The 142,975-nt window shown below is 39.6% G+C and overlaps 7 protein-coding genes and 2 long non-coding RNA genes across 18 annotated transcripts; 4 read left to right on the top strand and 5 right to left on the bottom strand.

Moving 5' to 3' along the window:
- Positions 1-26,471: 26,471 nt before the first annotated feature.
- On the bottom strand, positions 26,472-35,983 carry sil1 (SIL1 nucleotide exchange factor). The gene is made up of 12 exons (XM_006808748.3): positions 35,712-35,983; positions 35,144-35,247; positions 33,992-34,139; positions 33,046-33,151; positions 32,853-32,958; positions 32,673-32,759; positions 32,469-32,564; positions 32,264-32,385; positions 29,504-29,600; positions 29,117-29,281; positions 28,786-28,950; positions 26,472-28,704 (listed from the first exon to the last, which is right to left on the bottom strand). The coding sequence occupies exons 1-12, from the start codon at positions 35,818-35,820 to the stop codon at positions 28,507-28,509; spliced, it is 1,503 nt and encodes a 500-aa protein (XP_006808811.2). The 5' UTR covers positions 35,821-35,983; the 3' UTR covers positions 26,472-28,506.
- A 14-nt stretch (positions 35,984-35,997) lies between these two features.
- On the bottom strand, positions 35,998-57,698 carry spdl1 (spindle apparatus coiled-coil protein 1). 3 transcript variants are annotated; one of them, XM_087846022.1, is made up of 15 exons: positions 57,615-57,666; positions 55,430-55,489; positions 46,880-46,935; positions 43,105-43,266; positions 42,783-42,959; positions 41,642-41,836; positions 41,211-41,360; positions 40,540-40,638; positions 40,314-40,424; positions 40,086-40,226; positions 39,563-39,669; positions 38,591-38,711; positions 38,075-38,141; positions 37,737-37,983; positions 35,998-36,478 (listed from the first exon to the last, which is right to left on the bottom strand). In XM_087846022.1, the coding sequence occupies exons 4-15, from the start codon at positions 43,264-43,266 to the stop codon at positions 36,331-36,333; spliced, it is 1,725 nt and encodes a 574-aa protein (XP_087702148.1). In that variant the 5' UTR covers positions 46,880-46,935; positions 55,430-55,489; positions 57,615-57,666; the 3' UTR covers positions 35,998-36,330. The 3 variants fall into 3 exon arrangements, with proteins under 3 accessions (XP_087702148.1, XP_087702142.1, XP_087702155.1); XM_087846016.1 differs by lacking the exon at positions 55,430-55,489 and having other exon boundaries at positions 57,615-57,698; XM_087846029.1 differs by lacking the exons at positions 55,430-55,489; positions 57,615-57,666 and adding an exon at positions 50,459-51,715.
- Positions 51,048-67,741, top strand: LOC148106034 (uncharacterized). The gene is made up of 2 exons (XM_087846057.1): positions 51,048-53,949; positions 63,221-67,741. Exons 1-2 carry the CDS (start codon positions 51,128-51,130, stop codon positions 67,176-67,178), a joined length of 6,780 nt encoding a protein of 2,259 aa, XP_087702183.1. The 5' UTR covers positions 51,048-51,127; the 3' UTR covers positions 67,179-67,741.
- LOC148106035 (uncharacterized) lies at positions 57,380-58,511 on the top strand. The gene is made up of 3 exons (XR_015719629.1): positions 57,380-57,422; positions 57,527-57,739; positions 58,001-58,511. It is a non-coding gene; the product is annotated as an uncharacterized LOC148106035 (long non-coding RNA).
- Positions 61,020-70,819, bottom strand: LOC148106033 (trafficking protein particle complex subunit 11-like). Of its 6 annotated transcripts, none has more exons than XR_015719623.1 (4): positions 70,736-70,801; positions 68,551-68,610; positions 61,420-61,587; positions 61,020-61,333 (listed from the first exon to the last, which is right to left on the bottom strand). XR_015719623.1 is itself a non-coding variant. In XM_087846036.1 (4 exons), the coding sequence occupies exons 2-4, from the start codon at positions 68,601-68,603 to the stop codon at positions 61,292-61,294; spliced, it is 240 nt and encodes a 79-aa protein (XP_087702162.1). In that variant the 5' UTR covers positions 68,604-68,610; positions 70,736-70,801; the 3' UTR covers positions 61,020-61,291. The 6 variants fall into 6 exon arrangements, 1 of the variants encoding a protein (XP_087702162.1); XM_087846036.1 differs by having other exon boundaries at positions 61,420-61,564; XR_015719621.1 differs by lacking the exon at positions 68,551-68,610 and having other exon boundaries at positions 61,420-61,564; positions 70,736-70,819.
- LOC148106032 (uncharacterized) lies at positions 70,196-71,631 on the top strand. Its single transcript, XR_015719628.1, has 3 exons — positions 70,196-70,543; positions 70,648-70,860; positions 71,121-71,631. It is a non-coding gene; the product is annotated as an uncharacterized LOC148106032 (long non-coding RNA).
- A 2,485-nt stretch (positions 71,632-74,116) lies between these two features.
- Positions 74,117-91,266, bottom strand: trappc11 (trafficking protein particle complex subunit 11). 2 transcript variants are annotated; one of them, XM_087846003.1, is made up of 30 exons: positions 90,919-91,266; positions 90,206-90,434; positions 89,865-90,034; positions 89,696-89,766; positions 89,482-89,596; positions 89,299-89,398; positions 87,079-87,152; positions 86,875-86,971; positions 84,835-84,968; positions 84,445-84,586; positions 84,183-84,276; positions 83,637-83,716; positions 82,737-82,815; positions 81,452-81,506; positions 81,116-81,261; positions 80,774-80,835; positions 80,458-80,590; positions 80,125-80,255; positions 79,056-79,181; positions 78,785-78,978; positions 78,549-78,697; positions 78,344-78,465; positions 78,126-78,245; positions 77,956-78,021; positions 76,793-76,949; positions 76,598-76,709; positions 76,421-76,512; positions 74,914-75,047; positions 74,517-74,684; positions 74,117-74,430 (listed from the first exon to the last, which is right to left on the bottom strand). In XM_087846003.1, exons 2-30 carry the CDS (start codon positions 90,407-90,409, stop codon positions 74,389-74,391), a joined length of 3,369 nt encoding a protein of 1,122 aa, XP_087702129.1. In that variant the 5' UTR covers positions 90,410-90,434; positions 90,919-91,266; the 3' UTR covers positions 74,117-74,388. The 2 variants fall into 2 exon arrangements, with proteins under 2 accessions (XP_087702129.1, XP_087702134.1); XM_087846008.1 differs by having other exon boundaries at positions 91,078-91,266.
- Positions 91,267-101,802: 10,536 nt separating this feature from the next.
- Positions 101,803-116,070, top strand: rell2 (RELT like 2). 2 transcript variants are annotated; one of them, XM_006803684.3, is made up of 6 exons: positions 101,803-102,001; positions 103,523-103,726; positions 107,134-107,196; positions 108,000-108,063; positions 108,720-108,896; positions 108,992-116,070. In XM_006803684.3, exons 2-6 carry the CDS (start codon positions 103,537-103,539, stop codon positions 110,589-110,591), a joined length of 2,094 nt encoding a protein of 697 aa, XP_006803747.1. In that variant the 5' UTR covers positions 101,803-102,001; positions 103,523-103,536; the 3' UTR covers positions 110,592-116,070. The 2 variants fall into 2 exon arrangements, with proteins under 2 accessions (XP_006803747.1, XP_087702124.1); XM_087845998.1 differs by lacking the exon at positions 101,803-102,001 and adding an exon at positions 102,124-102,170.
- A 75-nt stretch (positions 116,071-116,145) lies between these two features.
- Positions 116,146-135,851, bottom strand: LOC102777024 (F-BAR and double SH3 domains protein 1-like). Its single transcript, XM_087845987.1, has 21 exons — positions 135,272-135,851; positions 134,190-134,287; positions 134,059-134,104; positions 131,998-132,071; positions 130,559-130,703; positions 129,698-129,834; positions 129,235-129,298; positions 128,110-128,238; positions 127,686-127,808; positions 125,739-125,834; positions 124,481-124,597; positions 124,259-124,363; positions 122,924-123,079; positions 122,089-122,214; positions 120,782-120,865; positions 120,568-120,712; positions 120,203-120,303; positions 119,799-119,915; positions 119,566-119,722; positions 119,434-119,489; positions 116,146-117,579 (listed from the first exon to the last, which is right to left on the bottom strand). Exons 1-21 carry the CDS (start codon positions 135,290-135,292, stop codon positions 117,529-117,531), a joined length of 2,148 nt encoding a protein of 715 aa, XP_087702113.1. The 5' UTR covers positions 135,293-135,851; the 3' UTR covers positions 116,146-117,528.
- Between the last annotated feature and the right edge of the window lie 7,124 nt (positions 135,852-142,975).

Raw genomic sequence — 142,975 nt, 5'->3', positions numbered from 1 at the left:
AAGCCTTGTGGCTCCAACATTTTCTACAACAGGTCAGAGCTAATAAAGTGTGGAAAACCAAAACTTTTAATGTCCTTTCAGGTTAAAAACATTAAATACAAAGTAATTATTTTAATCAGAAGCAACAGAAAACCTCATCATGTTTTGTTAGTCTGATATGAATATGCAAATCCTAAAATACATGTAAATATTGACATGTTACAATAACAGAGGTGCAGAATGTTTTGTGATTAAAATTAAATGTCTTAAAATATTACACTAAAAAGTCATTTCATTGTACCAGTTGCTACGAATATTTATGTATGTTGCAATGTCCATTTTTGGCAACATTTCTATTTAATTTTAAAACACATTATATTCACTAAATAAGTAACAATATAGATCAATACCTGTGCAGCTCTTAAGTGTTTGAGCAACCACTTATACTGAAATACTTAATATACTACTATAATATAATATATAATATAATAATATAATACTATAATACTTAATATAAAATATACTGAATACTTATACTGACTCCCCTAAAACACTTTCATTGTTTTGTCTCCTACTTAAATCCACAAACATAAGGAGAAAATGAACAACTGCATAAAGACATCTGACATTTAACTATGTTTGGATTCAATAAGCCATAAAAAATTTAAATCATACATAAATGGGCTATTAAACTTAAGGGACATTTTCAGGGACAGTCAGAGGCCCTGTGTGGGGGCTTTGCTGCTACAGGTCACAAATCCTGTGTTTTTGCCAATCAGTAAATGGAAACATATCACAAAAAGTCATACTACTGTATGTAAGTCGTCAAATGTGCTATGCAATGCCAGGTTCATACTGCTTCAGTTACAATCACTGTTTACTTACCAGCAAAGGCAAAACCAAAGATCTCTTTCACTCTGTAACAAAAGACAAAGCACAAAAACACAGAATGAGACAACTCAAATCAGCATCACAGTCAATACTACATCACTCTGTGTAGTCCAAAAGATTCAGTACACTTCTTTGTTTACCACAGCAACAAACAACTCAACTCTTTTTTCTACACCTTATTAAAGATTACTGTCTTCATTAAGGTAAAATGTGGTTTCATCCATTTGTAATAAGCCACACAAGTTTCTCAGTTATGTGATAGCTCTATTAGTTTGGTGCTATTAGATAACACAATAGATTTAATAAGCAATGATTTGCTACACCTAGCACTGCACACTTTATCAAATTCTGACATCACAATTTCAAAGCATGAACAATCATAAATGAAACCTTTGATGATATTTTTGTAGGCTTCAACATTTGAGTTGGTCTGCATTCAAATTATGCTTCCTAAAAATATTATCACCTGCACACAGTATCATTTAGTATCATTTAATATGCTGTTGTTTTAAATATTTACATATCATATTTATAATATTAATGGTGCACTGCTGCATTTTATTTATTTGAAGGTGGACTTTTTTATATTTCATTAACTTTTCACAAAGTGAGAAGTTAAACAGAGCTGCAGGTGTAGGTTTTATTTAAAAAACCAACCTGCACAAACAAGTCTTTGTTAAACAGTTCTTAAAATTTAACTAAAAAACTAAAATTAATTAATTAAAAAAAACTTCTTGTTAAGAGATAGTATTATTCTTATATTATGTGTTTTATCCTCACTCTCTCTCTCTCCCTTCTGTTAATTAACCCACAACACAAACACACATGGTACAGGCACGTGACTCTTTTTCTCCCGGCAAGCTGTGTCCCAAAACGCCCGGGGGGGAAGGGAGGGAGGTGCAATGGTCACTCCAGCCGCGAGAGCAGCGGACTCCGGCTTCATCGTTTTCAGACCCCCGCTCTTTCGCTACTCAGGTTAAACATGATATATAAGTCACTCGGATAACTTAAAAATGTAAATGTTTGCCTTTTTTCGGTGTTTTATTTGTTCCGGAGTAAATCGGTTTGGCTGAGATCAAAGTTATTAGATTATTGGATTAAATAAAACTTTATTAATCCATCGGGTGAGTTCCTCCGGGATTTTCACACAGCTGAATAAACGGTCGAGAATTTACGCCAGTGTCCTGTCATATTTTAAATAGCAAGGAGCAGACGGCCGAGATATTAAACTCCAGCGAGACAGCGGTGACGCAAATCTGAAGGCTAGACGTCCCATTTCACACCTAGACCGCGAAGGCCGGGTCCTCCGAAGGATGCAGCCGACGTTTTGGGACACAGCTAATGGCGGTAAAATGGCTCCTTTGAAGTTGCCGAACCTGCTGCTTCAGCAGCTAATCAGTGATTCTAAAATGGCGGCTCATTACCTTACAACCTAAAGAATGAGGCCGTTTTAACTGACTGATTTGTGAAGAGGAGAACTAACTTCAGCTTCCCTAAGAGACTCAGAAACACTAACACACCGAATGAACCAAATACAACACAATAACTGTATTAAACAATCAAATGAACCATATTAATTTCACACTGGGCCTATAGCAGCTAGGCTAGGCGTTAGCGCTTAGGTTGTTAGGGCTAGCATACCAAACACTCCTTTTAAATACTAAAATTACAACGTTTCACTAAAAAAGCAGTCATTGTGTTACTTTAACATGACTTATACTTCGACTGGCTTTATAAGTCACTAACAACAACTGGCTAAATCACTCAAACAGCTTATAGACATTTCACTTCAGAGAAGAGAGACAGAGAAGCAGCTTACCAGCAGGGATCGACCAGAGAGTGGGCGGAGATTCAGGAGTCAGCCAGAGACGTAAAAAAAGAGGCATTCACAGGTAGTGGGAAACTCCGCAATTACACAAAATTGGCATTGAAAACGTGAAAAATATATGTAAATTTAAATATTATTATACTAGATTTTTTTGCAACAAAAAACAACCTGCAGAAATTTAATTCTATAAGTTTAATAAATGTTTCAAACAGGATTCTTTGAATTTGAAATAATGGTTAAAAGACATAAATAAACATAAGGTCATTATGTTAAAATGTACTGTATTATGATAGATTTATTTAACTGACTGCAGTAATAAGAACAGTCTTCTTCTGAACACCAACACCAAGGAGCTGGTGTTGGTGATCGCCTAAGCATCCTCACAGGACAGTGGCTGCAGAGGCTCATCTCACTCCACTGCAGGACTCAAGAGGTTCAGGAGGTCCCTTAACCCCACTGCCATGAGACTTTTTAACAGCCACTCCTGACATGTTCATTGCACATTTGTTTCTTTTATTCTAATACATATTGGTTGTAATCATATGAATTCTGAGTTGCTTTAAAGCTGAAGCTGTCTGCTAAAACTAGCTGAAAAAGCTGAAAAGTTGCAGAAATTGTAAAAACTTTGCAGAAGCAAAGGAACTTTGCTAAAAAGTAATAACTTAGCAGAACTGCAATATCTTAGAGGAAACATAATACTTGGCAGAAATACAATAGCATAGCAGAATTTGGCAGAAATATTGTAACTTAGCAGAAACATGATAACTTCTCAAAAATACAAGAATTTAGGAGAAATAGTATAAGATAAGAGAAAGAATATATTTAGCCAAAAATACTTAAACATTACAGAAACACTATGATTTAGAAAAATAGTACAACATAGCAGAAGTACTGTGATTTACCAGAGACACTGTGATGAGCTATGAATATTGTAATTTTAAATTAATACTATGTTTTAGCACAAATACTATAATTTGACAGAAATACTATCATTTGGCAGAAATACTATGTTTCAGCACAAATACTCTGGTTTAGCACAAATATTATAACATAGCAGAAATACAATTATATAGCAGACATGCTATATTTAGAAAGAAAAATATAATATAGTAGAACTACTATGATTTAGCAGAAATACTGTAATCAGCACATATACTGTAACATGACAGAAATTCCTCCACTTAGTAGTAATACTATAACATAACACAAATGTTATGATTTGGCACAAAAACCATGATTTGGCAAAAATACTATGATTTAGCAGAAATACTATGATTGAGCAGAAGTACTAAGATGTAGTAAAAGTACTTTGATTTAACAGAAATACAATTATGGAGGAGTAATACTTTAAAATGGGAGAAATATTGATACACACACATACACAGAGCCTAAAGGGAACAGTATTTGTGCCATGGAGTGTTAACAAGAATGTGAGGTCCATATTAGAAAAGCTGGTAAAATGATAAAAGTTTGCAGAATTGTAATAAATGATGAATATGAATTACTGGTCTGTGATAGTGTATTAATTTGTAGGGAAAAAAACATGTTGACCAAGGTGGAATCAAACCAACGACCTTTCGCTTAAAGACCCGTGTCATTACCAACTGCGCCACTGGGAAAGAGAGCGAGGGCCTGGAAAACAGGGTGATGAGCAGTCAGAATCAGCGGACTTTGGTGTACTTTGACTGTGATTTCCATTGCTCTTTGTACATCCGTCGCTGAGATATGACGAGAGAAGAAACGGCAGACCTCAGATATGATTGGCTGGCTTACAAGCCGTGAAGGCCCCAATATGCAAATTTGAATGCCTGAGCCCTCAGATATGATTGGCTGCCTGGGGACCTGGCAGTAATATATAGAAATAGTATGATTAAGCATAAATACTACATTTAGTAGAAATACTATGTTTTAGCACAAATACTATAAAAAGCAGAAATACTATAATTTAGCAGAAATACCATAAAAAGCAAAAACACTATAATTTAGCAGAAATACTATATTAAGCACAAATACTATATTAAGCAGAAATACTATATTAAGCAGAAATACTATAAAAAGCAAAAACACTATAATTTAGCAGAAATACTATATTAAGCACAAATACTATATTAAGCAGAAATACTATATTAAGCAGAAATACTATAAAAAGCAGAAATACTATATTAAGCAGAAATACTATATTAAGCACAAATACTATAAAAAGCAGAAATACTATATTAAGCATAAATACTATAAAAAGCAGAAATACTGTACTATGATTTGGTAGAAAAACTATAATTAATCAGAAATACTATATTTTGCAGAAATACTATATTAAGCACAAATCCTATAAAAAGCAGTAAGCTCAAATACTATAATTTAGCAGAAATACTATAAAAAGCAGAAATACTATAATTTAGAAATACTATAACACAACACACACACACAGAAAGAGAGAGAAGCAAGTTTTTAGGTCAATCAAGCAGCCTGGGAGCTGCTAAATTTGAATCCACCAATCAGAGAGGCTGTGTACTTTTCCCCGCCAAAACAGGTGCAGCCGTTTTTACACACGCAGGAGAGAGACAGGATTTTTGCAGGCCCCAATATGCAAATTTGAATGCCTGAGCCCTCAGATATGATTGGCTGGCTGGGAAGCCGTGCAGGCTCTGATTTGTAAATTTGAATGTCTCAGTCCTCACAGAGGATTGGCTGCCTGGGGATCTGGCAGTAATATATAGAAATAGTATGATTAAGCATAAATACTACATTTAGTAGAAATACTATGTTTTAGCACAAATACTATAAAAAAAAGAAATACTATAATTTAACAGAAATACTATATTAAGCAGAAATACTATGAAAAGCAGAAGTACTATAATTTAGCAGAAATACTATAATTTTGCAGAAATAATATAAAAAGCAGAAATACTATAATTTAGCAGAAATGCTATATTAAGCACAAATACTATATTAAGCAGAAATAGTGTAAAAAGCAGAAAAACTATATTAAGCACAAATACTATAATTTAGGAGAAATATTATATTAAGCAGAAATACTATAATTTAGCAGAAATACTATAATTTAGCAGAAATACTATATTAAGCAGAAACACTATAAAAAGCAGAAGTACTATAATTTAGCAGAAATATTATATTAAGCAGAAATATTATATTAAGCAGAAATACTATAAAAAACAGAATTACTATAAAAAGCAGAAATACTATAATTAAGCAGAAATACTATAATTTAGCAGAAATACTATATTAAGCAGAAATACTATAATTTAGCAGAAATACTATATTAAGCAGAAATACTATAAAAAGCAGAAATACTATAATTTAGCAGAAATACTATATTAAGCACAAATACTATAAAAAGCAAAAATACTATAAAAAGCAGAAATAGTATAAAAAGCAGAAATACTATACTAAGCACAAATACTATAAAAAGCAGAAATACTATGAAAAGCAGAAATACTATGATTTAGAAATACTATAACACACACAGAAAGAGAGAGAAGCAACTTTGTAGATCTGTCAAGCAGCCTGGGAGCTGCTGGATTTGAATCCACCAATCAGAGATGCTGTGTACATTTTCCCGCCAAAACAGGTGCAGCCGTTTTTACACACGCAGCAGAGAGAAAGGAATTTTTGCAGTCTATTTCTAATTGTGACGACTACCGTCCAAACAAATGGCCATAATTTCCTAACCGTAGGGGCTAGAATGGTCATTCTTACACCATTTTGTTCAGAAGAGATGGGGGAATCTTCAAGTGTTGACAATTTATCATTAAAATATGAATTATTAAAGATATTTGACTTGTAATGCACCATAACTGAGTAGAGGCGAAGCGAAAACTGCCTTGACTTGCCCTCAAACAACGCTTTCTAACTCTAAATCTATTTGGAGTATTGATATCATTCTTTCACCGTAAGAGACAGCAGGCTTTGGTGAACAACCATGGAAATTTTCAGGTCTTTGTGGAAATCTATCAAAAAGATATGATGAGAGAAATAAGTGGCTCATTTCCAGAGTTTGAAATCTGAAGAAATCTGAGCGAAGGACGAATTTCCTACCCTCAAACAAATGTAATTCATGGCCAAATGGTAATAGGTGAGAAAAAAATTCTTGAATTGTGAGCGTCAGGAGAGTCTGAAGATATATTGGCACAAGCCTCATGTCTTAACTTCGCTTCATTAAGGAGATATGACGATTCGAATATGCCTCTCATTACAGAAATCCAGCGGTGATTTTGAACAAACTCTCCATTGACTTTCTATGGAGAGCTTTGAGACTTTGTGTTGGTCTGAGGAGATTTGCCAAAATTCTATAAATCCCACAACAATGATAGTGACATTTTCTGAAAGCCAGAAAAAATACCTACGTTTTGATGTATAATTTGTGGAAGTTGAGTGAAAATTGAGCAAGTAGCAAGAAGTTGTTCAGACATGAAGAGAAAATTGCCAAAGGTACAGCAGCTCACTTAGAACCAAGTGCATAGCAACCATAACAACCCATGTATTTTGTGAAAAATCACAAAGATGAAACTCAAAACTTAAAGAGGGATAAGATGAAAACGGTAACAGATATGAAAAAGCTGAATCATACATGAATAGCCCAATAATTTGTGAACATTTTAAAGTTTAAATGGAGTTTCTATGTGAAAATATGAGGAAGTAGTTAAGTTTCAAAAACGAGCAAGTTTTAGCAGAATTGCGGAAGTTTCCCATTCATTTCAATGGGACAAATTAAAGGAAAAAAGCTTAATATTTTAAAAAGTATAAGAGTTATAAATAGCAAAAATCATAGCATAAATTAGCAGAAATAGTAGAATAGTTTAAAATTTGAACGGTGAAAATAGCACAAAAATTGTGGAAGTAGTTAAACGGCGAAAAACGGGAGCAACTTGAAGAATAATAATAATAATAATAATAATAAAGAATAAAGAGAAACAGGAAAACAATAGTGTGGATGCCTTAAAGCATCCACACAATAATAATAATAATAATAATAATAACTAGAAAAATTTGCATTTCCTGCGAAAATGCAGTGTGGATGCTTTAAAGCTGAAGCTGTCTGCAAAAACTAGCTGAAATAGCTGAAAAGTTGCAGAAATTGTAAAAACTTTGCAGAAGCAAAGGAACTTTGCTAGAAAGTAATAACTTAGCAGAACTGCAATATCTTAGAGGAAACATAATACTTGGCAGAAATACAATAGCATAGCAGAACTTGGCAGAAATATTGTAACTTACCAGAAACATGATAACTTCTCAAATATACAAGAATTTAGGAGAAATAGTATAAGATAACAGAAAGAATATATTTAGCCAAAAATACTTAAACATTACAGAAACACTATGATTAAGAAAAATAGTACAACATAGCAGAAATACTGTGATTTACCAGAGACACTATGATGAACTATGAATATTGTAATTTTAAATTAATACTATGTTTTAGCACAAATACTATAATTTGAAAGAAATACTATCATTTGGCAGAATACTATGTTTCAGCACAAATACTCTGGTTTAGCACAAATATTATAACATAGCAGAAATACAATTATATAGCAGAAATGCTATATTTAGAAAAAAAATATAATATAGTAGAAATACTATGATTTAGCAGAAATACTGTAATCAGCACATATACTGTAACATGACAGAAATACCTCCACTTAGTAGTAATACTATAACATAACACAAATGTTATGATTTGGCACAAAAACCATGATTTGGCAAAAATACTATGATTTAGCAGAAATACTATGATTGAGCAGAAGTACTAAGATGTAGTAAAAGTACTTTGATTTAACAGAAATACAATTATGGAGGAGTAATTCTTTAAAATGGGAGAAATATTGATACACACACACATACACAGAGCCTAAAAGGAACAGTATTTGTGCCATGGAGTGTTAACAAGAATGTGAGGTCCATATTAGAAAAGCTGGTAAAATGACAAAAGTTTGCAGAATTGTAATAAATGATGAATATGAATTACTGGTCTGTGATAGTGTATTAATTTGTAGGGAGAAAAACATGTTGATCAAGGTGTAATTGAACCCACGACCTTTTGGTTGCAGACCCGTGTCATTACCAACTGCGCCACTATGAAAGAGACAGGGCGCCTGGAAAACAGGGTGATGAGCAGTCAGAATCAGATTCTGGTGAGAGGCGAAAAACGCCGTTTTTTGGATTTACAAAACGTCGTGTAGCTCAAAAACTAGGTGGACTAGAAACATAATTCTTGCACTGGGTGAATCAGTGGACTTTGGTGTACTTTGACTGCGATTTTCATTGCTCTTTGTACAACCGTTGCTGAGATATGACGAGAGAAGAAACGGCACACCTCAGATATGATTGGCTGGCTGGGAAGCCGTGCAGGCCCTGATATGTAAATTTCAGGGCTAAATGTCTAAGTCCTCACAGAGGATTGGCTGCCTGGGGACCTGGCAGTAAAATATAGAAATAGTATGATTAAGCATAAATACTACATTTAGTAGAAATACTATGTTTTAGCACAAATACTATAAAAAGCAGAAATACTAAAATTTAGCAGAAATACTATATTAAGCACAAATCGTATAAAAAGCAGAAATCGTATAAAAAGCAGAAATACTATAATTTAGCAGAAATACTATAATTTAGCAGAAACACTATAATTTAGCAGAAATACTATAAAAAGCAGAAATACTGTAATTTAGCAGAAACACTATATTAAGCACAAATACTATAAAAAGCAGAAATACTATAATGTAGCAGAAATACTATAATTTAGCAGAAATAGTATAAAAAGCAAAAATACTATATTAAGCACAAGTCCTATAAAAAGCAGAAATACTATATTAAGCACAAATCTTATAAAAAGCAGAACTATTATATTAAGCACAAATACTATAAAAAGCAGAAATACTATAATGTAGCAGAAATACTATAATTAAGCACAAATCCTATAAAAAGCAGAAATACTATATTACGCACAAATCTTATAAAAAGCAGAACTACTATATTAAGCACAAATACTATAAAAAGCAGAAATACTATATTAAGCACAATTCCTATTAAAAGCAGAAATAGTATAATTTAGCAGAAATACTATAAAAAGCAGAAATACTATAATTTAGAAATACTATAACACACACAGAAAGAGAGAGAAGCAACTTTATAGATCAGTCAAGCAGCCTGGGAGCTGCTGGATTTGAATCAACCAATCAGAGATGCTGTGTACATTTTCCCGCCAAAACAGGTGCAGCCGTTTTTACACACACAGCAGAGAGACAGGATTTTTGCAGTCTATTTCTCATAGTGAGGACTACCCTCCAAACAAATGGCCATAATTTCCTAACTGTAGGGGCTAGAATTGTCATTCTTACACCGTTTTGTTCAGAAGAGATGGGGGAATCTTCAAGTGTTGACAATTTATCATTAAAATATGAATTATTAAAGATATTTGACTTGTAATGCACCATAACTGAATAGAGGCAAAGCGAAAACTGCCTTGACTTGCCCTCAAACAACGCTTTCTAACTCTAAATCTATTTGGAGTATCGATATCATTCTTTCACCGTAAGAGACAACAGGCTTTGGTGAACAATCATGGAAATTTTCAGGTCTCTGTGGAAATCTATCAAAAAGATATGACGAGAGAAAAAAGTGGTTCATTTCCAGAGTTTGAAAGCTGAAGAAATCTGAGCGAAGGACGAATTTCCTACCCTCAAACAAACGTAATTCATGGCCAAATGGTAATAGGTGAGAAAAAAATTCTTGATTTGTGAGCGTCAGGAGTGTCTGAAGATATATCAGGACAAGCCTCATGTCTTAACGTCGCTTCGATAAGGAGATATGACGATTCGAATATGCCTCTCATTACAGAAATCAAGCGGTGATTTTGAACAAACTCTCCATTGACTTTCTATGGAGAGTTTTGAGACTTTGTGTTGGTCTGAGGAGATTTGCCAAAATTCTATAAATCCCACAACAATGATAGTGACATTTTGTGAAAGCCAGCAAAAATACCTACGTTTTGATGTATAATTTGTGTAAGTTGAGTGAAAATTGAGCAAGTAGCAAGAAGTTGTTCGGACATGAAGAGAAAATTGCCAAAGGTACAGCGGCTCACTTAGAACCAACTGCATAGCAACCATAACAACCCATGTATTTTGTGAAAAATCACAAAGATGAAACTCAAAACTTGAAAAGGGATAAGATGAAAATGGTAACAGATATGAAAAAGCTGAATCATACATGAATAGCCCAATAATTTGTGAACATTTTAAAGTTTGAATGGTTGTTCTAGGTGAAAGTATGAGGAAGTAGTTAAGTTTCAAAAACAAGCAAGTTTTAGCAGAATTGCGGAAGTTTTCCATTCATTTCAATGGGACAAATTAAAGGAAAAAAGCTTAATATTTTAAAAAGTATAATAGCAAAAAATACCAAAAGTCATAGCGATCATTAGCAGAAATAGCAGAATAGTTTAAAATTTGAACGGTGAAAATCGGCTGAAAATTGTGGAAGTAGTTAAGTGCCAAAAAAGTACAAAAAGTGGCAACTAGAATAATAATAATAAAGAATAAAGAGAAACAGGAAAACAATAGTGTGGATGCCTTAAAGCATCCACACAATAAAGAATAAAGAGAAACAGGAAAACAATAGTGTGGATGCCTTAAAGCATCCACACAACTAGAAAAATTTGCATTTCCTGCGAAAATGCTGTGTGGATGCCTTAACGCTGAAGATGTCTGCTGAAAAAAGCTGAAAAAGTTGAAAAGTTGCAAAAAGTTGCATGGCGGTGAAGAAACGTAAAATTCTGCTGAAAATAGGTGAAGAAGCAGAAAATTTTGTTGAAAAGTGGTGAAAAGCAAAAAATTCTACTGAAAGGGGTAAAGACGGAGAAATTTTTGCTGAAAAGTGGTGAAAAAAAAAAAAAAAGTTGCCCTGAGCAGGATTCGAACCTGGCCCTCCTAGTCTCAAAGCAGGTATTCATCTCACTGAGCCAAAGTCATTCTCACAATGAAGAGGTGGAGACACTGACAATTTTGCTGAAATGAGCAGAAGTGGCTAAGATTTGCTGATAAGAGGTGAAAAGGCTGAAAATTTTGTTGAAAAGAGTTGAATGAACAGAATTTCTACAGAAAAGATGGAAAGAAGCAGAAAATTGTGCTGAAAAGAGTTCAATCAGCAGAATTCTGCTGACAAGAGGTTTTTGCTGAAAACAGCTGAAAAAGCTGGGATTTGTGCTGAAAGGTGGTGAAAAAATTTACAATTCTGCTGAAAAGAGTTCAATCAGCAGAATTCTGCTGAAAAGAGGTTTTTGCTGAAAACAGCTGAAAAAGCTGGGATTCGTCCTGAAAAGTGGTGAAAAAATTTAAAATTCTGCTGAAAAGAGTTGAATGAGCAGAATTTCTGCTGAAAAGAATTCAATCAGCAGAATTACTGCTGAAAAGAGTTCAATCAGCAGAATTCTGCTTAAAAGAGGTTTTTGCTGAAAATAGCTGAAAAAGCTGGGATTTGTGCTGAAAGGTGGTGAAAAAATTTAAAATTCTGCTGAAAAGAGTTAAATCAGCAGAATTCTGCTGAAAAGAGGTTTTTGCTGAAAACAGCTGAAAAAGCTGGGATTTGTACTGAAAAGTGGTGAAAAAAATTTAAAATTCTGCTGAAAAGAGTTCAATCAGCAGAATTTTTGCTGAAAAGAGTTCAATGAGCAGTATTTCTGCTGAAAAGAGTTAAAAAAGTTTAACTGTTAACTAAAAGAAATGTTGCCATAAGCGGGATTTGAACCCGGGCCTCCCAGTCTGAGAACGGATGCTCATCTCACTGAGCTAAAACACAGGTCAACCCGGCAAGGAAAATCAGTGAGGCCACTGATAATGTGGCAGAAAAGGGCAAAAAATATTGCAAAAAAAATTCAATATCTCAAAAAGTATAGACGTTATGAGCACCAAAAGTCATAGCCGGCATTAGCAGAAAGAGCAGAATTTTTTAAGATTTGAACGGTGCAAATAGCACAAAAACTGAGGGAGTAGTTAAGCGCCAAAAAGTGTACGGAAGCAACCAGAATAATGATGAATAATGAAACACTATGATGAACTAGAAAAATTTGCATTTCCTGCGAAAATGCTGTGTGGATGCCTTAACGCTGAAGATGTCTGCTGAAAAAAGCTGAAAAAATTGCAAAAAGGTGTATGGTGGTGAAGAAACTTAAAATTTTGCTGAATACAGGTGAAGAAGCAGAAAATTTTCTTGAAAAGTGGTGAAAAGCAAAAAATTCTACTGAAAGGGGTAAAGACGGAGAAATTTTCATCTCACTGAGCCAAAGTCATTCTCACAAAGAGGAGGTGGAGAGACTGACAATTCTGCTGAAATGAGCAGAAGCGGCTGAGAATTGTGCTGATAAGAGGTGAAAAGGCTGAAAACTTTGCAAAAAAGAGGTGAATCAGCAGAATTTCTGCTGAAAAGAGGTAAAGAAGCAGAAAGTTGCGCTGAAAAGAGGTGAATGAGCAGAATTTCTGAAGAAAAGATGGAAAGAAGCAGAAAGTTGCACTGAAAAGAGATGAATCAGCAGAATTTCTGCTCAAAAGAGATGAATCAGCAGAATTTCTGCTCAAAAGAGTTTTTTCTGAAAACAGCTGAGATTTGTGCTGACAAGAGGTGAAAAGGCTGAAAATTTTGCTGAAAAGACTTGAATGAGCAGAATTTCTGCTGAAAAGATGGAAAGGAGCAGAAAATTGCGCTGAAAAGAGGTGAATGAGCAGAATTTCTGCTGAAAAGAGGTGAATGAGCAGAATTCTGCTGACAAGAGGTTTTTGCTGAAAACAGCTGAAAAAGCTGGGATTTGTGCTGAAAAGTGGTGAAAAAATTTAAAATTCTGCTGAAAAGAGTACAATCAGCAGAATTTCTGCTGAAAAGAGGTTTTTGCTGAAAACTGCTGAAAAAGGTGGGATTTGTGGTGAAAAAATTCAAAATTCTGCTGAAAAGAGTACAATCAGCAGAATTCTGCTGAAAAGAGGTTTTTGCTGAAAACTGCTGAAAAAGGTGGGATTTGTGGTGAAAAAATTCAAAATTCTGCTGAAAAGAGTACAATCAGCAGAATTCTGCTGAAAAGAGGTGAATGAGCAGAATTCTGCTGAAAAGAGTTTTTTGCTGAAAACAGCTGAAAAAGCTGGGATTTGTGCTGAAAAGTGGTGAAAAAATTTAAAATTCTTCTGAAAAGAGATGAATCAGCAGAATTTCTGCTGAAAAGGGTTTTTTGCTGAAAACAGCTTAAAAGGCTGGGATTTGTGCTGAAAAGTGGTGAAAAAATTCAAAATTCTGCTGAAAAGAGTTCAGTGAGCAGAATTTCTGATGAAAAGAGTTCAATCAGCAGAATTCTGCTGACAAGAGGTTTTTGCTGAAAACAGCTGAAAAAGCTTGGATTTGTGCTGAAAAGTGGTGAAAAAATTCAAAATTCTGCTGAAAAGAGTTCAATGAGCAGAATTTCTGCTGAAAAGAGTTCAATCAGCAGAATTCTGCTGAAAAGAGGTTTTTGCTGAAAACAGCTGAAAAAGCTGGGATTTGTGCTGAAAAGTGGTGAAAAAATTCAAAATTCTGCTGAAAAGAGTTCAGTGAGCAGAATTTCTGCTGAAAAGAGTTCAATGAGCAGAATTTCTGCTGAAAAGAGGTGAATGAGCAGAATTCTGCTGACAAGAGGTTTTTGCTGAAAACAGCTGAAAAAGCTGGGATTTGTGCTGAAAAGTAGTGAAAAAATTTAAAATTCTGCTGAAAAGAGTTCAATCAGCAGAATTTCTGCTGAAAAGAGTTTAATCAGCAGAATTTCTGCTGAAAAGAGTTAAAAACGTTTAATTGTTAACTGAAAGAAATTTTGCCATAAGCGGGATTTGAACCCGGGCCTCCCAGTCTGAGAACGGATGCTCATCTCACTGAGCTAAAACACAGGTCAACCCGGCAAGGAAAATCAGTGAGGCCACTGATAATGTGGCAGAAAAGGGCAAAAAATATTGCAAAAAAAATTCAATATCTCAAAAAGTATAGAAGTTATGAGCACCAAAAGTCATAGCCGGCATTAGCAGAAAGAGCAGAATTTTTTAAGATTTGAACGGTGCAAATAGCACAAAAACTGAGGGAGTAGTTAAGGTCCAAAAAGTGTACGGAAGCAACTAGAAGAATAATAAAGACTAGAAAAATTTGCATTTCCTGCGAAAATGCTGTGTGGATGCCTTAACGCTGAAGATGTCTGCTGAAAAAGGCTGAAAAAGTTGAAAAGTTGCAAAAAGTTATATGGCGGTGAAGAAACTGAAAATTGTGATGAAAACAGGTGAAGAAGAAGAAATTTTTTGCTGAAAAGTGGTGAAAAGCAAAATATTGCGCTGAAAAGAGATGAATGAGCAGAATTTCTTCTGAAAAGAGTTTTTTCTGAAAACAGCTGAGATTTGTGCTGATAAGAGGTGAAAAGGCTGAATGATGGCAATGAGTTGAATGAGCAGAATTTCTGCAGAAAAGATGGAAAGCAGCAGAAAGTTGCGCTGAAAAGAGATGAATCAGCAGAATTTCTGTTCAAAAGAGTTCAATCAGCAGAATTCTGCTGAAAAGAGGTTTTTGCTGAAAACAGCTGAAAAAGCTGGGATTTGTGCTAAAAAGTAGTGAAAAAATTTAAAATTCTGCTGAAAAGAGTTCAATCAGCAGAATTTCTGCTGAAAAGAGTTCAATCAGCAGAATTCTGCTGAAAAGAGGTTTTTGCTGAAAACAGCTGAAAAAGCTGGGATTTGTGCTGAAAAGTAGTGAAAAAATTTAAAATTCTGCTCAAAAGAGTTCAATCAGCAGAATTTCTGCTGAAAAGAGTTCAATCAGCAGAATTCTGCTGAAAAGAGGTTTTTGCTGAAAAAAGCTGAAAAAGCTGGGATTTGTGCTGAAAAGAGGTGAAAAAAATTAAAATTCTGCTGAAAAGAGTTCAATCAGCAGAATTTCTGCTAAAAAGAGTTCAATGAGCATTATTTCTGCTGAAAAGAGTTTAAAAAGTTTAACTGTTAACTGAAAGAAATGTTGCCATAAGCGGGATTTGAACCCGGGCCTCCCAGTCTGAGAACGGATGCTCATCTCACTGAGCTAAAACACAGGTCAACCCGGCAAGGAAAATCAGTGAGGCCACTGATAATGTGGCAGAAAAGGGCAAAAAATATTGCAAAAAAAATTCAATATCTCAAAAAGTATAGAAGTTATGAGGACCAAAAGTCATAGCCGGCATTAGCAGAAAGAGCAGAATTTTTTAAGATTTGAACGGTGCAAATAGCACAAAAACTGAGGGAGTAGTTAAGCGCCAAAAAGTGTACGGAAGCAACCAGAATAATAAAGTATAAAGAATAAAGAGAAACAGGAACTCAATGGTGTGGATGCCCTTTCAGGCATCCACACAATAAAGACTAGAAAAATTTGCATTTCCTGCGAAAATGCTGTGTGGATGCCTTAACGCTGAAGATGTCTGCTGAAAAAAGCTTTGCCCTGAGTAGGATTCAAACCTGGCCCGTTTGGTCTTTAGGCGGTCAGTCATCTCACTGAGCCAAACTCCTTCTCACAAAGAAGAGGTGGAGAGACTGACAATTCTGTTGAAATGAGCAGAAGCTGCTGAGAATTGTGCTGAGAAGAGGTGAAAAGGCTGAAAATTTTGTTGAAAAGAGTTGAATGAACAGAATTTCTACAGAAAAGATGGAAAGAAGCAGAAAATTGTGCTGAAAAGAGTTCAATCAGCAGAATTCTGCTGACAAGAGGTTTTTGCTGAAAACAGCTGAAAAAGCTGGGATTTGTGCTGAAAGGTGGTGAAAAAATTTACAATTCTGCTGAAAAGAGTTCAATCAGCAGAATTCTGCTGAAAAGAGGTTTTTGCTGAAAACAGCTGAAAAAGCTGGGATTCGTCCTGAAAAGTGGTGAAAAAATTTAAAATTCTGCTGAAAAGAGTTGAATGAGCAGAATTTCTGCTGAAAAGAATTCAATCAGCAGAATTACTGCTGAAAAGAGTTCAATCAGCAGAATTCTGCTTAAAAGAGGTTTTTGCTGAAAATAGCTGAAAAAGCTGGGATTTGTGCTGAAAGGTGGTGAAAAAATTTAAAATTCTGCTGAAAAGAGTTAAATCAGCAGAATTCTGCTGAAAAGAGGTTTTTGCTGAAAACAGCTGAAAAAGCTGGGATTTGTACTGAAAAGTGGTGAAAAAAATTTAAAATTCTGCTGAAAAGAGTTCAATCAGCAGAATTTTTGCTGAAAAGAGTTCAATGAGCAGTATTTCTGCTGAAAAGAGTTAAAAAAGTTTAACTGTTAACTAAAAGAAATGTTGCCATAAGCGGGATTTGAACCCGGGCCTCCCAGTCTGAGAACGGATGCTCATCTCACTGAGCTAAAACACAGGTCAACCCGGCAAGGAAAATCAGTGAGGCCACTGATAATGTGGCAGAAAAGGGCAAAAAATATTGCAAAAAAAATTCAATATCTCAAAAAGTATAGACGTTATGAGCACCAAAAGTCATAGCCGGCATTAGCAGAAAGAGCAGAATTTTTTAAGATTTGAACGGTGCAAATAGCACAAAAACTGAGGGAGTAGTTAAGCGCCAAAAAGTGTACGGAAGCAACCAGAATAATGATGAATAATGAAACACTATGATGAACTAGAAAAATTTGCATTTCCTGCGAAAATGCTGTGTGGATGCCTTAACGCTGAAGATGTCTGCTGAAAAAAGCTGAAAAAATTGCAAAAAGGTGTATGGTGGTGAAGAAACTTAAAATTTTGCTGAATACAGGTGAAGAAGCAGAAAATTTTCTTGAAAAGTGGTGAAAAGCAAAAAATTCTACTGAAAGGGGTAAAGACGGAGAAATTTTCATCTCACTGAGCCAAAGTCATTCTCACAAAGAGGAGGTGGAGAGACTGACAATTCTGCTGAAATGAGCAGAAGCGGCTGAGAATTGTGCTGATAAGAGGTGAAAAGGCTGAAAACTTTGCAAAAAAGAGGTGAATCAGCAGAATTTCTGCTGAAAAGAGGTAAAGAAGCAGAAAGTTGCGCTGAAAAGAGGTGAATGAGCAGAATTTCTGAAGAAAAGATGGAAAGAAGCAGAAAGTTGCACTGAAAAGAGATGAATCAGCAGAATTTCTGCTCAAAAGAGATGAATCAGCAGAATTTCTGCTCAAAAGAGTTTTTTCTGAAAACAGCTGAGATTTGTGCTGACAAGAGGTGAAAAGGCTGAAAATTTTGCTGAAAAGACTTGAATGAGCAGAATTTCTGCTGAAAAGATGGAAAGGAGCAGAAAATTGCGCTGAAAAGAGGTGAATGAGCAGAATTTCTGCTGAAAAGAGGTGAATGAGCAGAATTCTGCTGACAAGAGGTTTTTGCTGAAAACAGCTGAAAAAGCTGGGATTTGTGCTGAAAAGTGGTGAAAAAATTTAAAATTCTGCTGAAAAGAGTACAATCAGCAGAATTTCTGCTGAAAAGAGGTTTTTGCTGAAAACTGCTGAAAAAGGTGGGATTTGTGGTGAAAAAATTCAAAATTCTGCTGAAAAGAGTACAATCAGCAGAATTCTGCTGAAAAGAGGTTTTTGCTGAAAACTGCTGAAAAAGGTGGGATTTGTGGTGAAAAAATTCAAAATTCTGCTGAAAAGAGTACAATCAGCAGAATTCTGCTGAAAAGAGGTGAATGAGCAGAATTCTGCTGAAAAGAGTTTTTTGCTGAAAACAGCTGAAAAAGCTGGGATTTGTGCTGAAAAGTGGTGAAAAAATTTAAAATTCTTCTGAAAAGAGATGAATCAGCAGAATTTCTGCTGAAAAGGGTTTTTTGCTGAAAACAGCTTAAAAGGCTGGGATTTGTGCTGAAAAGTGGTGAAAAAATTCAAAATTCTGCTGAAAAGAGTTCAGTGAGCAGAATTTCTGATGAAAAGAGTTCAATCAGCAGAATTCTGCTGACAAGAGGTTTTTGCTGAAAACAGCTGAAAAAGCTTGGATTTGTGCTGAAAAGTGGTGAAAAAATTCAAAATTCTGCTGAAAAGAGTTCAATGAGCAGAATTTCTGCTGAAAAGAGTTCAATCAGCAGAATTCTGCTGAAAAGAGGTTTTTGCTGAAAACAGCTGAAAAAGCTGGGATTTGTGCTGAAAAGTGGTGAAAAAATTCAAAATTCTGCTGAAAAGAGTTCAGTGAGCAGAATTTCTGCTGAAAAGAGTTCAATGAGCAGAATTTCTGCTGAAAAGAGGTGAATGAGCAGAATTCTGCTGACAAGAGGTTTTTGCTGAAAACAGCTGAAAAAGCTGGGATTTGTGCTGAAAAGTAGTGAAAAAATTTAAAATTCTGCTGAAAAGAGTTCAATCAGCAGAATTTCTGCTGAAAAGAGTTTAATCAGCAGAATTTCTGCTGAAAAGAGTTAAAAACGTTTAATTGTTAACTGAAAGAAATTTTGCCATAAGCGGGATTTGAACCCGGGCCTCCCAGTCTGAGAACGGATGCTCATCTCACTGAGCTAAAACACAGGTCAACCCGGCAAGGAAAATCAGTGAGGCCACTGATAATGTGGCAGAAAAGGGCAAAAAATATTGCAAAAAAAATTCAATATCTCAAAAAGTATAGAAGTTATGAGCACCAAAAGTCATAGCCGGCATTAGCAGAAAGAGCAGAATTTTTTAAGATTTGAACGGTGCAAATAGCACAAAAACTGAGGGAGTAGTTAAGGTCCAAAAAGTGTACGGAAGCAACTAGAAGAATAATAAAGACTAGAAAAATTTGCATTTCCTGCGAAAATGCTGTGTGGATGCCTTAACGCTGAAGATGTCTGCTGAAAAAGGCTGAAAAAGTTGAAAAGTTGCAAAAAGTTATATGGCGGTGAAGAAACTGAAAATTGTGATGAAAACAGGTGAAGAAGAAGAAATTTTTTGCTGAAAAGTGGTGAAAAGCAAAATATTGCGCTGAAAAGAGATGAATGAGCAGAATTTCTTCTGAAAAGAGTTTTTTCTGAAAACAGCTGAGATTTGTGCTGATAAGAGGTGAAAAGGCTGAATGATGGCAATGAGTTGAATGAGCAGAATTTCTGCAGAAAAGATGGAAAGCAGCAGAAAGTTGCGCTGAAAAGAGATGAATCAGCAGAATTTCTGTTCAAAAGAGTTCAATCAGCAGAATTCTGCTGAAAAGAGGTTTTTGCTGAAAACAGCTGAAAAAGCTGGGATTTGTGCTAAAAAGTAGTGAAAAAATTTAAAATTCTGCTGAAAAGAGTTCAATCAGCAGAATTTCTGCTGAAAAGAGTTCAATCAGCAGAATTCTGCTGAAAAGAGGTTTTTGCTGAAAACAGCTGAAAAAGCTGGGATTTGTGCTGAAAAGTAGTGAAAAAATTTAAAATTCTGCTCAAAAGAGTTCAATCAGCAGAATTTCTGCTGAAAAGAGTTCAATCAGCAGAATTCTGCTGAAAAGAGGTTTTTGCTGAAAAAAGCTGAAAAAGCTGGGATTTGTGCTGAAAAGAGGTGAAAAAAATTAAAATTCTGCTGAAAAGAGTTCAATCAGCAGAATTTCTGCTAAAAAGAGTTCAATGAGCATTATTTCTGCTGAAAAGAGTTTAAAAAGTTTAACTGTTAACTGAAAGAAATGTTGCCATAAGCGGGATTTGAACCCGGGCCTCCCAGTCTGAGAACGGATGCTCATCTCACTGAGCTAAAACACAGGTCAACCCGGCAAGGAAAATCAGTGAGGCCACTGATAATGTGGCAGAAAAGGGCAAAAAATATTGCAAAAAAAATTCAATATCTCAAAAAGTATAGAAGTTATGAGGACCAAAAGTCATAGCCGGCATTAGCAGAAAGAGCAGAATTTTTTAAGATTTGAACGGTGCAAATAGCACAAAAACTGAGGGAGTAGTTAAGCGCCAAAAAGTGTACGGAAGCAACCAGAATAATAAAGTATAAAGAATAAAGAGAAACAGGAACTCAATGGTGTGGATGCCCTTTCAGGCATCCACACAATAAAGACTAGAAAAATTTGCATTTCCTGCGAAAATGCTGTGTGGATGCCTTAACGCTGAAGATGTCTGCTGAAAAAAGCTTTGCCCTGAGTAGGATTCAAACCTGGCCCGTTTGGTCTTTAGGCGGTCAGTCATCTCACTGAGCCAAACTCCTTCTCACAAAGAAGAGGTGGAGAGACTGACAATTCTGTTGAAATGAGCAGAAGCTGCTGAGAATTGTGCTGAGAAGAGGTGAAAAGGCTGAAAACTTTGCAGAAAAGAGGTGAATGAGCAGAATTTCTGCTGCAAAGAGGTAGAGAAGCAGAAAGTTGCGCTGAAAACAGGTGAATGAGCAGAATTTCTGCAGAAAAGATGGAAAGAAGCAGAAAGTTGCACTGAAAAGAGATGAATCAGAAGAATTTCTGCTCAAAAGAGACGAATCAGCAGAATTTCTGCTCAAAAGAGTTTTTTCTGAAAACAGCTGAGATTTGTGCTGATAAGAGGTGAAAAGGGTGAAAATTTTGCTGAAAAGAGTTGAATGAGCAGAATTTCTTCAGAAAGGATGGAAAGAAGCAGAAAGTTGCGCTGAAAACAGGTGAATGAGCAGAATTTCTGCAGAAAAGATGGAAAGAAGCAGAAAGTTGCACTGAAAAGAGATGAATCAGAAGAATTTCTGCTCAAAAGAGACGAATCAGCAGAATTTCTGCTCAAAAGAGTTTTTTCTGAAAACAGCTGAGATTTGTGCTGATAAGAGGTGAAAAGGGTGAAAATTTTGCTGAAAAGAGTTGAATGAGCAGAATTTCTGCAGAAAGGATGGAAAGAAGCAGAAAGTTGCGCTGAAAAGAGATGAATCAGCATAATTTCTGCTCAAAAGAGTTTTTTCTGAAAACAGCTGAGATTTGTGCTGATAAGAGGTGAAAAGACTGAAAATTTTGCTGAAAAGAGTTCAATCAGCAGAATTTCTGCTGAAAAAAGCTGAATGATTAGAATTTCTATTGAAAAGAGGTGAATGAGCAGAATTCTGCTGACAAGAGGTTTTTGCTGAAAACAGCTGAAAAAGCTGGGATTTGTGCTGAAAAGTAGTGAAAAAATTTAAAATTCTGCTGAAAAGAGTTCAATCAGCAGAATTTCTGCTGAGAAGAGTTCAATCAGCAGAATTCTGCTGAAAAGAGGTTTTTGCTGAAAACAGCTGAAAAAGCTGGGATTTGTGCTGAAAAGTGGTGAAAAAATTTAAAATTCTGCTGAAAAGAGTTCAATGAGCAGAATTTCTGCTGAAAAGAGTTCAATCAGCAGAATTCTGCTGAAAAGAGGTTTTTGCTGAAAACAGCTGAAAAAGCTGGGATTTGTGCTAAAAAGTAGTGAAAAAATTTAAAATTCTGCTGAAAAGAGTTCAATCAGCAGAATTTCTGCTGAAAAGAGTTCAATCAGCAGAATTCTGCTGAAAAGAGGTTTTTGCTGAAAACAGCTGAAAAAGCTGGGATTTGTGCTGAAAAGTAGTGAAAAAATTTAAAATTCTGCTCAAAAGAGTTCAATCAGCAGAATTTCTGCTGAAAAGAGTTCAATCAGCAGAATTCTGCTGAAAAGAGGTTTTTGCTGAAAACAGCTGAAAAAGCTGGGATTTGTGCTGAAAAGTGGTGAAAAAATTTAAAATTCTGCTGAAAAGAGTTCAATCAGCAGAATTTCTGCTGAAAAGAGTTCAATCAGCAGAATCTCTGCTGAAAAGAGTTAAAAACGTTTAATTGTTAACTGAAAGAAATGTTGCCATAAGCGGGATTTGAACCCGGGCCTCCCAGTCTGAGAACGAATGCTCATCTCACTGAGCTAAAACACAGGTCAACCCGGCAAGGAAAATCAGTGAGGCCACTGATAATGTGGCAGAAAAGGGCAAAAAATATTGCAAAAAAAATTCAATATCTCAAAAAGTATAGAAGTTATGAGCACCAAAAGTCATAGCCGGCATTAGCAGAAAGAGCAGAATTTTTTAAGATTTGAACGGTGCAAATAGCACAAAAACTGAGGGAGTAGTTAAGCGCCAAAAAGTGTACGGAAGCAACCAGAATAATAAAGGATAAAGAATAAAGAGAAACAGGAACTCAATGGTGTGGATGCCCTTTCAGGCATCCACACAACTATGAATATTGTAATTTTAAATTAATACTATGTTTTAGCACAAATACTATAATTTGAAAGAAATACTATCATTTGGCAGAATACTATGTTTCAGCACAAATACTCTGGTTTAGCACAAATATTATAACATAGCAGAAATACAATTATATAGCAGAAATGCTATATTTAGAAAAAAAATATAATATAGTAGAAATACTATGATTTAGCAGAAATACTATGATTGAGCAGAAGTACTAAGATGTAGTAAAAGTACTTTGATTTAACAGAAATACAATTATGGAGGAGTAATTCTTTAAAATGGGAGAAATATTGATACACACACACATACACAGAGCCTAAAAGGAACAGTATTTGTGCCATGGAGTGTTAACAGGAATGTGAGGTCCATATTAGAAAAGCTGGTAAAATGACAAAAGTTTGCAGAATTGTAATAAATGATGAATATGAATTACTGGTCTGTGATAGTGTATTAATTTGTAGGGAGAAAAACATGTTGATCAAGGTGTAATTGAACCCACGACCTTTTGGTTGCAGACCCGTGTCATTACCAACTGCGCCACTATGAAAGAGACAGGGCGCCTGGAAAACAGGTTGATGAGCAGTCAGAATTAGATTCTGGTGAGAGGCGAAAAACGCCGTTTTTTGGATTTACAAAACGTCGTGTAGCTCAAAAACTAGGTGGACTAGAAACATAATTCTTGCACTGGGTGAATCAGTGGACTTTGGTGTACTTTGACTGCGATTTTCATTGCTCTTTGTACAACCGTTGCTGAGATATGACGAGAGAAGAAACGGCACACCTCAGATATGATTGGCTGGCTGGGAAGCCGTGCAGGCCCTGATATGTAAATTTCAGGGCTAAATGTCTAAGTCCTCACAGAGGATTGGCTGCCTGGGGACCTGGCAGTAAAATATAGAAATAGTATGATTAAGCATAAATACTACATTTAGTAGAAATACTATGTTTTAGCACAAATACTATAAAAAGCAGAAATACTAAAATTTAGCAGAAATACTATATTAAGCACAAATCGTATAAAAAGCAGAAATCGTATAAAAAGCAGAAATACTATAATTTAGCAGAAATACTATAATTTAGCAGAAACACTATAATTTAGCAGAAATACTATAAAAAGCAGAAATACTGTAATTTAGCAGAAACACTATATTAAGCACAAATACTATAAAAAGCAGAAATACTATAATGTAGCAGAAATACTATAATTTAGCAGAAATAGTATAAAAAGCAAAAATACTATATTAAGCACAAATCCTATAAAAAGCAGAAATACTATATTAAGCACAAATCTTATAAAAAGCAGAACTATTATATTAAGCACAAATACTATAAAAAGCAGAAATACTATAATGTAGCAGAAATACTATAATTAAGCACAAATCCTATAAAAAGCAGAAATACTATATTAAGCACAAATCTTATAAAAAGCAGAACTACTATATTAAGCACAAATACTATAAAAAGCAGAAATACTATATTAAGCACAATTCCTATTAAAAGCAGAAATAGTATAATTTAGCAGAAATACTATAAAAAGCAGAAATACTATAATTTAGAAATACTATAACACACACAGAAAGAGAGAGAAGCAACTTTATAGATCAGTCAAGCAGCCTGGGAGCTGCTGGATTTTAATCAACCAATCAGAGATGCTGTGTACATTTTCCCGCCAAAACAGGTGCAGCCGTTTTTACACACACAGCAGAGAGACAGGATTTTTGCAGTCTATTTCTCATAGTGAGGACTACCCTCCAAACAAATGGCCATAATTTCCTAACTGTAGGGGCTAGAATTGTCATTCTTACACCGTTTTGTTCAGAAGAGATGGGGGAATCTTCAAGTGTTGACAATTTATCATTAAAATATGAATTATTAAAGATATTTGACTTGTAATGCACCATAACTGAATAGAGGCAAAGCGAAAACTGCCTTGACTTGCCCTCAAACAACGCTTTCTAACTCTAAATCTATTTGGAGTATCGATATCATTCTTTCACCGTAAGAGACAGCAGGCTTTGGTGAACAATCATGGAAATTTTCAGGTCTCTGTGGAAATCTATCAAAAAGATATGACGAGAGAAAAAAGTGGTTCATTTCCAGAGTTTGAAAGCTGAAGAAATCTGAGCGAAGGACGAATTTCCTACCCTCAAACAAACGTAATTCATGGCCAAATGGTAATAGGTGAGAAAAAAATTCTTGATTTGTGAGCGTCAGGAGTGTCTGAAGATATATCAGGACAAGCCTCATGTCTTAACGTCGCTTCGTTAAGGAGATATGACGATTCGAATATGCCTCTCATTACAGAAATCAAGCGGTGATTTTGAACAAACTCTCCATTGACTTTCTATGGAGAGTTTTGAGACTTTGTGTTGGTCTGAGGAGATTTGCCAAAATTCTATAAATCCCACAACAATGATAGTGACATTTTGTGAAAGCCAGCAAAAATACCTACGTTTTGATGTATAATTTGTGTAAGTTGAGTGAAAATTGAGCAAGTAGCAAGAAGTTGTTCGGACATGAAGAGAAAATTGCCAAAGGTACAGCGGCTCACTTAGAACCAACTGCATAGCAACCATAACAACCCATGTATTTTGTGAAAAATCACAAAGATGAAACTCAAAACTTGAAAAGGGATAAGATGAAAATGGTAACAGATATGAAAAAGCTGAATCATACATGAATATCCCAATAATTTGTGAACATTTTAAAGTTTGAATGGTTGTTCTAGGTGAAAGTATGAGGAAGTAGTTAAGTTTCAAAAACAAGCAAGTTTTAGCAGAATTGCGGAAGTTTTCCATTCATTTCAATGGGACAAATTAAAGGAAAAAAGCTTAATATTTTAAAAAGTATAATAGCAAAAAATACCAAAAGTCATAGCGATCATTAGCAGAAATAGCAGAATAGTTTAAAATTTGAACGGTGAAAATCGGCTGAAAATTGTGGAAGTAGTTAAGTGCCAAAAAAGTACAAAAAGTGGCAACTAGAATAATAATAATAAAGAATAAAGAGAAACAGGAAAACAATAGTGTGGATGCCTTAAAGCATCCACACAATAAAGAATAAAGAGAAACAGGAACTCAATAGTGTGGATGCCTTAAAGCATCCACACAATAATAAAGAATAAAGAGAAACAGGAAAACAATAGTGTGGATGCCTTAAAGCATCCACACAATTACTAAAATGTCATTTCTCTTTCCACCTCATGGTGGCAGCACAATCTGATCTATGTGACAACACAGTGATCAAAGTACCATTCACAGAATTACACAGAGAAGAGATCTATTTGCATTCTTTACCAGATTAATCTTGAAAATCTATCTTGTACCCATGCACGGTTGCAAATACATTCATTCATTTCTTTATTTATTTCACACATGGTTTAACAGTGTTTCTTTTCCTACATACAGAACCTCCTTCCCATTAATATGACACTGCACCCATGGGTGAAAAGGAGCAGGAAGAATAAATTCTTGTTAGCACCTGCCCCCTATCTGCAATCCAAATATTCTTACAAGAGGGCACCAATACCCCCCCCAAAAAAAACCTCTAACATGTATCTTTATGTAACAATGCAAAACTAAACAACAAATCAATATAATCAGCAATATACAGCATTAAATGGCAATGAAAATTTTTTTCTTCCACATTTAGCCCTAATTACTTTCATGTTCTTCATACTGATTTATCCTTTTAAGTGTGTAACACATTTTAAAACGGTGCATGTTTGTACAACTCTTGAGATTATCTTCAAGAGAATTCCATATTCTTATACCTTTAACTGTCGGACACATTTGCCTTTGTGTGGTCTTAGCAAACTTATGCTTAAAGTCAAACTTCCTTCTACTGTCACCACTTCCTGAACACAATACAAACAAACTTTGTAACTTAAGAGGTAATGTGTTATTTTTTGCCTTGAACATGAATAATAATGTCTGTAATTTCACTAAGTCTTCAAATTTCAAATATTTCGATTTTATAAACAAATTATTTGTATGTTCTCTATGTTTAACATTATGAACCATTCGTGCAGTAAGTGTGCATCTACAGTGTCTGCACACTTACTGAAATACAGCAGAGAGAATCTAAAATAAAGTTTAATGAACATTTTTGTCTGGAAACACTCATTTTTTATTGTGGAGATATAAGTTGTTTTCTTGAACACACATCAACAGAACACCATCTTTTTCAAATAAATAAGCACATGAATATTTTTGAAGTTATCAGTCCAGAGTGAAAATATTACTACAAAACCCACCACACCCCCAAAAGAGCTAAATCTGTCCAAATTCTGCTGCAACTTGCAGCACATTCTTGTTAGCTGCAATAACTTGTATTACCAGACGCTTAAATGTCCTGTAACCTATAGAGTAGAACATATTAGTCTTAGAAAATAAAATTTCAAATACAATCCTGTTTTCTTACTTTAAAACAGATGAAAAACGTGTTTCCATTGGATGTGAATATTGGTTTTGAACATGGAAAGTCAGGTTGCCTAAGTTACATACATCTGTGGCTCTGCTGCAGGGAAGGGTGGTGCAGTGGGTTCAGGTCGGGACCTAGAGGAGAGAGGAGCTGGACTGCTACACCTGGCACAGCAGACGATGTCCTTCTGTGTGTATGCCACCAACAACACTCGTTCATGTTACAGTATCATTGACACTGTCCACCATACAGAGCGGCATGACTTTAAAATTAAATGTCAAACAGTTTTTACATCCTCATGTAGTCAAAGTCTGTTTGAAAATGGAATTTGGACTAATGCATTTTCACTTTAGCATGTACTCTAAATTTTTACATTTTTACAATTTCATTTTCAACCATACATACTCATCAGTCCCCTCACGTTTCCAAAGAAAACTCAAAGAGCTGGTTTTCATGAGGCATACAGAGGGATCTGGGGATAAGCACAGCAACTTAAGGGTTAACCTTGAACATGCAATCACACAGTGTTGTTTAATACTGTAATGTACAGCACTATTCCACATTCAGATGCTGCAGCTGTTGCTTGACGGTCTTCATAAAATCCGTCGCTCTGCTGCCAGTAAACATCCACGTTTGTGATCAGTCAGACGTTGCCAACGCTGCCTTCTGCATGAAACTCTGACTTAAACACCCATAACATGCGCACTTAACCTAAGCTGATGTCTAATGTTAGAGTAAGTGAAGCCAGTTACATCCTGGCAAAGTGGCGTTGCTTCAAAGCACATGACCCAGCTCTTGCTTCCTCTCAAACGTGCAGCGGGACTACGTGGCCATCACCGTGCCACCGTCACTGTGAACCAATTCCTTCTGTGACACATTCACTTGTGACGGCAACCAGAAGAGACTCCACACAGCAACAGGGATCACTGTTCTTTGGGATTAGCGGTGTGTGTGTAGTCAGTATGTGCACATACCTGGACTACACCACCCCACCCACTCACCACAGTGATTGGAAGAAAAGCAACGTTATTGATGGTAAAATCATCCACAAAAACATTCTCGATGTGACCTCTCAAATACGAACAGCTTCAGAAGTGTGGAGAATATTTTTAGGCAACACATGAAGTATTTGTTGGTTGTGTTCATGCTGACCAATCGCAGATCCGTCTTCCAGCTCGCTCGTCATGTCCTCAAAATTGTGTTCCTTGTCCACTGCTCTGCGATTGACTGTCTGACCCCAGCAGAGTGAAAGTGGCAGCGCCTCGATGTACGCCATGTTCTTATTAAATGTAAAAGCGCTGTCCTCTGATCATTTCATTTTCACTTGCAGTGCATCTATGAGTTCTACAATCTCCTCTAAGTAGCTGTTCTCTTCTCCTAGAATCATTTCTGACTGGATCATTTCCTGGTACTCTTGCTTCAGAGAGTGAAGAGAAGCCTGCAGAGAGCCATCTGAGCGGTACTCATCCAAACACACTGGAGCCATTGCCAACAAAGCCTGGAGAGCCTGCAAAAGAACAGCACCGACTCTCAGGGCAAGTTCTTTTAAACAGTTGTTAAACTATTAATGCAAAATAGAAGAAAGCACCTTCTCTCTGTAGTCGTTCTCTGAAGACTCCAGGAGCTGTGGGACCAGAATGCACCAGCCCTTCTCCAACAGCTCCTCCTGCAAAGACACTTTAGAGTACTGACGCCGCCGCTCATCATGGGCCGCGTCCAGTACTGGGTCCAGACCTCTCTGGAAGATCAGCTCCTGGAAGAGGAGAGATCATGAGAATGATCCCACGAGCTGGGCACTAGAAAGTCCCAACCTTCTACTGATACCAACTTTAATCATTCAGATCATTTAGACCTTGTATTTGAAGAGGAGTACTGCACTGGGCTTGGAATCTAGGAGCAGGAGCGTGCGCTTACTGTACCTTCTCAGTAATCATATCGTATAACATGGTGACGATACGTGTACGCAGAATCCCACTGTTGTCAGTCCTGAACAGCTCTGACAGGACCTGCAGACCGCCATGTGTCAGGAAGTGACGCTGTGCATAGGGGAAGTGACGCAAGAGGGAAGCCACTGCAAACAGAACCTAAACAGAACGAACACACACACACACAAACACTTCAGCTGTGTGTGTGTCTGCGGATCTTCTCATTCTTACAAGTCATGGTAGTCTTGAGAGTTTCCTGGATGAGAGGTGAATCATCTTCACAAACCTAAACAAGTCGAGTTGCCTTCTTTTGTCAAGTTCTCTGTGCAACGTGTCTCCAACTTTCTGAATATAAACTGGAAGCTGTGTGGGTGTGCTTACCTTTTTTTTGACTCTGAGTTGCTGAGCAGTGGCCAGCGTGGTTAACAGTGTCTGCAGAGCGCCGTTCTCCACGGCTTCAACTTGAACTGCTGGATTACTGTAGGACACACACAAAGTGTGACAACGCTGACAGTCGTGTTTGCTTTCAACTCAAGTGTTTTGCTCAGAAGAGATTTGAGACTTTCAAGACAGAAAGTCTCATATTCAATTAGGGCTGTCACGATTAGTCGACTATCAAAACCGTCGACGACTGATTTAATAGTCGACGCGTCGTTTGAAGTTTTGTAAGATCACAAAAGACGCAGGAATAAGTAGTAGGATTTAAGAGTGTAATAACGGACTGAAACAGAAGATGGCAGCACTGCATGTACAAGCATGCCAGCTGCCGTTAAACCCCGAAGTAGTGATGGGATTTCCGGCTCTTTTTAGAGATCCGGCTCTTCCGGCTCGGCTCACTAAAAAGAGCCGGCTCTTTCGGCTCTTCAGGTTGTTTTGTTGCTTTAATTATTTAATCATTAACAATAATAAAAAATTATGCAGAAAAGGAATTACTAATGTAAAAAAAAGTGGTTTTATTTATATATGTTTATATATGGCCCCTAGAGACAAAGCACGTACAAACTCCAAAACACATTTCTAGCGTTTACTGAACTTCCAAAGCAGAGCTACTAGATCACTTAAATTACACAATTGAAAGCATGTGTGTATTGTTTGTGTATTTATACACAGGCACTCATATTTATTCAAATAATTTTTAAAAAAAAGTTCATTTACCTGTTACTACCACACACCAAATCCGGTTGTTGATACTTCCTGGCTTGTGTAGCCACTAGGTAACAAAAGCTCAACACTGCGGCCTAGCATCCTGGAGCACTTCTGTTGTCTTTTGTACGTGATTCTGAGTTTTTACGTGTTTTGGAGTTTGTACGTGCTTTGTCTCTAAGGGCCACCATAAATATACTTTATTTATTCACTCCACATAAAATGTAATAAATAAATCATATAATACAAAAAACAACTATTTACATTTTGAACTTTTAACTATTTAAATTTTCAGCTTTTTCCTTTTAAACAAATTTAACGTGAAACAACACAAAACACTGCAAACCACAACACAATTAAATATAAATTAAAATATTAAAACAAAAAGAAGATGCACATTCTCTGTCATATGGGCCTGCATGATTTCTGAATCCTTTATCATCTGCAACTGAAAATAGTGGATGATTACTATACCTTTCTAATGTGACGTTGTTGTCCCTCGCTCTCTTTCTCTCTGGCTCTGTTCCTGTGCTACTGCAAGTGTAACTAACGCCCCTCCCCCCTCTGCCCAGCGCAAAGTACAGGCGCGCATGCGGAGTTTAGCGGAAAAAAGGGCGAGAGAGAGGGTGAGAGAAAGAAAAAAAAAAAAAACCCTCACGGCTCCCAATAAGGAGCCGGCTCGCGTCGTTCACTTCAAAGAGTCGGCTCTAAGAGCCATTTCGTTCGCGAACGACCCATCACTACCCCGAAGAAGAAGAAGTAGCTCTGTCCCAGAATTCATAGCGCGCGGCCCAGAACAGTTTCCAACAATGGCAGCAGCTAGTTAGTTTTAATATTACTCTTATTATTCTTTCTGGGTCACAAAATAAACGTTTAACATATTTTCAGGCGAGAATGTAGCTGTGTAAACCTCAAATATCTGCTCAGTTTATCAAGACACCACATACTTTCAAAAGCGCTCCGACGTTTTCGGAGACTTCTGTTGCCCACTAGCTCAATAGCTAGCCGGGGGCTAGGCTCATTAGAGCCGTGAGAACACCGGACTCCTGGCAAAGCGTTTTCAAACCCACCGCCGTCTTTCACTACTCAGGTTAAACATGATATATGAGTCACTTAGACAACTTAAAAATGTTATTGTTTGGCTTTTTAAGTATTTTATTTGTTCCTGAGTAAAATGTTTGGCTGAGATTAAAGTTATAGTTTTTACACAGCTGAATAAACGTCAAGCACACAGCTGATTATCAGAAGTGTGAGATGCTGGAGAATTTACTCCGGTGTCCTGTTATATTTTAGATAGCAAGGAGTTTATTAAACTTCACCGAAACAATCTGCAAATTTCATTAAAATTTAATAAACTATCATCTTGTCTTTATTTTTAGTTAGCACATACCTTAAACACTTAAAGCTGTAAGCTAATGATAGTTTTAAAAGAGCAGATGCTGCTGGTGCAATAAGCTGCACGTTTTAAGTCCAATGGATGATGATCTGATTAGTCGACTAATCGCAAAAATAATCGATCGGTGACTAGTCGACTATCAAAATAATCGTTTGTGGCAGCCCTATATTCAACTATTTATTTGACTATTATTTGGTACTTTTCTAAGCCTCGAAGTTGCTGCTTGGCTTTCAAAATTCAAATTTGGTTTATTTCCAAAAAGAACCCAAAACCATGATGTAGCACATGTTGTGCAGCCAGTGTTCTGTGACATTATACGAGTTCATCTGATAAGCTGCAGCACTGTTGGAGTGTCATTACAAACAGGGTTATTGCATTACAATTCAGTCACATAGTAAACAAGAACAAAACATAATGTTGTGCACAATTTGTAGAGAAAAGTCAAAAATGTATTTAAAAGTAAAACCACCTGTTTTGATTTTAAACAGCTACAGAAGCTCGATGTGATCATAGACACCACCGTACAGCAAGAAGTGACATATCTGCATATCTGGAACATCTAGCTCAGACTAATCAAGCTTAATCAAGTCTAAATATCATACCTGGCTAACGCAGAGCCCAGGACAAAGGCAGAGCTTTCCTGTAATCTGAAGTCAGAGCTGTTCAGACCTTCTAAAATGAACTGGAGGCCCCCCATGGAGCACAGAGTCTGAGCATTATCCACCTAGCACACATACAAGCATGCATGCAGGGTTAGAGATGGGAAAATTCACCATAGTGTGAAACATCATCCCGTGTGTGTATTACCTGATGCACCAGATATTCGAGCTCCGTCAGGATGCTCAGTCTTTGTTCGATAGTTGAGTTGCTGCTGTTGAACTGCTCCAGCAGACGCCTCATTATCTACACATGCAAGAAGCTTCATTTGACTGAAGCTCAAAACGTTTCACAGTAACAGCTCGCTCACAGTCACGTCACAATCAGACATGAGATCCAAGAACACTGATGTACCTGAACATCCGTCTCCAGCAGCAGGTCCAGCTGAGCCATGTCTTTCTTCAACTCCTCCATTGTGCGAAACTTAGAAGCCACAGAGTCCTAGAAGCGCACAGCGAGCAGTGGAGACACTTAAAGCTTCTGCTGCCAGCATGTAATCAGGCTTAAGTTCAACAGTGGCATTTGTGCTGCTACCTTCTGCTCTGTGTCCTTGCTTGCAAGCTTCCCGTCCTCTCTTATCTTCTTCATGGCTCGTTTCAGCTCATCGGGATTAAAGGAAGACCGGAGCGCTTCTTCCTCCCTGCAAATGTACACTTTTACTGCAAAGCCATTTTATCTTTTCCTACTACTGCCCCCTACTGGGTGCAATTTTAGCCTGGACCCCCACCTGTGCTCCTCTGTCCAGTATTTCAGCTGCTCTTCTCCCAGTCTGACCTCCCTCTCACCTGTTTGCAGATTCAGCCTCACATGAGAACCTTGTGGCACTGCCTGACCTGTGTGTGCACAGACAGAGTTGCTCAAAATAATTATACGACTGCTGAATATTATGAAACTCATGAGCTCCCAGATTGATGCAACCCAGAAGCAGCAGAAAATGGATGCAAATACAAACTGATGGTGTTTGAGTCGGCTGATAGCTGTGTATATGTGATATAAGGTCCCACATAAAGGCCTTTAGTATGTGCAGCAAATCATGTCTGTAAATAACAACAACTACACGCTGTCACACTCTAATGTGAAGTTTTATAATGAAGTACTCATTGTTTTGAACCACCCTTCCTGTTAGATTTTGCTACATTTAGATTTTCTGCTTTCTGAAAGTCTTTCAAAGCCTCTTTGTACACTGGCTGCTTTTTCACTTCTTTTCACTCTAGAGTCTAGAGTCTAGACTAAACACCAGCTAGGTTTAAGGGTGAACCTGACAACACTTTGTTACGAGCTTGTAAGAGACTAAACATCTGTTTTAACAGGACATCCATGGAGAGTGCTGCAGTTACTGGGACTCACTCCCTTCCGGAGCCACCAAAGGAACTGCAACATGGATAACTGTTGATTGTTGCATCAATAATGGTTATTTAACAAAATACTGGCTATCACAATAACTGTGTTGGTACGATTAAACTTCACAGATACTAAAATGATGATTTTGCATAGAGAAAATGTAACAACCTTTGTGAGGTTACATGAAAGGAGGATCAAATAAGTTCCATATGGAGGCTTCATCTATATAAGGTCTATCCTCATCTGAAGCATTAGATCATACACAAAGTTGTATTTATCTTAGGACAGAACCAGAGAAAAAGCCTTGTGAAGGAAAACACTGAGGGCATTACCTGGTTTAAGTGTCTGCCACTGCTCACTGGGCTGGACAACGTCTAAATCTCCTTCATCATCTTCCACATCATCTACTGCCACATCTTCCTCTTCACCGTTTACAGCCTCATGTTCTGTGTTTTCCACCACGATTAAATCGCCTCCAGACTGCACAAAGAGAAACATGGGAAGAATTTTAGACACCTCCCTGGTTTAATGACAAACACCTTTCTTTGGGTTTCATTCAAACTCAGATGTAATTTTTGATGGTGCTTGATTATTAAACTGCTGCTGTTTTTTATTTTTACTTCATAGCTCCTACATCAGCATACGAGCACTCCAGCTCTAACACTCCAAGTTCTCTCTAAGAGGCTAATTAACTTCATGGAAATATAACAGCATTTATACAGCGCCTTTCTTTTCTTTAGTGTTACTGATCATGCAAAGCCCCTTTAGACTATGAGTCACACTCCTCTTGAGAAGCGACAGTGCACAGAACAAAAGGCATGATGGCTTCGAGCATGTAAAACAAGGAGACCAATTCTGCTGATTTGCAGCCATTAATTTTTATTCTTTGCATGAGTCCCGGTACAAGATACTGTCATTTATGGTGTACTGCCATAAAAACACTGATGTCTTCATTTGTTACCAGCAGAGATGGGCAGTAGCGTTACTGTAATCCGATTACTTTGCCATTTGATTACATTTTGTATGATGGATTATGCAGAAAAAGTAGAATTGGGCTGAAAGATCTATCACTTTATCACCTATTCAGGTTGTAAATCGTGTTTTTAAAAAGTAACTAAGTAACTAATTACTTTTGAAAATAAGTAATCAGTAAAGTAACGGGATTACTTTTTGGGGGAAGTAATCAGTAATTAGTTAACGATTACTTTTTTCAAGTAACTTGACCAACACTGGTTACCAGTGAGAGTTACCTCGGTTAAAAGGTAACAGCTTTTATCACACCACTAATTCCAGCTGCAGCTGAAACACGCGTGGATGTTCTCATGAGTCTTCAGTTTGCCTACAGCCAGGCTTTGATCAGCAGCTCTTTCCCACCCATCACTGCTGCCAAATCCATCTTATCACAGGTGCAGCGAAACTAAATGACATGCTGGAGAACATCTGAGAGCTTTAAACACCTTATCAGAGCAAAAGGTTTAACCTACCTTGTGGCCAAGAATGCTGGCTATGTGACAGCAATGCAGCACCAAGAGGACGGCCAGGATGAAGGAGGTTCCCCCGACATGAAAGGATATCAGCTTCATGGTGACTGGAATACACAGCATGGCGTGTCAGAATTATAGCTACCTTCAGGTGCTGCATGAGCTTTACGAGGAGGGTTAACCACTACACCACTGGTCATTATTATTGTTCTCCAGCCCTAGGCAAAACTCCACTCTCTAATCTCATGTTTTAACCAAAAAATGGGAATAAACTACTTTTTGTTCAGTCTCTGGTGATAATCTGCTTTGAGAAATATGTCGATTTAAAAAGTCAAGATGTTGAATAGAGGCTGGCGTGACTCACCGGGCTGTGAGCGTCTTTACAGATTGGCTACCAAAAAAGTAACACAATGATAGCTCTACACGTTTGCATCTCTAGGCGACGCAATGAGCACGTAAGTAACGCCATAACAGCTGGCAGCTAAGAGTCCCCAAATCCCGAGGAACCAGAAAAGCTGCGACCAAGGACTGCTCCATGATGGCGACAGCGTTTAGGTTAGCAAACACTCACCAGTCCCAGCGACAGTAAAGCAGCTGTGAAACCGAAGCGATGCCTTCACCTGTTCTGACAGTTCCCGCAGACATCCGAAAGCTTCTGCTACTTTTCCCTCGATTCTCATTGGTCCACGTACAGCTTCTCTTCTTTGAGCTGCGGTACAGTACACAAACCTCCCGCTGCTGCCCCCTGCTGGTGTAGCGTGTTATATATTCAAATAAACAGGATACAGCAGCTGTTGTCGGAGGTGGCATATTTTATACATATTTATTATACAGGCTATACAGTACAAACAAAATTCACATGTTTTATGTAACTGAAATGTTTAATTATGTGGGCTAGAGAAAATAAGAAAGTTATAGAGTATATTTATATGAAACGTATGTATACTTACTGCACTTGATGTATTAACGATATATGTTGCATATCACAGAATGTAACAAGAAATAATTGAAAAAATGAATATACAGGATGTTGGAAACATTTTAATAGATTTAAATGTGTGGGTACAATTGTAGAACAAATATGTTATTTATAAGAACAGAAGTTGTTTTATTTTAAAGACTATTAGAAATGACAGCAGCATCATATACATGTCCACATGTGACAGTGTGCAGTCCAGGCCTGGTGAGTCCTACTGCTGAGCGCACTGGTTCTCCATGCTGCTGTTAGAACTGACATGGATCATCTCCACTGCTTTCTGTTTCTTTCTCCTCTCCTCTCGTTTATTCTGCTGCTGGTTCTCCTCCATCACTTTCTCCTTACAGTCAGCTGAAGGAGAGCTGAGAACAACAAAAAAATTCAGTTACTGCTCATTCGGCTCCTGATCTTACAGTTTTCATCTGTACTTAGTCAACAACACTATGTGACAAAACAGGACTAAAGTTGCGCTGAGACTATTTATTTTTAAACAAGCTTATTAGTGTCATTAGAAGAAAAAGCATTTGACAAAGTAAACAGGACCTTTCTCTTCAGCACTCAGCTTCAAATATGATTTTGGCAAATCATTCATTCTTTCATTGATTCAGAAAAACACTAAACACTTTAAAATATTTGCAATTTTCTTTGAGCAATATGACAAAACCATAAAATTAAAGGAACACAACAATTCACAGGGAAAAAAGGCCTGATGCTTTATTATTAGTTAGTAGACCCACTGTCACAAATTAGAATAAACCAACTTCGCAGTAACTCTAAGGATGCCGGAGCTTCTACAGCTCAAAATTCTTCCCTCCCAACATTAAACATTTATTTATATAGCACCAAATCACAACAGTTGCCTCACAATGCTTTAGATTGTAAGGTAGAGACAACAGAGAAAACAGAGGAACCCCAACAATCATATGAACCCCTGTGAGCAAGCACTTTGGGACAGTGGAAAGGAAAAACTCCCTTTTAACAGGAAGAAACCTCCATCAGAACCAGGCTCCGGAGGGGTGGGGGTGGGGGGCCATCTGCCATGAGCGGTCGGGGGTGAAGAGTGGAAGACAAAAGTCATGCTCTGCTATCGAAGGCCTTTTTTATTGGCCAAATTGCAACAGTGGAGACAAACATTCTCTCCTGTACCAACTATCAGTGTTTCCAGTAACACCTACAAAACAACTGATTTATTCAATGACTACAAATTCTACTGGAAAAACAAAACAAAACACAACCAAGAAACATTAAATTTTCCACTCAAAGATCACACTGTGGACTAGAATCAAACTGCCTATCACAATCACCCCCATCATCATCATCATCACGAGGAGCAGAGATATTACAGAGATCAATGCCTCAACTTTTCAAAACCAAAGATTAAAACTCATGAAATCCTTCCAGTTTAACAAATACAGATAAAATGTTACTAATATTCCCCTAAACAGAAAAATCACCTGTATTTATGCCTTAGCTCCAACGTGTGGACAGAAATTTATGTACAGTCATGTGAACCAAGTAAGAAGTAAACTACCTTGGCGTCTCTGCAAGGTCAGGGTTAAAGCCAACGCTAAAATCCCAAGAACCTAGTTGGTCGTACAGATCCCTGCTGTTAGTCCATACCTGGGGTTGGGAATTACACTAGCTTCGTTTTCACTGATCTTCACACACTTTGCAGGCCGTGGCTCCGCCTCTGAAACACCTGCTGAGGAGCTCAGTGGAGGACGCATGTCAGCCTCGGGGTCAGCTGTATCTGTCACCGCAGCAACGGCCTCCTTGGTCCGGTCCAGCGGTGCCTCCTCCACGGAAGGTGTGATGTCAACAGGAAGTTTCTCTTTCTTTCTCTTCTGGATGAGATTCTTCTTTGCCTCTGCAGGTGGCAGCACAGTTACAGAGCTGCAACAACCCCGGCGCATGTGCACATGTGCATGTGTACAGAGCGGGCGCGCTATGCTACATACCTTTTGGCTCATATTTGTGTTGGAGCTCCTCTACTCGCAACTGTAACTTGATCTTGTCACTCTGAGCCTGCAGCAGGAAATGGAAATATCCAATCAAATAGCCAATATAAGATCACCGCAGATACAATAGTCCACATTCTTCACAAAAATCCCATCATGGGGGCTCCAATTTACAGCTCCGTAGAAGAAACAAACCAAGTACATACACCAACTAGAGCTACACGATTACTGTAAAACCATAAAGTTATTTTAGTATTGTTACTTTTTTAGATGTAATTTTATAATTACTTAAGATTTCCACAGAAAACACTACCTAGAGGTAAAACACTACCTCTTGTGCTTCCATCTGCTTTGTAGCGCAATAGGAGCCACAAAGGTGCCAGCACAACTAGATAAGTGTGGGATGAGGGATTCTGTTATCAGTGACCATAATGGAACAGAAGACTGCAAACGTTTTAAACGGCACTTGTAAGAGATGCTAACACAGGAAGTGCTGCAGTCAGAGCAGCCTGTTACCTGTTTGAGCAAACGCTCAGATGTGAAGAGTTTCCTCTCCAGCTCCAGAGCTCTCTGACTCTCTGACAAAGACTTCATCCTCTGAAGAGAAAGCTCCTCTCGCAGACGCTCTGCATCCTTACTAAGAAACACACACAAACACACACACACACGACATATATTGAACCTATTTGAAGCCAAAGTTAAATATGTAGATGAAATAACTGAAGTCTAAACTTCTTTGTTACAGTAACAGTTTATTTTTTATCCTGATAATATCAAATCTTCCCAGTGCAGATAAATATATGTGTTTTAGAATTACAAACACTGATCCATGAAACCAAGAAAACCGTCACCTGACCCAGACTTCCTGCATGAAGATCGAAAGACAGAGAAATCTGTTATAAATGGATAAAACCTCTTTTGTTCTGCAATGGTTTCTTCAACCGCACAGTGATTCTACTTCTATTCTAATGTCTGAACCTAATTACTGTGGCCGTTTTCCCACTTTCATCCAAGTCCAACAACACTGTTACATTAAGCACCCCAAGTACCGTCTATAAGGTGGTGGAGCATGACTTCAAGTTGTCTCCAGATGAATGGGGCTCAAAGCACTGGCTTCTTCACATAAATTTACCTGTAATGTATTTTCACCCTTTCTCATTGTGTCAACCTGAACATCTCAAATTAAAGATAAATGGTTTAACATTGTTTCACTGACCTTTCTTTAAAGCACTTTCAGTGTTCAAGTAGAGCAGAATAATCACTGTATGAGAATCAGTCCATTTACCATCAAAGTGAACCAAGATTTTATGCTGTTCTAACGAGTCAATAATCAGACATTTATGGATACATCTGTCCCAAAATATGGATCCAGACTCATTTTGATGGCGAGAAAGGCCAACTGACAATTTCATTCTTTTATTCAGATCATTATATTTCTAGGAAACCTGTAGATGGTCAAGCAAAAGGCCAGAAAACAGCCAAACTCACACAGCGTTGCTGAGCTTCATTTTGAGCAGGTCGGTGTAGTATGTTTCATCCTGGCCATCTCCATCAGCGGCTGGAGCCGGATTAGCCGGCTGAGACTTCAACAACATCTACACACGGAAAAACCACATGTGACTGTGTGTCCGAATCTAGGAGAGCAGGGTGTAGCATTATCTCATAAGTAAAACAGCACAAGTTCATGTTATGTGAGAGGCTTAGCCGAGCTCCTGTTAAAGCAGAAAACATCCCATTTGTTAGAGACGTAGCTCTATCTGAGCCTGTAGTTTCCTGTAGATTTTGGACTTGTTAATATCCAGCTCTAATTTATAAATGCTATGCTAGCGCCTCTCAGTCGTCTGCTGGGAAAGTTTTTTTCCAGTAAGTAGGACGAACGTGAAGTAACTCTGCTTTAAAAGCATTTTGTGTAATTGTCTGTGGAACAGGGCAGGTGTTACTCTCGCACGAGCGCACACACTTTCTGAACGTGAAGTCGTTCTACAAACTGCACTGACTGTTACGTTCTCACCTCCACCTTCTCCAGTCGCTGCAGTTTAGTCATCAGATTCTGGATCTCTCCATTTTTCTCCGACAGCATGGACTGCAGTCTCTCCAGCTGAGCAGGGTCAGCCCTGGAGCCCTGCAGCTGCATCAGAGTGGCTATCTGCACCTGCACCAAACACGCACATCCGTACTGTCAGCCAACCACCAACCAGTTACAAAACGGCGACCGACCAGATGAGCTATCGCACGCTACCTTCAAGCGCTGCATCTGCTGTTTGCTAAAGGCGTGTATTTTCTGCAGCGACTGATACTGGACCTTCACACTGATGAGCTGCCTCTCCATCTCAGCCCGCTTGTCCTCCAGCTGCAACACGACATGGAGCCGTTTACTGAGGTTTCAGGTTCGATTCAAGATCGAGTTCTCAGGAGCACAACTCTGGACTTACAGAGACCTGCTGTCAAAGGAAAGTGTGACACACCTCAGCAAACAGCGAGTTCCCTTTGCTGTTTGGATCCTGGGCCTGCTGAAGAACCTGATCCAACTCGATCTGCAGATCCCTGTTGGCCTCACGAGATTTCTGTCATTACAGAGAGAAAGACGAAGACTGAAGCGACAGTCTGTGGAAATGCTTACTGTGTGAAACTAAACGCTTCTCTAAGAATTCAAAATTGGATTGTATTATCAACTTTGCCCTGATTAGACTATCACAGGACGTGACTGCAGCACAGTCGGATACAACCAACCAAGCAGCAAGTACGAGCTTCATCAAATGCACAATATAAGATAAGATAACCTTTATTAATCCCACACGTGGGAAATTTGTTTTGTCACAGCAGGAAGTGGACAGTGCAAAAGTTATGAAGCAAAAATTAGAATACAATAAGAATAAATACAGTACACAACTGTACAGAATACAATAAAATAAAATACTATATACAGTAGAATAAAATATACAATAAGATAAAAATAGAATACAAATGCTATATACAACTGAGTAAAAATATCATCTCCTACTTGCCTAATTTCAATCGTTCCATTAATATTTTTAGATTATATTGTTAATCTATTTTGAGATTAGTGAAAGTGCTTATTTAAGAACACCCCTGGTGTGACTGCACAACACAGAGAACAGCAGACTAACATGTTTACCTCTAATGCATTGAACCAGGACACCGCTTCTTTCTCCCTTTCCTCCTTTTCTTCTGTGATTCGCTCCAGCTGCCGCTGCAGGCTGCTGTTGCTCAGTTGCAGCTGCTGCTCCTTGTACTGTGACTCCTGCAGCGCCTGCTCCAGCTCCACCTGGCAGACAGAAACAGATTACACCACACGCTGATTCAACACCCACTTCACAACACCTCCTCTTCTCATGATTTTTATTCATCTCGGTACTTCTCATTTAGTTGACCTGGTTGGTTGACATGGATGCTTTGTGGTGCTCAAAGGACCAAAAACATCTGGAAAAACTAAGCAGCTTGTCAGATGCACAAGCCTTTCTGTGAACAGCTTAACATAGCAGCTCAGCTCTGGAGCTATTATCACACTGTCGCTGTGAGAACGAGCCGTCTGTAGAAGTCACTCACTTTGACGTTCTCCAGCTCTGTGATCTTCATCTGCACCTCTATCATTTCCGACGTCATGGAACTCTGTGTGTGTTCGTTTAGAGCTCGCAGCTCCTCCGTCTTGTTATTCAGCGTCTCGGTCTGCATTTCCAGCTTATGTTTCAGCTGTTTTTCATTCAGCTGGGACTCTTCTAGAGAAGACTGCAACCTCAGGATCTGAGACGGCAAAAACCACAATCACAGGTTGGAAAACATGACAGCGTGGATCCATCCTGCCGTGGACCAGTCAGGCTGTGAGGGACATTTTCTTGGTTCACTCTGAGCACATTAGCACTACCTGAGCATCGTTTGAATCCTGCAGCATATCTGAGTATTGTTGCTGACCATGACCCTTTATGACCACAGTGTCTCCATGTCTGCTTCCAGCAGTGTAATGCACAGCATAATGCAAAGCTTAATTCATGTCAAGCTGGTTTCCACAACAGGACAGTCACTGTACTCATACAGATGTGGTGGAGTGGGATATTTGCATCTGTATGTACAGCCAACAAATCTGCAGCAACTGTGTAACTCCATCATTTCAATATGGACCAGATTCTCTGAATCATGTTTCCAGCCCCAAAAACAATGAAGGCAGTGACAGCGTGCTACACCTCAACAAGTATCTCACTTTACTGCTCTAACAGCCACTCAAGAATTGGGGCTTTTACTGGTGTAAGATACCATCGTGCATTTAACCTCATAACTCACATAGATACACATTTAGCAGAGCTCCCTATCCCTGATTTCACTCAGCGGTGCCTCAGATCTTCATCTTTCTCTCTCTGTTCCTTCTGCTCGTCTGATCACAATGGGGGGCGGGGCTTTTAGTTGCTCTGCCCCTCGACTTTGCCCCCTGACCTCAGAAATATTAGTTCATTCCCTCTTTTTAAGTCCACCCTCAAAACTCATCTGTTTAAAATTGTTTTTGTTTAAACCTCTGTATGCTCTTAACTTTTATCTGTTATTCTTATTATTGTGTATATTTCCAGTTTTTGTGTTTTTATCTGTTGTACAGTGTCCTTGGGTGCTTTGAAAGGCGCTATTTTTAAATAAAATGTATTATTATTATTATTATTATTAGTACAGGCCTCATACCAGAGGAGACCAGGTGCTGTTGTACCTTGTTGTGAAGCTCACTGAGTGCCATGCTATGAGCCCTCTCCAGATGTTCTTGTTGTTCTTGAAGGTGCCGTTTCTGCTGATTCTTCACACAGTCAAAGTCCGACTGCAGCGATTCCAGCATCCGAGTTTTCAGCTCCACTTCCTTCTGCAGCGAGTACTTGTCCTGCTCGAGAGCCTGTGGCACACACATCAGACAAAGATAGGTGGAGAGGTTAGTTTGGATGACCAACAGGGCGGGAAACTTAGGAAAACAAGGACTTTTGTATTGGGCTCGTGGCAGTTTACTGGAGCCTTTTCTCTTTATTTGTGTAAGAGCGGACCTCGAGGGCGTTGGTCATCTCTACTCTTTGTTCATCCAGTCGGTTCTGCAGCTCCACCTGCTGGTTGAGGAGATCCAGGCCAGCTTGAGCAGCCTGATGAACCTGCTCCTCCTTCTCTCTGAGCTGGATCCTCAGCACCTTGATCTCCTCTTCTGCTGCCATCTGGAAAGAGAAGGACACAGAAATGTGTGTTAAAGTCTGTTGCGTGCTCCAGTCTTTACCGAAAGAGCCCGGGAGCTTATATTATATATATATATATAATTTGATGTATCAGCCTTTTGAATCAGCAAATATTGGTGTCAGTCTTAACAATATCCAGTTCCTGAATTATTTGCTATCACCATGTGACTTTTATTTGATCTATCGTTTTCATTTTCTCTGTCACTTACAGGCTGATGCAGACAGAGGCAGCAACCAACTCAGAAACAATGCATGTATTTAAAAAGTGACACACAAAAGTAATGAAAAAAGGATTAATAATAAGCACAAAGCTCGGAGTTTAAGAGCCTCGCTGAAGGAGACAATTGAATCTAAAGCATGACTGAGGTTGTAAACCCTGGCACCAGTGCCCCCAGGCATTACAAGATGATTCATGGTGGCCATAAACTTTATATAAAAGATGGACGTATCTTCAGGGTCTGAAAAGTGAAGCCAGTGCGGGATTACCTTAAACTTGGGCCGAGTCCTGTTGCAAAACGAGCTCTATGTTAAGACAGACCTCTGCTCTCTTGATGAGTTTATGGTCTCAGTCGCTATTTGGAGGTCATGATGTTCATTTTGTAAACTATCATCAATAAGGGTGATAAAGCAGATGCTTTATAAGACGCCAAATGCTTTCAGTTAGCATCATAAAATCTTACACGCTGCATTAAAGTGGTTGGCTCTCACATTGGCACCGGCGATGGTTTTATTATGTTTAAATATGCTTCATACGCCCAGACCCATGAATTCATATCAACTTAAGAGCTTGAACTAAAAACAAACTGTAGAACATTGATTCTTGTTGTTTTATAGTTCACCATCTGTTGTAGATGACACCGCTAACCGCAAATGGGAGACAATCTCTCAAAACATATATTTTTACCATTTTATGGAAAGATTCTTTTATGCATTATACTGAACTGAAAAAAAGAAGAGTGTCCTCATCAGGACAAACACCAGAAAACTAAACTTGCTGGAAAGAACAATTTAAAAAGCAAAAGACACATTTAATAAGAGCTGAAATCTATTCAGGTTCAGGTCCTTGTACTGCACATGCTGGCTCAATGCACGTCTATTAGTAGAGCAATGAAACTAATCTTTGTAACCCACAAATATACTGTATACTATCCAGATTGACTGACTGGTTACTGGGAAAGTTATGGCCCTCCACAACAGTCCCAGTTTCTCATGTGGCCATTTGGGAAAATTAATTGCCAACGGCTGATCAAGAACCATCAATGACCTTTTAGTGTAGGATAGCAATAATAACATTATTAAACCCTAATAATAAGATACGAGGTCTTGGGACAGACTACCACTCTTTCACCTTTTTTTGTATCAATTAATATATTGATGAAATCACAGTCCTGTAACATTTCAGAGGAGACTGACCTGCAGCCACTCTCTCTGTGATTTTGCAGGCTAAAACTCTGAGTTTATATCTCAGTATATAAATCCAAATCCTATGTTGGTATCGGTCACAACTGGCTGTGTTGACGGATATCTTCATATCAACATATAAGATGGAATTGACTGCAAGTGACTGATATTTATCAAGTGTGTCACATCAAGTTTCTGGTGGACGAACCTTTAAAAAATCTGATGAACAAAGATGAAAATAACAATGCAGATTAGGCTGAGCCTATCGTCCATCGTTTTTACAAGGACGATTTATTTATTTCTTTGCCCATGAGTAAGTTTGCTAATAATGATGGAGCTAATAGAAGCAGTCAACAGAAAAAAAATAATAATAGGAGCGCTGTTTTAACAGCAGCCTTTTTCATCTGCGAGCAAATGCATGCAATGCATGCATATGCAATTTTTTTTGCAAGTAGTTCGTCCATGTTTGGACTTCTTCTGTGTTGTAAATGCATGAATCAGTCCGTGCATGATTACATTGCTTCGCCCATCAAAAGGTCTTGTTGATTATTCCACTGACGATTTTCAGTTGGAATATTTTTACATATCGGCCAACCCTAATATATGCCCTCTTTTACTAATGTACAGACCAGCTAACTGTTGGTTCTAAGATGTTCTGAAGCGCTGACACACAGCAGCCGCTGCCTCTTTGTGACAGGAAATTGTAAACAAGCAAATCAGTGTGGTTCTATAGTGATTTAATGTAGAAAGATTAAAGTATTGTTGACTGCCAAACTAATTAATCTTTCAGTTCTCGTCATGAGCCATATCCATGGGCCTGCTATGACAGAATAAATTTAACAAAGAAATGAAAGCACAAGATTTTACAGAAACACAAACAAAAGCTGTGGATGCATTTAATCTGGATTTGTCATATTAAAGTGAAACACCGGTTGTCCTCTCAGAAACGAGAGAGGAAAAAATCAAAGAGGATCTGTGCTGAATGCACTAAACTAAGAAACACTTGACATACACAATGATAAACTAATACAAACATTCTAAAGACACACTTGCCTGTCTGTGCTTTCCTCTAGTTTATATAAAACAGACGTTTGAAGCCGTTCGTGTATGAAGGCGAGGAAATGTAAGGACCACATAACGAGGATTACATGCATCAAAGAAGGTAATGGAGACCAAAGATGCACAAAAAGAAGGCTCATCTCCACTATAGGTTTACTGAAGCTGTTTGAGGTGTAGCTGAGTGCTCCATTAAGAGTGGAAATATCTCATACATATTCATCAACATGATATAACTTGCAGTTTGCCATCTGCTATCTTGTTATATATCACAAAAACAAGAAACATACACTTTATATAAAACATGGATGTAGCCATCGTGATGTCATCCACTGTTAAGTCCCCTTATAAGCCTGAAGCTTGGCCATACCCTGAATAACTGTCCTTCCTGGCTTTTCTAATGATGACCTTTAGTTACAAAATGTACTTCATCTTTTATTCATCATGACCTGAAACTAGTGACTGAGCCCATAAACTCATCGGGAAAATGTGCACAGGGCAAGAGAGCTGAAGGCAGTTTCCAAAAGACTTCTCTGGTCCTTTGCAACCAGAGAAGTTTCCCTCTGCTGGGAGTTTAAAATAAATAAATAAATAAATACATAAACACAGGCACTTTGCCTTTGGAGGCAAAAAAAAAAAAAAAAGGCCCACAAGTTAATCCAAAATGACTGTTTTATCAACAATGGCCACAAACGGTGATATTGGCACCTGTGACAAGGTTGAAAAGAACTGTGGGTAATTTGGTTTCACAAAATGCAGCGTGCACACACACACGCCAAGTTCTCCTCCTGCCTCTATTCAGCCCAACCGCGCGATGACAAATAGAGCCGCAGAATTGTGCTGCTCTGTAATTCAATTGAGACGTGGGGTCAAAATTCCCAATAGATTGAGTGAGATGAAATATAAATTGGCTCTCCTCTAACTGACTTTATAGAAATAATTACATAAGCTGCATTTATAACTGTTATTAAATGAGCAAAAAAAAAAAAGGACGGCTCTGTTAAGCAGCATACGAGAACTAAAGTGTAATCCCAGCACATTTAGCTTAGTTTGCTTTGATTCTTTAGAGGTGACGACTGTGGTGGGTAATTAAGGGCAAAGAATATACAAGTCGCATGAAAAATGGAGACCACATTACCTTTCCAAAGCTCCCCTTCCCGATGGCCCACAGTATCTGGAAGTGGTCAAAGTTTACTGTGGAGAAAATGAGAAGCAGTTAGTGAGAACGTGTTAGTTTGAGTTGAGCTATAAAACAGGGAACATGACATGTACGGCACTGTGCAAAAGTCTTGAGCCATCCCTCATTTCTTTATTTGCTTCCAGGGATCCGGACTTCCCTATAATCTTTAAAGTGGTATTAAGGAATAGCTCTCCAGGCTTTTTAAAGTGTTTCTGATTTTTAATCCAGGGCTTGTATTTGACCAGTTTTTGTCTGTTAAGACACTTCACACTAATCTTTGAAACATTCAAACATAAACACACACCTAAATCACGGAAAGGACCAGAAAACTTAACAAAGAACCAATTTTAAATTGTATCTTTACACATTTACTTGCAGCCTATTGCAAAAAAACAAAACCCCACATAATTTGTTCCCACTTCTTTAGTTGAAGAATGCAGTTAATAACACCGTTAACACAGACCGACCTGGCAAAATACGAAAAAAAAAATGAGGGGGTGGTTCAAGACTTTTGCTCGGTACTGTATGAGAAATGGAAATCCAGACTCTCTGTGCACTTCACAATGTGTTGGTGCACTTTGGCAGTACTGTGAAGATTAAATGTTTTTTTCAAAGAATTAAAAAGTAGGAGCACAGTGGGAGAGAATAATGTGTGTGTTGGATAATGAAACATGTGAAAGATGGAAAAGTAGAAATAATAAATCACAACAGTCAAAATGTGAAAAAGCATTTTCCCCGGAGGATCTGTGCAGTGACACAGCGTCACAGTATCGACGATTAGCAAGCAAAACAAAACCCCAGAAATAACATTTGTTAAATGAAGACTTCGCTAAACTTTTTTAAACTTCACATCTGAATAACAAATAACACACACAGCACATAGAAACAAATATCAAAAATGAGTTTGATCTAGATCGCAATAAAATTTGACACGTTTCCATAAGCTTTATGATCGACTTTTACAAGATCAAATTTGAGCAAGTAAAGACATTTCTCATGAAGACCATAATTCAGTTCAATTTTATTTATATAGCGCCAAATCACAACAAAAGTCACCTCAAGGCGCTTCATAGATACAGAGAAAAACCCAACAATCATATGACCCCCTATGAGCAGCACTTTGGCGACAGTGGGAAGGAAAAACTCCCTTTTAACAGGAAGAAACCTCCAGCCGAACCAGGCTCAGAGAGGGGCGGGGCCATCTGCTGTGATTGGTTGGGTGAGAGAAGGAGGCAGGAGAGTTGTGTTTCAGAAAGACATCCAGCTCAGAGCGCTGAACTCATTCATCTTATTTTTTTCCCTATTTCAGTATGCATAGTCACACAGCCAGATGTTTTCATTCATTGCCACTGGAGCAGATGCATGTGTGTGTTCTGCAGACTGATTGAATCCTTCTGTACGCAGCTTAAAATGAGTCCTGAAGGACATGGTTGGATGGAAATGGCGAGGAAGAGTGTCATGTTTTTTCCTCTGTAATAAATAAACAAAATAATAAGCACAAATATTTTTGTTTTCCAAATATATTATTTATGAGCGCTGAACTAGTGATCAAGATTAGACGATAAATACAAGATTAATTTCACTATTCTGGTGTATTTCTACCTACCTGACTCATTTTTGAATTAATATGTAATCAGATCTTAATTTATGCAATTTTAATTCCAAATTATCCATCATAGACCCCAGAAAAAGCATGAAAAAAAAAAAAGAACACCCAATCCATGATGTTAAAAAACCCTTGATCATTAATAGCAAGTCTTTTTAATATTAACCAATATGAGTAAAGTTAGTTTAAAGGCAAAAAATGCCAAAACCCTTGTTTTTCAGGCAGAGGAGAAAAAGAGGGGCTTGGTGTAAGATAAAGAAGCTTTTTTTTTAACTGTGAATCGTGCAAAGCTACTCTAGTAGAGTCCAAGATTAAGAATATCATGTTGGAAATAAACATGCGGATGATCAAAACGCATTTCCTCCAACAAATAAATACTATAGAGAGCAGAGCTGCTTCAACATTAAAAAAAAAAACAAAAAAAAACAACAACGTCTTTGGCTGAGCACAAACACAAGCGCTCAGGAATCAGATTAACCAACAACAGACAACAGACAAGATTTGTTTCAACAACTCAGAGTAAAGAGTAATTAGCTAACACTGTAACTGTTGGCCAGTAAAATCAACAGTTGCTAACTTTCACATTCAGCAGCTCATTACGACACTTAAAATAAATCTAATTAAGACATTTAAATGTTGGTTGTATTTTCCTTCCCGATGCATGTGACAGGTTAAGACTTACATCTCCAAATGTAGTGGAACTGATTTGAACCAGAGGACTCAGCCACACTGTTACTATGTACTGCATAAACATGTTTACCGATGAAGGTAATTAATTAATTTAATATGATTAACTTGTTATAAGAGGTTTTAACTCCACGTGTGACTTTTTCTGGGTTCATAAACCTTTTTCAGGGTCAACTTCAAGCACTTTGTAAACACGTTCAATGTCCATTTTCAAACTTGGCCAGCACAAAAAAAGGATGCATATTTCACTTCGCATCACCTCAGTAAGACCATGTCAAAGGCCAAATTAATAAGTCTTCTCATCAGATCTCGATGCTTCTTTCTTATGTGACACAAAAAATAGGAGGAGACAGATCTTGGCTTGTGTTGTTTTTTAAGTTGATTCATTCAAAACTAACTGTAACACACTTAACTACATTGCAGTCTGTGTTGCTGAAGTCCTAAATTATCCCCTTTAAAGTGTTTGTGATAATAACATCATGTACAGTAAGACAGGCACATAGAACAGCACTGACTGGGCTTTGAACAGATGACATACTCGGTTCAATTCAACATATAAGACTTGAAGAATGCACAAGCATCTTTCAAAAACCTATTTAATCAATCATCTGTGATATTATTATATACAATTATAATGTATTGTCCGTCTCCCTTTGAAATAGTCATTTGTCTACTGTCTCAGTGGCTGATAGTGTCCCACAGGCCTTGATGTGAGTTTGAGGCAATTATGTTTAAGTTGTTTAACGATAAACAGATTTTGAATGAAACGAGGGAACTTCGGTACCACAAAAAAGTCTATATTCTTTGTGTCCATATGGATCAGCCATATTACCATTATTTCCCCCTAATGTTGCCAAAAGCACCAAGTTAAAACTTGAAAAAACTGCAGCAATACACAAAAATATAATCAATATTCTATTTATTCGGTGACTACGCCGCTTTTAGCCTTCAATCAGAAAGCCTTAAGTTGGCTAGTTAAGCATCGGGCTAACGTTTAAAGCGTTCACTTTGGGGAAGTAACTCGCAATACTGCTACTGCCGTGTAATCTTGGTTAAATTCACAGCATATTCCATAAATTACCCTGCAATAACTAACTGTTATAATAGCGGCACCGTATTGCATCACACTGAGTACATTTCAATCATTTATCCCACGAGTTTGCTAGCTAGCAAAATAATAAAAACAATTTTAAAAATTAGCATGTGTAACGTGTAACTCCAGAAAATTATTTACTAGGACTTACGCAAACTCCCCCATTGTGAAAACGTACAAATCCTTCTTGCAGACTCCTTTTATTTTTTGTTTTCCAGCAAACACTCATTAAAACGGCAACCTCCGGACACTTTAGTGCGCTCACCCCCGACTGTTCGGGGAGGGAGCGGGTCACACATTGAAGAGACAACGTGCAGAGCTACAAGGCAGCCCAGGCAGAGAAATGTTCGTTTTAGACTTCTGTATCTGATAACAAAACTATTCAAAATCAGATAGTTATTTATGGTGAATGAAATACGGTTACAGTTTCACGAAGTTTTAAGCACCAAATCCGAAATCCACGCACTAAAATATTAAAATCCAAGATTCTTTATTGCTTTATACAGAAAAGCTGGATATGGTATGCAGGAAAAAAATACAAATAAACGAACAAAAAGTTTTGTAACTGTCAGTTTCCTAATTTTAAAATTCTGAGTGTGAACAACATTACACAATCAACCAGGTGTGCGCATGCGCGCACATATTAGAACGCTTTGGTTCCTTGTGATGCGGTAACTTTGCTTTGATCCTTTCTGACGTGGCAACTTTGCTTTGATCCCAAAACCCATAAATAGGAGCGCTCACCTATTATACTTTATAGCTTAACGGACATTGACCTGACAGCAACGAAAACCCTTTCGAGAAGTTTTGAGAGCATTTTATGACAGAAACCAAAACAAGTTCAGTTTTGTTTCTCACCAATTCACAGAACAAGCAGACACGTTACACCATGTCAGCCAACCCATCCTTTGGCTCAGATGAGCTTGAAATAAGTCGTGAATCACAAAAATTCAACTGCAGTTTCCAAAACTCAGTTGGATTTCCAAAAACAGAACACGTCAACACCTCAGCAAACCCATCTTCCTCTGAAATATCATCATCCTCTGAAGATGATTCTGAAATATCATCTTCCTCTGAAGATGATCTTGAAATACCTGAAGGGACCATTTTGGGAGATCACCACGTGGTAGAGGCTTTCCTTGGGAAAGGAGGCTTTGGTGTTGTGACCAAATGTCGCAATACAAAAAACAACCAAACTGTGGCTATTAAAGTCAACAAGAGCAACCCTAAAAGTCTGCAACAGGCAAAACTGGAAATTTTCATCCTGGAGCAGCTGCGTCGCTTGGATCCAGACAGGTGCAACATTGTAGAATGGAACGGCTATTTCCTCGATGGGGAGCGTATTTGCTTAAATTTTGAACTCCTCGACCAAAGCCTGTGGGACTACATAGGGGACCGGAATGACCGGGGTCTCCCAATAAGAGAACTCAGTCCAATTTTGCATCAGCTCACAAATGCTCTGTTCCACCTGGGTTCTGTGGGAATAGTGCATGCTGACCTCAAATCTGGAAACATAATGGTTGTGAATCGCCATGAGTCTCCCGTCAAAGTCAAACTTATAGACTTTGGCCTCGCACGTCCCGCTTCTGCACTGATTCCTGGTCACTGTGTGGGGACGGTTGGTTATTGTGCACCCGAGGTTATGCTTGGCATTCCATGTGATGAAGCAATTGACATGTGGGCTCTGGGGCTGGTAGCTGTGGAGCTTGCTACAGGGGCGCCTCTCTATCCTGGGGAAGACGATTATGATGTTTTGAGATTCATAACTGAAACCCAGGGTCAGCTACCAGATCATCTTCTAGATTCTGGCGAGTACACTGATCTCTATTTCATCAAAGATAACTACAACGAACAGCGCTGGACATTTAAGACCAAAGAACTATTTCAATACGAGACAGATTATCAATCCAAGGAAACTCGATATATAAAACTTAAGAGTCTCGATGACCTCGAAAAACTACTGAAGGTTAGGCGAGGACCTGAAAATGGCCAACAATTACTTGTCAGGCTAATCAAACAGATGTTGGCCTTGGATGCAAGTCAGCGCATAACACCCTCGGAGGTTCTGAAGCATCCCCTTTTCAACACTGGCCTCTCAGGGAGAGCCCCCTGCACTGACATGAATAGCACAGGGGGAGAAAACCTTGTGCTCTCTCAGCAGCCTTCAAGCTGGGAAAGTCATGGATCGCAAAAATTCAACTGCAGTTTCCAAAACTCAGTTGGATTTCCTAAAAAAGGACACATCAACACCTCAGCCACCCCACCTTCCTCTGAAAATGATGTTGAAATATCATCTTCCTCATCTTCCTCTGAAGATGATGTTGAAATATCATCTTCCTCTGAAGATGATTCTGAAATATCATCTTCCTCTGAAGATGATCTTGAAATACCTGAAGGGACCATTTTGGGAGATCACCACGTGGTAGAGGCTTTCCTTGGGAAAGGAGGCTTTGGTGTTGTGACCAAATGTCGCAATACAAAAAACAACCAAACTGTGGCTATAAAAGTCAACAAGAGCAACCCTAAAAGTCTGCAACAGGCAAAACTGGAAATTTTCATCCTGGAGCAGCTGCGACGCTTGGATCCAGACAGGTGCAACATTGTAGAATGGAACGGCTATTTCCTCGATGGAGAGTGTATTTGCTTAAATTTTGAACTCCTCGACCAAAGCCTGTGGGAATACATAAGGGACCGGAATTACCGGGGTCTCCCAATAAGAGAACTCAGTCCAATTTTGCATCAGCTCGCAAATGCTCTGTTCCACCTGGGTTCTGTGGGAATAGTGCATGCTGACCTCAAATCTGGAAACATAATGGTTGTGAATCGCCATGAGTCTCCCGTCAAAGTCAAACTTATAGACTTTGGCCTCGCACGTCCCGCTTCTGCACTGATTCCTGGTCACTGTGTGGGGACGGTTGGTTATTGTGCACCCGAGGTTATGCTTGGCATTCCATGTGATGAAGCAATTGACATGTGGGCTCTGGGGCTGGTAGCTGTGGAGCTTGCTACAGGGGTGCCTCTCTATCCTGGGGAAGACGATTATGATGTTTTGAGATTCATAACTGAAACCCAGGGTCAGCTACCAGATCATCTTCTAGAGTCTGGCGAGTACACTGATCTCTATTTCATCAAAGATAACTACAACAAACAGCGCTGGACATTTAAGACCAAAGAACTATTTCAATACGAGACAGATTATCAATCCAAGGAAACTCGATATATAAAACTTAAGTGTCTCGATGACCTCGAAAAACTACTGAAGGTTAGGCGAGGACCTGAAAATGGCCAACAATTACTTGTCAGGCTAATCAAACAGATGTTGGCCTTGGATGCAAGTCAGCGCATAACACCCTCGGAGGTTCTGAAGCATCCCTTTTTCAACACTGGCCTCTCAGGGAGAGCCCCCTGCACTGACATGAATAGCACAGGGGGAGGAAACCTTGTGCTCTCTCAGCAGCCTTCAAGCTGGGAAAGTCATGGATCGCAAAAATTCAACTGCAGTTTCCAAATCTCAGTTGGATTTCCTCAAAAAGGACACGTCAACACCTCAGCCAACCCACCTTCCTCTGAAAATGATGTTGAAATATCATCTTCCTCATCTTCCTCTGAAGATGATGTTGAAATATCATCTTCCTCTGAAGATGATTCTGAAATATCATCTTCCTCATCTTCCTCTGAAGCATCCCTTTTTCAATACTGGCGTCTCAGGGAGAGCCCCTGCACCGACATGAATAGCACAGGGGTATAAAAACCTTGTGCTTTCTCAGCAATCATCTGATTGTCTGGGTGTCCAAAACTCTAGGGAAGCTAGCAATTCTTGTGAACAAAAGCCCAAAGTAATAACAGCAACAAAAACAACCAATGAATATGGTCTTAAACTTGGGCACAATTGGGCTTAAAATCCATTCACTAATCACTCAATATTCAAAGCGGAGCAGCAGTCAACTTACCATCACATCAGTCCTTCAATCAGACCTACAACAAATGTCTTCCTTCTTTCACCCCAACCGGTCGCAGCAGATGGCCGCCCCTCCCTGAGCCTGGTTCTGCCGGAGGTTTCTTCCTGTTAAAAGGGAGTTTTTCCTCCCCACTGTCGCCAAAGTGCTTGCTCATAGGGGGTCATATGATTGTTGGGTTCTCTGTATGTATTATTGTATGGTCTACCATACAATAATACATACAGCCTTGAAGTGACTGATGGTGTGATTTGCTGCTATATGAATTCAATAAAATTGAATTGAATTGAATTCAAGATGAATTTGGAACCAATTGGAAATAAACTGGATATTAATTAATTTGAGCATCAAATAATTGTTGTTTGTACTTCTTTATAAATATAGTGCTACTCTTTTACTGTTTAAATTGCTACTGTTAAAACTGACTCGTTTATTCATTCACTCGAGCATAAAAACACACACAGACACACACACATACATATACTGTACAGTACCAGTCAGTGCTTACATACTAGGTCTTTCCCCTACATTTTCATGCTCACTGGTACAAATGCCTGTTACTAGAGCTAAATGCTCTCAATGTACCCTCACAGTTATTGAACTGTACAAATGCATACAAAATAACGCTCACGTAAACATAACTGTGAACTAGTTTGCCCTTATTGCTGCAGTTTGTTTCAAATCACTTTGAATAAAGCTCAGCTTCTCTCAAGCTCTTTCGCTTTCACACACACACACACACACACACACACACACACACACACACACACACACACACACACACACACAGTAACGTTTCAGCATCTTGTCTTGTAAACTTTTAACCTGTCAGTCAAACCTGTTTTGAAGACGAATAGGTGTGCCACTTTCTTCTGCCCAACGATACGTATTAAAAACTTAACGTCTGAATTGCTCCTCCTATTTCTAAGTTCTAACAATCTCCCTTCTTAAGATCTTGATTAAGACCAGAGTAAACTAAATGGATGAATGAAAACTAGGAACAATGTTCGGAGAGTAAAGTATCTCTTATTTTATGAGTCTCATCTATTTAAACGATGTGGTGTCTGTTTTGTAAATCATCAGCTTTTTACAGCTGAGAGGAAACAGTCAGCTGGAGGTTTCAGAAAGAGTCATCCCTACAGCTGCAACCCCCAATACCAGTATACCTGGGACTTCTGATCCTCTCCAGATACACAGGGAAGTACCTGATGCAGCTCATTTTGGTACTGCAATCACAAAAGCATTTAGAAAATGTATTGGAGGATAATAAAGTGTTTTCATATTCTTGACCAAGCAGAAAAACATATTTTAGCATATAAATTAGCAGTCTCTTCTAAACAAGTCCTTCAACATGCTGATGTTAAAAATATAATAAAAGGCATCTATCAAATTGTTAAAGTACTAATTACAGTCTATTTTAATTGTTTCTATTACTTTAATTCATGCAGTGTTTTTGTTTACGTTTATCAAAGACAAAATATGTAAAACAATTAATAATGAACGATGTTTAAACACTTTACGAAAGAGAAAAAATATCCAGCTGTAACTATAGCATGCATCAGCTCAGTAGTTGAGATCACAGCTCACTGCGAGGAAAGTCTTTATGCTGGTACACAAATGAGCCTCAAAACTGCAACTAAACTGTCACTGCGAGGCAGAGCTGTGGTGGTAATAAGGACAATGTCAAGCACAATGAAACCTCTGCACAAGCATTTTCCTGACAGGAACAGATCCATTATTACTATTGTTATAAGATTATTTCATGTATCACAGATTATCATCACATATTATTGTTACTTCCTACATCCACCTATGAAAGTACTAAAGAAGAAGCTGAATGCTCCAAGATAAGCTCTTTGTCTATAGAGAGGATGTAGCCCTGAATTTATGAGACAGGTAAAGATACCAAAATACAAAAACAGATACAAAAAACTGCACGAAAATGTAAATGTAACATATATATAAAATATATTTTTAAAAAAACCCAAAGTAAATAAACAAAGATTTATAAAAATATGTACAAAAAACAAAATATGTAGCCAAAATACCAAAACCACAGAACAAAAGAGAAATACGCACTTTTCTAAACACTGTACACTGCCAGGTTTCCTGTTCAAGGTTAACCCTGCATGTACAGACTCCAGCTGTGGTAATGTGGGCGGATGAAGATGGTCACTGATGGACCTCCACCCCTGCCTTCTGGTCATCTGTGTTACTGATTAAGACTTACCTCTGCTCTGCGCATGTGCGTGTGCATGTGTAACAGCAGGCGTGATGCCAACTCATGCAGCTTCTCCTTATAAGTCACTCAGCACCCTCTCCGTGTAGACAAAGAGCAGTAATGGGAGAAAAAAGACACAGACTGGACTCCCCCCCAGGCAGGCCCATTGCTAACCAGCCTCTGAGTGCTGAATGAGAAGGAAGACCCCCGCCATGCCAGGTGATTTCAAAGACAAGGGTGTGTTTTCTGTAGTTTGTCTGGGAAACAGTCTGATACGCTCCCTCTGTACATAGCTAATCCCCTCATATGGCACGGCTCAGACTGCACCTCAGGGCCTAAACACAGAGGCACTGTAGCATGAATGTAGCTCTATGCAATATTAAAAAGGATAAAGAAAATGAAATAAAAATAAAATCTAGCGCAGTGTTTTCATAGATTCACCAGGTCTTTCTCCCAGCGAGAGCGATGATTCAGCTTCTCATCTGGGTCCTGTGCCAGTATAGCATATATTAGCAGATGGATAAACAGGTTTGGAAAGTCCCCCCTCCTCCTCCTTTTATCCAGCCTGGTGAAAGGAGCTGCTCTTTAGATAAAGGAGTAAAGGACTACAGGCCTTGTTCCGTGCTGAGGGGGTAATTATTGTGGACATAGCCTTGTGCATGAAGGAATGGCTGAGAGAAAAGAATTATAGAAGCTATATAGGTCACTGAGGCTTTAAATAAATGCAACCGTTTATGCTAACGTCTATACCGTGTTCTCGTTTATTTTGTAAGACAGTGCTATACGGCCTTAATTTCCTTATTTCCAATTAATCTGAAGCTAACGTCCCGCTGTTAATAAGATTAATAGTGACAGTAAATGTCCAAGAGGACAATAAGCAACCAATACAGCAGATAGTAAAAGCGTACGGTATCGGCCAAAAAATGTCAACAAGTCAGGTAAAGATAGCTAGCTCCTGCTCGTATTCAGCCACACAATCTAAGCCTTGGGGGGAGATTTCAATATGACAAACTCCGAACTAACGATATTTTCTTTTAATTAGCAGCAACAACTCTACTGTGGGCAGTTCTTCTACTGACGAAGTGCCTATAAGATAGATAAACAACAACAAAAACAAGGATTAAATATACCTTGTTAGCGATCAGTCAAAGCGCCACAATTTGAATCCGACTCCAACCAGTTATCGCGACATCTTGACTCGGCGAGACTTTTTGGGGATTCGTCAACCTGGCGCTGTTGAGATATCGCCCTCTAGGTATGGAGGACCGAGACACTTGCGCATATCGAAATAAACAATTTCATTGATAAATAATTAATGGCGCAATTAAATATTCATTAGTACCTTCATTTACACATGATTTTTTTTATTATTAAAGGAATTAATGTTGTGATAAATTAATGGACAGTAAAAACAGTAGTTACAAATAAATATTTCTAAATGTATGAATCCATTGATAAATTCAATTTATTTTAATTAAATTTAAAAAATAGTGAAATATGTATTTAAATTCAACAGGCTTTGGATGGTAGTGAAGAGATACCAGATGGCCCTGCATGTACAGCTGCAGTGCAGGGGGAAACTGCCAAGGCGGTGTTTGGTGTATACTCTGGACAGAGATCTGGATGTGGAATGTGGAAATACTGGAAAGTATACAAGGGGGCAAAAAGAGAGATAGTCATGAAGATAAAGAAAGTAAAGAGAACTGCTAGATGTACAGCAAAGACAAAGGAAACGGCTTGTAATGAGCTGCATGTGAGACCGGATTTAAGCAAGGTGAAAAGGACTTTGGCTAGGAAGAGAAATCAAGCTGGTAAGGTTGTGCAGCATGTTAGAGAGATTAAGGGTGCAAATGGATATGCGACTCTAGTGGAACGGATTTTAATTGTGGGTTAAAGGAGAATGATTAGGAATTAAAGTAGAGGACACAGATTCAAACATCACATGTCACCCTCTCCTCCACAAAGTTGTTACACACTGAAGGAAGACAAGGTTCATCCAGGTGCACATGAAGGTTTATTGCGCTGAAACACAGCAAAACAGTTCAGTGTTACTGACGGCTTCCATTGTAACTGGCCTGCGTTACTTTTGTGAGGGATTATTTTGCCAGTTACCCGTTTGGCTGAGCCGCCACTGCCACCTACTGGAAAAACTAAATATCGCCCTAATATCACATCAGGTGGGAGCAAATGAGCTTTTCGCTCTGTGTTATGATGCAAACTATTGTCACAACAAATAGCCAAAAAAAGATGATGGGGGGGGGGGGGGGGGGGGGGGGGCAGGAACACATAAGGAACACATCTGAGACTTGTTCTTAATGCTCAAAATACTCAGGGTGCCACAAAGTGCATGTTTCTAGTCTCCTGTGTGGGTGTTTCCTCATCTCTCAGAAGAGTCCGAGCTGTCATCCACAAACGAACCTACACACAAAAATTGAAATTATAAAAATCTACCAATAAAACAGCAGTAATTTAATCACTTCTGTGACGGCTGGGAAATGCATTTTTACAGCATTTAATGTAGTCATTACAAGATTCAGAGAGAAATTGTCTTTGAAAAATATAAACAGAATCAATTTCAGTTTTGTATCTTTAAGTTTTTTCTATGAAAAATCTGAAAAGTGGCAAATGGACCCGTTCTTTTACACTTTTTATACTCAAGCACTCAAAGAGCTTTATATAAGTTTTGGGGGGGAAAGCCTTTAGAGGTTTCTGTCCAACATTCACACGTTGGTGCTCTGCTGAAAGTAACAATTCAGTATCTCACCCAAAAATGTTTTAGATAACTGGTGGAGTAGGGCTCGAACCACCAACCTTCTAACTGGTAGATGATCTGCTCGATCCTCTGAACTTCAGCTTCAGTGTGCGTTCTGGATCTTTACCAAACATTTTATGAGGTGTACAGATTATAGCTGCAGTTTCTATTTAAGATATTCGGTTTCTAAGACACGCATGTTATTTCATAGCATTATTACATTTATCTCTTATATTTACCACATTTCACACATGAAATTAAAACACAACACCATATTTTTTTTAACCTATGTAAGTTTCTCGAATTATATGAAAACCCCAGAGAACATCTCAGAATTGTTCCTGGAAGTCCAGGAATTCTGTAAATCCAGTGTACTTTGCCCTGGAAGTCCATTTGTTAAGACACAGGGGAGTCTGATTAGAATCTGCTGTTCCATTAAATAATCTCCAAATGTGCATAAGATGGCTTTAGTTTTTATTTTTTCGGCTGCAGCCCCGAGTGTGTACTGGTCTGAGATCAGCTAAAGAAGAACAAAAACAAATCAAATATGGGCTGAGTCTACCTGCATTTGATCCAATTTACACATTAATGCCTATAATACTTAATTGTTCTTAACCCTTTAAAACCTGAACTATAAAATCACTCTTTAATGTTTTGATAATGGAGTGTTTGCTGAACCTTTAGACAATATATAAAAAATATATATCAACTTTTAATCTGCATATGAGTTTTAATTTGTATCACATTTACTACATAAGCCATATTTTTGCAATGTAGTCATTAAAAATGTGTCATGCACTTTATATGATTTATGAGGTTAAAATAAAGTCACACTGATGATGTAGAAGTCTGAAAAACTCACAAAAACACACAATTGGCTTTAAAGGGTTCGATTATTTCACGGCCAAAAGGTAAAAAAAAAAAAAACAGCAAGGAATAAAGTTGCATCTAAGAATCTGTATTTATTACTGATGCTCATTCAGGAAACACAAAGGCTTCAGACAATTAATAAACTTGAGCTCCTGCTACTATTCGCACACAGAGATCTTCAAAGAATCGTTTGAAGTTTATTAGGAGACGGTGATTTTATACCTGTTGATATTTAGTCTGGAACATGTTCCCATGGCGATGTACATCAGTAAGTATTAAACCAGCTTTGCAGCGCGGGGTTAGCCCCAGAGTTAACCCTGAAACTCTGCTTCACAGGCCTCAGATGCTCAGATGTGATTTTCATCACCTTCCAGGATCAAGTGGGGAAATTTAGCTCGTTATGCAAATGTGTAAATGACTGCAGTGTGGAGTCACTTTACTTTAGCGTGGTTATAATCTGAGTGCTGACAGTACAGCTCGTGTTTGGTGAGTTAACAACCTGCCATTTTTGAACCAGCCAACAAGCTTCAGTGAATTATTAAACTTAATGTGGAAAAAACTGCAATTCCTTTATTGGCCAATTAAAAGTATTTTAATTTTTTTACTGAATTATAAATATGTCTCTTCTAAACTAGTCTAAGAACTAAGAAGCAAAAATGAGCTGGTACCCGTGTGTCTCAGACTCAGTCTCGGGCCCTATTGTTACCTGATCACTTTACTAGTGCTTAAAATCCATGAACCAAAAGAAAATGGGCAATAGCGACAGATGTCTATCTTTTCTATACCGTCTTTCAGTACCAACTAAGCCTTTTCCCACTTCTGAACATTATGACCCTCAACCTCATCGATATAATGCAGACATTTTTAAGTATGTACAATTGTCTCACACTTTCACGGTTGTAGACACAGCAGGTTTCAATCACTTCAGTTTAATCAAATCTTCATCACATCCTATTCATATATTAAACTTTCCTCAAATGTCCATAAAGCTCACATCAGATTCACACACGATCTTAGCTGTTAAATGATCATTGGTGCTCGATGCTTGCTGGTGTTTGGTCAACAGATGATCTAAGCAAATAGTGTCAATAATGTCAATCTCTGTGGTATCATACATCTAGAACAACCTGCAGCACACAATGCTGCTTTTTCTTTGTATTTACAAGAAACACTTTCATTTTCTCCTCAAGCTGCAGCAATGGAGTCATCCAACTGTCGACCCTGAGGCTGTGGAGAAAGAAACGATGCTTTAACCCAACAAGCAAAACATCTCCACGGTTACCTTGGTGTTTATGGGTTTCTATGTGTGTTACCTTGACGAAGATTCGCTGGGGCAGGAAGCGTTTCAGGGCTTGAGTACCGAAGTTGGGGCAACGTGGCAGGCTGATGTTGAGCTGTGGTAGTGTTTGGTAACCAGCCATCAGTGGATAGTAGTTATACAGCATCTCCTGCTCTGAACTGGGGAGGATACGGAGACGCACCTACACACACACACACACACACACACACACACAGCACTGACTGGGCTTTGAACAGATGACATACTCGGTTCAATTCAACATATAAGACTTGAAGAATGCACAAGCATCTTTCAAAAACCTATTTAATCAATCATCTGTGATATTATTATATACAATTATAATGTATTGTCCGTCTCCCTTTGAAATAGTCATTTGTCTACTGTCTCAGTGGCTGATAGTGTCCCACAGGCCTTGATGTGAGTTTGAGGCAATTATGTTTAAGTTTAACGACAAACAGATTTTGAATGAAACGAGGGAACTTCGGTAACACAAAAAAGTGTATATTCTTTGTGTCCATAACATTATTTCCCCCTAAGGTTGCCAAAAGCACCAAGTTAAAACTTGAAAAAACTGCAGCAATACACAAAAATATAATCAATATTCTATTTATTCGGTGACTACGCCGCTTTTAGCCTTCAATCAGAAAGCCTTAAGTTGGCTAGTTAAGCACCGGGCTAACGTTTAAAGCGTTCACTTTGGGGAAGTAACTCGCAATACTGCTACTGCCGTGTAATCTTGGTTAAATTCACAGCATATTCCAGAAATTACCCTGCAATAACTAACTGTTATAATAGCGGCACCGTATTGCATCAATCTGAGTACATTTCAATCATTTATCCCACGAGTTTGCTAGCTAGCAAAATAATAAAAACAGCTACCATTTTAAAAATTAGCATGTGTAACGTACACACTCCAGAAAATTATTTACTAGGACTTACGCAAACTCCCCCATTGTGAAAACGTACAAATCCTTCTTGCAGACTCCTTTTATTTTTTGTTTTCCAGCAAACACTCATTAAAACGGCAACCTCCGGACACGTTAGTGCGCTCACCCCCGACTGTTCGGGGAGGGAGCGGGTCACACATTGAAGAGACAACGTGCAGAGCTACAAGGCAGCCCAGGCAGAGAAATGTTGGTTTTAGACTTCTGTATCTGATAACAAAACTATTCAAAATCAGATAGTTATTTACGGTGAATGAAATACGGTTACAGTTTCACGAAGTTTTAAGCACTAAATCCGAAATCCACGCACTAAAATATTAAAATCCAAGATTCTTTATTACTTTATACAGAAAAGCTGGATATGGTATGCAGGAAAGAAATACAAATAAACGAACAAAAAGTTTTGTAACTGTCAGTTTCCTCATTTTAAAAATCTGAGTGTGAACAACATTACACAAACAACCACGTGTGCGCATGCGCGCACATATTAGAACGCTTTGGTTCCTTGTGATGCGGTAACTTTGCTTTGATCCTTTCTGACGTGGCAACTTTGCTTTGATCCCAAAACCCATAAATAGGAGCGCTCACCTATTATACTTTATAGCTTAACGGACATTGACCTGACAGCAACGAAAACCCTTTCGAGAAGTTTTGAGAGCATTTTATGACAGAAACCAAAACAAGTTCAGTTTTGTTTCTCACCAATTCACAGAACAAGCAGACACGTTACACCATGTCAGCCAACCCATCCTTTGGCTCAGATGAGCTTGAAATAAGTCGTGAATCACAAAAATTCAACTGCAGTTTCCAAAACTCAGTTGGATTTCCAAAAAAAGGACACGTCAACACCTCAGCAAACCCATCTTCCTCTGAAATATCATCTTCCTCTGAAGATGATTCTGAAATATCATCTTCCTCTGAAGATGATCTTGAAATACCTGAAGGGACCATTTTGGGAGATCACCACGTGGTAGAGGCTTTCCTTGGGAAAGGAGGCTTTGGTGTTGTGACCAAATGTCGCAATACAAAAAACAACCAAACTGTGGCTATTAAAGTCAACAAGAGCAACCCTAAAAGTCTGCAACAGGCAAAACTGGAAATTTTCATCCTGGAGCAGCTGCGTCGCTTGGATCCAGACAGGTGCAACATTGTAGAATGGAACGGCTATTTCCTCGATGGGGAGCGTATTTGCTTAAATTTTGAACTCCTCGACCAAAGCCTGTGGGAATACATAAGGGACCGGAATTACCAGGGTCTCCCAATAAGAGAACTCAGTCCAATTTTGCATCAGCTCGCAAATGCTCTGTTCCACCTGGGTTCTGTGGGAATAGTGCATGCTGACCTCAAATCTGGAAACATAATGGTTGTGAATCGCCATGAGTCTCCCGTCAAAGTCAAACTTATAGACTTTGGCCTCGCACGTCCCGCTTCTGCACTGATTCCTGGTCACTGTGTGGGGACGGTTGGATTTTGTGCACCCGAGGTTATGCTTGGCATTCCATGTGATGAAGCAATTGACATGTGGGCTCTGGGGCTGGTAGCTGTGGAGCTTGCTACAGGGGTGCCTCTCTATCCTGGGGAAGACGATTATGATGTTTTGAGATTCATAACTGAAACCCAGGGTCAGCTACCAGATCATCTTCTAGATTCTGGCGAGTACACTGATCTCTATTTCATCAAAGATAACTACAACGAACAGCGCTGGACATTTAAGACCAAAGAACTATTTCAATACGAGACAGATTATCAATCCAAGGAAACTCGATATATAAAACTTAAGTGTCTCGATGACCTCGAAAAACTACTGAAGGTTAGGCGAGGACCTGAAAATGGCCAACAATTACTTGTCAGGCTAATCAAACAGATGTTGGCCTTGGATGCAAGTCAGCGCATAACACCCTCGGAGGTTCTGAAGCATCACTTTTTCAACACTGGCCTCTCAGGGAGAGCCCCCTGCACTGACATGAGTAGCACAGGGGGAGGAAACCTTGTGCTCTCTCAGCAGCCTTCAAGCTGGGAAAGTCATGGATCGCAAAAATTCAACTGCAGTTTCCAAAACTCAGTTGGATTTCCTAAAAAAGGACACGTCAACACCTCAGCCACCCCACCTTCCTCTGAAAATGATGTTGAAATATCATCTTCCTCATCTTCCTCTGAAGATGATGTTGAAATATCATCTTCCTCTGAAGATGGTCTTGAAATACCTGAAGGGACCATTTTGGGAGATCACCACGTGGTAGAGGCTTTCCTTGGGGAAGGAGGCTTTGGTGTTGTAACCAAATGTCGCAATACAAAAAACAACCAAACTGTGGCTATAAAAGTCAACAAGAGCAACCCTAAAAGTCTGCAACAGGCAAAACTGGAAATTTTCATCCTGGAGCAGCTGCGACGCTTGGATCCAGACAGGTGCAACATTGTAGAATGGAACGGCTATTTCCTCGATGGAGAGCGTATTTGCTTAAAGTTTGAACTCCTTGACCAAAGCCTGTGGGACTACATAGGGGACCGGAAAAATCGGGGTCTCCCAATAAGAGAACTCGGTCCCATTTTGGATCAGCTCACAAATGCTCTGTTCCACCTGGGTTCTGTGGGAATAGTGCATGCTGACCTCAAATCTGGAAACATAATGGTTGTGAATCGCCATGAGTCTCCCGTCAAAGTCAAACTTATAGACTTTGGCCTCGCACGTCCCGCTTCTGCACTGATTCCTGGTCACCGTGTGGGGACGGTTGGTTATTGTGCACCCGAGGTTATGCTTGGCATTCCATGTGATGAAGCAATTGACATGTGGGCTCTGGGGCTGGTAGCTGTGGAGCTTGCTACAGGGGCGCCTCTCTATCCTGGGGAAGACAATTATGATGTTTTGAGATTCATAACTGAAACCCAGGGTCAGCTACCAGATCATCTTCTAGAGTCTGGCGTGTACACTGATCTCTATTTCATCAAAGATAACTACAACGAACAGCGCTGGACATTTAAGACCAAAGAACTATTTCAATACGAGACAGATTATCAATCCAAGGAAACTCGATATATAAAACTTAAGTGTCTCGATGACCTCGAAAAACTACTGAAGGTTAGGCGAGGACCTGAAAATGGCCAACAATTACTTGTCAGGCTAATCAAACAGATGTTGGCCTTGGATGCAAGTCAGCGCATAACACCCTCGGAGGTTCTGAAGCATCCCTTTTTCAACACTGGCCTCTCAGGGAGAGCCCCCTGCACTGACATGAATAGCACAGGGGGAGGAAACCTTGTGCTCTCTCAGCAGCCTTCAAGCTGGGAAAGTCATGGATCGCAAAAATTCAACTGCAGTTTCCAAATCTCAGTTGGATTTCCTAAAAAAGGACACGTCAACACCTCAGCCAACCCACCTTCCTCTGAAGATGATGTTGAAATATCATCTTCCTCATCTTCCTCTGAAGATGATGTTGAAATATCATCTTCCTCTGAAGATGATCTTGAAATACCTGAAGGGACCATTTTGGGAGATCACCACGTGGTAGAGGCTTTCCTTGGGAAAGGAGGCTTTGGTGTTGTGACCAAATGTCGCAATACAAAAAACAACCAAACTGTGGCTATAAAAGTCAACAAGAGCAACCCTAAAAGTCTGCAACAGGCAAAACTGGAAATTTTCATCCTGGAGCAGCTGCGACGCTTGGATCCAGACAGGTGCAACATTGTAGAATGGAACGGCTATTTCCTCGATGGAGAGTGTATTTGCTTAAATTTTGAACTCCTCGACCAAAGCCTGTGGGAATACATAAGGGACCGGAATTACCGGGGTCTCCCAATAAGAGAACTCAGTCCAATTTTGCATCAGCTCGCAAATGCTCTGTTCCACCTGGGTTCTGTGGGAATAGTGCATGCTGACCTCAAATCTGGAAACATAATGGTTGTGAATCGCCATGAGTCTCCCGTCAAAGTCAAACTTATAGACTTTGGCCTCGCACGTCCCGCTTCTGCACTGATTCCTGGTCACTGTGTGGGGACGGTTGGTTATTGTGCACCCGAGGTTATGCTTGGCATTCCATGTGATGAAGCAATTGACATGTGGGCTCTGGGGCTGGTAGCTGTGGAGCTTGCTACAGGGGTGCCTCTCTATCCTGGGGAAGACGATTATGATGTTTTGAGATTCATAACTGAAACCCAGGGTCAGCTACCAGATCATCTTCTAGAGTCTGGCGAGTACACTGATCTCTATTTCATCAAAGATAACTACAACAAACAGCGCTGGACATTTAAGACCAAAGAACTATTTCAATACGAGACAGATTATCAATCCAAGGAAACTCGATATATAAAACTTAAGTGTCTCGATGACCTCGAAAAACTACTGAAGGTTAGGCGAGGACCTGAAAATGGCCAACAATTACTTGTCAGGCTAATCAAACAGATGTTGGCCTTGGATGCAAGTCAGCGCATAACACCCTCGGAGGTTCTGAAGCATCCCTTTTTCAACACTGGCCTCTCAGGGAGAGCCCCCTGCACTGACATGAATAGCACAGGGGGAGGAAACCTTGTGCTCTCTCAGCAGCCTTCAAGCTGGGAAAGTCATGGATCGCAAAAATTCAACTGCAGTTTCCAAATCTCAGTTGGATTTCCTCAAAAAGGACACGTCAACACCTCAGCCAACCCACCTTCCTCTGAAAATGATGTTGAAATATCATCTTCCTCATCTTCCTCTGAAGATGATGTTGAAATATCATCTTCCTCTGAAGATGATTCTGAAATATCATCTTCCTCATCTTCCTCTGAAGCATCCCTTTTTCAATACTGGCGTCTCAGGGAGAGCCCCTGCACCGACATGAATAGCACAGGGGTATAAAAACCTTGTGCTTTCTCAGCAATCATCTGATTGTCTGGGTGTCCAAAACTCTAGGGAAGCTAGCAATTCTTGTGAACAAAAGCCCAAAGTAATAACAGCAACAAAAACAACCAATGAATATGGTCTTAAACTTGGGCACAATTGGGCTTAAAATCCATTCACTAATCACTCAATATTCAAAGCGGAGCAGCAGTCAACTTACCATCACATCAGTCCTTCAATCAGACCTACAACAAATGTCTTCCTTCTTTCACCCCAACCGGTCGCAGCAGATGGCCGCCCCTCCCTGAGCCTGGTTCTGCCGGAGGTTTCTTCCTGTTAAAAGGGAGTTTTTCCTCCCCACTGTCGCCAAAGTGCTTGCTCATAGGGGGTCATATGATTGTTGGGTTCTCTGTATGTATTATTGTATGGTCTACCATACAATAATACATACAGCCTTGAAGTGACTGATGGTGTGATTTGCTGCTATATGAATTCAATAAAATTGAATTGAATTGAATTCAAGATGAATTTGGAACCAATTGGAAATAAACTGGATATTAATTAATTTGAGCATCAAATAATTGTTGTTTGTACTTCTTTATAAATATAGTGCTACTCTTTTACTGTTTAAATTGCTACTGTTAAAACTGACTCGTTTATTCATTCACTCGAGCATAAAAACACACACACACATACATATACTGTACAGTACCAGTCAGTGCTTACATACTAGGTCTTTCCCCTACATTTTCATGCTCACTGGTACAAATGCCTGTTACTAGAGCTAAATGCTCTCAATGTACCCTCACAGTTATTGAACTGTACAAATGCATACAAAATAACGCTCACGTAAACATAACTGTGAACTAGTTTGCCCTTATTGCTGCAGTTTGTTTCAAATCACTTTGAATAAAGCTCAGCTTCTCTCAAGCTCTCTTTCACTTTCACTCACACACACACACACACACACACACACACACACACACACACACACACACACACACACACACAGTAACGTTTCAGCATCTTGTCTTGTAAACTTTTAACCTGTCAGTCAAACCTGTTTTGAAGACGAATAGGTGTGCCACTTTCTTCTGCCCAACGATACGTATTAAAAACTTAACGTCTGAATTGCTCCTCCTATTTCTAAGTTCTAACAATCTCCCTTCTTAAGATCTTGATTAAGACCAGAGTAAACTAAATGGATGAATGAAAACTAGGAACAATGTTCGGAGAGTAAAGTATCTCTTATTTTATGATGATCTCATCTATTTAAACGATGTGGTGTCTGTTTTGTAAATCATCAGCTTTTTACAGCTGAGAGGAAACAGTCAGCTGGAGGTTTCAGAAAGAGTCATCCCTACAGCTGCAACCCCCAATACCAGTATACCTGGGACTTCTGATCCTCTCCAGATACACAGGGAAGTACCTGATGCAGCTCATTTTGGTACTGCAATCACAAAAGCATTTAGAAAATGTATTGGAGGATAATAAAGTGTTTTCATATTCTTGACCAAGCAGAAAAACATATTTTAGCATATAAATTAGCAGTCTCTTCTAAACAAGTCCTTCAACATGCTGATGTTAAAAATATAATAAAAGGCATCTATCAAATTGTTAAAGTACTAATTACAGTCTATTTTAATTGTTTCTATTACTTTAATTCATGCAGTGTTTTTGTTTACGTTTATCAAAGACAAAATATGTAAAACAATTAATAATGAACGATGTTTAAACACTTTACGAAAGAGAAAAAATATCCAGCTGTAACTATAGCATGCATCAGCTCAGTAGTTGAGATCACAGCTCACTGCGAGGAAAGTCTTTATGCTGGTACACAAATGAGCCTCAAAACTGCAACTAAACTGTCACTGCGAGGCAGAGCTGTGGTGGTAATAAGGACAATGTCAAGCACAATGAAACCTCTGCACAAGCATTTTCCTGACAGGAACAGATCCATTATTACTATTGTTATAAGATTATTTCATGTATCACAGATTATCATCACATATTATTGTTACTTCCTACATCCACCTATGAAAGTACTAAAGAAGAAGCTGAATGCTCCAAGATAAGCTCTTTGTCTATAGAGAGGATGTAGCCCTGAATTTATGAGACAGGTAAAGATACCAAAATACAAAAACAGATACAAAAAACTGCACGAAAATGTAAATGTAACATATATATAAAATATATTTTTAAAAAAACCCAAAGTAAATAAACAAAGATTTATAAAAATATGTACAAAAAACAAAATATGTAGCCAAAATACCAAAACCACAGAACAAAAGAGAAATACGCACTTTTCTAAACACTGTACACTGCCAGGTTTCCTGTTCAAGGTTAACCCTGCATGTACAGACTCCAGCTGTGGTAATGTGGGCGGATGAAGATGGTCACTGATGGACCTCCACCCCTGCCTTCTGGTCATCTGTGTTACTGATTAAGACTTACCTCTGCTCTGCGCATGTGCGTGTGCATGTGTAACAGCAGGCGTGATGCCAACTCATGCAGCTTCTCCTTATAAGTCACTCAGCACCCTCTCCGTGTAGACAAAGAGCAGTAATGGGAGAAAAAAGACACAGACTGGACTCCCCCCCAGGCAGGCCCATTGCTAACCAGCCTCTGAGTGCTGAATGAGAAGGAAGACCCCCGCCATGCCAGGTGATTTCAAAGACAAGGGTGTGTTTTCTGTAGTTTGTCTGGGAAACAGTCTGATACGCTCCCTCTGTACATAGCTAATCCCCTCATATGGCACGGCTCAGACTGCACCTCAGGGCCTAAACACAGAGGCACTGTAGCATGAATGTAGCTCTATGCAATATTAAAAAGGATAAAGAAAATGAAATAAAAATAAAATCTAGCGCAGTGTTTTCATAGATTCACCAGGTCTTTCTCCCAGCGAGAGCGATGATTCAGCTTCTCATCTGGGTCCTGTGCCAGTATAGCATATATTAGCAGATGGATAAACAGGTTTGGAAAGTCCCCCCTCCTCCTCCTTTTATCCAGCCTGGTGAAAGGAGCTGCTCTTTAGATAAAGGAGTAAAGGACTACAGGCCTTGTTCCGTGCTGAGGGGGTAATTATTGTGGACATAGCCTTGTGCATGAAGGAATGGCTGAGAGAAAAGAATTATAGAAGCTATATAGGTCACTGAGGCTTTAAATAAATGCAACCGTTTATGCTAACGTCTATACCGTGTTCTCGTTTATTTTGTAAGACAGTGCTATACGGCCTTAATTTCCTTATTTCCAATTAATCTGAAGCTAACGTCCCGCTGTTAATAAGATTAATAGTGACAGTAAATGTCCAAGAGGACAATAAGCAACCAATACAGCAGATAGTAAAAGCGTACGGTATCGGCCAAAAAATGTCAACAAGTCAGGTAAAGATAGCTAGCTCCTGCTCGTATTCAGCCACACAATCTAAGCCTTGGGGGGAGATTTCAATATGACAAACTCCGAACTAACGATATTTTCTTTTAATTAGCAGCAACAACTCTACTGTGGGCAGTTCTTCTACTGACGAAGTGCCTATAAGATAGATAAACAACAACAAAAACAAGGATTAAATATACCTTGTTAGCGATCAGTCAAAGCGCCACAATTTGAATCCGACTCCAACCAGTTATCGCGACATCTTGACTCGGCGAGACTTTTTGGGGATTCGTCAACCTGGCGCTGTTGAGATATCGCCCTCTAGGTATGGAGGACCGAGACACTTGCGCATATCGAAATAAACAATTTCATTGATAAATAATTAATGGCGCAATTAAATATTCATTAGTACCTTCATTTACACATGATTTTTTTATTATTAAAGGAATTAATGTTGTGATAAATTAATGGACAGTAAAAACAGTAGTTACAAATAAATATTTCTAAATGTATGAATCCATTGATAAATTCAATTTATTTTAATTAAATTTAAAAAATAGTGAAATATGTATTTAAATTCAACAGGCTTTGGATGGTAGTGAAGAGATACCAGATGGCCCTGCATGTACAGCTGCAGTGCAGGGGGAAACTGCCAAGGCGGTGTTTGGTGTATACTCTGGACAGAGATCTGGATGTGGAATGTGGAAATACTGGAAAGTATACAAGGGGGCAAAAAGAGAGATAGTCATGAAGATAAAGAAAGTAAAGAGAACTGCTAGATGTACAGCAAAGACAAAGGAAACGGCTTGTAATGAGCTGCATGTGAGACCGGATTTAAGCAAGGTGAAAAGGACTTTGGCTAGGAAGAGAAATCAAGCTGGTAAGGTTGTGCAGCATGTTAGAGAGATTAAGGGTGCAAATGGATATGCGACTCTAGTGGAACGGATTTTAATTGTGGGTTAAAGGAGAATGATTAGGAATTAAAGTAGAGGACACAGATTCAAACATCACATGTCACCCTCTCCTCCACAAAGTTGTTACACACTGAAGGAAGACAAGGTTCATCCAGGTGCACATGAAGGTTTATTGCGCTGAAACACAGCAAAACAGTTCAGTGTTACTGACGGCTTCCATTGTAACTGGCCTGCGTTACTTTTGTGAGGGATTATTTTGCCAGTTACCCGTTTGGCTGAGCCGCCACTGCCACCTACTGGAAAAACTAAATATCGCCCTAATATCACATCAGGTGGGAGCAAATGAGCTTTTCGCTCTGTGTTATGATGCAAACTATTGTCACAACAAATAGCCAAAAAAAGATGATTGGGGGGGGGGGGGGGGGCAGGAACACATAAGGAACACATCTGAGACTTGTTCTTAATGCTCAAAATACTCAGGGTGCCACAAAGTGCATGTTTCTAGTCTCCTGTGTGGGTGTTTCCTCATCTCTCAGAAGAGTCCGAGCTGTCATCCACAAACGAACCTACACACAAAAATTTAAATTATAAAAATCTACCAATAAAACAGCAGTAATTTAATCACTTCTGTGACGGCTGGGAAATGCATTTTTACAGCATTTAATGTAGTCATTACAAGATTCAGAGAGAAATTGTCTTTGAAAAATATAAACAGAATCAATTTCAGTTTTGTATCTTTAAGTTTTTTCTATGAAAAATCTGAAAAGTGGCAAATGGACCCGTTCTTTTACACTTTTTATACTCAAGCACTCAAAGAGCTTTATATAAGTTTTGGGGGGGAAAGCCTTTAGAGGTTTCTGTCCAACATTCACACGTTGGTGCTCTGCTGAAAGTAACAATTCAGTATCTCACCCAAAAATGTTTTAGATAACTGGTGGAGTAGGGCTTGTACCACCAACCTTCTAACTGGTAGATGATCTGCTCGATCCTCTGAACTTCAGCTTCAGTGTGCGTTCTGGATCTTTACCAAACATTTTATGAGGTGTACAGATTATAGCTGCAGTTTCTATTTAAGATATTCGGTTTCTAAGACACGCATGTTATTTCATAGCATTATTACATTTATCTCTTATATTTACCACATTTCACACATGAAATTAAAACACAACACCATATTTTTTTTAACCTATGTAAGTTTCTCGAATTATATGAAAACCCCAGAGAACATCTCAGAATTGTTCCTGGAAGTCCAGGAATTCTGTAAATCCAGTGTACTTTGCCCTGGAAGTCCATTTGTTAAGACACAGGGGAGTCTGATTAGAATCTGCTGTTCCATTAAATAATCTCCAAATGTGCATAAGATGGCTTTAGTTTTTATTTTTTCGGCTGCAGCCCCGAGTGTGTACTGGTCTGAGATCAGCTAAAGAAGAACAAAAACAAATCAAATATGGGCTGAGTCTACCTGCATTTGATCCAATTTACACATTAATGCCTATAATACTTAATTGTTCTTAACCCTTTAAAACCTGAACTATAAAATCACTCTTTAATGTTTTGATAATGGAGTGTTTGCTGAACCTTTAGACAATATATAAAAAATATATATCAACTTTTAATCTGCATATGAGTTTTAATTTGTATCACATTTACTACATAAGCCATATTTTTGCAATGTAGTCATTAAAAATGTGTCATGCACTTTATATGATTTATGAGGTTAAAATAAAGTCACACTGATGATGTAGAAGTCTGAAAAACTCACAAAAACACACAATTGGCTTTAAAGGGTTCAATTATTTCACGGCCAAAAGGTTAAAAAAAAAAGCAGGAATAAAGTTGCATCTAAGAATCTGTATTTATTACTGATGCTCATTCAGGAAACACAAAGGCTTCAGACAATTAATAAACTTGAGCTCCTGCTACTATTTGCACACAAAGAATTGTTTGAAGTTTATCAGGAGACGGTGATTTTATACCTGTTGATATTTAGTCTGGAACATGTTCCCATGGCGATGTACATCAGTAAGTATTAAACCAGCTTTGCAGCGCAGGGTTAGCCCCAGAGTTAACCCTGAAATTCTGCTTCACAGGCCTCAGATGCTCAGATGTGATTTTCATCACCTTCCAGGATCAAGTGGGGAAATTTAGCTCGTTATGCAAATGTGTAAATGACTGCAGTGTGGAGTCACTTTACTTTAGCGTGGTTATAATCTGAGTGCTGACAGTACAGCTCGTGTTTGGTGAGTTAACAACCTGCCATTTTTGAACCAGCCAACAAGCTTCAGTGAATTATTAAACTTAATGTGGAAAAAACTGCAATTCCTTTATTGGCCAATTAAAAGTATTTTAATTTTTTTACTGAATTATAAATATGTCTCTTCTAAACTAGTCTAAGAACTAAGAAGCAAAAATGAGCTGGTACCCGTGTGTCTCAGACTCAGTCTCGGGCCCTATTGTTACCTGATCACTTTACTAGTGCTTAAAATCCATGAACCAAAAGAAAATGGGCAATAGCGACAGATGTCTATCTTTTCTATACCGTCTTTCAGTACCAACTAAGCCTTTTCCCACTTCTGAACATTATGACCCTCAACTTCATCGATATAATGCAGACATTTTTAAGTATGTACAATTGTCTCACACTTTCACGGTTGTAGACACAGCAGGTTTCAATCACTTCAGTTTAATCAAATCTTCATCACATCCTATTCATATATTAAACTTTCCTCAAATGTCCATAAAGCTCACATCAGATTCACACACGATCTTAGCTGTTAAATGATCATTGGTGCTCGATGCTTGCTGGTGTTTGGTCAACAGATGATCTAAGCAAATAGTGTCAATAATGTCAATCTCTGTGGTATCATACATCTAGAACAACCTGCAGCACACAATGCTGCTTTTTCTTTGTATTTACAAGAAACACTTTCATTTTCTCCTCAAGCTGCAGCAATGGAGTCATCCAGCTGTCGACCCTGAGGCTGTGGAGAAAGAAACGATGCTTCAGCCCAACAAAGAAAACATCTCCACGGTTACCTTGGTGTTTATGGGTTTCTATGTGTGTTACCTTGACGAAGATTCGCTGGGGCAGGAAGCGTTTCAGGGCTTGAGTACCGAAGTTGGGGCAACGTGGCAGGCTGATGTTGAGCTGTGGTAGTGTTTGGTAACCAGCCATCAGTGGATAGTAGTTATACAGCATCTCCTGCTCTGAACTGGGGAGGATACGGAGACGCACCTACACACACACACACACACACACACACACACACACACACACACACACACACACACACACACACACACACACACACACAGTTTTATATTTACAGATAGATAGAAAACACACACATGCAAGTGCTGCATGAAAATCAGATTTTCAGTACTGATGAAGCACGATGACATCACCAAAACTGTCCATCAATATGACCCGCCCCCCACGATTCCTACAGGCGGCGCAGCTGTACCTGTTTGAGACCAGAAAACATGAAGGCATCGGATGGTTCCACGGCCATCTCCACCTCCTGCACCAGAGCCGTTCTGTTCTCTATGTGGTAACGCACAGGAAGAGACTCCCTGACTCGCCCGAATGACGGTAAATCTATAGCCAAAAACATCAAAACACAACAATGTGACACCACCAACAGCCAACAGAGGTTAACATCTTTCACAATAGCAAATGCAAATAATGAGAACATTTCTTGAATTCTACGTAGTGTATTGGAATTAGGGGTGGGCGATAGAAACGATATAAATTTGGCCAACGATAGAGATTTTGACTATATCACTCTATCGCGATAGCGCATGTTGATGATGTCATCAAGCTGCGCCTGTTTTGGTCAAAAGCATCGCAGCGGCTACAACCATTATCATCTGCATATTATGCCGACAGTCAAAGCAAAGAGATGAAGCACTTTTGAAATATGGGGAAAGCCAAAAACTGCACTTCCTCCACTTCCGTAACATTGATTCATTAATGTTGAATTCTCTCGCAGCTGCTCTGTTCCCATGTTGTTGCAGTATATTAATAACTAACCTCGTATTGTGGATGAATAATCTCAGTTGTTCTCCTGACTGACGTTTGGCCCGTGTACAGCATCCTGCTATGCGATTGCATTTGTCCCTGACCACCAGAATCCCTCACGTTAACTTTTATCAAGTGGAAAAAAGTTGGCGTTCATCCTCCAGCTTCACTGTGCTAATGTTATGCTAACATAGCTGTGTCGCTAGCAATCACGTAGCACAGCATTATATACCAGGTAGTCCAACTTCAGTAACCCTGCAAACGTCACTGCTGTTTAGTTTTCTGTCTTCATTTATGTTGGAAGTGATAACAAAGCTGTACGTTTGAATTAGTTTCAGAAATCTCTCAGTCAGAACATGGTATGAAATGTTTAGGTGGAAGCTAGCGAGCTAACTTCCTGTTAACTTCTAACTCTGTTAAATTTAACAAATTCTGTTTTCATGGATGTTAAACTTAATTGTTACACCTGGTAAAGCAGCAACGCTGACGATTTTATTAAAGATGAAAGAATTTAGACCGTTTTTAACTCTCGGTGTTCTTTGACTTTGGGACCTGAATCTGACGGAGTTTTGGACCCAGATTACTCCGTGAAGCTCCTCACTACGGCAGCCGTAATGCTCTGACAATCCATCAAGCAGTGCGGCTTACCAAAGTTGTACTAAAACATTTTTTAACAGATTTCTGCAGCCAAAATCGGTTCGAGGTCAGTAAGCACAACCAGAATTCATACATAAGGAACACTCTCGATTTTTGAGAAAATTAAAGGATTTTAAGCCTTATAGTGCGGAAAATACGTTATACAGAAGAAAAGAATATATCATGATATATATCGTTACCGCACATGCTTCAAATTATATCGTGATATGAATTTTAGGCCATATCGCCCAGCCCGAATTGGAATATTATCTGTAAAATCAGGAACACTGTGCATGCGATGCTTGCATACTGACCAGCGTGGATGTACAGAGGCACCATCTCCAGGACCACATGAGGCAGACTAACTATAGTCTGGATGAGAGGACCGTCTGGACTGGAGGAGTTTCTGTCAAACAGAGTTTTAGAAGTCTGTTCAAGCCCTCTGAAAACCCAGCAGCAGCATGTCACAGCCTCCATTAACGTGTACGTACCTCCTCCATGATATTAGGTACTGTCCTGTAGCCACCGTGTTATTGACGTTGGTCTGTGGCGGGCATCGGAGACAGAAACACTCACTGGCACACTCCCCTGTTTGTAGAACAACTGAACACGAGCACACACTTTTTACTTTTCAGCGATAAATTTAAACAGGAAATTTTAGGTAACTATTTAAAGTAATCGGGTACCTTCCTGTAACTGTGACCGAAGCTGCGGTGTGTTACTGGTCACAGTAAGAAGCTGCAGAGAAGAGGAAGTCAGGAGGAGAGGCCACGGAGACGACGACACAATGTCGGTCATTAGGAGAAAGGGAATGTCCACTGACACTCGGTCCAATGGCTCAAACTGCAGCAGCACACAGAAGCAGAGACAATAATAATACTTTTTATTAGACTTACTATAAAAAGACTCATTATCGTACTTTAACAGGTGAAATTTATTTAATCGAATGCAAACCAAAGCTCCTGCTTTTCTCTTCACTTTAACCTTTTTCTTACTTATTTGTACTTGCAGTGTTTGTCTGTTTCAGTTTTTCTCCACATAATTTGATTCTAATTCTAAAAGCAGCTGTCATACAAACAGCTTGTTGAGGTAGGTGTATGCTAACTTAGGCTACGTCCACACGTACCCGGGTATTTTTGAAAACGCAGATTTTTCTATGCGTTTGCATCTTTCGTCCACACGTAAACGGCGTTTTCGGTCACTGAACACAGAGATTTTTAAAAACTCCGGCCAGGGTGGATATTTTTGAAAACTCCATTTTTGCATTTATGTGTGGACGAGAAAAACGGAGAAAACGCAGCGTCAAAGGTGTGCGCCTTCTTTGACGTCACACTGTGCGCCACGTTATTGTTTCGGTGAAATGAATTTCTACAATACTGTTAATTGTTCTCTCTGCAGTGTTTAAATGCTTACATATACACACACAGTTACTGTCCCTCCACACATACGACTCGGTTCTGCTTCTATGCCCCAGCTTTGTTTACTTTTTCCCACCGAGGCTTCTAGACTTCTGATTGGCCAACATTTCTGCACGGTTAGGAATATAGCGCCACCTGCTGCTTTGGCATGTTCCTAGCAGCGTTTTCCTTCATTTCTGCCTTTACGTGTGGACGGGATTATTTTTTAAAACGAAAACGGAAAATCTCCGTTTTCAAAAATACCCGTGTACGTGTGGACGTAGCCTTACTCTAATGTAAATGTAATCAGACAAATCTGGATGTTTCTCATTTCCCGCTTTTGTATTTTATGATATTAAGCTTGTGCCCTCTAGCCTTGCCCCCTTAAAGATCCCCTCACACCTCCCTGACTATTAGTAAAGTCCAAGCTAAAATAAAAACTAAATACAAACCTTGGTGGACACAAACTTGACCGAAACCTCAAATGGAACAAGTGTCTCTATGGTTACCGTCTCATCCTGGAGAAGAAGAAAAAAGAGAGGTGTAAAGCAGGAAAACAAATGTTAGCATCTGTTTATCGCTGAGCCGTCTGTTAGCTGTGTGGGTCAGACGAGCTTTCTACCTTGTGACACTTGCACATAATCTGTCGTCCTTCTACGGTGGTGTCGATGGCGTAGGCCACGTGGAACAAGAAGACCCTGGGTCCGGTTGATACACACTTGACATACACGCATTTCTCCAGCTAGAGGCAAACACACAGCTCACAAACTCACATTTCTTCTCTTGCTGTGAAGAACCTGACAGTGTTGGCGTTTTGCGTGGTATGCTGAATTGACTCACCTTTTCACCCGGGTTCAGCTCTCCCAGAGGCACATCGGGGAGCAAAGAAGGCGCGCTGTCATCGCAAAACTTCGATCCGTCAAGTGTCACGTGAGTGGTCTGGCCTAGATTGGCATCCTGACCTGAACAAGCAAACCAGGACAAACGCTAAATTAGCATTCGTATGCTGCTGTATGTTATTGAAACAGTTACATTACCGATGTACCTGGTTTGAGGCCAGCAGTTAATTTAACATCTTTAGCCATGGCCTCCTCCTGTGATTGGACAGTCAGCTTGATGCAGTACATTTCATTGGTGAGCGCAGGCGGCTGGTGGCTCAGCTGAACAGAGATCTTTGGGACTCTGGAGATGATCCTAAACACAAGAAGCATTTCTGTTGATTCGATCCCAGCACGGACACTGCTCAAACTGACGGGTCGGTAACGGCGTTTTCTGACTCACATGGTGCTGTGCTGCACGGTCAGGCTGTCCCAGTCCAGCTCCTGACGTGCTTCGATGTTACGGCCCCAACGCCGTGAACACCTGCTGGCCTGCAAGGCTTCCTGTGCAGACGCAGCGTCTCCACCTGCTCCTCTCCAGCTCACAAACACACAGCGACCACCGTCGCCACCCAGCATCACCTCGATACCCGTCATCTATAACAACACACATATTAATCAATGTTTCTATCCATGTCTCTCTCTCGCAATCACAAACAAAAACTTCTCCTTACCTCGATCTTCTTACCAACATCTTCGGTTTTTGCCACAAAACTGAAGTTGTAGCAGGTGGTTTTTCCTGGTAATAGACTCATGGCCTCCTGGCCCGACCACTCTGCCACACACCACTGGTTATACTCCTAATAAACAAAAACACCTTCATACGTCACATACAATACCCATCAGTGTTTTATGGCTCAGGGACAGGAAGCTAAGCTACTGCAGTATAACCATGAAGAACAGTGAACATAAGGTTTGTTATTTCAGTCACAGCTGTCTGAACTAAAACGAGGTGAACATGAACGAGTCTGGGTTGATTACTGCAGACGTTTTTGAACTAACCATGGTGACCATGCAACATAGATACTGATAATTACAGAAGTAAATAAACACAAGACCAAGGCTACGTCCACACGTACCCGGGTATTTTTGAAAACACAGATTTTTCTATGCGTTTGCACCTTTCGTCCACACGTAAACGGCGTTTTCGGTCACTGAAAACGGAGATTTCTAAAAACTCAGTTTTTGCATTTACGTGTGGATGAGAAAAACGGAGAAAACGCAGCGTCAAAGGTGTGCGCCTTTTTTGACGTCACACTGTGCGCCACGTTATTGTTTCGGTGAAATGAATTTCTACAATACTGTTACTGTTAATTGTTCTCTCTGCAGTGTTTAAATGCTTACATATACACACACAGTTACTGTCCCTCCACACATACGACTCGGTTCTGCTTCTATGCCCCAGCTTTGTTTACTTTTTCCCACCGAGGCTTCTAGACTTCTGATTGGCCAACATTTCTACACGGTTAGGAATATAGCGCCACCTGCTGCTTTGGCATGTTCCTAGCAGCGTTTTCCTTCATTTCTGCCTTTAAGTGTGGACGGGGTTATTTTTTAAAACGAAAACGGAAAATCTCAGTTTTCAAAAATACCCGTGTACGTGTGGACGTAGCCTGAATGTGCTCAGTTTGTGTGGACTGAGTGCACACCAGCTCACCTGAAGCTGCTTTTGTGGGACGCTGTACAGACAAAGCGCTCCAAGCTGACATCACACCTGGAGGTAGAGATACAAACAGCACGTACCTGGTTACTGAGGCTGACAGCTAGCTTGCTGAAAGACACGGGATGAGGGCAGTCAGCTCGGAGGAAGACCTGCAGTTGGACAGGCTGGTCCACGTGGAAACTGGGAGACTGGAATTTGGCTTTACACTGGACTGGAGTAAGAAACAAAGGACAGCTAATATAACCCATTTATAAAGAGATACAGAAGAATGCTGCATCAACTTATTACTTAAGAAGGATCTCAGTTTATACTAAACCCAGTATCGTTCGTCAGCATGCACCTTTTCTTCCTGCCATGTAAACGATAAAAGAGGAACTAAAACCCTGTTTTGAGCGAATCGTGTGTTTACTAACTGAATGGGATGTAGTCTTGCACTTCTATAGTTAGTTCGTTCGATCCAGCCAAAGCCATGCGGTCATTCCACAAAGACCTGGCAGCAGTGACAGAAGACGGATCACACTCCGGCTCAGCATCTGGGACCTCGTTCTGGAAATTAAAATATGTGGATGCATCAATTTTGACTTGACCTCTGCTTAGCTACTCTGAGCTTTACAACACAGCTACAAACTGCAGCTTTTAAGCATTTCATTCCTACGAAACACACTACAATTATATTAACGTTTGAAATCCACAACATGATTATTAGATTGGTGGAAACCTTCAGCTCACCGTGAGGACTTTGATGAGATTCCTCTCAATCCTTGACTTTTGCTCCTCCTTGAGGGTGGAAGCTAAAAGACAAGATCAGCGTGAGTCTTCTGATCTGATATTATTCAGTTTTCCACTCAAACGTCATGTTTGATATTTTAAACATCCTTGGACAGTTGCAACAAATTTCTCAGATTTACCAAACGCAATGTTCAGAGCTGCTAAACAAAAGAAGGAAAAGTGTCAGCAGCAGTTTCTAACACCACCCCACAGATTAAATGATTGTGTTTTATTTGGCATCTTTTGTTCTTTAACTATTCCTGATGTTTTGTCGTAGAGTTTTCAGTTCCGTCTTTTTCTCACCTCGGCCCAGCAGCTCCATACAGTAGATAACGTAGTCCTTAATACTAGCCATCAGATAAGCACAGCGTAGAGCTGTGGTCAATATGGCTGTCAGGAGACCCCACCATCGCTCTGTGCGATAGTCACACATCACATAGTCCAACAGCCTGATAAGAAAACACACACAAATGAAACACACAATTCTTCACACAGCCTGCTTTCTAAGATTGAGAGGTAAAAAGTTCTGTTCCCCTCGTGTGATGAATTTGTGAGATTCTGGGTGTGACGTGTCCCGCTCTCAGCTTCTATATCAAAATAAAAGTGGGATGTAACTTGGAAAAGCTGTGTCTCACTTACTTCAGCGCCTTGGTGTAGTCTTTTGCATGGTAGTATTCCTCTCCCATCTGCACCACTACAAAAGATACACACAGTGAGACGAGGTGAAACAACACAAAGCGCAAATAAAAAAACCTGTAACACAACAGCTGCGAACTGCAACATGGTCATTAGGGCTGCCACGATTAGTCGACTAGTCACGATTACGTCGACTATCAAAATCGTCGACGACTGATTTAATAGTCGACGCGTCGTTTGAAGCTTTGTAAGCTCACAAAAGACGCAGGAATAAGTAGTAGGATTTAAGAGTGTAATAACGGACTGAAACAGAAGATGGCAGCACTGCATGTACAAGGATGCCAGCTGCCGTTAAACCCCGAAGAAGAAGAAGTAGCTCTGTCCCAGAATTCACAGCGCAGCCCAGCTCAGTTTCCAACAATGGCGGCAGCTAGTTAGCTTTAATATTACTCTTATTATTCTTTCTGGGTCACAAAATAAACGTTTAACATATTTTCAGGCGAGAATGTAGCTGTGTAAACCTCAAATATCTGCTCAGTTTATCAAGACACCACATATTTTCAAAAGCGCTCCGACGTTTTCGAAGACGTCTGTTACCCACTAGCTCGATAGCTAGCCGGGGGCTAGGCTCACTAGAGCCGTGAGAACACCGGACTCCCGGCAAATCGTTTTCAAACCCACCGCCGTCTTTTGCTACTCAGGTTAAACATGATATATAAGTCACTTAGATAACTTAAAAATGTTATTGTTTGGCTTTTTTTTAGTATTTTATTTGTTCCTGAGTAAATCGGTTTGGCTGAGATTAAAGTTATAGTTTTTACACAGCTGAATAAACATCAAGCTGACAGCTGATTATCAGAAGTGTGAGATGCTGGAGAATATACTCCGGTGTCCTGTTATATTTTAGATAGCAAGGAGTTTATTAAACTTCACCGAAACAATCTGCAAATTTCATTAAAATTTAACAAACTATCATCTTGTCTTTATTTTTAGTTAGCACATACCTTAAACACTTAAAGCTGTAAGCTAATGATAGTTATATAAGAGCAGATGCTGCTGGTGCAATAAGCTGTACGTTTTAGGTCAAAATGGATGATGATCTGATTAGTGACTAATCGCAAAAATAATCGGTGACTAGTCGACTATCAAAATAATCATTTGTGGCAGCCCTAGTGGTCATATTAAAAAAATCACCACAGTGTCGATGTTCTTTATATACTACAGGGATTGGAACATGTCCACCTGTAAGAAGGTAACCCAGCGACTATAAAATGCTAATCATACGCACTGAGGTGGCTCTTCATTCGAGGACACTTGTACTTCTTAAACTGGGCGACGGCGTTGCTGAGAAGTGCTATTATCAGCTCCTGCAGGGGCAGAGACACCAGAGGTATCGTGTTTAATTCAACCTGACAGGAACTAGAAGTAAACACAATTATGAGAATGACACAACAAAGAATCAAAGCTGAATGTTCATGTCTCTGTGTAAAGCATTTTCTGCTCTAGCTGGGATAATGCGTCACATACAGAGCAGCCTATCATTTTCTCTGTACAAACAGGACCTCAGCATACGATGTGCCAACACATTTAGATTCCCGCAACACAAAAACACACAATTTCTACATTTTTCTTGCTGTATTTAAGAATTCTACACCTTTGAGTATCTTCAATAGTACCAAGAAAAGCTGCTGTTGTAGAAAACAAACCAATCACAGATCTTTATAGGGATTGGCGTTCTGAAAAACTCAATAATCGAACCCAAAGTGCGCTTCACCTGATTTCAGACGACCAACTGTACCTTTAGGTAACATTTTCTCATGGATCAACCACTTTTCCCAATAATGTCTGAACCTTTTAAAAGGCTGCACACTGACTTCTGTGGGCGTGTGAAGGATGCACGATGAAAGGATGTCAGTGTCTCCCTTTTAACGAGCAACATCATCGTATCACTAACATAAACAAATGATCAGCTCCCAGAACAACAAACTCTACATTTTAAGCTACTTCACAAACCAAGCTGGTCATTTTCAAATGATTTTATCAGCTACCATTACTAAACATCACTGGCATGTTACAAATAGGCTAGTTTAGCTTCATATGTCAGGCTGAGGGTGTGTGTCATTAATAACAATGATTTTTGTTTAAATAAGCAGGACTAAAGCAGTAAAATATTGCTGTGTGCTCTTACAGAATGTGGTACATCTCTCTCTTTAACCTGCAGAGCCAGAATCCCCGTCTTCTCTTTTTCAGCATCTGGAGGATCAATACCTGGAAGTGAAGTGATACAGACGTAATTACTGAACAAACTTGACATTAAGGTTCATTTTGGAAGGTTTCAATTAGAAGTAGAGGTACACGCAGCATCAGACAGCAGAAGGGTCCTCTCATAAGCTTTCTAAAAGCACGTTGGATGTGTTACACGTGACCACAATAAAAGATTTAGACAAGATCACTCAGGACCTAACAGCTAATTAAAGTGTGCTCTTTACTTCAGAGAAGCCAGCTGTTGACCTTTACCATAGGGCTGTGTACACGTGTCCTCACAACAAGATAAAGGAAATGTAAACAAAATATGGCCAAATGTAGAAACTCAAAACAGCTTAATCACATACTGTCAAGTCTCAGCTACCGTACATAATACTGCACAAGCACTGTTGTGTGAATTTGTGAATGAAGCAGTAATGAACATTAACACAGTGAGGCCAGCAGTGTTGTGTATTCCATGTCAACATACTCTGTTGTCCCTGTCTCCAAGGTCTCTGGCCATAGAAATCCAGTCCTGCGCCTTGGGTGTCCAGAGGGTCGGGGGAGGGGTAACTTGCACCAGCCTAGAACAACCGACCAATAAAACGATTAAGCTGAGTTTTATATGTAATATGATCATTAGAAACCTAAAGGAAGTTACGATTCAGTTGCACTTTAAAGCGGCGAGTTGATGCTATCTTTGGTGTTGCTGGTACATTGAGGCATAGTTGCAGTAGCTGTACCACCATCACCTGACAGAGCTGCTGTGCCAGCTGCTTCCTGTCCTGACTGTAGCACGCAGCCTGCTGGTAGTAAAATCCAGGGTTCTGGGTCTGGATTGCAGTCAGTCCCAACTTTATAGCTTCATCAAACAGTTCCCCAAATGACTGGAACCTGAAGGGGCAAAGTCGTACAGACACGATGTATGGATGTGCATTATGAATAAACATGAGTCCTTTGTCGAATTTACTGCGTTCATGTACACTCATTAGAGGACAGGTGTGGGCCTTTTCACTGTGGAGTTTGCATGTTCACAATTAACATATTTTTATTATAAGGTTTAATCACTTCATCTTGTTCCATACAGAGGGTGATGGACATGTGTAATTTCTGTGTGTTCATATCCAATGAGCGTATCTCACTGTTTAGACATCCACGCAGAGTGCTCAAAGGCTAGTTCAGCGCTGCCGATCTTCTTCTTACACAGGTCGATGTGCTTTCTGAACTGGGCTATAGCATCTAGAGGAGTGTTATGCTGGAAACACAGGCGGCAGATCTGCAGACACCGAGAACAGGAGAGAAACATAAAGGGAGAAGTGTCACAAAAAGTACCGTTTGGTTTATAGTATAGTTGGGAGCAATGTTCCCTCTAAGCTGCGCACTGCTGACACGTCTCTGCGCACAGAAAGAATCTAACCTGAAATGAAATTAAAATAAATTCTTTAACAATTCTGTTTTGCAGTGTTAGTCAGTAAGTGACTGGCTGATTAGAACGATGCCACCTTATTGCATAGTCCAGCCAATGATGCGATTTAAGCGGCTGATGTGGAGTGAAGCCACGTTAATGACGTGTACAACCATTGGAGATGTGAGCAGGACAGACGGAACAACTGACGGACAAAGTGTGGACTTTATACCAGTTTTTAAATTGTGTTGATCGGCCACGTAAAACCAGAGTTATGATAAAAATATATGCAATGTTTGTTTTTCTTCCTGAATACTGTCGTTGTTTATATTTACTGCAGGAAGAAACTGTGAAAATAGCGTTTTATAAGGAAAACGCTCGAAAGCCTGTGAGCAAAAACAAAATAAAAAAACCCCGCCCTTTCTTATTGGTCGAAAAATGTACCATGTCGACCAATCAAAACATGGCATTTGTTGTTTAGGGAGGGAGGAAGTTTTAGGAGTGACGGCGTGTTTTGAGATGTGAGAGATTTGCGACGTTTAGCGCAAATCTTGTGTAGTTAGTGTGTAGTTAGTGTGTAGTTAGTGTGTAGTTAGTGTGTAGTGTAGTCAGTAGTGTTGTTGTGTGTGTGAACAATGAGGCGACTGCTGAGTGTTACAGGTGTTACAGCAGTGACACATCTGCTGCTGTCAGGCCTGCAGGTATCAGGCTGTTGTTCTCCTTCATCTCATAGTGACACAAATTATTTTTTGGAGTGGCACAAATCATTTGTGTGGCATCAGATTTGATGCAGAACAGCTGATTGTTCTGTAAATAGTTTGAAATGTTTATTTAAAAAACGTCTTGGCTGCATTTTTAGGTAAACAGCTGCAAAAACTTTGTTGTTTGCAAAACTCAGTTACTTTTTTGAAGAAGTAACTATATAATTAATTTCCCAACATTGGTCTTTATTTACTGTATTTTGCAGACGGAGTTACAGACTCTCTCCCAGACCACAGACTCATAATACAAGTCAGAGTTTTATTTAAAAAATAAAAAAAAAAGAAAAGAAAATAAAGAAAGTTGTGTTTTCAAAATTGGAGTTCAAGTTATTTTTACTTCCAATAGTGTTAACATGCTACACAGGTCAGGAACAAGATTTTGTTTTAATTTTCATTGTAAGTGGGATAAAGCAGTTAATTAAAACAGTCTAACATAAATGCTGTAATTTGATTATTTTAATAAACATGTAACTTGGATGATTCGATGCTGGCGTGACCACAGCGCACACGTCTGCTGTTGCTCACAGTGGTCCAAGTGTCCACTCAGGGAGTTTGTGTGTTCGCTCAGACACATGAAACATTAGAGGGAACGTTGGTTGGGAGTGTGTTCACCAGGACTGTTTGATTCATTCCTTGTTGTTGGCTTTTTATGCTAAACATCTGCCCCCTGTTCTATTACTTGGCACTTGGTTGTTTTTGTGGCAAACTCTGATCTCCTTTTTGGATTTACACCAACTCCGCTAACTTGAACTGCAACCACGACAGTAGCTGACATTAACTGCTACCTGGAGGGCCCGACACTTCACCACGTGGGGAACAAATTCACGCAGCCAAGAGCGTGTATTTGTAGTTGCTCAAGTTCCTGTTCATGCTCAAGTCGTTTGTCACAAATGACACACGTGTGCACAGACATCGCTACTAATGTTGAGTAATTTAAAGACATGAATATGACACAAAGTCAGATCCACTGCTGTTTATCTGAAGAACAGTTACACAGAGGACAAGCACGACTGTACCTTGTAGTTGATGAATCCAGCCATCGTTTTGATCTCCAACATGTTGGTCTCATGTGATCGGAGCTCATGCACAAGACTGTAGGCAGTTCTGTAATACCTGCAGACACAAACACACAAGATAAACTGATCAGCTATTATTTAGGACGCTGACTACAGGGTTGATCTGTTTTAGCACCTATTGTGAATCTCAGGACACGCACTTACTTGAGAGCATTTTGGGTGTCCTGCTTCAGTTCACTGAAGAAAGCGATTTTAAACTGATGCCTGACAAACAGCAGCTGCGAACACAGAGATTAGAAAGCTGTTCAAACGCAATGACTTCATCTTTTGAGCCAGGAAAGTTTTGTCACATGATAGTAGTACCGTAATTGTCGGGCTACAAGCCGCTACTTTTTGCACAAGCTTTGAACTCTGCGGCTTTTAGTCAGGTGCGTCTTTTCTAAGGATTGTCCATGATGTCTGTGATATCGTAAGAGGTTTTTTTTTGTTTGTTCCGCTGTTGTACGGCACTACGTTGCCTGGTGGAAGGGCATGTGATCAGACACACAGTATCGGGGTTCAAGAGTGGTATGTTGGTCACATGTCCATCCGCCAGGCAACGTAGTGCCGTACAAGTACCGCGAAAAACAAACTTCAAAGTAGCGCTACGCGTTCAGCGGGAGGCGTGGATGACGAGCGGCGATAAACTTGCGAAAAGCAAGTTATGCCCAACTCCACCGGTGGATTCTGACAGCGTGGAAAAGTGTGAAAACATCCATGATCACCAACGGATTTCGAAGGGCTGGACTGCTGCATGATGGAGAGGAGGACACCGCCACGGCCCTTCTGAGGGTGTTCGACTCTGACACTGACAACGAGGATTTGTTTGGTTGTGAAAGTGACAACGAAGGAGAGAAGCGGAGAGTGGAGGACGAAGCCATCCTGAGCCTGTTCTTATCCGACACTGGAGAAGAGGACTTTGGTGGTTTTAGTGCAGGAAGAAGAGAAAGATGGTGAATGACTGACTTTTCTTCTTGTTAAAGCCGTGTCACTGCACCTGAGCCTAAAAGGTAGGCCGAATCCATTTTTCTGGTGTGCTGTAGGTTATTGTTATGTACTACATTTGTTACTCGTTTATGAAGCACAGTACATGTTTGGTACTTGTATTTACCAGTACTTGTACATATACCTAAAAAGTTATGCAAATATGTACCCGTAACTTGTTTTTCAAAATATTAATAAAAGGGGTGTGTCTCCAAACAGCCATCTCTTTCCTGACAATTCGCTTTGTGCAGATTCTCTTACATATGATAAGTCAACATTGAAACACCTGCGGCTTTTAGTCAGGTGCAGCTAATGTATGCACAAAACAGGATTTTCCCCTGATTTTAGCTTGTGCGGCTAATATTCAGGTGCGCTTTGTAGTCCGGGAAATACGGTAGTTCTCCTACAATCGAGACATCGAGGGTGAGCTAGGAATCAAACTCAAAACAGCTTTGTGTTAACTGGCTCAACAAAACCTTAAACCCTGGTCAGATACCACCTTTCTTTGTGATCTCAGGCTTTTTGCTTTAGGCTTTGCTCACACAAAGGAGTGTTTAATGAATCAATAAAGCTCTTCTTTAATCATTAGTTAATATGGATTAAACGAGTGCTGCCTACTTCATTCAGTAAAAACAAAAAAAAGGCAAGAGTGCTGCTACAAATGAAGCAACAGAGCAATGCTGGTAAGAGTAAACTGAACACGTGATACTCAAGAAGTGGATTCAGTCTGGTACCGTCACATAATGTATGAGGGGGTCGAAATAACTTCAGTAACCGGCCAGATCATGAATGCATTTTCTAACCTGTGTCGTTTTCACTGTTATTCCAACAGTGTAAGGCATACTTGCACTGTCAGGAAATGCAAAAAAAGCTCACTGAGTGCAGGCAGCACCACAGCATAGGCCATAGAAGACAACAGGAAAAGCCAGTATTCCACACTCAGCATGTTAACTGGTTTCTAAATGGTCCGTCTACAACCTCTGACTGTAGAGTTACCATTTTCAAATAGTGCTGGTCTGATGATCAGATGCGATGCTTGCTCAATTAGCCACATGACAAGCTGCCAACCACAGAATACTTGGTGTGATCTTCTCCTTCCTAACTGAGACAATTTAATGTTAGCAGAAGAGGAACTAATGACAGAAAAATGGATGTGCATAGAAGAGGGCAGTAACAATATCGTAGAGTCATCACAGCTCGACTGATTATTTAAAAGATATAATTCCTGCATGCATCCTGTTTGTGCAGTTTCTGCTGTGCACTGAGCATTTTGATAGATTCATTGTTTGCATAGCACCTACAGCTGCTGTGTAACAAACAAACGAAAGGATCAGAAACAGCTCGAGACCTTTCATGTATCCATTCACTGCTCATGGAGGAACATGAAGAACATATTCATACCTGGTGGGTTGTCTTGTTGAGGAACTCTTTGTGAGATTTGACACGCCGAATCTCAGTGTAATAATAGGTCTGAGCATGTTCGTAGAACGCGTTCTCCAACCTTTACAATCACACCAAAAAGATGCTCAGTGAAAACACAATCTTCACTTTAAATCAGGTCACCGGCTCAGTCGTTGTAGGTACCTTATAATGTAGCCCACTAAGTGGTCAGTGTGAGGGAGAACAAAGAGGCTCTTGCCAGACAGATCACAGGCGTGGCAGAGAGCTTGTGCCCGCTCTGATGCTACCAGGTCCTCTCCTGTGAAACAAAGATGTTTCAGGTTTGTTTTGTTTTGCATGACTGTGAAATAAAAAAAGCTGCCATGAGCACATATTGTTATTTTGTAGAAGGCTCTACCTGGAGGCAGAGGAGTTTTCTTCTGGATTAAAACCACAGCCACTTTGGTGTTTCTACCCTGAAGACTGGTCCTAAAGGTAGACAAATGCCACACAACGGAAAAAACTCACTACACATTTCCGAGAAAAAAAAACCCCCAAAGGCATTTCACAAATTTCATTTCACCCACCTAACAATCTCCACTTTAGTTGCACATTCAGACTGTTTCTCTTTCCACTGCGGGTCATCCCAGTCCAATTCATAGAACAGGACTACAAGAGCAGGTACCAGGTTTAAATGTTTGTTCATCCAGCCGGTTTTCAGGATGCCTTTAGGGATGTACCACTCATATGATGTTCGCTAGGCACAGAAAACAGTATTGTTGATAGCGGTTAGTGTTTTCCTACATTTTAGGAGTGATGCTGTGATTTGCAAGTGTGAAAACGACATTCAAGTAATAGTTTGAGTTTTACTGGGATATAATATAGTGTAAATTTCAACTTGTCAAAGATTTCTCAAGCTGCAGCTCACCTTAGTGCGACATTTTGGGTACTCGTGGTCTCCTGGTAGCACTTTGAAAGAGATAGGGACTCTGTCAGCGCGACGATTGGCACAGAAGGCATCCCAAATGGCCCGGTGCACAGCATTGTATACCACATCCAGGCCAGTCAAAGCCACAAATGCCATGGGCCGGCAACATAGCTCTGGAGGAAGCTCCCACTGGGACCCTGCCATCCTGATGGTTCAACAACAGATACACCTACACAAAAAAGGGCAATATCACTGCAGCAGCGTCAGATAGCCCCATACATCAAGCCTACAGTTGAATCAACAATGGTCAATTATTTCCAATCAATACTCCGTGTTTCAACAGTTTGGTGATGGAAAAAGAATGAATGTATGTAAAATATATTTTTCGCAATCACAACGAAATTCAAGAGGAACCGCTGAAGATGAACGCAGGCAGAGTTGGGACACGCAGCTGAGTATAACAAGTATTTACAGTATACGAAACAAAGCTCGACGCTTTTGAAGGAAGAAAGTAAACAGACAGGTCTCTCATTTATACAAAAATAGGTTAAATGCGGACAGCACTGTATATATTCTGACGGCCAGAAAAATACAATACAAATACAGACGCCTTAAGACAGAAGCGGAACTGAAACATGATTCGGCTAACGTTAGTGACACTGCATTTAGCGTCCGTAATAAAACACATACAGAATCACGAGACGACAACATACCTCAGTGCATCACTTCAAATGAATTTGTTAGGGGCTGAGCTCAGCAAGCCTGGTTAAGTTAGCTAACTGTACTTTATGTACTGTTAGCAGATCACTAGCGTTATCGTACAAGGTTAACGCTTAGCGTTAGCTAGCCAATGGGCGAGGTTGCAAATGTACCTACTACACATACACCAGGTTTAGTTCCACACTGCGTGACTTCTTTCTAGCTAAATTCTACCTCCGGTCACCACAAGAACACGATGTGTCAACCTCGAAAAGCTAGAAAATGACAGCTACTCTAGAAGCGATTGCTGAAGGAACAACAAACTCCAGCTAGTTAGCGGTCTAGCAGAAGTTCAATATCACTTCCGGTGCGACTTTTCAAAATTAAAGTGCCGTTGAGTTTTTTGTGGTTTGTTCAGTCAGGTGACGTTTTTTTGTTTGTTTTACAAGAAAGTGAAATGAGAAAAAATAATATAAGGATACCAATGAAGGCTCTTCACAAAACCTATACAAAGAAATCTGCTCAATGTCATATTAGAAAATTATGTTTTAGACATGATACACTGAAGAAATAAACGACTTTGATTATTTGAATTATATTTTATATAATAACAGTATATTATTTTCATGCCTTCTTCCTTTAAAGGTTGCCACAGTGGATTATCTTCCTCCATCTCACTCTTTCTCTTGCATTCATCCATAAACATTCTCTGCAGCGTTCCTCTTTTACTCCTGTTTGGCAGCTCCAACCTTTGCCCAACATATCCACTATCTCTGCTCCATACATGTCCCAAACATCTCAGCCTTGCTTCCCTAACATTGCCTCCAAACCACCCAAACCTGAGCTGTCTGACTGATATAATAAATAAGTCTCACCATCTTCAGGCATCACCCCCACTGTTATATGATAAGTATGATATTTAGCATGTCATTGCAGTCTACTGTAATATCTAAAGGATATATTGTGGTGTGAAAAGTGTTTGCTCCCTTCCTGATTTCCTTGGATGTTTGTCACAAACAAATGTTTCCAATCATCAAACAAATTACAATATAAGACAAAAATAACACAAGTACACACAAAATACAGTGTTTAAATGAAGGTGTTTATTATTAGGCAAAAAAAACCCCCAAACCTACATGCATGATTGTTTTTATTCAGCCACATTTTTGAGTCTGAACCGTGTTTTTAAGGTCACGCCATCTCCCACACCAACCGGCCGCAGCAGATGGCCCCGCCCCTCCTGAGCCTGGTTCTGCTGGAAGTTTCTTCCTGTTAAAAGGGAGTTTTTTCTTCCCACTGTCGTCAAAGTGCTGCTCATAGGGGGTCATATGATTGTTGGGCTTTTCTCTGTATCTACTGTACAATATAAAGCGCCTTTTGAATTGAATTGAATTGAATCTCATTCTGGTCGGGACTTTGACTAGGCTACTCCGAAGTCTTCATATAGTTTTTCTTAAGTCATTCAGAGGTGGACTTGCTGGTGTGTTCTGGATCATTGTCCTGCTTCAGAACCCAAGTGTGCTTCAGTTTGAGGTCACAAACAGTTGGCCGAACACTCTCCTTTCATGGTTCCATTTACCACAGCAAGTCTTTCAGGTCCTGAGGCAGCAAAATAGCACAGACCATCACATTACCATATTTTACTGATAGTATGATGTTCCTTTTTAGAAATGCTCTGTTACTTTTAAGTGAGTTGTAATGGGACACACACCTTCCAAAAAAGTTCAACTTTTGTCTCGTCAGTCCACAGAGTATTTTTCCAACAGTCTTGGTGACCATCAAGAGTTTTCTGGCGAAAGTTTTTCAGCAGTGGTTTTTGTCTTGGAAAAGAACGCAGGCCATTCCCCCCAGTCTCTTTCTTATGGTAGAGTCATGAACACTGACCTTAGATGAGGCAAATGAGACCTGCGATTCTCTGGATGTTGTTCTGCGGTCTTTTGTGACCTCTTGCAGTGATCGCTGCACTCTTGGGGTCATTTTGGTCAGCCACCAAAATTAAGGTTCACCACTGTTCCATGTCTTCTCTTGTGATGGCCACATTCAATTCAATTCAATTCTATCTATTCTAATTTTATTTATATAGCGCCAAATCACAACAAAAGTCGCCTCAAGGCACTTCATAGATACAGAGAAAAACCCATATGACCCCCTATGAGCAGCACTTTGGCGACAGTGGGAAGGAAAAACTCCCTTTTAACAGGAAGAAACCTCCAGCAGAACCAGGCTCAGGGAGGGGCGGGGCCATCTGCTGCGACCGGTTGGTGTGAGAGAATGACATGACATGACACCAATGCTCTGATACAAGCTTCTAACTTGAAGTTGCATTTTCCTCGAACCACCGCCTCAAAGCTTGCTCCAGCGCAGAAAATCACACGCGATGTCTTGACCACTTGAATCACATAAGTAGTCAAAATCATCAATTCTGCTACATAAGACGAGACGCTTTGTAACACCCCAGTGCCATGTGAACATGTTTTCGAAAGCTGGAGAAGTTGTCAGCAAGAAAATAAAGAAAAGCAGTGGAAAGAATATTTTTTGTCATTAAAAATCTAAAAATCCCATGAACATAATCACACCTCTGTTTGTATAGAAGCAACTGATCTGTCAATTCATCCAAAATTGTATTTATATCATTCACACAAACCTTCGTTACACTCAGCACACGATTACACTGTTTGCTGTTCCCTGTTTTGTCACTAGATGTCACTGAAACAAAGCGTTTAATGAATTCATCTGTTTTCCATACAACTCATGAAGTGGTTCAATACTGGTTCATTGCTTGATTTGCGCATCACTAGTGTTGGCCATTTGTGGATAATCACTCTCACTATCATTTGCTGGAGTCCCACAGCTTTAGAAAGGGCTTTATCATCTCGTCCAGACTGAGATCTCAATTACCGTGTTTCTCATTTGTTCCTAAATGACCTTGGGTCATGATATCTGGCTTTTCAGGATCTTTTGGTCTACTCCACTTTGTCCTTTGTAAGCGATTTCCTGATCAATAACAGGCGTGCAGTAATCAGACCTGGGTGTGGCTACAGAAATTTAGTGTTTACTTGTGTTATCGTTGTCTAAGAAATTAAATAGCAAATATGATTAATATTTAAATGATCAAACATAGAAAAAAATAGGAAATCAGGAAGGGGGCAAACAGTTTTTCATAGGAACAAGTTGCAATATTCAAGATCAGAAAATGAATCTTCAAACTTTATAGCTTTGGTTTAGATTTCTGGACAGAAAAAAGGAAGCAAACACTGTTGTGGAAGCTAATGGGGTTCCTTATAACAAATACCACTGTATATGACAACAAACAAAGCATATTAGGTCTATTTTAAAAAGCACTAATGAGAAGAATACCATATAATAGAAAACAAGAAGGCATGGTGATCCAGCTGGACAATAAACAAAGATTGTAGATATAACTCCTCAGTCCTCACATCCCCAGAGATGCTGCTGTTATCTGTTGGCTGAATGGCCCAAAAACATGTGCATTTTATTTTACTTAAAGCCTGCGACTTTTTTTTTTTAGTTTATTCTTAACAGTCACGTCTATAATAAAAGTCTATCAGAAAAATGACTTTGAAAAATCAAATATTCATGTCCCCACCTGACAACATCTTTAAACGAGCAGAAAGAGACACATAAAGCCTGCAGCTTAGCGGACTCTGTCTGGAGACACAAAGGTTAAATTCAAAGTTGCAGCACTGGCTGCCGATGGAGCACACGGACACATGCCTCCGAGCTTCCTGTCATCCTGCTCTCCTCAGCTGACAGCAAACCTCAGCGTCCCCTTCGGGCCAGAGGACACGGAGACAAGGCTGCAGTATGGGACGTTATCAAAACCGGCAGGTACACTGACTGTGAGAGGACCAGGCTGTGTCCCGGCCTGCCCGGCTGAAGGTGAGGATCCGAACTAGGTGTGTCTGTTTTGTGGTACCTTAAGATACTGCCTCGTATTTAACCTTCAGGAGACGTTCTCGCGCTGGGTGTGGAGGACCGCTGTCCTCTCAGGTATCGGAATGTGAGCATAGTGGAGGATGCTGGTGGGCTTTTGCTGCTGTTGACCAGGTGAGCTGAATAATGGAGTGAATCAGCGCTACGGTAGATGATGGCATAGACCATAGACCATAAACACGCCGTACTGTAGCCTTTCGTGGCTAAGAAAAATTACGCGCCAAACTCTATTACGAATCACCAGGATTTAAAGTTTTGTGCCGTTTCAGATGGCACATTTATCGAATAAAATAGAGTGCTCGGCATTTTAGGAATATGTTGGCAGCACTTGTGAATTCGGCTGACTTTGATTCACTAATTCGTCCAATCTTAGTGTTACATTTACTTTAGAAATCTTCACAAAACAGGGACCATTCTCAGGCTGTGGACTGCCAGTACATTTCGGAAACGGGAATATGGATCCCGTGTGATCCGATTGAGAAGGCAGTTGTCTTTGATTCAATAAAATATTTGCAGGGTTTAAAAAAAACTTATAAAAGTTTAACATTTCCCAATTATGTTTGGTGATTCTCTTGGATCACACTACAATCAGAGAGCGATGTCGTGATCTATTATCGGTGCTAAAAACAAGTCGGTGTGTTTGATGCTAAGAGGTAAGCTCCAGTTTTTAATGACCTTAAGATACGATTAATGATTTTCTGGCCCAGAATAAAAATCCCTCCTCCCTGGTTTTCCTCTCCTCGCGGCTTTGCAGTGGGAGAGTTCGCAGCCCCCCCACAGGAAGCTGGTCAAATATTTATCAGACTGCACTCATGCTGATATGATTCAAGCTGTATATACAGAACTATATGAATGATTTCAGCCACTTAAAGAAATGGCTGCCATGTGCTGTTCATAACTGGGTGTAAAATGAAAATATAAAAACAACAGAAGGTCCAAAGAAATATTATGAATAAAGAAAACCAGTTCAAACATCCCCAGTGACATAAACAAACACTCTCCAGGTTAGTTTTTTGTCTCATTCACTCCAGCAAGAAGCTGATTTGTCACTTCAGAGATCGTCCAGTCCAGTGGCAGCATGCTTTACACCACTGCATCCCACACTTTGCTTTGTGTTTGGTGATGTAAGGCTTGGGTGCAGCAGCTCTATGCAGTCTTAGTCCCTGACAGGGACCCAGTCTGCAGTCTGCATGCCTGGGTGCTTGATGTTATACACCTGTGGCAATGGAAGGAATCAGTGCATTTGGATGAGTGAGTGAATACTTTTATAGTGTGCCAAGATGGCAGCTGACCATAAAATACTAACCAAATGCATTGGGCTGTGTCCAACTTTTACTACAGTCTGTAGTTAAGATGAACATAAACACTTGAAATTGTGCTACCAGTTTACAGTGTTGTTACAGCTTATTATGATGACAGTACGATGATACTAAATGCATGCTCCCAGCCAAAACTAATGGGCTTTGTTGTCTAACTATATACAGCTAAGTATTGCCTAATTAGTCCTAGCTAACTAACTAACTAGGAAATGCATAGAAATGCGTTCATATTGCCGTTTTGGTTTAGAAAAACAAAACCGATGTGATGAGGGGGGGGGGCAGGTATGACTGTGAAACAGGTTGCTCATTGGCTATTGCAGTTTCTGTTGAGATTGCAGATGGGGGGGGCTTAGGATCTGGAGTCAACAGCATGGAGCCACTGCCTAACCTGCTTAGTACTCGTTGCTCATGGTAACGATGTGGAATAGTGTTTTGTTTGTCATGGTCTTAATGCTGCAACCACATTAAGTACTGCTGACCATGTTCACTACTTTGTGCCGACAGTTTAACATCAGTTGCTATTTCATGCCACAAGGCAAAGTTATTATATTTTCATAAGCTCAAGAGGAAAATATGTGGACTTCAGGGCCCTCCCAACGTATTGTATCTGAATCCACGACAAAACCTTTGACTCAAGTTAAAAAAGAGCCTTGCCAGCTTGAGTACAGCTGCTGACAAATCTGAAGAAATGGTGTGATGCATTCCTCCCACCACGGAGGCAAATTAAGCACGGGCTCATGCAACACAGTGTTTCATCATCCCTTCATACTCGAAAGTGTGACAACATGAAAATATTGGAAACAAAGACTGTATATAAAAGACTGAGATAACATCTAGTGCTGCAGTGCTTTAAAGCCTGGTCCAGTTAGAAAGAAGTTCATTTAAATATGTCCGGTGGGACCAGAGTTATCTCGGGTAGTTCCACTGTTAAATGCGGACAATAAAAGACATCATGGAGAAGCAAGAATTATGGAAACGTGTTCCCATCTGACCAGTTGTATTATCACTAGCAGTACTTTCATGTTAACCAGTTTAAACACATTGTTTTACTGTGTAAAATTAGTCATTGCCGCTCAGTTTTCATATCCATGCACATTTTAAAAGCTAATTATAGAAATAGAATAAAGTTAATATTAAACTACCAACAGAGTGGTCTAGAGCGTTCTCCTCCCTCTCTGATGTAGCACATGCAGATTGTTATAGATCTTGATGTCACCGTTCTTTGACGTAAGGCAGCGCTGCAAGCATATCGTGAAACAAACAGGGAAGAGATACTATTGAGGTCATGAGGATGCTGAGTCATCTCTCTGCTTCTCTGAGCTCTTTAAGATGGGAGAGAGAGAGGAGACTGTTAGTGTGATCATGTGTCTCAGTCATTCTGAGAGTTGATGTCCTCAGAATGTGCTGGGTTTTTGTACAATAACGTAACATTATTGTACAATTTCCGTTCCACTATCCATTAAAATGATCCTAAAGGGCCTTACAACTGTATTCTTTTGACTGAAGTTTTGATCCTTTGTAACTTCTACGTACAGGAGACAGGTATACAAGGTATTCATGGCTGGAAAACAAATTTAAGCTCTGTTTAAATCTACAGGGAAACAAACGTTACATCCACTGCAAGTGCCAGAAATGAAGGCCTGTTTTCCATGACTGACCTTGAGCATCATCCTTATGAGATATATCACAGCCAAACTGCTTTTGTGATCTTGGATGGATTTGCGTCTGGTTTTGTCCGTGTGGATCCTGAATAATGCTTTTTCTGTATATTTAAAGGGTCATATCACCATGTGGTGGAGACGGCTGATCAAAACTATTACAGCATTTGTATTGTGTTTTATTGGGTTTTTAAAAATGTCCTTTGAGTGCTCGTTCTTGCTAAAGCCAAAAGAGAGATTGGCTTTATGATTTGTGCCCAAATCTTCTACTTAAGAAGTTATGAGAGATTAAAAATGATGAAAGTATGTAGCTATGTACAAGGTTTCATAAAGTTTCATACAAGAAAAAGGCAAATCATTTTCATGGCTAAATCAGATATGTTTAAGTTGATTCAGTGGGAGTCGGTTAGGAGGCGCTCGCTGAATTTCTTTGGATTTCATTTGCTTTTGTATGTGACAGAAAATGTTTTTACTGTGAGGTTAGATGAAATGCTGGGTGTTACATTTACAAGTTGGATATTAGACTCCAAAATGAGCATAATGTAAAATCCTAAATTTACAAGCAGATTTCCTCTGTGCTCAGATGCTCCGTTCTGATTCTGAAAAATTCCTCACAAAACATTTCAAAGAGAAAAAGTCGTCGAAACTTCAGAAAAAACAAGCGAATAGGCATCTGTCATCGACGAAGGCCACGTGACGAGTGAGTCAGCACTGAAGCTGTGGCAATCAAGGCTGCAACAATAGAACTAGGAGCAGGTGAAGGTCCAGCTGTCTACAGAAAACCAAGTGAGGCTAAATATGTCTCCCCCCAAGATTGCAGAGTGAGTGCACAAGTATTTCCAATCCATTTATGGTTTTGTGTGTAAACGCTTCATCGTAGACGGCTATAAAAATGCATCTTTAGTGCATGTTCTTCTACATGAGAACAATAAATGAACAGAATGAACAGTTCAGTTAGAAAAACAAACAAACTATGAGACATTACTCCTCCTGGGACTCCTCGCCTCTGTCAGTGCGCCCCAGGGCAGCTGTGGCTACAATGTAGCTGCCATCACCAGTGTGTGAATGTGTGTGTGAATGTGTGTGTGAATGTGTGTGTGAATGTGTGGGTGAATGTGTGTGTGAATGTGTGGGTGAATGTGTGGGTGACTGAATGTAGTGTGAAGCGCTTTGGGGTCCTTAGGGACTAGAAAAGCGCTATACAAATGCAGGCCATTTACCATTACTCCTCTTGGGGTTCCCTTCAGCCCCCGGAGTATTCACTCTGAAAAACAGACGTTAAACAGATATCCATAAAAAGGAAAGGAAGAGAGGCTGGGACTGGAAAGTAGGAGGAAGAGGGAAGAACATCTCTGAGAATTCAGACTGTAGACACAGAAGTGCAGCACTGAGGAGTAAGTCTGTCAATTAAATACAATATTAAATCAAATGTTAAATACAGCGAAGGCAAATCATCACTGATGACAATTCTGGTAGTATGTACTCAAAACGCTCACGCCAAGAATGTCATTTATAAAAATAAATGGGTCAAAAGGTTACAAAATGAATACAGTGTTGTTTGTTTACTAAATTGTTTATCTTTCAAATATCTGGGAATTAGAAAGAGCAAAGCTGCTTATCAGCTTGCGGTTTCCCCTCTGACCATTTATAATTATGAATAAGTGCACTGACAGCACAGGAAGGGAAAATTATACATGCTAAAATATGGAGAAGTTCATAACACAGTCTGAATGCAACATGGCTGCTGCAGACAAGACATTAGTGCGTGCAAGAAGAAAAGTACTGTACAAAAGTCTAGTGTTAAAAGCACTGCATGAATATTCAAGCAAGCAAAGTCAGAAAAAAGTACTTAACAGACTTTGTCCAACTCTATCAGCAGCACAACATCCTGCAGGACTATAATTAAATATTTAAGACAGTTTTAGTTAATATTCTTTCAGCTGCAATCCTGGTATTTAACAGTCAGAGCGCAGGTAAGGAAGCCCAGTCTCTGCAACAAGTACAAATAAGTGTCCTTTTTTAAAATCATGATGCTTTTTAATAAAAAGCACAGATGGAAATGTCTCATATTGACCATATTTTAATAATAATCTAATTACTGTGCTGTGTAAGCTTCTGCCTCTGAAGTGTGTCTGCAGTTAGAACTCTTTCTAACCTCCACATGAGGGAGTTACTAACCACAGTCAACAAGCTCATTAAAGAACCAAGAACATCTCATTTTTTTAGTTTGATCAGTGCTAATAAACACAAACCACACTCCTCAGTTTGTGGCCTTTGATGCCACAGCTTCTAATGACTGCAAAGACTTTCAATCAATAGGATCAGGTCATTGTTCAGGTCGGTGCCCTTTCAACCCAAGTCTCTCATTCAGTTCTGTTGTCTGAGTCTAAGCTGATTTTCATGACGGATTTTGGCTCATTAGCTCCTTCAGCTAGTTGAGGTAAACAGTATGTTTGGTACAGTCCCATCTGGTTGCAGACAAAGCCACACCACGGAAACAGCTTCAGTAAAAATGACCTAGAGAGAGGGGGAGATAGATATAACCCTCAGGCTATTCACTTAACACTCTTACCTTTGCTATGTAGATGACACACAGCTTTACTTTCCTCAGCAGCTTGTCCTATCTCAGTGAACACCTCTCTCTGCTCCATCTCAGTGTCAGTAAAGCTGATGTTCTCGTGTTTGACACTTTCTCTAACGAGGTCAGTCAGTACATTGCCCTCCTTTCCAGCAACATCAAAACATTTGCTAAGAACCTTGTTATCATGTTTCACCAAAACTGAATTTTGAATCTGAGATTTCTAAGCTAACCCAGTCTGACTTTCTCCACCTCAGAAACATTGCAAAGCAAATCTTTACTGTCATCCGGTCATCTGGAACCTTTAAACACCTTCATTTTCCTTTGCCATGATTATCATAGCTGGCTTTTCACATGCATCTCTGAGTATCAGCTTTACAATCCCCCTTTTTTTTTACCATATAAAGCTCTTCATAAACAGGACCCTGCTTATATATCAGAACTACTGAAACCTCATCACTGCAGTGACGTCTCTGATCAGCTCTCTAATTGTTACTGGCGATGCCACCCAATGTTAACGTGAATGTGTAACCCTGTGGTTGATGATGTGTCTGTTCACGTGTGTTGGAACATGTGGCTTTTATTTAAACTGTCAAGCACTTTGTATATCTGTGTTTTTGAACTGAGCTACACAAATAAAGTTATATATTAATATTATTTTGATTATTATATTAATATATCACAAGGTTCCAGGAGATTTGCACAAACGTAGCTGGTAGAAATATCCTTCAAAGAGCTGCTTTTTACTTTGAGTACTTTCTCACTTTTACTTGAGTAAAAAAGTTGAATCAGTACTTTTAAATTTTTTTTTACCATAGTATTTTTTTAACACAGGTATCTGTACTTCTACTCAAGTAAAGATGTATTTTTGCCTCCTCTGTGAACTTTACATTTTGAATAATTGCCACATAACTATTCAATTCACAAAGATTTTCTATTTCTATTTTGTTATCACTGCTTAAAAACATTTTCAAAGGGAACAAGTGCTAATACAGTATGTGCGTGCGTGCGTGCATGTGTGTGTGCGTGCATGTGTGTGTGTGCGTGCGTTTGTGTGTGCGTGTGCATGCGAGGGCGTTACTGGATGCTGATAAGCCAGCTGGAGGGCCAAACTGATAAGCAGTCATATGTTACACCATACAGTACATGTATGCAAGTATGTTATTCATAATCACGTTATGTAAAATGTACATATATATATACAGTAATACTACAAATACATGACTCTAACCTTTCTCTATGATACAGTTTGTAGTATAACGACATTAAAGCACAAGTTGTACTACAAACCTTTACTTTTAAAAGATTTTGTAACATTTCTTTTTGTGAATAAAAAGGACGTGGTTGCCCTGCGCCCCCATCTCTTCTCTGGAGATAGACAGAAAAGGTGGGGCTAAAGGAAGCCAGACTGGAGGGGCACACGCTGTATGATAGTTTCTTATCCAACACACTCATTGGAAACAATGTTTATCGGCTAAATCTGAACAGCGTTTTTGCTTTGTTCTTATTGGTTTCTTTTAGTAGCTTGTTTCTTAGTAACATTGCAGACTTTCACAAGTTCCGATGTGTCCACGCAGGCAGTAACCTGGTAAGAAATATTTGTTACAGAAATATTTGTTGCTTAACAGACAAAACGCTGAGTTCTGAACCTATATTCTTACGTTAATGTGCATTTGTAGGTGAAACTGTTGCCTGGGCAGAGCCTAAGAGACGTTACAATAACTGAAACAAAGTAAATGAAGAATAAGACGAGTATGGTAAACAATGAAAAAGATTGAGTGGTTGAGACGTTTGCAGGTGACACCTTTTTCCAGATCTGTAAGGTGTTTGTCTAACATCTACTACACATAAGCTTTTTTTTAACCATAAGAAAATGTGAACTACATGAACATGTGTGTGGGATTTGTTGGGATTTGTTGTGTCATCAGCCTGCTTGCTTTCCCTCATGATTCCTGTTCTTACTCCTATTTCCAGGATATTTTGGATTCCCTTTGTGGGCTTAGTTGGATTTATGTTTTACTCACCTGTTGGATTTTGTTTTTGTGGGGTTAATGCAATCCAAAATACCTTTTTGGATCTTATTTGTTAATCATGTCTGCCTCCATGGCTTACTGTTGGTATGTTTAAAAAACCTCTGTAATATAATTCAAAATACCACTAAAAAGATTATAAAAGTGTTACAATTACTGGTGTTAATAGAATAATTATTAGGTATAATGTAACACATAATACATATAGAATTCTTAAGATTATTCTGAATTAGACAAACAGGTGTTTTAAATAAAGGTACATTTGTCACGGTTTGTCTGGCCAGACTCAAATGCAGGACTGAGATTATTTACAGTGTTGGTGCAGACAGTACTCTATACAAAGTCCTATTTGTACAAAATTCACTGGAAGGAAGGTCGGTGAGTCCAAGTTCCCGATCCTCTGAGTCTCACGAGAATCCGCCGAGCAACAAAAACTCCACTGGGCCGTCCTGCCACAGGAAGAGACACATTAAAATCTTTAGCCAGTAAACTGAAACAGAGCCTTGCAGAGAGACACAGTGAAGACGACTACAGTTAGACAACACTCAGGCAAAGACTGAAGGTCAGGTCCCAGCTGAGCCACAGGTGCTTGATTGATTCAGGTGCAGAGGGCGGAGATTCCAGGAGGATCCCGCCTCTGTGAGGCCGGTAAAAACACACAGAGCAACAAGCACAATATCAGACGCAGAGACAAAGAGAGATGGTGGAGACGCACAGGAGGACCGTGACAAAACCTTAAACTAAATAATAATTAGTTTATGATAGAAAACGCGTACATAACTTTCACAACTGTTAAAGCGTAGTCATGCTAAAGGTTAGAAACAACCCTTCACAGCTGTCTATAATAAGACAACAGTAGATGTGTGTGTGGTATTTGCATTAACTCACACAGATGACGCATGCACGTAGTATGACACACATTTCTTCCTGTTCTGTTTCACTTCTGCTGGAGGAGTCTCTCTATCCTCTTAACCTAATATTGATGTTAATGTTGTAGCCTCTGAAAAAATGTTCCTGCTTAGATCATTACTGTCCCAACAGTGGAGTTCAAGGATGACACGGATTCTGTTTTGTTTCAGGTTAAAGCCACATTATGACTGAATTAGAAGCCATGGGGGCGGGGGCGCCTCCACCCTACATAATGTTTCTGGTGGTCTTCCTTTTCTTTCTTACGGGACTGCTGGGCTTCCTAATCTGCCACCTCTTGAAGAAGAAGGGCTATCACTGTCGAACAGACGTGGAGGATGAGGAGGAGGAGGAGAAGCTAGGAGGAAATGCAGATGGTGGGTTGGAGAGAAAAAGGAAGGAGCTCTGTGACAGAAAGTAAAATAAGGTTTAAGTTAGCCATACTGACATATATACATTTGTAATAGATTACTATTAGAGTATGATGAGTAATGTATATGATCCAATTTTATTTGTATAGCAAGAAATCACAACAACAGTTGCATTAAGGTGCTTTATATTGTAATATAAAGACTCTACAATAATACAGAGAGAACAGGAACATTGTGTCTGTTAGTGACATAAACATTAAAGCTGCATTCATTTATTTAAGTGTTTATTAGAACCACAACAATGATAAACAGTGGGCTATTGTTAGCTTGCTAACACATCTATTGTAGTGGCCGTGCTCGTGTGCTTGTCATGTCACAGATGTGCACGTTAAAGCAGACGACTCGTAAGCTGGAGAGGAAATAGCGTCTCACTAATTTCAAAGATCATCATTTAGCCTGGAGAGATACTGTAAAACTAGAACATCTTACTAGTCATCAGTGATTGTAGCCAGGCTGGAAAGTCAGAGCTCTGTTGAGCAAAGCTTTGCTTTCATGAATGTTTTCATGACTAAAGTTTTAATTGTTAAAGAAAAGATTCATAACCATCTCACAGATGTATCATTACCTACAGCTGCTTTCAATACTGTTGATATTTATTTACATTTTTCGCTTCAGTTGTTCTGAGTTAACATCAAAAAATCTTTTCCTTAATAAATGAACTTGTCTGTTAGTCAAAATACCGACACGTAGCACAGGACTTTAGGCTGGCAGTCGTTAAACTGTTACTTAAACAGCCATCGCTTGACGCAGCTGTCTTTTTTTTTAAACATTATGTTTATTGACTTTTATATTACAGAACAAGCAAAGAATAATAGTACAGTTAACATGAGATTTATATTAAAGAACATAGTCCCCAAAATAAACAAATATAAATTAAAAGAAACAACAACAATAATAATAAAAATAAATAAATAATAAAATAAAACAAAACCGATGCACAGCATGGGTAAAACAAACAAAGCAAGACGCAAACGAAAAATAAAAACAACAAAAACAAAGAAACAGATAACAAAGAAAAAAAAAAAACACACACACACAAAGAAACCAAGTTTCACTTTCTAAATTAATTCCCTTCATAATGTCTCAGAAACTCAGTTAGAGGTAACCATATTTCTTCAAAATCGACTCCCTTTCCTCTGATAATATAAGTAAGTCGTTCCAATACAGTACATGATGCCTTCTCCTTCACCCACATATGACTTGAGGGTACATCCACTTTCTTCCAATACAAAGATATTAAGCGCCTAGCTTGCAGGAGGCCAAAGTCAATTAATTTTAGCTGTCTGGTGCTAAAGTCACAGTTCTTTGGATATATACCCAACACACACATTTTTGCTTCAACAGGTATATTTACTCCAACAATCTTAGATAAAGTTTGCGTGATTAATTTCCAGTACTGTTGTAATTTTGGACAGCTCCATGCACAGTGGAGCAGAGTGCCCTTCTCGTCTAAACATTTACTGCAGCGATCTGGGATGACAGGCGACCAGCGATTCAGTTTGACTGGAGTTATGTAAGTTCTCATTGACGCAGCTGTCTTAGCTAAATATAAGCATCTCTCCAACCTTCCTTTTATCTAGTAAATTCTTGAAAGAGTATTTGTAAACCAGCTAACAGATCATCTGCAGAGGTTTATTTGAAGAGTTTCAGTCAGCTTTCAAATTCACAGCACAGAAACAGCTTTAGTGACGGTTACAAATGATCTTATGATCTCTGCAGGGGACTCATCTCTGCGCTAGAGCCCAGCACAATATTTTATTACAGATATTATAGTATGTGCTGTACATATTAAGGCTCTGCAGTGGTTTGGTTAGTAGCTAGTCTATTACATAACTATCTAATAGACTCCAATTGGTTCACGGAATCGGGGAATCTTCATAACACAATAAGGCCGGAATTATAAAATTCCACAGGGTTCTGTGGAATTTTTGTTTTGTTTTTCGTTCACCTTTTCCACCCACAATGTGTTTCTACACCTCTCTGCATGTAGTCATTTGTTATCATTAATCTCTTCTTCCTCTCCGCACCCCAACCAGTCGTGGCAGATAGACGCCCCTCCCTGAGCCTGGTTCTGCTGGAAGTTTCTTCCTGTTAAACTGGTGTTTTTCCTTCCCACTGTTTGGGTTGTTGGGTTTTCTCTTTCTTTGTATTATTGTAGGGTCTTTACCTCGCAATATGAAGCGCACTGATGCAACTGTTGTTTTGAGTTTGCGCTACATAAATAAAATTAAGTTGAATTCTAAATAGTTCCCATTGCTATTAGAAACCACAGCAGACATTTTCACTGCTATTCAGATGATACCCAGCTTCATCTTTCCATGAGGCCAGATAACACACACCAAAGAGACAAAGACCTGGATGACCTCTAATTTCCTGCTTCTTAATTCAGATAAAACTGAGGTTATTGTACTCGACCCAAAATAAAACAGGAAACATAAGACAGGCAGAGAGAAAAACCCAGAGACTGAGATTATACACAGGCCAAAATAAACACTAGGATCACTAAGAACTTAAGAAATATAGATATCCAAAAAAATAATCGAAGAATATAAATTAATCAACAAACGCAAAACACTGAGTCACAGACCTGTGACAGTAAATTTAAAATGAGAAACATTCGGTCTTAGCGTGAAGCTGAAAAACCAGCACGTGCGCTGAGATGCCAGTCGCACTTTAGTTGTGGTAAAAAGTAGGATGGGAGGCAGAGCCTTCAACTTTCAGGTCCCTCTTCTGACAAAAATGTTAAGATTAGTCTTAAAGCTTTCCTCTTTGGGTCTGGATCAGCTGACCATGAACACTTCCTGCGTTGTACTGCAATAAGCGTTATGCAAATAAAACTGAAGTGATGTGAATCACTTGCCTCTAGCTTACAGTGCCGGTTAGCATTGCTGCTTGCAGCTCTGTGAAAAGCAGGAGTGAGTAGGTAAGTCTCTCCCTGACAGTACGTTGCCTTTCTGCCATTAAGAATCACTGAAGTGTCGTCTTTTAATGACACACATTAGCTGAGCACCTTTCAGACTGAACTACGGCAGACTTTGAGGAAATCTGACCACCACCACTTGTTCTGCACCCACGCCCACTGGTGTGTGGACATGCTCTCATAGGCACACACCAGATCCCCAGCTTTGAGTAAATAGCTCCATTACCTTGTGGCTGTGCTGGTACAGACAAATGCCAGCAGAGTAAACTGAATAGTGGAGCTCCAGAAATGGTTGGCTAGTCTGCTTGCCACCTTCTGCCAGGTCCTGCATTCAGGTCCATATCTTGACTTTCACTCTCTTATGTTTTAAGAACAAAATGCAAAAGGAATTTATGAGCTAGAAGATAAATGTGTTTGTTTTACTCTGTTTCAGATGAGGATGAAGAGAACCAGGACACGGTGGAGCAGATCCTTAAATGTATCATACAAAATGAAGGTGACAGAACCGACCAATATTTTCTCAATATTTCCAATTATAGTTATGTAATGGTCATGGAAATAATGTGTAGACCAGGGGTCTGAAGTTCTCCAGAGGCCTGGTAATGAACTATTCATTTGATACAGGTGTGCTGACCCAGGGTGAGAGCTAAAACCTGCAGGACACCGGCCCTCGAGGAGTTCAAAACCCCTGATGTAGACGCTCAACTTTCATTTAAGGGTATCCACATTCAAATTGGATGAAGGGTTTAGGACAGGGGTGTCCAACTTCAGTCCTCGAGAGCTACTGTCCTGCAGCTTTTAGACGCATCCTTGTTCCGACACACCTGAATCAAATGGCTCGTTTGATTGGCTTGTTATCAGGCCTTTGTCAGACTTGATGGCATGCTGAAGAGGTAATCCAACCATTCGATTCAGCAGTGTTGGAGTAGGGATGCACCCCTGGTTTAGGAGTTTCAGCTCCTCGACGTGTGCCTCGCTCTTTTTAAAGGGACCAAAAGTAACTGGACTGTTGACTTAAAGGCTATTTCATGGGTGGGAGTGGGCAGTTCCTTCATAATGTCATTACAATTATAGAAACAGAAACCTTAAAACTACATGACAAACAGATGCAAATACTACACAAAGCAGAAACGCAACAATAAGAACCAAAGCCAGGAACATAAATTACATTTTAGAGCATTAAATAAACCGGAATTAAAATGTCCAGATACATAAAACTGGTTCACGGACCCAGGACCTGACAGTAGAAGTTGTATTCATGTTAATTTACTATTTACTTCTTTTATTTGTGTCCTCTAGCAAATATGGAAGCCTTCAACGAGATGTTGGGAAACCATAATGTCTGCGTACGCCATGACCCCAGGTATGCTTATTCAGCTAAAGCTATGTTACACTACATGGTAATCTTTACTTTTTTATATGACCTCTAACAAGAATTACACATTTTACACAGTCACACATTGTCCAGGTAATCGAATAGTTGACTAACAAGTAGTTTCATGGCCAGGTGTACTTGCATCACTACATGTGTTGAACAAATGCACATGATCCAATTTAGCTTTACTGGTAGATACACCAAGGTTTGTAAGTGATGCTGTGGATCAGACCTGTTCTAGAACAAAATCAATACCCTCTCGCTAACTCATGGTTCGCCCCTCCTGCAACCACTAATAGGTGCACCCCACAAGCTTGTGGTTTAATGAGGTTTTTATGAAGATTTTATGACCCAGTCATAAAGATGATCTGTGCATTCTTCAAGAATCTGCCTATGTGAACGTCACTGAGACTCTAATAATCGAAGTGTGATCTAAATGTCCTAGGACTTCACTTTTTCCCCATTTTCCAAAACATGGGGTTGATTTGGACATTAACATCTTAGAGCCAGAGACTGTAAGGTAGCTTCAGGTTTCTTGTCAAATCAAGGCACTGAGGGGATTGAGCTGGATAAAACGTTATGATCTATTTAAGGTAGAAAGGTATTTAATCTAATTTCAAAACTTTGCTCATGTTAATGGCCAGGTTGCGTAAGGAGTCCATTGGTGGTATTCCTCCCCATCTCCACACAGTTCACTCAGGCACCGACCACAACTCCTGCCACCTCTGTGCCCAGATTAAATCTAAAAAAGGCCGCAGACAAAGCAGAACCCTACGTGCCAAGCAGCGACCTGGGGAACAGACTGTCTTCTCTGTTGGCAGGTAACAATGAAGAACTGGACAGTTTTGTAAAATACACAGAGATAAAGTAGTGACAAATAAGAGGATTTATAATTAATTTATTGAAATCCTTTCAGGTTCCGAGTGACACACACTGATAAAAAGTCTCATGGTGGTCCAAGTCCATTGGCCATTTCAGGGGACCAGCTGGACCAATCCCAGGACAGCGATGATAGGAAAGATGGCGGCTACAACCTGAGAAGCATGTTTAAGGAAGTCCGCCGACCTTCAGAAAGTGCCAGTGGAGTATCTGCAAATGTGGGAAGAAGAAAAAAGAGTGTGACTATATTTGGGCTAAGGCGGAGCAGTGACCCTGTAGGTATTAAGGTAGGGGAGGAGACGGGCAGAGATATTGGAGGGGTTAAATTTGCTGTTCAGCAGCAACCTGTAGTGCTGGAAGAGCCCGTGCCTGTTAAGAACATTAAAGTTGATCTTCAGCGTGGTACTAAATCTGATTCCATACTTGACACTGAGCTACAACAGGAGAAGAAAACATCAAGTTCTCTTAATTCTCCTTCTTCCCAGATTAAAACTGTGCTCAATCCTGAACCTTGTAAAAAGATCCAGTCTTCATCCGGGAGTACAGTTGCTTCTGCCCCAAGTTCTCTTCCTATTCCATCTGAGAAGGGAGTAAATGTTGAGGGTCAGTGGATAAAACCTGGAGAGGCATATGAATTTGGTCCACTGCAGACATCTACACCCATTGTACCTATGCCCACATCAATTCCAGGTTTCACTTCTGTCACTCATACTGATCAGCTTGACGCCTGTTCCAGGACAGGTTCTCAGCTTATTCAAGACCTAAGCTCTAGTTCAGATATGGGACCAGGTTTAACCCTAGATTCATCCCCTTCATCTTCCTTCCCAATCAAGACGCCATCTTCAGTTTCTTCATTAAAAACTCCTACATCCCCCCTAGCAGGGACTGCAAGTCCCAAAGTTGGCTCAAAAAATATGCCACCAGAAGCTGTAAAAGGAGAACTTCCTCGTGTCCTCACACCAAGCCCGAAGCTCCCACTTCACCAAGAAATGTCTAGCCAATCACCTGTTTCCTATTCATCCTTTAGACAAACTTATAGTCCGTCACAAGCCCGAGCTCCGGAGAGAGAGCTTGAAGGCACCACAATGCCCAAAGCTGAAGAAAAATTAGAATTTAAGAGACCTGGAATTCTAAAAAAGAATAAACTGTCACCAGTTGCAGCAGGGGAGTCTAAAAGCTCTGCCCTTCCATCTTCATCTGAACAACTTTTTAAAGACAGATCAAGCAGTTTACCTTTGTTACCTTCTAGCCTGTCTCCCTCCTCACCTCAAGGTGGCAGAATAAGTAGTGTGACCATTGTTAAAGCCAGTCCTGACAGCCAGAGGGAGTTCTCTGTTGTCACAATGGTGGAAGAAGAGAAGTCAACCACTAAAGACCAGAAAGAAGACGATTATGAACTTGGAGCTGAACCAGACAAGAGGGTTATCGGATCGGCTGAAGGAGATGATTTTGTACCAGGTGCTAGACAACCTGAGAGCCAGAGCGGAAAAACTTCTGGTGTAGAGGTTATCCCGTCTTTGAGTCAAGAGAAGGAGGACATGATGGAAATGGAAGATATTAGAGACTGCAAGGTGATGCAGGTGGAAGGAGCACAGTTAATGCAGGAAGAAGTGGAGCTGAAGATGGAAAAGGACTGAAGCTGAAGTCACAAAGTGGTGAAAAGTTAAGTGTCCAGTGCTGATCTAAAGAAAGTGACTGCTACCACCACTAAGTAGAATAAGGCATTCTTATAAAATAACCATAAGCATATTTTAATTATTAACTGGTTACACTGTAGGGGGACTGGACTGGACTGGACGCTTAATTGAAAAGCCATCCACACAAATTTCAAATCTTCTTTATGTAATGGATAACCACTCTTCAGTTCACACTTTGGTCCATACTAAGCACTTCAGTACCAAATATCCCCAAATGATGGGAATCCTCTAAGCTCTACACACTTTCTCACAGCAGGAGCTTTTTCAAAGTTCTGGGAACCGATGGAGGAACTTTTTACTGCGTAGCTAAAAATTCAAGTTATTAGATCTGTTTTTGGGCTGTGTGTGTAAGAATAGGACATAAGAGGAACAGTGATTTGTCCAGATGTAGTTTGGTCAATCACATGAATGTAGATCTGGCAAAATATTACCATACAAACAACAGTTTTTAACATGAGCCCTAAAAATGGACCAAATCAGAAAGAAGAGAACTGACAGCAAAGATGCAATTTAGTTTTTCTAAACCTGCTAAAAAATACTCACCTCATAGTGAAGAAATGTAAAGAGAAATTAAAGTGGCTGAAACAGGATTACAAGAAAATAACACAACTATAGGTGATGTTACCTTATCAACCACTGACATTACTTCAAATTTCCCGATGAAACTGATGTTTAGTGATCCTTGTTCTTTTGTTTATCTCACAAAAGATGACATATGAACATCCAGTTTTACCTCAAAACTCTCAAAGTGTTTTTCCACAAAGTTGTTTAGATATAAATTGGATGGATCAGTCATTGAGTCCATTTTTTACAGACATTCATTCTGAATGAATCTCGATACCTCTGGTGATCTTGAATGAAATTTCTGTATCATGTAGAATGATTGCATTGACTGCATTGATTTTTTGACATTTCATCAAGTTTTTCTCGAGATGCATCTCAATAACTTTTTGTCTAGCTCCACGATCACGTCAAAATGATTATTCTTTCCCACATGCTGGTTTATTACAGAGCCCCACAAGGGACATTGGAGAAAAAAAATGGAGATGAACTTTTGCGAGATCTCGCGAAATAGGCCGCATCTTTCAGAGGTCGCCAGCTCGAAGCTGACCGTGAGGCCGAGGCACAGTGTGCCGGGAGTATGGTCCTCCCCCCGGCTCTAAGCCTTGACCTAGCGGTCAGCTTCAAGCTGGTGGGTAACAGATGTCTTCGAAAACGTCGGAGCACTTTTGCAAATATGTGATGTCTTGATAAACCGAGCAGATGTTTGAAGTTTGCACAGCTACATTCTTGCCTCAAAATATCTTAGTTTAGTTTTGTTTATTTTACGACCCAGAAAGAGTAATATTAAAACTAAGTAGCTGCCACCATCGTTGGAAACTGGAAGTGGCTGGGCTACACCGACTCGGCCTTCAAACGCGACCTGCGAAAGATGCGGCCTATTTTGCGAGATCTCGCAAAAGTAACTCTGGATCTCACAAAAGCTCATTGTTGTTGTTTTTTTGTCCCTTGTGGGCCTCCGTAGGTTTTAATGTTCCTATTAGCCTCAGCTGTACTTTGACTTCAGGGGTAATTAGCAGATTTTAGCATGCTAACAAAACTCCTGAGGAGTGTTGAATTGTGTGATTTTTAAGTTTGCTTTTATATTCAACATGAACAGATGGTGTGCACTGTCTTATTTGTCACAACTCGTGAATGTTTCAAGATATTTCAAGATTTCAGACCACACAGAAATGAACACAAAATGGTTGTTTGTTAAATAACTCGAGTCAAAGATGAGTATATTCATACGATGGCTGGCAAATCTAATCATGATGGGCCTAAAAACACTGGTGACCACACTAGATCCTGAATGAATGGTTCCTGTGTATTGCAGGTGTAATTTTACGTTGAACACCCGGTGTTACAGAAACTTAGGTTTGCTTCGTCTTTGAATTAAAAAAGTGTGTTTATTGGCTGAACTGCAGAAGATATGTACTAGAAGGTTATTTCTTTTCACATTTAGTGCATGGACATGAGCACTAAGCTAGCTATAGCTGAGGTGATAGCAGAGCCCATCACTTTTACATGAAGTGATATCCTTTTACTAATGGCTTTAGTGTGACCTGTGGATCAGCGGGCTGTTGAGATGTAAGATTGTCTAGCTGATGGTTGAAACAGTAATTCTTTACAACACATCCATTAGATTGTGAAGCAAAGTGGAGCCATAATGACTCCATGGGCAGCTGGAGATTTATTAATGTGCTGGCTCTCCATTAAGTTGTTGTAATTGTGTTTGATGCTTTGCTATATAAAGGTGCAAATGTTGCAAGCTGGTTCAAACAGTCCTATTATTCCATTTTCTTTCCCCCAAATTAATATTTGTGCTAAATTACTGCTAACTGTCATTCATAGGAGACAGCACAACAAAGAACTTTACCTTGACAGCAGAACATTTATGATATACACTCTTCTGTATGTGCCCTGTCAGTAGTAGTGCCCCGATAAGGACTTGCACACTGTTACTTTGTTCAAGAACCTTTTATGATGGTGCTAGACACTTTCATTGGCAAATACAAACCTCTTTAACCCCACACCATGGCTCAGTTTTCTGTCGTTTAAATATGAATGCATAAGTAAATAAATGCATAAATCAAACATGTTATTTTCAACATTAAACTGAATGCAAAAACAATATTGGAAACAGAGCAGCATACTGTCTGCTGGTCGTTTGGACGACTAAGCTGCACTTTCTTCCCAAGAAGCTGTCAACCTGCAGGCAACTTCCAAGTAAACTTAAAATTAAAAATAATGTAAAGGTGTACATTATCAAAATATTGGGAATGCTAAACTGCAACTTGTAAAATTTTACATCATATAAAATAAAAGTGAATAGACTGGATCTCTCTATTGATGCATGCACTCTGTTTGCAATATTTGATTGTACAGTTGATCGTAGCTGTGAAACTTGGTTACATGAAGAAAGGCCACGTGTCAGAGTAAAACCAGGGTGATATTATTCACTCTTTATTTATTTATAACTTTACTTTTATGTCTATATATTGTCTAATTTAATGAATATTAATAGTAACAAGGTCATTATATGCTTCAACTACAGAAGCATACTTAGATACTTATATATTCCAGAGGCCAGAAGAAGATTTATTGTCTGCTTTTAGTTGTTTAGAAATTTAGTTCCATTTTTGTGTAACGACACAATAACTGATGAGGCTGAGCACTGATAACCACACAAGTTTTCATTTGTTTGAAGCTGCTATAGCTATCAGACTACATTATCATATAATTGATCTTTTAATGTATAGAACCTCCCTCACTTCATGAAGAAAAGCCTAAAACACAATCATAAAGCAGGGAGGAAAGGTGGACAACAACAGGATGTGAAATGTTAATATACAACTTTCCGTACTACTGACAGAAACCACAATATTAGTGTTTTGGCCATCTTTGAACAAGAGAATGGAGCACAAAGTTATATGCTTGTTTAGCAAGCTACAACATAAGCTATAGACAAATTTGATCTCACTTAGCTCTCAATGATGTAGCCTTAAAATGGGGCTAATCTGTATTTATTCAGCTTTATGCTTTCTTGTGTGCTTCGAGCCCTGGGGACTTACAGCTGTGCTAAAACAGAAACTTTAAGAGACACAGTTCAGAGTTCAGCATTATTTCCTGTCCTTGTGAGAAACAAACCCGGAAGTCCCTGGTCTAGTGTCCCAGTTTTCGTTTTTTCCCATGCGTTTGCTTTTCATCCCATTCTCTGACTGGCTTGCTTCCTTGTGCAGTGTTATGCATGACTATAAATGAATGAACATATAGCATCTTCATGCGTTAGCGTGTATTTCCATTATTCTCCAGCAAACTTTTCTAGCAGCATTAACATGTCTGTACTTTTCAACACGATACGTTCACAGGGCTTTTTGTTTTACACAGCTGGATATGTGTATATGAAAAACACAAGATTTATTTTTCACTTATGCACTATAATTAAACACCCGTAACAGTTAACTCGGCATTACATGCATATATATTATATACTCTTTGAAAACATAAAATAACTATATGAACTGCCTATGATTTGCCTTAACAGAGCAGGTGTCTGTAGCTTATTTTCTCTTCAATTCAATTCAATTTTATTTATATAGCGCCAAATCACAACAAAAGTCGCCTCAAGGCGCTTTATATTGTACAGTAGATACAGAGAAAAGCCCAACAATCATATGACCCCCTATGAGCAAGCAGTTTGGCGACAGTGGGAAGGAAAAACTCCCTTTTAACAGGAAGAAACCTCCAGCAGAACCAGGCTCAGGAGGGGCGGGGCCATCTGCTGTGATTGGTTGGGGTGAGAGAAGGAAGACAGGATAAAGACATGCTGTGGAAGAGAGACAGAGATTAATAAAAAGCATAGTTCAGTGCAGATGATTCACTAATGTTATATTTTATTTTTTATTTTTACAGTTGAAGTGAAAACTTGACATTCTTAATTACCTCTAACATATCAAAATTTCCACTTAGACTAAGTACAATTAAAAATAAAGCTCAAATACAGTATAGTGACTGGATTATAAACAAATATGGAGCCCATGATTTAAGACCTATTCTTTTTGTGGTGATCATAACAATATGATTCCATCTAAAGCTGGATTTTCATTCACATAATTGTATTTGGTCAAAATGAAGCCGATGATTTAAACACTGATACTATATTTTCCTGGTTAAACACGATTAGATCAGTCTGTCTGTTTTCTCCAGGTTAATGAATTCAACTTAAATCTTGAGTCAAGTTTACTGGATTGCAGCATCGCATCAAGTTATTCAGAAACATTTGTTGCTAAGATATCTCATTCCTAGCTTCAATTGCAATGGATTTCACAGATTTCTTTTCTTTAAATATAAAAGTTGACCTCATGGAGAGTGCTGTGTTTTTATGCAGAGGTCAGATTATGTATTGACTGATCGAAGTTAAAACCAGAATAAAGGCAGGTCTATACTTCACATATCACCTGTACTGTCCGCATGTGAGGAACTGATGTTATACTGACAAACAACCATGATATTTGTTAGTAGAAGAAGTATGTAAAGTCACGTGACTCGTCATCTGGTTTTCACTTTAGTTGCATTTTTTTCTTCTGCTTCAGGCTGACAAGATAAACCCAGTTCTTGGAATTTGTGTGGTTCATTGAGATAAGAACTCGTGCTGCTACTGAAGCGCCACTGAAAGCTGCAAAACCTGAAATAAATAAGCAAGCAAACAAAAATAACTACTATAATTAGCTTGATCAAATCCTGGAGTGTGAGTGTTTGAGAGATGTTTCTTGTGATGAGCTTGGAATATTTGTAAAATATTATACAAACACTAAAGAAAATGTAAATAAGCAGATGGATTATAATATATTCTGATGCAATAAAAAACAAAACAAAACTCTGGTCTGTGCTTCTGAAAGCTCTGAGTGTGTCTTTTTTCCTTATTAGATAATGCCACAAGAGCCAAGTGATTCAGGTGGTAATGACTTGCATAAATAACCGAACAAACTCCAAATGTAATAACTTAATTTATTCCACAACAATGACTTACAGTACAAAAACGATTATATAGAAGAGGATATTTCAAAAATCCAAAAGCAAATTGTTTAATTATGACACTAGCCTTGTTATTATAATATCATAATATAAGGGTAAACAAGTAGATCTTATGTTAGCCTTCATGCTAACTAGCTTAACTGTTGCCGTTTAGAATAGCATGTATGCTAGCTAATGTTAGACTTCGTGAAAATAAAACAAATACCTAATGTTACATCTGAACTGTGTTTGTTAGTGATTGCTACACTAAAACTTAAGAGGTCCAAGTTTAACACATGGTTGTGTAGTCATGTGTGTAGTCAAGGGTTGCATTTTGGAAGGGTTGCATAGCTGCAGAGCCACCTTTAGCAACAACAACTTTCTGTATTTCTTTATGAATCACACATTGTGCAGGAGTTTTAGCCGCTCTTCTTTACAGTGTTGCTTCGATTAGTTGGGGTTTGTGCACATTCGACTTTAATATTTAACATACTTACTGGGGTCTGAAGAGTGTAAGATGTAGCGCTCGGGTGTTTTTGCAATTCTCTGACAATTGCAAAGTCTGAACTTGGAGTGAGTTTGCACACCTCCATGCTCCCGACCAGCAAACTGCCAAAACCTCTTCTTTATATTAATCAAGTGCATTTGATTATCAACAGTTGGCTGTCCTGTAACTTGTTAATTCCTATTAAAAAAGTAGTGATATATAAGCTTTCACAGAAGTGTATGGAGTGCTGTGAAAACTTTCTTTTTCACACGACTGCAATCAATTAAGGTTGTTTTTACAATGCTGCTTTAAAAAGATACTTTTTGTAAAGGTTTCATGTCAAGTATTACATTCTTTACATATAAATGACTTTGCTTCTTTGCTCATATAGCTGCCCAAACAAGGTGGGGACATATAAGCCTGACTGTTGATCTAGCTGTAGCTTTAGTAATACTCATATAGGAATGTCTCATTTTGGATTCAGGACAGACTCACTGGACTATCTTGTGGTTCAAAGTCGTATTGCATGTGCAATTTCTTATTTTTACAAGTTGTATTAATAAAATTGGCATTTTGATATTCCTTGTAACAGTGCTTTGGCAGTCTTTAAAAGGTCAAGTACTAAAAAACAATGTTCTGGATGTAAGCTGCCATGTTTTCTTGATAACCTGTTGTTCCTGCAAAAGCGACGATGAACAGAGCGGTGATACACACACAAATTGCAACTACTGTACTTGTGTGACGCCTCACATGACCAAGAAAACCACCTGACGATACATAAATGGCACAAATCAGCAATGTTTTGGCTGTAAGACAGCTATGACTGCAGTCTTCTCAAGCCTGAGATGAAGTCTTCTGTGTTGGAGGTGGAGGAGGTGCTCGACACTGAAACAATACAGAGAGAAAATAAACCTGGGTTTTAATAAGCACTGATTTGTGTGAGCTCAAAGATATTCAAATCTTCTGTCAGCTAGTCCCTTTAGGAGCCGACACAGCAGATCATCTGTCTCCGTGTCACCCTGTACCGAGCATCCTCTCCTGTCACACCAGCCCTCTCCTCCGTTACTACATCTATGAATCCTCTCTGCATGTGTCTAAACCATCTCAGCCTTTCCTCACTAACTTTGTCTCCAAAATTATCCACCTGATCTGTCCCTCTCATCACAAGCATCACATCTACGGTGCTGTTTCTCTGCATGAAGCCCTACTGCTGCTCCCGATCGCCACCTCTGTACCTTCAACAGCTACCTGCACATCATCCTTGTTGAAATCAGTACCAGAACACTTCTTCTCCATTCCTCACGCATCCTTTCCAGGACTTCATAGCTGCCCTCACTTCCTCCTTACTAATCCTCTACACTTCCTTTACTTTACTTTACTCATTTCCTACATTCATGAACTCCTCACAGTACTCCTTCCCTGTCTTGAACACATTTTCTTCAGGTCCTTTTATTTAGGGGTGGGTTTAGATTATCGATTTATCGATTAAAATCGATTCTAGCTTGGATAACGTGATATTGATCCATTAAAATCCTGAATTGATGTATTTTGCCCGAAACGCCAGAATCTCAGGTTAAACCTCACAAAATTTCAACAACCACCAAACAGCTAAAACAGTAAATGAGAGCAGAAACACGGATTCTGCACAGAGACGTAAACACAAAGCTCGGACTCGCCGACGCATCGGAATCAGTGAGATGTCGCCTTTCTCACCCGAGGGCACGGACACGGTCGGGGCTGAAAGCCGACAGCTCGCTGATCCTGATGTTTCGGCGGGAACGCACTTTGTGTTTACGCCCTTTTTGCACTCGATTCTGAAGCTGTTAGTTTGATGTCTCTCCAAACAATATTGACTGAACCAGCAGCAAAAGAAGATCCAAACTACGCTTCACATAAACATCGTCATGAACTCACTCTGACTTTTACTGTTTTGCTTCCACCACAATAAAATCACACTACATGCACAGCTCTCTCTCTCTCTCTCTCTCTGTATACTTCAGGAACAGTTTCCCATCTAAAAATCTGTTTTCTGCATTATTCGCTTGCTTGTTTTCACTTTTACTTACTTCCAAAAAGAAAACCTAATTTCTGCTGTTCAATACTGAACAAATTTAAACTTTTTAAAATTATGCAAAATTGCAAAACTCTCAGCTGTGTCTCTAATCAAACCTCTGTAACTTTGCTCTGCTTCACTTCAGCAGCATCAGGTAATGTTCACATGTTGATTAATGCTTTTCTTTCGTTTTTGATTGACTGCAGAATATTTTTATAAAATCCAGGCCAGGAAAACCACCTTTATGTTTTTCTGTTTTATCCTCAGCTACTTTGACACAAAGGCCTCTGCTGTGATGCTCACACCTTTGATAAAGTCTGGCAAGTGTCAGCTTCCTTTTTATAGATATAAAAATATGGAAATGTACTGATGCATGATCTGAATTATAATATTTCTGACTGTCAGAGGCAAAATTTCCCCGATTCAAATCGAATCGATTCTAGAAATCAGTGACGATACCCAGCCCTACTTTTACTCTTGTTTGTGTCCAGTCTTATATACAGTTCACTTTAAGCCTTTTCTTTGCCACCTCTCTCTGCTGTACATGAACTTCTATCTTATCTTTCTTCATCTCCATGCTTATTATTATAATCCCTATAATCCTCTTCAAATATTCAAAAAAATATGTGCTCAATTTTGAGGTAGGCTTTTATTTTCTAAAAGATACGTGTAGGTGTTGCACCTACTGGTCTCAGTGGAGTGCTGGAGTGCTCAGCAGAGCTGTGGCTGCTGGTTCCGGTCTCTGGTGGTGCAACAGACACAGAGTGAAACACCTCAAATGACACATTTTAGATAGAAAACAGAGAAATAGACTCTACCCAGTCTGTTGCCTGCCAGCTTCGATCCCTCTGTTAGAGCAGCCTGCTGTTTGTCCTCCATGCTTGGAGAAGCAGCGCTCAGTTCTGAATTACAGCTAGGAGCTGAGGCTGTGGGGATGGGAGGGGAGAAAGGGGGCATGGTTGGGGTTGGAAGAGGCTGGAGAGGAAAACAAACATCAGAAAAACTGATTTTTGAATTTCAGAAGATTCTGATTACCAGGATGTAGTCTCACCTCCATCTCCCCTTTTTCTTCCTCATCCTCCTCTTCATTGTGAACAAGCTCTACCATCAGCGATGGGAAGACGCCGACGTGTCCGTTCAGCTCTCCCTCCCAAAAACCATCGTCGACCTGTAAAAAGACTCACTTAGATTTGCAGTCTTCATCCTGAGTGACTGAAGTGAAGTAAAAGCTGGTGGTTGTTAGGGTTTCCCTCCCTTCCTCCGCAGCTTTGAAAGAGCTAAATTGTTATGAGGTGTTTTTACTGTAAATCGCTAAATAAGCCACACCCTCTATCCATTCATGTAGAGCAGTCATGTTTGTAGGACAAAAAAACAAACATTCTTAAAAAAAGTATTGCTGTTGGTGCATGATGGGCTCTACGTTGTTTCCTACAAGTCCAACGGCAGAACACACACCTCTCCACGTGGACGGCGTAGCAGGTGTATTAGCGCCCCCTCTTGGAAGGAAAGCTCCTCTGCACTCTGAGCCTGGTAGGAGTACAGAGCCCTGGCTACACCTGAGACACATCAGAGCACATGGTACAAACTCATATTATGGAAATTGGAAAAAAATACATCTTAGATTCATCTTCTTAATTTATCTTAGTTTTTCAGTTATTTCTTATGACTTTCAGTGACTGAATGAAAATAGACTTGATCCAAGTTTTAGGAAGGATTTGTAGGGCCTGGGTCAATATTTCCCCTCTGAGGTAGCACTTATTTATACAAAGTGCACAGTAAGTAATGTGACGTCAAGTGCAAGTGCAAACATGGCCACAGACCTCTACTCCCTGGCGTCTCTTTAGTCACAGTGGATGAGGTGGAGCTGAATGAGCTGTCCAGCGGAGTGCTGCCCTCTGCTGGCAGACACAGGAGCTGCACATACCGCTCAGGAACGTAGCCCACCTGACCACACGAGTTACACACCTGCACAGAGAACATCAGAGTAACCTTTCCAATAAAGCACATTATACTGCATCACATCAGTATTGTTACCTTCAGCCAGTCCTCCATATCTCCATCCTCGATTACTTGAAGCTCCTCCCCTTCCATGATAGACAGCTCATCTGATTGGCTAGCCTAAAAGAGATAATTTTCCATTATTTAACTGTAAGCCTGTTAATGCAGGTTATTTTATAATGGTCTTATGCACATGTAAAAAACATCAGTTCAGTGCTATATGCAAAGACTGGTCCAGCTTTGAACAGCAGGACTCAGAGACATTCACTCAGTCGGTCCTTTTCTACATTAAGTTGTGTAGAGAATGTGACATCCGTGTTTTTGCAAACCGAAAACTTTGGATGATGAGTGAAGTACAGGCTCTGATCAGTTTTCTGTGAAGCGCTCCTCCAACCTAAGGAAGCAAGCAGCATCCCAGGGGGTGTGGTTAAAGCCTGCACGGACCAAATGGCAGAGATCCTCACTGGGATTTCAACCTCTTCCTGACTAATGTCTTTCCCACCGGTCTGAAGGGCTCCACCATCATTCCCATCCCTAACCGATCTACCCACCAATGCCATCGTCAAGTATGCCAGTGACACCACTGTGGTTGGGCTCATCTCTGATGGAGATGTGACAGCGTAAAGGGCGGAGGTGGAGAACTTGTCCCGCTGGTTCTCAGAAAATAACCTGAAGCTGAACGTCCTTCAGGAGGCACAGGCAGGTCCACCCTCCTCTCTTATAAATGGAGAATGGGTGGAATCTGTCTCCACCTTCAGGTTTCTGGGCACCCACATCTCAGCTGATCTCTGGATCAACACCAACACCCTGGTAAAGAAGGCCCTGCAGCGGCTGGACTTCCTCCATGTCCTAAAGAGGAATAACCTGGACCAGAACCTGCTGCTGTCCATCTACCGCTCCTCAGTGGAGAGCCTCCTCTCCTACTGCCTGGGTGATTCATACCCAGGGGCCACTACTGAGAACAGGAAGAAATCACTGGCTACCCTCTATGACCCATGGAGGCCATCACCAGATCCTCCTGACTTAAACTTGTTCATTTCACATCTCCAACATCTGGGTCCTCATTATGACCAAACTGTAACCTTTCATAGTAGTCTGCTGATATTCTCGGGCTCGAGGATGCTTTGGGGCAGCTGATGAAGGACCTTCTTGCTTTGATGCAACAGTGCTATCCACTGTACCACTATGGCACCAACAACAGCCTTGAGCATCTTGTAAACACCTTAACAGCTCTGCTTCAGACGTTGTACAGATCTTTTAGACTCACTGATTAATTGAATTTGCTAAAAAAAAAAGTTTTAAAAAGTGTGTGTGTGGGGGGGGGGGATGCTGATGATCACTACCTGATAGCTGTAAATCCCTCTGCAGGCTGCAGGGTAAACACACACTCCAGATGCTGACACTGGATCTGTGAAGATCTCTCCGTTATCATCGTAGTCCTCAAAGTCAGTCAGCTCGAACTCGTCCTCCTGCAAAACAAAGTGTTTAAGGGTGTCATCTCCACTCTGATCCCAAAAATATTTTTGAGCATCTGCAAGACACGCTGAGTGATAAAATCATCCAACAAGCACGCACTGAAGTTAATTCTGTATCTGAAATAGTCTTTAGCCTGTTTGTTCCCCTGTGTGTAACATCTGTTGTGTCTCTGTATGTGTGCAATTATGTTGTGGAGTCACACTTGTGTGTTTTTGTTGTAGACAAAAAGCGACTTCCTGTGTTGTGTTAGAGGCTGACGGATGATTTTAAGGTCAGGGCAAAGTTTAAGTTAAAGAAACGTATTTTGCTTTTCCTTACTTTCTGTCACATGTATAATATTTCAGTGGTGGATGCTTATATTAAAGTTATACAGTCTAATAAAGTTTCAAATAATGAGGTCAGGATGATATCCCTATGTTCTTCATCTCAGATACACCTCTGGTTGGTCTGCAGGTGATGGTCAGAGGCAAAGATTCTTGGGTAAAGAAAAGGGTCATAAACACACAAGTAAAACTTAAAGTGTAACACAGCCACATTTATACCATGTACTTTAAAAAAACACTAAAATGAAGTGGGGTCATTTTTGACCCCAGAGGACAAAAAGAGTATTGCGTTACGAGTGATAGAGGCCTCTAAAGAGGACATGCAAGCCACCATGTGATGAAAACGCAGCTCAATCTGTGTGTTTGTTTGTGTGCATACTGAAAAGTCTTCGGTAGACTTCCTCTGTTCGCTGAGATGTCGCTCTCTCTCCAACTCCTCTTCCACCTGGTTCATGGCAGCGTGAAGCCATTGTTCTGTTCCTGGCGTGCTCTCTGACAGCAGGGCCAGGCGAGCCTCGACCTTCGCCCTGTTCAGCTGAAAAACCAGGAAACTTAGTTAGACACACACAGACATGTGACTCTGGACCCGAGTCGCACGGATTCTGTGTAACTTATGGTCATAAGCTGAAACCAAGCTGATTTTGTGTGCCTCAGTTAAACTACCATGATCAACATCCAAATCTAAATCCTTCTGAGACAAATTCAGTTACACAGACACGACATCTTTCATATTTCAGCTATTATAATGTAGATTTCCAGATGCCGTTATTATATATTGCCAAACTCATTGACCCTAATATAACCCAGCGTCTGTGTTATTCACCTCTCTGTGCTCGTGAAGTTATGCCTGATTGGTATGGTATTGGTGATGTCACTGCTGATGTCACAGGGATAAACTCTCTGCTCAGATTCAGCTAATGATATAAAACTGATCAAAACTGATACAGCACCAGTTTTTATTTCACCAGTGCAACAGATTTTGTCCTTTGGAGCATTTTTAATCTGATACTTCGTGCTATCAACACAAGTGCAACACTAATTATCAGGTTATCAGTGTTTACGTAATGCACCCTTAAAATTTAAGGATGCAGTTAGAAATAAAAGCATGAGCTTCTGTGGTCACGTTTGTGCTTCGGTGTGTGTTTTTGGCCCTTTTGCCCGTGTCTGGTGGTCATTCAGCCTGCTTCAGTACACCCAGGAAGAGTCCACAGTATTTTGATGCTGATGGACAGTTTCTAGCTGTCCAGGACAGCATGCCTGCAAGTTCATCAGAAGTTGCCAGAAGCCAAGGACCAGATGCTGTCAACTACCCCAGAACAATTTCTTGTGAGGGAACAAGACTTCAAAAAAGCCAAAGGATCAGCAGTATGGAAAATAGTCCTGGTAGTAGCTGCTGGTGTGTATAGTGGTATTGCTGAGCACGGCCTACTACCTGTGTGTCTGAAGAGGAGGCAGGATCTACTATCAGGCTCAGAAGGAGGGTTATGCTTAAAAAAAGGAAAAGTTTTGTAGTAACTCCCACAAAAAAAATGTGAACCACATTTGGTTCACTATTGAACACTGTCCGGTGCGCATACTTCCCCCTGGTCAATTTCTGTGTCAGTGGAACAGAAAGTTGGGAGCAGAATGACGTAGAAACAGAAAACTTACTGACTATACTGGTGAATGTTGGATTTTGAACTTATAGGCTGGAGACACTTTCAAAAACAAGTACCTTGGCTTTCCTGACGCTCTCCTGAACCTCTGCTATCTTCTGCTCCACACTGAGCGCCGTCTCCCCGGATAGGAGCTTCAGTCGGCTCTCTAACATCTGTAGAGCCTGATGAAACAAAGCAGATCTTAAAGTAGTAAAGTAATGCAAAAATATACATTATACAGGAAACCAGGAAGGAGCCACTGCATCACAATGGTCACGGTTCTTCCTCTAGTTTCTCACCCTCTCTCCGTGGGCAATGATCTTGTGGTCTTTAGCCACCTTGGCAGTCCATTTCTTAGCCTCCTTCACCAGGCAGCCCTCTTCTTCTGAACCACAAACTTCCTGCAGAACTGACACCTATGCAGAGGAGTACCAGGGACCACAATGTGAATTTACACAGATACTTTTTCAAGTCTTTTTCATTTGAGTCTTTCTTAGTTTAGAGTATAGTCCTGGTTTATTACATTTCAGTGAAAAAAACTAAAAGCTTAAGAGCTTTAGTTTGTAGTTCATTTTAAGATATAGACTTTTTATGAATGATAAAATAATGTTTTTAAATACAAAATTCAGTGTTTGGCAGTACAGAAAACTTTTGGAATGACCAAGAACTAACATGGAGTTTGAATTTAAAAAAGTAAATGATCTGTTGTAAAATCCTTGCCAAATAAAGCTTGTGGATCATCAAGAATGAGATTTCTAGATTGGGTTAATGTCCCCATGTTACTGTTAAAGACAGAAACAGAGGAGAGGGAGAAGGAATGTTTGCAGGGGGTGAGAGAGAAAGAAAGGCAGGAGCAGTGTTGGTCAAGTTACTTGAAAAAAGTAATCAGTAACTAATTACTGATTACTTCCCCCCAAAAATAATCCTGTTACTTATTTTCAAAAGTAATTAATTACTTAGTTACTTTTTAAAAACACGATTTACAACCTGAATAGGTGATAAAGTGATAGATCTTTCAGCCCAATTCTACTTTTTCTGCATAATCATCATACAAAATGTAATCAAATGGAAAAGTCTCTTTTTAAAACTTGTTTTATTAGTTTTAATCTTTTAAAAAATTTAATTAAATGCAACATTCTCTGACTGGAAGAAATTTTTTTAACATTTAAACCTATTTTCTGCAAATTCCAGCACATAAAATAAAATATTTTTTGTGTTTACACTCACTCTTTCAAATAGATGCAAGTAAAACACAGCAGAAAATATATACATATATGTATATATACATATATATTATATATGTATATATGTGTATGTATGTATCCGTATGTTTGCAGGTGTATGTGTAACTTGTACATATCTTTATTGTGTAAATCTATTCTATTCTATTCTAAATTTTTTGCCAATGTTTAAGTCAAACATTTTCTCTCATTGTATTAAACTGAGGCAAATATGCAAAATATCTCAATATGGAGCTCATCACTAAATCTCTACTACAATTTGTGGACTGTCACTGTGACACTTGGACTACAGTCAGTATGTCGTCCTTAGACACACCTTGTCACGCAGAGCAGGTTGGAAGGTAAATTCAGGGGTTTTGCTGAAAGATACTGAATCTTGGAGAAACTGCTGAACATTTCTCTCTCTGGTCACCTGCAACACAAAAACTAATTAAACAAAAGCAGTTTACACCATCCTCAAAGAAACAAATAACTCTCATTAACAGCAGCGCTGCAAATTCTGCTGAATTTTTCACAAATGCTAGAAAAGCATGAACAAAAATACAATGTTCTCACTTCTACTGACTTTGGATGAACACCTGAAAGTCAAATGTACTCAAAATGTCCAGGGAATAACTCTGAACTGGCAAGAGAGTACAGTCTAAGGGGAACATCTCGAGATGTATTCAGTTTCTCCCGGTCTAGAGTTTACTATCTGCAGTGACAGATTTGATTTGGTTCCAAACAACATCTACACAAAGTCCACACATGAAACTGTTTATGCCATTTCTATACATCTACATGTAGATGATGCTTCTCACATCATGTGTGCTGGATGGTGAACTTATTTGTACAAGCAGCTGGATGTTCAAAGAGCATTGTTTCTAAATGTGGTTATCACCGTTTCCTCATAGTGAGCTGGGTCTTACTATGAATCTGTCACCATGCATTATTTATTCAGGCTAATCAGATTACAGTTTATTTTACTAAGTTCTTATTCATTCTCATTATTTACTTACAAAAATAAAAATATAAATCCTCACACAAGCTAACAACTTCATGAGAACTCTATTTTAAGAAGACATGTTTAACATGAAGATCCAACACTGTCACAATTTACAATATAGACAAATGTGAAATGGGAATAGGGCTGCCACAAACGATTATTTTGATAGTCGACTAGTCACCGATTATTTTTGCGATTAGTCGACTAATCAGATCATGCATCCATTGTTGCACCAGCAGCATCTGCTCTTATATAACTATCATTAGCTTACAGCTTTAAGTGTTTAAGGTATGTGCTAACTAAAAATAAAGACAAGATGACAGTTTATTAAATTTTAATGAAATTTGCAGATTGTTTCGGTGATGTTTAATAAACTCCTTGCTATCTAAAATATAACAGGACACCGGAGTATATTCTGGAGCATCTCACACTTCTGATAATCAGCTGTCTGCTTGAGGTTTATTCAGCTGTGCAAAAACTATAACTTTAATCTCAGCCAAACCGATTTACTCAGGAACAAATAAAATACTAAAAAAAAGCCAAACAATAACATTTTGAAGTTATCTTAGTGACTTATATATCATGTTTAACCTGAGTAGCGAAAGACAGCGGTGGGTTTGAAAACGATTTGCCGGGAGTCCGGTGTTCTCACGGCTCTAGTTAGCCTTGCCCCCGGCTAGCTATCGAGCTAGTGGGTAACAGACGTCTCCGAAAACGTCAGAGCACTTTCAAAAATATGTGGTGTTTTGATAAACTGAGCAGATATTTGAGGTTTACACAGCTACATTCTCGCCTGAAAATATGTTAAACGTTTATTTTGTGACCCAGAAAGAATAATAAGAGTAATATTAAAACTAACTAGCTGCCGCCATTGTTGGAAACTGAGCTGGGCTGCGCTATGAATTCTGGGACACAGCTTCTTCTTCTTCTTCGGTGTTTAACGGCAGCTGGCATCCTTGTACATGCAGTGCTGCCATCTTCTGTTTCAGTCCGTTATTACACTCTTAAATCCTACTACTTATTCTTGCGTCTTTTGTGATCTTACAAAGCTTCAAACGACGCGTCGACTATTAAATCAGTCGTCGACGATTTTGATAGTGGACGCAATCGTGGCAGCCCTACATGGGACTAATCACAGATTGAACCAATCATTTGCAGTCTGATGCCCTGTGATGACCAATGAGCATAGGTGTCAATATACATCCAGAATATAAAATATACAAAGCATGACAAAGCATCTCATCTCTCTTTTTTGTAGTTCATATATACAACACCAACCTTTGCAACACTGTCCCACACTCCGCTGTACTGTTTGTGTGTATGAAGACAGCAGTCCATCTCAGTCCCACACAGCAGGGTGAAATGGCATCTCAAATCCTCATAAATATCACCATCCATTTGCTGAGGAGGTCAGACACTAAAGGTCAGTTTTCAAACATTTTCTACTGAGTCCCTGCTGAAGACTAATCACCTATGTTATGTGTGTTTTCTGTAACTGTGTTCTCATTAAATACAGTACAGGCAGCAGGCTAAACGCTACACGGCAAAACAGTCATTCAAACACTTGTGGTGACACTAGTTCCTTAAAAAAGTAGCCATGAAGCTTTTTGTGAAAGGACATTTTGATCCATTCCATCTGTAAAAACGTCAATATCGAGGAAATAAATGTAGCACAGTGACTGTGTTAGTGTATGTGGATTACCTCCATAATAAATGGTAAGTCGTTTGTGTAGTAGTGCTGCCGATGCGCTCTGACTGCTGCTAATGTCAGCAGATACTCATTACGAACTTCAGTCAAGCGGTCATCACACTCTTTGAGTCTGGCAGTGAGCTGCAAACATGTAAGTGAGCACAAACACAATGTCACACAAACAGGCAACATTTATACAAGTCTATAATTCAGCAGTGTGTGCTGTGTAATAACCTTTTCATTACACTTCACAAAAACACAGCCTGCATCCCAGGAGGTCAACCACCACCTTGCTCAGGACCCCAGTGCCTGTCCCTGTGGGGGACGGCCCACAAGGTGGTGGAACCAAACTGACGGCTAAGCCTGACAGCTTCTTGTTGAAGTGCTGTAGCTCATTTGGGGTTTTGTTTTAATCTCTTATTGTGGCCCCGCCCCTGGGACCACTTTGCTTTGGGAGACCCTACCAATGACCTCAAAAGGAGTCTCGGAAAAATAGGAGTCATCTGATTATGATGCCTCCTGGGATCATTCTTTAGGGTGTTTTGTTGTTGTTGTTTATATCCTAATGCAGAGGTGGCAAAAGTGCAGACATTGTGTACTTAAGGTGAAATACAGATAATAAGTGTTAAAAAAAAGTTGGACTACTGATTCTTTTCTGTACTCAAGTAAAAAGTGAGAAAGTACAGACTCAGATTAAGATCTTTGAAGGAGTTGTTTTTGTGCAAACGTAACTGAACCTTATATTAATGTAATAATAAAATAATATTATCAGATAAAAATACAAACTTTATTCTAGTCTCAATTTTAATTCTAATACATGTACTCAGCTTGAGTATTTGGAGGAAAGGAAACCAGAACTCATGAGAGGTTAAACATTTAGTCTGATCTGGAAGCAAATGGACATACTGGGAGAGGAAACCCAGAACACCCAGCTTAGCCTGCTGCTACTATGACCCAACATTGGTTAACAGGAAGAAAATGGATGGATAGAGTGATAATATAATTTTGTTTGCATTAAAGGAGAGGGAACCTAGAGAGATTATCCTGGGACAACTCATAATCACAGGGGAGAAACCACTTTACACCAGGACACAGGTCAGCATAGAAATAAGATTTCAGCCGCTCATTCATCCATACCTTAGTGGTCGTTTTATGGAGTCCTGTTTTAAAGTGAAAAATTCCATGTTCACTTTTTCTAGCTCTGGAAGAGAAAGTGAAATCGTATTTATGTCATTCAAGACAAGAGAAAACTACAGCACTTAACATATTGCTTCATATTTATTTTAATGCTCTATATACATGTAGTGGTTAAAATAGAAGTTGTTCAATCTGCAAGCTGAGCTCTTATTGGCTGAACTCCCATCGGCAGTAGTAACTTTTTTACTGTTTTATTAAAGAAGTCGTGACAATAATATTAGTAATAGTTTAAGAGTACAAGTGTAGAGTAAAATATATAGAAGTGACAAACATTGTTCCAAAATGTATTTAATACAACCTTAAAAATCAGACTTTTAGTTACTTTTAAAATATTTTAAAACAAAATGAAATGCTGGTCAAAAGTCTCAGCAGAAGATTCAAACCTCCGTATTGAAACACAGACCTGGCCTGTGCATCTGCAGTTTTCTCACGTGCAATACTGGCAATGTGACTGAAGTCGTGGTAGCACTTCTTGACCCTTTGAAGTTCCCGTAGAGCATCCACCACTTCAGCCTGCACCCTCTGCAGCCGTTCCAGGCCCTAACGCACATATGCACACAACCCAAAGGCATCAGATTGCACTTGCATAAATTTCATACATTTTTTAAGCTAAATTAAGGGTGAGAAGTTCGGCCATCCGGGAGGGGCTCAGAGTAGAGCCGCTGCTGCTCCACATCGAAAGGAGCCAGCTGAGGTGGTTCAGGTATCTGACAAGGATGCCCCCTGGCCACCTCCTGGGTGAGGTGTTCCGGGCATGTCCCACCGGGAGGAGGCCCCGGGGCAGACCCAGGAGACGCTGGAGAGATTATATCTGGCCTGGGAACGCCTTGGTGTTCCCCCGGATAAGCTGGAGGAGGTGGCTGGGGAGAGGGAGGTCTGGGCCTCTCTGCTTAGGCTGCTGCCCCCGCGACCCGGCCTCGGATAAAGCGGATGAAGATGGATGGATGGATAAATTAAACTGAATTCTATTTATATAGTGCCAAATCACAACAACAGTTGAATTGAGGCACTTTATATTGTAAGGTACAGACCCTAGAGTAACTGAGAGAAAGCCCATCAATTAAACAGCCCGGTTTAAACAAGCGCTTTGACAATATTGGGAAGGAAAACCCTTTAAACAGGAAAACGCCTCCTTCAGAACCAGGATCAGGGAGAGGCAGCCATCTGCCACAACCGTTTGGGGATGAGGGGAGGAAGGCAGGAAAAAAATGTTTCATTATTTGAGTGATGTTTAGAAATGTTTCATCTGTGTGTACTGTCTCACTCTCTTAGCCCGGACATCCTTTGCATTGCGGAGACTTTTGGAGACTTGCCCACTGAGTCGACGGTATTCTTCTGCAGCGAAAAGTCTCGATGCCGCAGTCTGAGCTGTAGCATCAACCACAGATCGCCACACGCTGAACACACTCCTGAAAGCACACAAACTGCATTCATATCACCACCAACAGACACCTTCCACCATGTCAGATACTATTAACACACACAGGGTGGCCTTTTGTAGCAATGCTTAGTCTCACCAATCACTGCATTATTAGACAGAGAGATGTGCGACACCCATTCATTCACACACTGTTGTGTCCTTTAATCTTAAAGCCTTTTAGACTCCTCACATCCACAGATCACCAGTTAATTAACCATGCATGTTTTGGGAGATAGCCAAAGTACCCAGAGGAGAGCCACACCAAAGGGTTTGCAAACCTTATTACAGACACATGGATAGATAAAGTTGAGTATCATCTGCACATCAGTGTAAATGTATGCTATGTCTTCTAATGTTACTGCGTAAGCGAAGCATGTATAATGTAAACAGAACCCTGTGGAACCTCACTATGTTAAGACGACTCTCTATTTACATCAACAAATTAGAGTCTCTTAGACAGATATGATTCCAAACATTGCAGCTAAAGCGTAAACCACTGAGATGAGTCCACAAGAACATCATTTGTAGCCTTCAAAGCTGTTTCTGTGCTGTGATGAGCTCTGAAACCTGATGCACATTAAAAGAGATCATATTTAAGATCGAGCATTAATTAATAGTAGGACTTGGGAATATGGTCTAAAAGACTGAAGTTAACTCAGATCAGCTGCAGTCAACATATATTTCAATAGTATTGAAAGTAGTTGAAGAGAAACCTTCAGTCAATAATGAATCAGTAATCAATAGTAAGGCGGTCTAGCTGTTTTATAAAGCAACAAACTCTTTTTTCAGGCTAAACGATGCTCTTCTAAATTAGTCATAAGCCATTTATTATCTGCTATAAGGTGCATGTTTGAGAGGTTTATTCTAGAGAGAGACAAGTTATTTCAACATCAGCACATTGCTGATCTAAAAGTATTTTATTTCCTTTGGTAATAACTTTTGTTCACATATTAATAATATTACATATAATATTATTCTGCTTTATGTACATTAAGTAATTGAATGCAGTTCCTCAAATGGGCAACAAGTCAAATGTGATATATATATATCAAGAGATTACGACAACAAAATATTTCCACATTACCACTGCTGTCCAATTACTGTTTTTTCACAAACTACAAAAAAGTTCCTGCAGAATCATCCGTTTTTCTTAACACGTCTGTTTTGCTGATGTAACTTCCAAACAGCAAAAAGAGCCAATCGAGTGTTTGGTTTTTCAAAGTAAAATCAACAATCAATAACAGCTGCTAAGAAGATTGCATGCTGTAAAGTTGTGTAGTTACCCAGAAGTGATCACATCTGTGTTTCCTCTCTGCCAGTCTCTCTTTTGGTACTGGACAGCTAACCTTTGAAGAGCCTGAAAAAACACAAGAAAAAGTGCATCCTCTATAGCATAGGTGTCAAACTCTGGCCCGCGGACCAAATTTGGCCCACAGCCTAATTACATTTGGCCCGCGAAGCCATACCAAATTACTATTAGAGCTGGCCTACTGGTATTATACAGCTAATATATATATTGTTTAGTATTAAGCTTTGCTTGTTCCATATTCAGTTTTTCAGCAAAACGTGTTTGAGTCCATAAGAAAAGATTCATTCTTAAATCTGGAGGAATAAATATATTTCAATAAATATTAACGTTAGCCCGCGACTTTGTTCCAGTTTTGAATTTTGGCCCACTGTGTATTTGAGTTTGACACCCCTGCTCTATAACACACAAAGGAACTTTCCTTACACAGGGATGTAATAAATGTAATAAAATGTGTCAATTGAGTTGTTTGTTTTGGTAACTTGTTAAATGGACTGGCACTTATATAGTACTCCTCCTAAGAGCCTCCTTCACACATACAGTCACACAGCCTTTAAACACCATCATACACACTCACAGCCCAATGGATGCATAAGGGGAATTACAGGCTCAGGCTCTTACACAGGGACATTTCAGCCCTGTAGGAAGTAGCTGTGATCAAACCACCGAGTATTATTACATGACCCACTGGACCCTCTGGAGATGGAGCTTACCTTCTTACATTAGGGTTTTTGTAGCAAGACAAACATAAACTAAGGAGCTGGCGCTCCTAATTTTGCTGTTGTAGCCCCCTGAGATTTGCTACATATTCCCTTTGGCTCTTTCCAGCTCAGTTTGCTTTTTACAGCTATAAATGTTGTAATATGATCAACAGTTGTCAGTGTTAATGATTTAATAGTATTTCAGCAAAGGTAGGAGAATGCTACCTTGTTGTCCTCTAACCAGGCACACATGTATGCATACAGACACACATCCACTCACATACTTTTCAGATGTTCTACGTGAAACATTCTACACCACGGTGTGAAAACACATAAAGCTCTGAGCTGAAACCAAGGAGATTTGCAACATTAAGTGAGAGAAACAGTGACTTTGTCCTCAGCAGAGACACTCCACAGCAAACCTACTTCTGTGGTTTGTACCTGACTGAGACTAGGTTAGAAGTCAACCTTCAGACTGCTGAACATAGACCGTCACCTTTCCAGCTTGGTGTCAAAAAATCCTCCCCATTTAGGTACAAGGCCATACATGGGGTAAAAGATGCACGCCTGAGCCTTTCAGACTCTGTGACAAAATATGGTGGCTTGCTAGCATTAATCTAAACACTGCAGGCACCTTAACTTTAAACTGCAGCTCAAAACTGCAGCTCAAATCTTCTGAAACTTCTGTAACATCCTTTGAAACTGTGCATAGTATGCAGCTAAAATGCAACCTAACCCTCCCTGCACCTAAGTGGTTTGCTGACTAGCTGATGTGCAGCAGAAGCAAAGTAATAACACTTTTCGGCCAAGGTAAACTAGACTCACACAACTACCTCTTTGCCAACACCGTGGCATCAAAAGCCAGAACAGCAGCAACAAATGTAGCACCTTTATACCTTCACTTCAACACCTTCAGCCCGAGGTAGAAACCACTTTTTCTCACTCCACTTAAAAAATAACAGAGTTAACCAAATAACCCCGTCCACCCTTACCAGTGTTAGTTACTCTCACCAGGTAGGTTTAAAATGTCATTAATTTACATTTTATATTTATTTCCAGGATATCAAATGTCCTAAAAATATTATTATTTTATTACTTTTAGAACTAATCAATGCAAACAGTAGAAAAAAAACATTAGACAAAAGCCTAATAAAATTGTGTGAGGACACACACACACATACACAAACCCTGTGTGTGTGCAGACGTCACACAAGTCAAAACCCAATCCAGCACTCAGGTACTAATGTGGGTCTCAAATCAATATATTTTGAGCATTTCCAGTAAACAATGAAAAGTAACAGCAGCAGACAGGACTAGAATAGATCCTGTTTACTCACCTGACCGTATTCTTTCTCTATAGCCGCGCGATGCTTACTGAAGGACCTTTGGGAGCAAACAGAAAACAACACATGACACATAGAACATGTGTAACGTAACACCTGCTCATGAGACAGACAGTGTGTCATACCTGATCTCCTCCAGCAGTTCGGTGTCCAGATGCTGTTTGGTCTGCAGCTTGTTGAGCTGCTCTGAGAACACCACTTTCATCTGCTGGCTCTCCTTTACCTGTTCACACACGGGGCAGCTGTGCAGTAAGTCTCACTGATAAAAGATGATATTGGTGGGCTTTGTTTCGCCGGACGTTTTTCAGATTATAACTTCATTGCTGACTATGGTGGCTCCCACTAATGGACACCCAGTAATGTTTGGCCTGACTTGGAACTGGGAGAGCTTCATAATAAAAAACAACCTCCTTGACCAAAGCCTAATGACTAAAACAACATTCACTAGTCGACATTAGTTGCTGGTTTATGCCACGTTATGCTGTGACAACAAAAAGTGCACAACAACATTTTACAGATTCCTAAAATTATATTTAATATAGTATATACAATAATTACAATTACAATAATTTTACATAATATAGTTATTGTGACCTAAAATGACAGCCAGGTGCAGGGTACAAGGCTATTTTATAGGTCAAACAATGCTAACCTGTGACACAAATACAGCAGTCTGGTGTATGGTTTAGATAATTAAACCTTATTAAACAGTGTTATGTAATTTTCTGTTGTTGTTATCTCTGTAATGTATCATTCTATTGCTGTAGAAGAGAAAAACCCCACAGAAAGGTACAGCACCTTCTAGCTGAAGACAACAAACATTGGAAAGCTTCATTTACATTTCCAATTACTGTAACTAGTCCCAAACTTAGCTTTGAGCAGGTCATGCACATTACTGCCTATTAACGCGTTTAGCTAGCTTATTCATCAGTCGAGCATTCAGCTTAGTTGTTGTGGCTGTTAACACTTGTATCGAGAGCCAACACCTCAGCTGATACAAACCCAGTAACCTCCCAGTTTGTTTCATTTCTTTAGCTTTTGGGTTGCAGGGAAAACAAAAGCGGACAAAACATTCAATGAGGCCAAACATGGCACAGTGAATGATGTCATAAAATAATTATTTTCAGAAAAAGTGAACACCAACCAGGAGTCAGTGTAGTGCAGTGTGAATATTTTACTCATTCACATCAGATTCTTGGTATCTTACCTTTCTCGGTGGTGGCTGCATGTTTGGATGTAGCTGGCAGCTGTTCTCTCCGTTATGGCGTTAGTTTGTTGCACTTCTTGTGCGCCGTTACTTCCTTTATAGTTTCACTAATGCACATGTGCAACTCTCTCTCTCTCTCCTTCGCGCGCTCTCCCACGCGCTCTCTCTCAGATTGCTGTTTGGCTTGAAATCCTCTAGAGGGCAGCAGAGTAACACTGGTTTGAAGAGTCCATGTTATTACTAATAATTCTTCTGTATCACCAAAGGAAAGCTGTTGAAAAATAGTAACCAACTAATAATAGTGTCTGTAACGAGGTCTGGGATTTTGTGTCCCATTGCTATGCACATTCAAAAGCTTCCATCAAAACAGCTTCTCTGGAGCCTGCTTGGTCAGGGAGGATGAAATCAGTTTTTCTGTGTTATGCACACAGCATGGTGAGCACTGAGTATTGTGCTACAACAGATGTAAAAATGCTGAACAAAAAATGCGTCCCATACAACTAAACTGTATTCTCAGTTATGTTTACAAGAGTGTTCATTGTTCAACACACTGACTTACTCAGGCTACAGTAACTTTGCATCAGCACCTGTCTTGGTCTGCGGCGGGTGGCTGGAATTTCCATAAGGCTCCTGAACTTACCTGGGATCCGCCCCTGGGCAGGGCCAACTCCTCCAGCTCCTGCACACCTGGAGCCTATTGCAGGCAATCAAGCCAGAGGGATTTAAGCCACACTTTGATGTTCATTCACTGCCAGTTCGTCATCAACACATGTTGGTAACAGGCCTTATACTTCAAGTTCTTGCTGTGATCTATCTTGTTAACCAGACTCTCTTGTGCTGCAGTTGCTGTATTTACCTTGGCTCACGCTCCACCTCCGGACTCAGGATACCAAGCAATCATTTTGAAAATCTCTCTGTGCCTCACCTGCCTGCCCTCCTGCCATCACACTCCATCTGAAGCCCCGGATCTCAGGTCAGCCTTTCCACGCCACTCAGCCCTCCCTGGATTCTCATCACCCCCCTCTCAACACTCCATGTCCCCTACTGCCAGTAAGAATTGCTACTCTTACAACTTGCCACTTCAGAGCTGCCTCCACTACCTCCCTAACTCCACTATCTTCTCTCTTCAGTGTGACTGCTCCCTGCTCAGCTCCACTCAGCATCTCAGGCCTCATTCCCTCGCCCTAGCCACGTTTCCCAAGCCACGCCTCGTCAAACTCCACGTCTTATTGTTTTTTTTTCTTTGCTACGTTTTTTGCACTTAAGCCTAATAAATTGTTACATCATCTGCTGTCTCTGCTCTGGGTTTCTGCACCCGAGTCCTGTTCAGTACAGGCCACTCGGCCCCGTGACAGCACCACCTGCATATTGGACTCTCCTCTTTCCTGCTCACATCCTTTACTTATTTCTAAATTTCTGATATGTATTCTAATATCTGTAGGTACTATTGTGTGTATTTATATTAAAATCTATGTGGCGAATGGTTGTCTATATATATATTTCATCTAAAACGGTCACATGATTTTTAATCAGGTTTAGCCAGATAAGCAGCTGAGATAGACCCCAGAAGCCTGAATGTTTCCCAAAGCTAACCAAAATTACTCCGAGAGTACATCAGGAGTTTATCTGGAGTGTCACAGAAGAACCCAGAACAACATCTAAATAACTGCAAGCCTCAGTTATCTCAGTCAGTGTTTGTGTTTTTCTGTGATAGCAGTCTGTGGACTGATGACACAAAATGACTTTTTGGAAGGTTTGAGTGCTGTTACATCTGGACTAAAGCTAGCACAACGTTTCATAAAAAGAACATGACACCAAGAGTCAAACGTGGTGGTCTGGGGAGCCCAAAGTAATTGATGGAACCACGAACTTTACTGTCTATCAGAGAATTATGAAGGATATCCATGCATCAGCTTTTGTCTGATGTTCAAGCGCACTTGAGTTATAAACTAGAACAATGATCCAAACAATACGCCCACTTTCGAATGCCCGATAAAAACCGAAGCAGGAATCCAAACAGACATTGTTCAGAGTGAAATAAAGCAATCGTGCTCTCCTAAATGTCACAATCAATGACAGCAATTCCATGGACTCTGAAGAAAGACCCAATTTGCAGCATAAAATTTAAAAAGCTATATATTATATGCACTCAGGTTAAGTGGTGGCTAAAGGCTTAATCTGAAGGTCTTGGAAGTTTTTCCACGACCTACCTTTCTTCTTCCATTTGTGCAACATCTCTAAAGTTAGAAATATCCTGTCTCAGAGTGACGCTGAAAAACTAGTTCCTGCATTTATTACTTCCAGGCTGGACGACTGTAATTCATTATTATCAGGAAGTCCTAAAAACTCCCTGAAAAGCCTTCAGCTAATCCAAAATGCTGCAGCAAGAGTCCTGACAGGGACTAGAAAGAGAGAGCAGATTTCTCCTGTATTGGCTTCCCTTCATTGGCTCGCTGTTAAATCCAGAATTCAAAGTCCTGCTCCTCACATACGAGGTCTTAAATAATCGGGCCCCATCCTATCTTTGCTCTGGCACTGCAGGCTAATCCCAGTGTAGCAAGTGAACTTGGTGGTATCGGCCCAGTGTGACCGAACACAGGAAGGGACAAAAAACCAGTTGAAGGGATGTTGCCATTCTCAGTCTTCCATCTCAGATTGTCAACTGCACAGGAAGGTTTAATGGCCTGCATTTGTATAGCGCTTTACTTAGTCCCTAAGGACCCCAAAGCGCTTTACACATCCAGTCATCCACACATTCACACACTGGTGATGGCAGCTACATTGTAGCCACAGCTGCCCTGGGGCGCACTGACAGAGGCGAGGCTGCCGGACACTGGCGCCACCGGGCCCTCTGACCACCAACTGAGACTGTCGGAGCCAGGGCTCGAACTGGCAGCCTTCCGATTACAAGACAGCTGCCAACTCTTGAGCCACGATCGCCCAGGTTGTAGGATAGACTCTTATTCCTGAGGAAAGCAGGCGAGAGAATTCATCTGTTTTATTGTTATGAGAACCAGAACAAGTGAAGCATCTGTTTTTGTGAACCAAAGAAACATTTTATTCAGAGGGTTTCTTTAGGGGAGCTGCTACAGGAGACGCTGTAGGACCGTTCTAACATGACAGTGATGTTCTTTTAGGCTTTTGGAGAAGATTAAGATGCCATATGAGTACAAAAAAACTCTCTCTCTCTCAAAATGCCATCAGTGACAGCTGGTGCATTGGTTAACTCAAAAGCTATGACTAGATACTCAAAATGGCCAAGAGATATATTAAGTTTCCCTGACAAGAGGGTAACTTAGTGACAATACTTGGTCCCATGCAAAGCTTCAAAGGCAGAACTAATCACTGGTAGTGGATATAATTCAATTTGTTTATTAGACTGAGAATCTTTTCTTTTTGGTCAAAAACAAATAATCAGTAACACAACTATTATTTTTCCATATCCTTGGTAGGTAATGGAGTTCCTGTTACAGGTCAGGTGAGTATGGATCCGTTTTCAGGTGGTAAATGTAAACAGGAAGACAAACTACAACTTTCAGTGGCTTTTTCTGACCATCAGGATTATAGCTTTCTAACAAAGGTTAAACCTAGAATAATGGCAGTCTGTGGTGCAGAGAAAATATAAAACTGAATGTATTCACAATGATTTTCTAAGACAATGAGTTGAATGGGTCCTGTCAGATGAGAAATCCGGTCGTTAAGTCTGACGTCACTAGTCGTGTCTGGGCCTAAACTCCGCTGCAGGTCCATATATCAAACGATCAAACTGTTCATTAAAAGCTTGATGGTAAAACACCATTCAAGGCGATTTATAAGGATTGTAGTCACAAGCAGAACTCAGATCCTGAAACAAAAATGTTGAGGAGAGGCTGGAGTCCTTCATTTCAGTGTAGAGCTCTGTGTATGCTCTTTAATGGGGGTTAAAGGAGGTGTTCAGGTTGATCCTCTTCAATCAACCTTTAAGCTCAAGAGAAATATCTTAGTTGGTTGCTTGTTCAATTACCCTGTCAGGGACCAAGCAGTAAAGCATAAAGGACACAGGTACTTAATTTAAAAAATGTATTTAACAAAGCCAAAAAACTTAAACAGGCAGACCAATAAAAGAGGTCAACTTAACAGACAGAAGGTGTGATGGAAAAATAAATACATTTAATAAAGAAACAATATTGGACAATAAGTAGAATACATTTAAAGTAGTGACTGCAAAGTAAACTAAAGTGAATCAACTGGTGGTGAAGTGTGGAGCTTACCATGTGTGGCTTGCCATCACATACCCCATTACGTTCCCTTCTTAATGTTGGTGAATTTCAACAAATTAAGTCTTTATAAGAATGTGACTTTGTTTTCAACTGTAAGCCTTGTTATCCGACAATAATAAAAGGGTAGTCTAATTTTCCTTTGAAACCTTGCCAGTTGCCGTGTGAAAGACATTTTCTCAACCAAATTGTATTGAAAAAAGATAAATTTAGCAGCTTTCCACATCAAAAGGCGTTCTCTACTTTTTGCAAGTTTGACACAAGACGCAGTTGAACACAGCAATAATTCTTAGAAAGTAAAACCACTTTGCCACATCTGAGAGCTTTATCAGAGAGAGCTGCGACATGGAAGAGTCCACGATGTAAGAGCCGAGAGACGGCAAAAAGTTATTTTAGTCCCAGGTTAGTCTCTGGTGTAAATAAATCAAGCTCAATCTCATTACATTCTCATAAATCCTAGTTTGAATAGTAGGTTAGATTTGGCAGGTATTTCATGTCCTGACACAACCTAAAAGGCTGGTTTGTGTTTCCAGCTGGAACTTAACCTGCTTACCCAACAAAAAAAAAAAAAGCTTCCAATATACACACCAAATAATATTGTGAGGGACATTTATTGCAAAAAATGAACAAAAACCTGTCAGTGTAGTGTTAATATTACTCATGAATTGAAAGTGGTGGATTAGCACAGTGTTTAAGCAGTAACCACTTTTACCTTACCGTTAGCTCTATGACTTTACCTTTCTATGTGGTGGCTGCATGTTTGGAAGCTGTTACTGTCAGTTTGTTTCAGCTGTGGTGCATTCTCACTTCCTTTTTAGTTTCACTAATGCACATGTGCAACTCGCTCTCTCTCTGTGATTGAAAGCCTATAGAGGGAAGCAGAATCCAGTGCACAGGCTGCTTTTTCTTACCTATCCCTCCTCTGTTCCACATCAAAGAAAGCATTTTGATAACTGAAGAATAAAGTTGTCATCAGTGTTGGGGAGTAACGGAATACATGTGCCGCCGTTACGTATTTAAAATACAAAATATGAGTAACTGTATTCCGTTACAGTTACCGTTTAAAAAGGTGGTATTTAGAATACAGTTACTTTGTTGAAATAAATGGATTACACGGCGGTACTTCCCTGTTTCATATTGTGGTGGGTCAGGACTGTTTGGGTTTTGTTTGACAGCTACGTTCTGTTGTTCCAGGCAGCGTTACGGTTGCCATGGTTACAGGGTGACGCTCTCTCTCTGCGTGTTTCCTGGGTGAGAGAGGCCTTTTTGTTGTTGTTGTGCTAAGCTAACAGGCAGAATGCTACAGGTATAGCTCTAAAGAATGTAGCATCATAGGCAGTGTAGTCCGTGCTGCAGGGAGAATGGACTGCCATACCCGTTATGTGTCTGTGAGCGGGGGAGGGAGAAAAAGGAAAAGTACGAGCTGTCATCAAGCAAAAACTGGAGCTGGAAGCATGTAAATATAATAATAACCACTGCAGCCAAGAAGAGAGCCTGACGAGCCCAGCTGTAAGTAAGCTATTAAGACTCGACTGTACACCGTGTTCGTGTTTTCCTCTGAAACAATAAGTTCTGTTGGAGCAGCCTTTCAACGCCTCTCTCTGTCTCTGCTAGCAAAGTTGACCCAGACAACATAGTAAAGCTAGTTTTCAGCTACGAGCCGACACGGATCCCGACATATTAGCCAGAGGTCCCTTTACTACGGTTCGGAGCCGCGGACCTTCAGTAACAGTAATAAATCACAGCAATAGTACATTCATGTAGTTGTAAACAGCATGATAATATATTAAGTAATCCAAAGTATTCAGAATACGTTACTCTCATTGAGTAACGTAACGGAATACGTTACAGAATACATTTTGGGGCATGTAATCTGTAATCTGTAATGGAATACATTTTAAAAGTAACCTTCCCAACACTGGTTGTCATCAGCATCAACCCGTCTCTTCAGTGCTGTACATACAGTATGGTCAGTATTACGTTTCGTGCCAGAAAACATAAAACTCTGTATTGTAAGTTATGTTTTCAAAGAATATTGATTTTCTATAGAAAGGTGGCAGCAGCAGTGTTATGATTTTGTTTGCTGTGTGTTGTAAACGGATAAAAGTATTTCTGATCAGGAAGATCAAAGAGCTGGTGGGATATTTGAATGCCATAGAAGAATATGAGAGCTCAGGCAGAGCTGTGTCATTGCAGCATGAAAGCAAAAAACATGTTGTGTAGAGAAAATCACGACTACAATCAGCATTATGTTCTCAAACCAAATGGCATATTTGAAAACAAAAAAACAATCGGTAACAGGTAAACATTTTTAATTTGCACTTTAATAAATAAATAATAAATAAAATAAATAGAAAGCAACATTAGAACATATTTGAAAACAGGTCAGCATCAGTAAGTTAAATTCCACAAAAGAACTGCTGTCATACTGAGATAGTGTCTGATTTACTCACTGACAGATTAAATAGATTATTTATGAGGTACAGGGACCTACAGGGCACTTAAGATGACTTTTCTTTTGTTGAGAACTTATACAGTGGTCCATTATTTTCCCAAACTACAGAGCAAACTTAAATATGCGGCCGGTCTCTATCATAGGAAAAGTGTAAACAGTAGTATTTTTCTGTGAAAAAGTAGTCGAACACAATTTCATATAAGCTAACATCAAATGTTGCAGCAAATCACTTTAACCAGACTTTCCACGAACACAAAGAATTCAGAATGAATCTGGATGCTAGTTGTGTTACGGCTGAAGAATCAGGTGTTAATTTCCACTGTTGTAACACTGAAACAGCGTTTTCAGTTTCTCGTGAAACTCTTTTGGTTCGATGAGCGATGGATATGGTGTCTCTACACACCTGGACGTCATGATATTCTAAAGGAAAACACATTAACATGGATTAATGTTAAAAAGGGACATGAATAATCTTAGGTTCAACATAAATGAACAGTCACGATCCCTTACCTGACAGAAACGTTCCAGGCGCTCTGACAGCTTTGGGATGAGTTGGCTTTTTGTACAGTTGAGTAACTTGATGCCCTCGATAAAATACTGAATGGAAGAGTTCTTTCCAGAGAAACACAGGAACATTAGTACAAACTTTGGGAATCCTACTTGTAAGTAGCTGTAAGCATAAGTATCCTACTTAAGCTGTTTAACTGCCAGAATGTAGCTGGTTTAGTCCTACATGTTATAACACCGTAGTAAGTACGTCAGAATGTCAGTTTACACAGACATTCGTTAGAAACTTGGTTGGTTTAAACCCCCAGACTGAATTTAAAAGTGAACAGTGAATCTGTAACATCCCCCATTTTCTCAATTTAACACTTGTACCACAATTATACTTAATTTTTGAAAGCATACCTCAATTTATACTCTAATGGGAACTATAACTGAGAAACATAAACATCATATTTGAACTAGTTATGAGACCACACACAGGATAGT

Source organism: Neolamprologus brichardi, chromosome 2, assembly GCF_056152115.1.
Source record: "Neolamprologus brichardi isolate AB-2024 chromosome 2, ASM5615211v1, whole genome shotgun sequence".
Classification (NCBI taxonomy): Eukaryota; Metazoa; Chordata; class Actinopteri; order Cichliformes; family Cichlidae; genus Neolamprologus; species Neolamprologus brichardi.
This window is presented reverse-complemented; position numbering and strand designations above follow the sequence as displayed.

What these genes read in the sequence shown, in the direction of transcription:
- sil1 (XM_006808748.3), bottom strand. Translation starts at nt 35,820, where the DNA reads ATGAGAATCGAGGGAAAAGTAGCAGAAGCTTTCGGATGTCTGCGGGAA. An exon ending in AACTCAGAGTCAAAAAAAAG is followed by an intron (nt 29,282 to 29,503) that starts GTAAGCACACCC and finishes CGTTCTGTTTAG; the next exon opens with GTTCTGTTTGCAGTGGCTTC. An exon ending in ACGATATGATTACTGAGAAG is followed by an intron (nt 28,951 to 29,116) that starts GTACAGTAAGCG and finishes CTCCTCTTCCAG; the next exon opens with GAGCTGATCTTCCAGAGAGG.
- spdl1 (XM_087846016.1), bottom strand. Translation starts at nt 43,266, where the DNA reads ATGGCAGCAGAAGAGGAGATCAAGGTGCTGAGGATCCAGCTCAGAGAG. An exon ending in CTGAGCGTTTGCTCAAACAG is followed by an intron (nt 38,142 to 38,590) that starts GTAACAGGCTGC and finishes TTCCTGCTGCAG; the next exon opens with GCTCAGAGTGACAAGATCAA. An exon ending in AGTGTAATTCCCAACCCCAG is followed by an intron (nt 36,479 to 37,736) that starts GTATGGACTAAC and finishes TGTTGTTCTCAG; the next exon opens with CTCTCCTTCAGCTGACTGTA.
- LOC148106034 (XM_087846057.1), top strand. Translation starts at nt 51,128, where the DNA reads ATGACAGAAACCAAAACAAGTTCAGTTTTGTTTCTCACCAATTCACAG. An exon ending in ATATCATCTTCCTCTGAAGA is followed by an intron (nt 53,950 to 63,220) that starts TGATTCTGAAAT and finishes CCCATCTTCCTC; the next exon opens with TGAAATATCATCTTCCTCTG.
- LOC148106033 (XM_087846036.1), bottom strand. Translation starts at nt 68,603, where the DNA reads ATGAGCTGCATCAGGTACTTCCCTGTGTATCTGGAGAGGATCAGAAGT. An exon ending in GAGAGGATCAGAAGTCCCAG is followed by an intron (nt 61,565 to 68,550) that starts GTATACTGGTAT and finishes TATCCTCCCCAG; the next exon opens with TTCAGAGCAGGAGATGCTGT. An exon ending in CCCAGCGAATCTTCGTCAAG is followed by an intron (nt 61,334 to 61,419) that starts GTAACACACATA and finishes CTTTCTCCACAG; the next exon opens with CCTCAGGGTCGACAGTTGGA.
- trappc11 (XM_087846003.1), bottom strand. Translation starts at nt 90,409, where the DNA reads ATGGCAGGGTCCCAGTGGGAGCTTCCTCCAGAGCTATGTTGCCGGCCC. An exon ending in GCAAGACTACATCCCATTCA is followed by an intron (nt 80,256 to 80,457) that starts GTTAGTAAACAC and finishes TTCTTACTCCAG; the next exon opens with TCCAGTGTAAAGCCAAATTC. An exon ending in AACTGCTGGCCTCAAACCAG is followed by an intron (nt 78,466 to 78,548) that starts GTACATCGGTAA and finishes TTGCTTGTTCAG; the next exon opens with GTCAGGATGCCAATCTAGGC.
- rell2 (XM_006803684.3), top strand. Translation starts at nt 103,537, where the DNA reads ATGACTGAATTAGAAGCCATGGGGGCGGGGGCGCCTCCACCCTACATA. An exon ending in ATGTATCATACAAAATGAAG is followed by an intron (nt 107,197 to 107,999) that starts GTGACAGAACCG and finishes TGTGTCCTCTAG; the next exon opens with CAAATATGGAAGCCTTCAAC. An exon ending in TGCGTACGCCATGACCCCAG is followed by an intron (nt 108,064 to 108,719) that starts GTATGCTTATTC and finishes GTTAATGGCCAG; the next exon opens with GTTGCGTAAGGAGTCCATTG.
- LOC102777024 (XM_087845987.1), bottom strand. Translation starts at nt 135,292, where the DNA reads ATGCAGCCACCACCGAGAAAG. An exon ending in TCCATAAAACGACCACTAAG is followed by an intron (nt 128,239 to 129,234) that starts GTATGGATGAAT and finishes ACATGTTTGCAG; the next exon opens with CTCACTGCCAGACTCAAAGA. An exon ending in TGTGGGACAGTGTTGCAAAG is followed by an intron (nt 125,835 to 127,685) that starts GTTGGTGTTGTA and finishes TTTGTGTTGCAG; the next exon opens with GTGACCAGAGAGAGAAATGT.